This window comes from Sesamum indicum, linkage group LG7 (assembly GCF_026168435.1).
Source record: "Sesamum indicum cultivar Baizhima isolate 11 linkage group LG7, ASM2616843v1, whole genome shotgun sequence".
In the NCBI taxonomy this organism is placed as follows: Eukaryota; Viridiplantae; Streptophyta; class Magnoliopsida; order Lamiales; family Pedaliaceae; genus Sesamum; species Sesamum indicum.
The window spans coordinates 184,193-328,371 of record NC_142663.1 but is presented as its reverse complement, the minus strand read 5'-3'; the positions used below and the strand labels follow the sequence as shown (position 1 = coordinate 328,371).

The following is a 144,179-nucleotide window of genomic DNA, read 5'->3' as shown; positions in this document are numbered from 1 at the left end:
AACTGCTAAATTTTGAACGTTCTTAGATTACGAGGAAACTGGACACAAACGTTGGTCAAGACCCAAAAATTTGTGTGGTAAATTTGCTAAACGTAATAATAAATACAAGTTTTTACAAAAGGGAAACTAAATTACTCTAATAAAACTGCGCAAAACAGCTAAATTTTGAACATTCTCAGAATTCGACGAAACTAGACCAAAACGTTGGTCTAGACCCAAGAATTTATGTGGTAAATCTGCTAAGCTTAATAATAACTACAGATTTTTATAAAAGGGAAACAAACTTGCTCTATTAAAACCCCGAAAAACAGCTAAATATTGAACGTTCTCAGAATTCGACGAAACTCGACCAAAACGTTGGTCTAGACCCAAAAATTTGTGTGGTAAATTTGCTAAGCGTTATAATAACTACAAGTTTGTATAAAAGGGAAACAAACTTGCTCTAATATGACGAAACATGACCAAAACGTTGGTCTAGGCCCAAGAATTAATGTGGAAAATTTGCTAAGTTTAATAATAACTACAAGATTGTATAAAAGGGAAAAGAACTTGCTTTAATAAAACCGTGCGAAACAGCTAAATTTTGAACGTTCTCAGAATTGTACGAAACTTCACCAAAACGTTAGTCTAGACCCGAGAATTAATGTGGTAAATTTTCTAAGCTTAATAATAACTACAAGTTTGTATAAAAGGGAAACGAACTTACTTTAATAAAACTGTGCAAAACAGCTAAATTTTCAACATTCTTAGAATACGACGAACCTTGACCCAAACGTTGGTATAGACCCCAGAAGTTTTATTGTAAATTTGCTAAGCGAAATAATAACTACAAGTTTGTATAAAAGGGAAACAAACTTGGTCTAATAAAACCGCGAAAAACAGCTAAATTTTGAGCATTCTCAGAATTCGACGAAACATAACCAAAACGTTGGTCTAGACCCAAGAATTTATGTGGTAAATTTGCTAAGCTTAATAATAACAACAAGTTTGTATAAAAGGAAAATGAACTTGCTTTAATAAAACTGTGCAAAACAGCAAAATGTGGAACGTTCTTAGAATTCGACGAAACTTGACCCAAACGCTGGTTTACACCCAAGAATTTGTGTGGTATATTTACTAAGCTTTGTAATAACTACAAGTTTGTATAAAAGGGAAACAAAATTGTTCTAATAAAACAGTGCAAAATAGCTAAAATTTGAACGTTCTCAGAATTCGACGAAACATGACCCAAATAGTGGCTAAGACCCAAGAATTTGTGTGGTAAATTTGCTAAACGTAATAATAACTACAAGTTTGTATAAAAGGGAAACAAACATGCTCTAATAAAACCGCGCAAAACACCTAAATTTTGAACGTTCTAAGAATTAGACGAAACTCGACCCAAACGTTGGTCTAGACCCAAGAATTTGTGTGGTAAATTTGCTAAGCCTAATAATAACTACAAGTTTGTATAGAAGGAAAACAAACTTGCTCTAATAAAACCGCGCAAAACAGCTAAATTTTGAACGTTCTCAGAATTCGACAAAAAATAACCAAAACGTTGGTCTAGACCCAAGAATTTATGTAGTAAATTTGCTAAGCTTAATAATAACTACAAGTTTTTATAAAAGGAAAACGAACTTGCTTTAATAAAACCGTGCAAAACAGCAAAATGTGGAACGTTCTTAGAATTCGACGAAACTTGACCCAAACGCTGCTTTACACCCAAGAATTTGTGTGGTATATTTACTAAGCTTAATAATAACTACAAGTTTGTACAAAAGGGAAACAAAATTGTTCTAATAAAACAGTGCAAAATAGCTAAATTTTGAACATTCTCAGAATTCGAGGAAACTTGACCCAAACAGTGGTCAAGATCCAAGAATTTGTGTGGTAAATTTGCTAAACGTAATAATAACTATAAATTTGTATAAAAGGGAAACAAACATGCTCAAATAAAACCGGGAAAAACACCTAAATTTTGAACGTTCTCAGAATTCGACGAAACTCGACCCAAACGTTGGTCTAGACCCAAGAATTTGTGTGGTAAATTTGCTAAGCCTAATAATAACTACAAGTTTGTATAGAAGGGAAACAAACTTGATCTAATAAAACGACGCAAAACAACTAAATTTTGAACGTTCTCAGAATTCGACGAAACTTGACCAAATCGTTGGTCTAGACCCAAGAATTAAGTTGGTAAATTTTCTAAGCTTAATAATAACTAAAAGTTTGTATAAAAGGGAAACAAATTTCCTTTAATAAAACCATGCAGAATAGCTAAATTTTGAACGTTCTTAGAATACGAGGAAACTTGACCCAAAAATTTGTGTGGTAAATTTGCTAAGCGTAATAATAACTACAAGTTTGTATAAAAGGGAAACGATCATGCTTTAATAAAATAGTGCAAAACAGCTAAATGTGGAACGTTCTTAGAATTCGACGAAACTTGACTCAAACGTTGGTTTACACCCAAGAATTTGTGCGGTATATTTGTTAAGCTTAATAATAACTACAAATTTGTATAAAAGGTAAACAAAATTGTTTTAATAAAACCGTGCAAAATAGCTAAGTTTTGAACGTTTTCAGAATTCGAGGAAACTTGACCCAAACGTTGGTCTAGACCCAAAACTTTATGTGGTAAATTTGCTAAGCTTATGAGTTTTCATAGCTCAGTTGGTTAGAGCACTCGTTTAGTAAGCGTGAGGTCTTGAGTTCAACTTTCAATGAAAGCAATTTAAATTTGCTAAGCTCAATAATAACTACAGGTTTGTATAAAAGGGAAACAAACTTGCTCTATTAAAACCGCGCAAAACATCTAAATTTCGAACGTTCTCAGAATTCGTCGAAACTTGACCAAAACGTTGATCTAGACCCAAAAATTAATGTGGTAAATTTGCTAAACTTAATAATAACTACAAATTTGTATAAAAGCAAAACGAACTTGCTTTAATAAAACTGTGCAAAACTGCTAAATTTTGAACGTTCTTAGATTACGAGGAAACTGGACACAAACGTTGGTCAAGACCCAAAAATTTGTGTGGTAAATTTGTTAAACGTAATAATAACTACAAGTTTTTACAAAAGGGAAACTAAATTACTCTAATAAAACTGCGCAAAACAGCTAAATTTTGAACATTCTCAGAATTCGACGAAACTAGACCAAAACGTTGGTCTAGACCCAAGAATTTATGTGGGAAATCTGCTAAGCTTAATAATAACTACAGATTTTTATAAAAGGGAAACAAACTTGCTCTATTAAAACCCCGAAAAACAGCTAAATATTGAACGTTCTCAGAATTCGACGAAACTCGACCAAAACGTTGGTCTAGACCCAAAAATTTGTGTGGTAAATTTGCTAAGCGTTATAATAACTACAAGTTTGTATAAAAGGGAAACAAACTTGCTCTAATATGACGAAACATGACCAAAACGTTGGTCTAGGCCCAAGAATTAATGTGGAAAATTTGCTAAGTTTAATAATAACTACAAGATTGTATAAAAGGGAAAAGAACTTGCTTTAATAAAACCGTGCGAAACAGCTAAATTTTGAACGTTCTCAGAATTGTACGAAACTTCACCAAAACGTTAGTCTAGACCCGAGAATTAATGTGGTAAATTTTCTAAGCTTAATAATAACTACAAGTTTGTATAAAAGGGAAACGAACTTACTTTAATAAAACTGTGCAAAACAGCTAAATTTTCAACATTCTTAGAATACGACGAACCTTGACCCAAACGTTGGTATAGACCCCAGAAGTTTTATTGTAAATTTGCTAAGCGAAATAATAACTACAAGTTTGTATAAAAGGGAAACAAACTTGGTCTAATAAAACCGCGAAAAACAGCTAAATTTTGAACATTCTCAGAATTCGACGAAACATAACCAAAACGTTGGTCTAGACCCAAGAATTTATGTGGTAAATTTGCTAAGCTTAATAATAACAACAAGTTTGTATAAAAGGAAAATGAACTTGCTTTAATAAAACTGTGCAAAACAGCAAAATGTGGAACGTTCTTAGAATTCGACGAAACTTGACCCAAACGCTGGTTTACACCCAAGAATTTGTGTGGTATATTTACTAAGCTTTGTAATAACTACAAGTTTGTATAAAAGGGAAACAAAATTGTTCTAATAAAACAGTGCAAAATAGCTAAAATTTGAACGTTCTCAGAATTCGACGAAACATGACCCAAACAGTGGCTAAGACCCAAGAATTTGTGTGGTAAATTTGCTAAACGTAATAATAACTACAAGTTTGTATAAAAGGGAAACAAACATGCTCTAATAAAACCGCGCAAAACACCTAAATTTTGAACGTTCTAAGAATTAGACGAAACTCGACCCAAACGTTGGTCTAGACCCAAGAATTTGTGTGGTAAATTTGCTAAGCCTAATAATAACTACAAGTTTGTATAGAAGGAAAACAAACTTGCTCTAATAAAACCGCGCAAAACAGCTAAATTTTGAACGTTCTCAGAATGCGACAAAAAATAACCAAAACGTTGGTCTAGACCCAAGAATTTATGTAGTAAATTTGCTAAGCTTAATAATAACTACAAGTTTTTATAAAAGGAAAACGAACTTGCTTTAATAAAACCGTGCAAAACAGCAAAATGTGGAACGTTCTTAGAATTCGACGAAACTTGACCCAAACGCTGGTTTACACCCAAGAATTTGTGTGGTATATTTACTAAGCTTAATAATAACTACAAGTTTGTACAAAAGGGAAACAAAATTGTTCTAATAAAACAGTGCAAAATAGCTAAATTTTGAACATTCTCAGAATTCGAGGAAACTTGACCCAAACAGTGGTCAAGATCCAAGAATTTGTGTGGTAAATTTGCTAAACGTAATAATAACTATAAATTTGTATAAAAGGGAAACAAACATGCTCAAATAAAACCGGGAAAAACACCTAAATTTTGAACGTTCTCAGAATTCGACGAAACTCGACCCAAACGTTGGTCTAGACCCAAGAATTTGTGTGGTAAATTTGCTAAGCCTAATAATAACTACAAGTTTGTATAGAAGGGAAACAAACTTGATCTAATAAAACGACGCAAAACAACTAAATTTTGAACGTTCTCAGAATTCGACGAAACTTGACCAAATCGTTGGTCTAGACCCAAGAATTAAGTTGGTAAATTTTCTAAGCTTAATAATAACTAAAAGTTTGTATAAAAGGGAAACAAATTTCCTTTAATAAAACCATGCAGAATAGCTAAATTTTGAACGTTCTTAGAATACGAGGAAACTTGACCCAAAAATTTGTGTGGTAAATTTGCTAAGCGTAATAATAACTACAAGTTTGTATAAAAGGGAAACGATCGTGCTTTAATAAAATAGTGCAAAACAGCTAAATGTGGAACGTTCTTAGAATTCGACGAAACTTGACTCAAACGTTGGTTTACACCCAAGAATTTGTGCAGTATATTTGTTAAGCTTAATAATAACTACAAATTTGTATAAAAGGTAAACAAAATTGTTTTAATAAAACCGTGCAAAATAGCTAAGTTTTGAACGTTTTCAGAATTCGAGGAAACTTGACCCAAACGTTGGTCTAGACCCAAAACTTTATGTGGTAAATTTGCTAAGCTTATGAGTTTTCATAGCTCAGTTGGTTAGAGCACTCGTTTAGTAAGCGTGAGGTCTTGAGTTCAACTTTCAATGAAAGCAATTTAAATTTGCTAAGCTCAATAATAACTACAGGTTTGTATAAAAGGGAAACAAACTTGCTCTATTAAAACCGCGCAAAACATCTAAATTTCGAACGTTCTCAGAATTCGTCGAAACTTGACCAAAACGTTGATCTAGACCCAAAAATTAATGTGGTAAATTTGCTAAACTTAATAATAACTACAAATTTGTATAAAAGCAAAACGAACTTGCTTTAATAAAACTGTGCAAAACTGCTAAATTTTGAACGTTCTTAGATTACGAGGAAACTGGACACAAACGTTGGTCAAGACCCAAAAATTTGTGTGGTAAATTTGCTAAACGTAATAATAAATACAAGTTTTTACAAAAGGGAAACTAAATTACTCTAATAAAACTGCGCAAAACAGCTAAATTTTGAACATTCTCAGAATTCGACGAAACTAGACCAAAACGTTGGTCTAGACCCAAGAATTTATGTGGTAAATCTGCTAAGCTTAATAATAACTACAGATTTTTATAAAAGGGAAACAAACTTGCTCTATTAAAACCCCGAAAAACAGCTAAATATTGAACGTTCTCAGAATTCGACGAAACTCGACCAAAACGTTGGTCTAGACCCAAAAATTTGTGTGGTAAATTTGCTAAGCGTTATAATAACTACAAGTTTGTATAAAAGGGAAACAAACTTGCTCTAATATGACGAAACATGACCAAAACGTTGGTCTAGGCCCAAGAATTAATGTGGAAAATTTGCTAAGTTTAATAATAACTACAAGATTGTATAAAAGGGAAAAGAACTTGCTTTAATAAAACCGTGCGAAACAGCTAAATTTTGAACGTTCTCAGAATTGTACGAAACTTCACCAAAACGTTAGTCTAGACCCGAGAATTAATGTGGTAAATTTTCTAAGCTTAATAATAACTACAAGTTTGTATAAAAGGGAAACGAACTTACTTTAATAAAACTGTGCAAAACAGCTAAATTTTCAACATTCTTAGAATACGACGAACCTTGACCCAAACGTTGGTATAGACCCCAGAAGTTTTATTGTAAATTTGCTAAGCGAAATAATAACTACAAGTTTGTATAAAAGGGAAACAAACTTGGTCTAATAAAACCGCGAAAAACAGCTAAATTTTGAGCATTCTCAGAATTCGACGAAACATAACCAAAACGTTGGTCTAGACCCAAGAATTTATGTGGTAAATTTGCTAAGCTTAATAATAACAACAAGTTTGTATAAAAGGAAAATGAACTTGCTTTAATAAAACTGTGCAAAACAGCAAAATGTGGAACGTTCTTAGAATTCGACGAAACTTGACCCAAACGCTGGTTTACACCCAAGAATTTGTGTGGTATATTTACTAAGCTTTGTAATAACTACAAGTTTGTATAAAAGGGAAACAAAATTGTTCTAATAAAACAGTGCAAAATAGCTAAAATTTGAACGTTCTCAGAATTCGACGAAAAATGACCCAAATAGTGGCTAAGACCCAAGAATTTGTGTGGTAAATTTGCTAAACGTAATAATAACTACAAGTTTGTATAAAAGGGAAACAAACATGCTCTAATAAAACCGCGCAAAACACCTAAATTTTGAACGTTCTAAGAATTAGACGAAACTCGACCCAAACGTTGGTCTAGACCCAAGAATTTGTGTGGTAAATTTGCTAAGCCTAATAATAACTACAAGTTTGTATAGAAGGAAAACAAACTTGCTCTAATAAAACCGCGCAAAACAGCTAAATTTTGAACGTTCTCAGAATTCGACAAAAAATAACCAAAACGTTGGTCTAGACCCAAGAATTTATGTAGTAAATTTGCTAAGCTTAATAATAACTACAAGTTTTTATAAAAGGAAAACGAACTTGCTTTAATAAAACCGTGCAAAACAGCAAAATGTGGAACGTTCTTAGAATTCGACGAAACTTGACCCAAACGCTGCTTTACACCCAAGAATTTGTGTGGTATATTTACTAAGCTTAATAATAACTACAAGTTTGTACAAAAGGGAAACAAAATTGTTCTAATAAAACAGTGCAAAATAGCTAAATTTTGAACATTCTCAGAATTCGAGGAAACTTGACCCAAACAGTGGTCAAGATCCAAGAATTTGTGTGGTAAATTTGCTAAACGTAATAATAACTATAAATTTGTATAAAAGGGAAACAAACATGCTCAAATAAAACCGGGAAAAACACCTAAATTTTGAACGTTCTCAGAATTCGACGAAACTCGACCCAAACGTTGGTCTAGACCCAAGAATTTGTGTGGTAAATTTGCTAAGCCTAATAATAACTACAAGTTTGTATAGAAGGGAAACAAACTTGATCTAATAAAACGACGCAAAACAACTAAATTTTGAACGTTCTCAGAATTCGACGAAACTTGACCAAATCGTTGGTCTAGACCCAAGAATTAAGTTGGTAAATTTTCTAAGCTTAATAATAACTAAAAGTTTGTATAAAAGGGAAACAAATTTCCTTTAATAAAACCATGCAGAATAGCTAAATTTTGAACGTTCTTAGAATACGAGGAAACTTGACCCAAAAATTTGTGTGGTAAATTTGCTAAGCGTAATAATAACTACAAGTTTGTATAAAAGGGAAACGATCATGCTTTAATAAAATAGTGCAAAACAGCTAAATGTGGAACGTTCTTAGAATTCGACGAAACTTGACTCAAACGTTGGTTTACACCCAAGAATTTGTGCGGTATATTTGTTAAGCTTAATAATAACTACAAATTTGTATAAAAGGTAAACAAAATTGTTTTAATAAAACCGTGCAAAATAGCTAAGTTTTGAACGTTTTCAGAATTCGAGGAAACTTGACCCAAACGTTGGTCTAGACCCAAAACTTTATGTGGTAAATTTGCTAAGCTTATGAGTTTTCATAGCTCAGTTGGTTAGAGCACTCGTTTAGTAAGCGTGAGGTCTTGAGTTCAACTTTCAATGAAAGCAATTTAAATTTGCTAAGCTCAATAATAACTACAGGTTTGTATAAAAGGGAAACAAACTTGCTCTATTAAAACCGCGCAAAACATCTAAATTTCGAACGTTCTCAGAATTCGTCGAAACTTGACCAAAACGTTGATCTAGACCCAAAAATTAATGTGGTAAATTTGCTAAACTTAATAATAACTACAAATTTGTATAAAAGCAAAACGAACTTGCTTTAATAAAACTGTGCAAAACTGCTAAATTTTGAACGTTCTTAGATTACGAGGAAACTGGACACAAACGTTGGTCAAGACCCAAAAATTTGTGTGGTAAATTTGTTAAACGTAATAATAACTACAAGTTTTTACAAAAGGGAAACTAAATTACTCTAATAAAACTGCGCAAAACAGCTAAATTTTGAACATTCTCAGAATTCGACGAAACTAGACCAAAACGTTGGTCTAGACCCAAGAATTTATGTGGGAAATCTGCTAAGCTTAATAATAACTACAGATTTTTATAAAAGGGAAACAAACTTGCTCTATTAAAACCCCGAAAAACAGCTAAATATTGAACGTTCTCAGAATTCGACGAAACTCGACCAAAACGTTGGTCTAGACCCAAAAATTTGTGTGGTAAATTTGCTAAGCGTTATAATAACTACAAGTTTGTATAAAAGGGAAACAAACTTGCTCTAATATGACGAAACATGACCAAAACGTTGGTCTAGGCCCAAGAATTAATGTGGAAAATTTGCTAAGTTTAATAATAACTACAAGATTGTATAAAAGGGAAAAGAACTTGCTTTAATAAAACCGTGCGAAACAGCTAAATTTTGAACGTTCTCAGAATTGTACGAAACTTCACCAAAACGTTAGTCTAGACCCGAGAATTAATGTGGTAAATTTTCTAAGCTTAATAATAACTACAAGTTTGTATAAAAGGGAAACGAACTTACTTTAATAAAACTGTGCAAAACAGCTAAATTTTCAACATTCTTAGAATACGACGAACCTTGACCCAAACGTTGGTATAGACCCCAGAAGTTTTATTGTAAATTTGCTAAGCGAAATAATAACTACAAGTTTGTATAAAAGGGAAACAAACTTGGTCTAATAAAACCGCGAAAAACAGCTAAATTTTGAACATTCTCAGAATTCGACGAAACATAACCAAAACGTTGGTCTAGACCCAAGAATTTATGTGGTAAATTTGCTAAGCTTAATAATAACAACAAGTTTGTATAAAAGGAAAATGAACTTGCTTTAATAAAACTGTGCAAAACAGCAAAATGTGGAACGTTCTTAGAATTCGACGAAACTTGACCCAAACGCTGGTTTACACCCAAGAATTTGTGTGGTATATTTACTAAGCTTTGTAATAACTACAAGTTTGTATAAAAGGGAAACAAAATTGTTCTAATAAAACAGTGCAAAATAGCTAAAATTTGAACGTTCTCAGAATTCGACGAAACATGACCCAAATAGTGGCTAAGACCCAAGAATTTGTGTGGTAAATTTGCTAAACGTAATAATAACTACAAGTTTGTATAAAAGGGAAACAAACATGCTCTAATAAAACCGCGCAAAACACCTAAATTTTGAACGTTCTAAGAATTAGACGAAACTCGACCCAAACGTTGGTCTAGACCCAAGAATTTGTGTGGTAAATTTGCTAAGCCTAATAATAACTACAAGTTTGTATAGAAGGAAAACAAACTTGCTCTAATAAAACCGCGCAAAACAGCTAAATTTTGAACGTTCTCAGAATTCGACAAAAAATAACCAAAACGTTGGTCTAGACCCAAGAATTTATGTAGTAAATTTGCTAAGCTTAATAATAACTACAAGTTTTTATAAAAGGAAAACGAACTTGCTTTAATAAAACCGTGCAAAACAGCAAAATGTGGAACGTTCTTAGAATTCGACGAAACTTGACCCAAACGCTGGTTTACACCCAAGAATTTGTGTGGTATATTTACTAAGCTTAATAATAACTACAAGTTTGTACAAAAGGGAAACAAAATTGTTCTAATAAAACAGTGCAAAATAGCTAAATTTTGAACATTCTCAGAATTCGAGGAAACTTGACCCAAACAGTTGTCAAGATCCAAGAATTTGTGTGGTAAATTTGCTAAACGTAATAATAACTATAAATTTGTATAAAAGGGAAACAAACATGCTCAAATAAAACCGGGAAAAACACCTAAATTTTGAACGTTCTCAGAATTCGACGAAACTCGACCCAAACGTTGGTCTAGACCCAAGAATTTGTGTGGTAAATTTGCTAAGCCTAATAATAACTACAAGTTTGTATAGAAGGGAAACAAACTTGATCTAATAAAACGACGCAAAACAACTAAATTTTGAACGTTCTCAGAATTCGACGAAACTTGACCAAATCGTTGGTCTAGACCCAAGAATTAAGTTGGTAAATTTTCTAAGCTTAATAATAACTAAAAGTTTGTATAAAAGGGAAACAAATTTCCTTTAATAAAACCATGCAGAATAGCTAAATTTTGAACGTTCTTAGAATACGAGGAAACTTGACCCAAAAATTTGTGTGGTAAATTTGCTAAGCGTAATAATAACTACAAGTTTGTATAAAAGGGAAACGATCGTGCTTTAATAAAATAGTGCAAAACAGCTAAATGTGGAACGTTCTTAGAATTCGACGAAACTTGACTCAAACGTTGGTTTACACCCAAGAATTTGTGCGGTATATTTGTTAAGCTTAATAATAACTACAAATTTGTATAAAAGGTAAACAAAATTGTTTTAATAAAACCGTGCAAAATAGCTAAGTTTTGAACGTTTTCAGAATTCGAGGAAACTTGACCCAAACGTTGGTCTAGACCCAAAACTTTATGTGGTAAATTTGCTAAGCTTATGAGTTTTCATAGCTCAGTTGGTTAGAGCACTCGTTTAGTAAGCGTGAGGTCTTGAGTTCAACTTTCAATGAAAGCAATTTAAATTTGCTAAGCTCAATAATAACTACAGGTTTGTATAAAAGGGAAACAAACTTGCTCTATTAAAACCGCGCAAAACATCTAAATTTCGAACGTTCTCAGAATTCGTCGAAACTTGACCAAAACGTTGATCTAGACCCAAAAATTAATGTGGTAAATTTGCTAAACTTAATAATAACTACAAATTTGTATAAAAGCAAAACGAACTTGCTTTAATAAAACTGTGCAAAACTGCTAAATTTTGAACGTTCTTAGATTACGAGGAAACTGGACACAAACGTTGGTCAAGACCCAAAAATTTGTGTGGTAAATTTGTTAAACGTAATAATAACTACAAGTTTTTACAAAAGGGAAACTAAATTACTCTAATAAAACTGCGCAAAACAGCTAAATTTTGAACATTCTCAGAATTCGACGAAACTAGACCAAAACGTTGGTCTAGACCCAAGAATTTATGTGGGAAATCTGCTAAGCTTAATAATAACTACAGATTTTTATAAAAGGGAAACAAACTTGCTCTATTAAAACCCCGAAAAACAGCTAAATATTGAACGTTCTTAGAATTCGACGAAACTCGACCAAAACGTTGGTCTAGACCCAAAAATTTGTGTGGTAAATTTGCTAAGCGTTATAATAACTACAAGTTTGTATAAAAGGGAAACAAACTTGCTCTAATATGACGAAACATGACCAAAACGTTGGTCTAGGCCCAAGAATTAATGTGGAAAATTTGCTAAGTTTAATAATAACTACAAGATTGTATAAAAGGGAAAAGAACTTGCTTTAATAAAACCGTGCGAAACAGCTAAATTTTGAACGTTCTCAGAATTGTACGAAACTTCACCAAAACGTTAGTCTAGACCCGAGAATTAATGTGGTAAATTTTCTAAGCTTAATAATAACTACAAGTTTGTATAAAAGGGAAACGAACTTACTTTAATAAAACTGTGCAAAACAGCTAAATTTTCAACATTCTTAGAATACGACGAACCTTGACCCAAACGTTGGTATAGACCCCAGAAGTTTTATTGTAAATTTGCTAAGCGAAATAATAACTACAAGTTTGTATAAAAGGGAAACAAACTTGGTCTAATAAAACCGCGAAAAACAGCTAAATTTTGAACATTCTCAGAATTCGACGAAACATAACCAAAACGTTGGTCTAGACCCAAGAATTTATGTGGTAAATTTGCTAAGCTTAATAATAACAACAAGTTTGTATAAAAGGAAAATGAACTTGCTTTAATAAAACTGTGCAAAACAGCAAAATGTGGAACGTTCTTAGAATTCGACGAAACTTGACCCAAACGCTGGTTTACACCCAAGAATTTGTGTGGTATATTTACTAAGCTTTGTAATAACTACAAGTTTGTATAAAAGGGAAACAAAATTGTTCTAATAAAACAGTGCAAAATAGCTAAAATTTGAACGTTCTCAGAATTCGACGAAACATGACCCAAACAGTGGTTAAGACCCAAGAATTTGTGTGGTAAATTTGCTAAACGTAATAATAACTACAAGTTTGTATAAAAGGGAAACAAACATGCTCTAATAAAACCGCGCAAAACACCTAAATTTTGAACGTTCTAAGAATTAGACGAAACTCGACCCAAACGTTGGTCTAGACCCAAGAATTTGTGTGGTAAATTTGCTAAGCCTAATAATAACTACAAGTTTGTATAGAAGGAAAACAAACTTGCTCTAATAAAACCGCGCAAAACAGCTAAATTTTGAACGTTCTCAGAATGCGACAAAAAATAACCAAAACGTTGGTCTAGACCCAAGAATTTATGTAGTAAATTTGCTAAGCTTAATAATAACTACAAGTTTTTATAAAAGGAAAACGAACTTGCTTTAATAAAACCGTGCAAAACAGCAAAATGTGGAACGTTCTTAGAATTCGACGAAACTTGACCCAAACGCTAGTTTACACCCAAGAATTTGTGTGGTATATTTACTAAGCTTAATAATAACTACAAGTTTGTACAAAAGGGAAACAAAATTGTTCTAATAAAACAGTGCAAAATAGCTAAATTTTGAACGTTCTCAAAATTCGAGGAAACTTGACCCAAACAGTGGTCAAGATCCAAGAATTTGTGTGGTAAATTTGCTAAACGTAAAAATAACTATAAATTTGTATAAAAGGGAAACAAACATGCTCAAATAAAACCGGGAAAAACACCTAAATTTTGAACGTTCTCAGAATTCGACGAAACTCGACCCAAACGTTGGTCTAGACCCAAGAATTTGTGTGGTAAATTTGCTAAGCCTAATAATAACTACAAGTTTGTATAGAAGGGAAACAAACTTGATCTAATAAAACGACGCAAAACAACTAAATTTTGAACGTTTTCAGAATTCGACGAAACTTGACCAAATCGTTGGTCTAGACCCAAGAATTAAGTTGGTAAATTTTCTAAGCTTAATAATAACTAAAAGTTTGTATAAAAGGGAAACAAATTTCCTTTAATAAAACCGTGCAGAACAGCTAAATTTTGAACGTTCTTAGAATACGAGGAAACTTGACCCAAAAATTTGTGTGGTAAATTTGCTAAGCGTAATAATAACTACAAGTTTGTATAAAAGGGAAACGATCGTGCTTTAATAAAATAGTGCAAAACACCCAAATGTGGAACGTTCTTAGAATTCGACGAAACTTGACTCAAACGTTGGTTTACACCCAAGAATTTGTGCGGTATATTTGTTAAGCTTAATAATAACTACAAATTTGTATAAAAGGTAAACAAAATTGTTTTAATAAAACCGTGCAAAATAGCTAAGTTTTGAACGTTTTCAGAATTCGAGGAAACTTGACCCAAACGTTGGTCTAGACCCAAAACTTTATGTGGTAAATTTGCTAAGCTTATGAGCTTTCATAGCTCAGTTGGTTAGAGCACTCGTTTAGTAAGCGTGAGGTCTTGAGTTCAACTTTCAATGAAAGCAATTTAAATTTGCTAAGCTCAATAATAACTACAGGTTTGTATAAAAGGGAAACAAACTTGCTCTATTAAAACCGCGCAAAACATCTAAATTTCGAACGTTCTCAGAATTCGTCGAAACTTGACCAAAACGTTGATCTAGACCCAAAAATTAATGTGGTAAATTTGCTAAACATAATAATAACTACAAATTTGTATAAAAGCAAAACGAACTTGCTTTAATAAAACTGTGCAAAACTGCTAAATTTTGAACGTTCTTAGATTACGAGGAAACTGGACCCAAACGTTGGTCAAGACCCAAAAATTTGTGTGGTAAATTTGCTAAACGTAATAATAACTACAAGTTTTTACAAAAGGGAAACTAAATTACTCTAATAAAACTGCGCAAAACAGCTAAATTTTGAACATTCTCAGAATTCGACGAAACTAGACCAAAACGTTGGTCTAGACCCAAGAATTTATGTGGTAAATCTGCTAAGCTTAATAATAACTACAGATTTTTATAAAAGGGAAACAAACTTGCTCTATTAAAACCCCGAAAAACAGCTAAATATTGAACGTTCTCAGAATTCGACGAAACTCGACCAAAACGTTGGTCTAGACCCAAAAATTTGTGTGGTAAATTTGCTAAGCGTTATAATAACTACAAGTTTGTATAAAAGGGAAACAAACTTGCTCTAATATGACGAAACATGACCAAAACGTTGGTCTAGGCCCAAGAATTAATGTGGAAAATTTGCTAAGTTTAATAATAACTACAAGATTGTATAAAAGGGAAAAGAACTTGCTTTAATAAAACCGTGCGAAACAGCTAAATTTTGAACGTTCTCAGAATTGTACAAAACTTCACCAAAACGTTAGTCTAGACCCGAGAATTAATGTGGTAAATTTTCTAAGCTTAATAATAACTACAAGTTTGTATAAAAGGGAAACGAACTTACTTTAATAAAACTGTGCAAAACAGCTAAATTTTCAACGTTCTTAGAATACGACGAACCTTGACCCAAACGTTGGTATAGACCCCAGAAGTTTTATTGTAAATTTGCTAAGCGAAATAATAACTACATGTTTGTATAAAAGGGAAACAAACTTGGTCTAATAAAACCGCGAAAAACAGTTAAATTTTGAACATTCTCAGAATTCGACGAAACATAACCAAAACGTTGGTCTAGACCCAAGAATTTATGTGGTAAATTTGCTAAGCTTAATAATAACAACAAGTTTGTATAAAAGGAAAATGAACTTGCTTTAATAAAACTGTGCAAAACAGCAAAATGTGGAACGTTCTTAGAATTCGACGAAACTTGACCCAAACGCTGGTTTACACCCAAGAATTTGTGTGGTATATTTACTAAGCTTTGTAATAACTACAAGTTTGTATAAAAGGGAAACAAAATTGTTCTAATAAAACAGTGCAAAATAGCTAAATTTTGAACGTTCTCAGAATTCGACGAAACATGACCCAAACAGTGGTTAAGACCCAAGAATTTGTGTGGTAAATTTGCTAAACGTAATAATAACTACAAGTTTGTATAAAAGGGAAACAAACATGCTCTAATAAAACCGCGCAAAACACCTAAATTTTGAACGTTCTAAGAATTAGACGAAACTCGACCCAAACGTTGGTCTAGACCCAAGAATTTGTGTGGTAAATTTGCTAAGCCTAATAATAACTACAAGTTTGTATAGAAGGAAAACAAACTTGCTCTAATAAAACCGCGCAAAACAGCTAAATTTTGAACGTTCTCAGAATTCGACAAAAAATAACCAAAACGTTGGTCTAGACCCAAGAATTTATGTAGTAAATTTGCTAAGCTTAATAATAACTACAAGTTTTTATAAAAGGAAAACGAACTTGCTTTAATAAAATCGTGCAAAACAGCAAAATGTGGAACGTTCTTAGAATTCGACGAAACTTGACCCAAACGCTGGTTTACACCCAAGAATTTGTGTGGTATATTTACTAAGCTTAATAATAACTACAAGTTTGTACAAAAGGGAAACAAAATTGTTCTAATAAAACAGTGCAAAATAGCTAAATTTTGAACGTTCTCAGAATTCGAGGAAACTTGACCCAAACAGTGGTCAAGATCCAAGAATTTGTGTGGTAAATTTGCTAAACGTAAAAATAACTATAAATTTGTATAAAAGGGAAACAAACATGCTCAAATAAAACCGGGAAAAACACCTAAATTTTGAACGTTCTCAGAATTCGACGAAACTCGACCCAAACGTTGGTCTAGACCCAAGAATTTGTGTGGTAAATTTGCTAAGCCTAATAATAACTACAAGTTTGTATAGAAGGGAAACAAACTTGATCTAATAAAACGACGCAAAACAGCTAAATTTTGAACGTTCTCAGAATTCGACGAAACTTGATCAAATCGTTGGTCTAGACCCAAGAATTAAGTTGGTAAATTTTCTAAGCTTAATAATAACTAAAAGTTTGTATAAAAGGGAAACAAATTTCCTTTAATAAAACCGTGCAGAATAGCTAAATTTTGAACGTTCTTAGAATACGAGGAAACTTGACCCAAAAATTTGTGTGGTAAATTTGCTAAGCGTAATAATAACTACAAGTTTGTATAAAAGGGAAACGATCGTGCTTTAATAAAATAGTGCAAAACAGCTAAATGTGGAACGTTCTTAGAATTCGACGAAACTTGACTCAAACGTTGGTTTACACCCAAGAATTTGTGCGGTATATTTGTTAAGCTTAATAATAACTACAAATTTGTATAAAAGGTAAACAAAATTGTTTTAATAAAACTGTGCAAAATAGCTAAGTTTTGAACGTTTTCAAAATTCGACGAAACTTGACCCAAACGTTGGTCTAGACCCAAAACTTTATGTGGTAAATTTGCTAAGCTTATGAGCTTTCATAGCTCAGTTGGTTAGAGCACTCGTTTAGTAAGCGTGAGGTCTTGAGTTCAACTTTCAATGAAAGCAATTTAAATTTGCTAAGCACAATAATAACTACAGGTTTGTATAAAAGGGAAACAAACTTGCTCTATTAAAACCGCGCAAAACATCTAAATTTCGAACGTTCTCAGAATTCGTCGAAACTTGACCAAAACGTTGATCTAGACCCAAAAATTAATGTGGTAAATTTGCTAAACTTAATAATAACTACAAATTTGTATAAAAGCAAAACGAATTTGCTTTAATAAAACTGTGCAAAACTGCTAAATTTTGAACGTTCTTAGATTACGAGGAAACTTGACCCAAACGTTGGTCAAGACCCAAAAATTTGTTTGGTAAATTTGCTAAGCGTAATAATAACTACCAGTTTTTACAAAAGGGAAACTAAATTACTCTAATAAAACTGCGCAAAACAGCTAAATTTTGAACATTCTCAGAATTCGACGAAACTAGACTAAAACGTTGGTCTAGACCCAAGAATTTATGTGGTAAATCTGCTAAGCTTAATAATAACTACAGATTTTTATAAAAGGGAAACAAACTTGCTCTATTAAAACCCCGAAAAACAGCTAAATATTGAACGTTCTCAGAATTCGACGAAACTCGACCAAAACGTTGGTCTAGACCCAAAAATTTGTGTGGTAAATTTGCTAAGCATTATAATAACTACAAGTTTGTATAAAAGGGAAACAAACTTGCTCTAATATGACGAAACATGACCAAAACATTGGTCTAGGCCCAAGAATTAATGTGGAAAATTTGCTAAGTTTAATAATAACTACAAGATTGTATAAAAGGGAAAAGAACTTGCTTTAATAAAACCGTGCGTAACAGCTAAATTTTGAACGTTCTCAGAATTCGACGAAACTTCACCAAAACGTTAGTCTAGACCCAAGAATTAATGTGGTAAATTTTCTAAGCTTAATAATAACTACAAGTTTGTATAAAAGAGAAAACGAACTTACTTTAATAAAACCGTGCAAAACAGCTAAATTTTCAACGTTCTTAGAATACGACGAACCATGACCCAAACGTTGGTATAGACCCCAGAAGTTTTACTGTAAATTTGCTAAGCGAAATAATAACTACAAGTTTGTATAAAAGGGAAACAAACTTGGTCTAATAAAACCGCGAAAAACAGCTAAATTTTGAACATTCTCAGAATTCGACGAAACATAACCAAAACGTTGGTCTAGACCCAAGAATTTATGTGGTAAATTTGCTAAGCTTAATAATAACAACAAGTTTGTATAAAAGGAAAACGAACTTGCTTTAATAAAACCGTGCAAAATAGCAAAATGTGGAACGTTCTTAGAATTCGACGAAACTTGACCCAAACGCTGGTTTACACCCAAGAATTTGTGTGGTATATTTACTAAGCTTAATAATAACTACAAGTTTGTACAAAAGGGAAACAAAATTGTTCTAATAAAACAGTGCAAATAGCTAAATTTTGAACGTTATCAGAATTCGAGGAAACTTGACCCAAACAGTGGTTAAGACCCAAGAATTTGTGTGGTAAATTTGCTAAACGTAATAATAACTATAAATTTGTATAAAAGGGAAACAAACATGCTCAAATAAAACCGGGCAAAACACCTAAATTTTGAACGTTCTCAGAATTCGACGAAACTCGACCCAAACGTTGGTCTAGACCCAAGAATTTGTGTGGTAAATTTGCTAAGCCTAATAATAACTACAAGTTTGTATAGAAGGGAAACAAACTTGATCTAATAAAACGACGCAAAACAGCTAAATTTTGAACGTTCTCAGAATTCGACGAAACTTGACCAAATCGTTGGTCTAGACCCAAGAATTAAGTTGGTAAATTTTCTAAGCTTAATAATAACTAAAAGTTTGTATAAAAGGGAAACAAATTTCCTTTAATAAAACCGTGCAGAACAGCTAAATTTTGAACGTTCTTAGAATACGAGGAAACTTGACCCAAAAATTTGTGTGGTAAATTTGCTAAGCGTAATAATAACTACAAGTTTGTATAAAAGGGAAACGATCGTGCTTTAATAAAATAGTGCAAAACAGCTAAATGTGGAACGTTCTTAGAATTCGACGAAACTTGACTCAAACGTTGGTTTACACCCAAGAATTTGTGCGGTATATTTGTTAAGCTTAATAATAACTACAAATTTGTATAAAAGGTAAACAAAATTGTTTTAATAAAACCGTGCAAAATATCTAAGTTTTGAACGTTTTCAGAATTCGACGAAACTTGACCCAAACGTTGGTCTAGACCCAAAACTTTATGTGGTAAATTTGCTAAGCTTATGAGCTTTCATAGCTCAGTTGGTTAGAGCACTCGTTTAGTAAGCGTGAGGTCTTGAGTTCAACTTTCAATGAAAGCAATTTAAATTTGCTAAGCTCAATAATAACTACAGGTTTGTATAAAAGGGAAACAAACTTGCTCTATTAAAACCGCGCAAAACATCTAAATTTCGAACGTTCTCAGAATTCGTCGAAACTTGACCAAAACGTTGATCTAGACCCAAAAATTAATGTGGTAAATTTGCTAAACTTAATAATAACTACAAATTTGTATAAAAGCAAAACGAATTTGCTTTAATAAAACTGTGCAAAACTGCTAAATTTTGAACGTTCTTAGATTACGAGGAAACTGGACCCAAACGTTGGTCAAGACCCAAAAATTTGTGTGGTAAATTTGCTAAACGTAATAATAACTACAAGTTTTTACAAAAGGGAAACTAAATTACTCTAATAAAACTGCGCAAAACAGCTAAATTTTGAACATTCTCAGAATTCGACGAAACTAGACTAAAACGTTGGTCTAGACCCAAGAATTTATGTGGTAAATCTGCTAAGCTTAATAATAACTACAGATTTTTATAAAAGGGAAACAAACTTGCTCTATTAAAACCCCGAAAAACAGCTAAATATTGAACGTTCTCAGAATTCGACGAAACTCGACCAAAACGTTGGTCTAGACCCAAAAATTTGTGTGGTAAATTTGCTAAGCATTATAATAACTACAAGTTTGTATAAAAGGGAAACAAACTTGCTCTAATATGACGAAACATGACCAAAACATTAGTCTAGGCCCAAGAATTAATGTGGAAAATTTGCTAAGTTTAATAATAACTACAAGATTGTATAAAAGGGAAAAGAACTTGCTTTAATAAAACCGTGCGTAACAGCTAAATTTTGAACGTTCTCAGAATTCGACGAAACTTCACCAAAACGTTAGTCTAGACCCAAGAATTAATGTGGTAAATTTTCTAAGCTTAATAATAACTACAAGTTTGTATAAAAGGGAAACGAACTTACTTTAATAAAACCGTGCAAAACAGCTAAATTTTCAACGTTCTTAGAATACGACGAACCATGACCCAAACGTTGGTATAGACCCCAGAAGTTTTATTGTAAATTTGCTAAGCGAAATAATAACTACAAGTTTGTATAAAAGGGAAACAAACTTGGTCTAATAAAACCGTGAAAAACAGCTAAATTTTGAACATTCTCAGAATTCGACGAAACATAACCAAAACGTTGGTCTAGACCCAAGAATTTATGTGGTAAATTTGCTAAGCTTAATAATAACAACAAGTTTGTATAAAAGGAAAACGAACTTGCTTTAATAAAACCGTGCAAAACAGCAAAATGTGGAACGTTCTTAGAATTCGACGAAACTTGACCCAAACGCTGGTTTACACCCAAGAATTTGTGTGGTATATTTACTAAGCTTTGTAATAACTACAAGTTTGTATAAAAGGGAAACAAAATTGTTCTAATAAAATAGTGCAAAATAGCTAAATTTTGAACGTTCTCAGAATTCGACGAAACATGACCCAAACAGTGGTTAAGACCCAAGAATTTGTGTGGTAAATTTGCTAAACGTAATAATAACTACAAGTTTGTATAAAAGGGAAACAAACATGCTCTAATAAAACCGCGCAAAACACCTAAATTTTGAACGTTCTAAGAATTAGACGAAACTCGACCCAAACGTTGGTCTAGACCCAAGAATTTGTGTGGTAAATTTGCTAAGCCTAATAATAACTACAAGTTTGTATAGAAGGAAAACAAGCTTGCTCTAATAAAACAGCGCAAAACAACTAAATTTTGAACGTTCTCAGAATTCGACAAAAAATAACCAAAACGTTGGTCTAGACCCAAGAATTTATGTAGTAAATTTGCTAAGCTTAATAATAACTACAAGTTTTTATAAAAGGAAAACGAACTTGCTTTAATAAAACCGTGCAAAACAGCAAAATGTGGAACGTTCTTAGAATTCGACGAAACTTGACCCAAACGCTGGTTTACACCCAAGAATTTGTGTGGTATATTTACTAAGCTTAATAATAACTACAAGTTTGTACAAAAGGGAAACAAAATTGTTCTAATAAAACAGTGCAAAATAGCCAAATTTTGAACGTTATCAGAATTCGAGGAAACTTGACCCAAACAGGGGTTAAGACCCAAGAATTTGTGTGGTAAATTTGCTAAACGTAATAATAACTATAAATTTGTATAAAAGGGAAACAAACATGCTCAAATAAAACCGGGCAAAACACCTAAATTTTGAACGTTCTCAGAATTCGACGAAACTCGACCCAAACGTTGGTCTAGACCCAAGAATTTGTGTGGTAAATTTGCTAAGCCTAATAATAACTACAAGTTTGTATAGAAGGGAAACAAACTTGATCTAATAAAACGACGCAAAACAGCTAAATTTTGAACGTTCTCAGAATTCGACGAAAAATAACCAAAACGTTGGTCTAGACCCAAGAATTTATGTAGTAAATTTGCTAAGCTTAATAATAACTACAAGTTTTTATAAAAGGAAAACGAACTTGCTTTAATAAAACCGTGCAAAACAGCAAAATGTGGAACGTTCTTAGAATTCGACGAAACTTGACCCAAACGCTGGTTTACACCCAAGAATTTGTGTGGTATATTTACTAAGCTTAATAATAACTACAAGTTTGTACAAAAGGGAAACAAAATTGTTCTAATAAAACAGTGCAAAATAGCTAAATTTTGAACATTCTCAGAATTCGAGGAAACTTGACCCAAACAGTGGTCAAGACCCAAGAATTTGTGAGGTAAATTTGCTAAACGTAATAATAACTATGAATTTGTATAAAAGGGAAACAAACATGCTCAAATAAAACCGGGCAAAATACCTAAATTTTGAACGTTCTCAGAATTCGACGAAACTCGACCCAAAGGTTGGTCTAGACCCAAGAATTTGTGTGGTAAATTTGCTAAGCCTAATAATAACTACAAGTTTGTATAGAAGGGAAACAAACTTGATCTAATAAAACGACGCAAAACAGCTAAATTTTGAACGTTCTCAGAATTCGACGAAACTTGACCAAATCGTTGGTCTAGACCCAAGAATTAAGTTGGTAAATTTTCTAAGCTTAATAATAACTAAAAGTTTGTATAAAAGGGAAACAAATTTCCTTTAATAAAACCGTGCAGAACAGCTAAATTTTGAACGTTCTTAGAATACGAGGAAACTTGACCCAAAAATTTGTGTGGTAAATTTGCTAAGCGTAATAATAACTACAAGTTTGTATAAAAGGGAAACGATCGTGCTTTAATAAAATAGTGCAAAACAGCTAAATGTGGAACGTTTCTTAGAATTCGACGAAACTTGACTCAAACGTTGGTTTACACCCAAGAATTTGTGCGGTATATTTGTTAAGCTTAATAATAACTACAAATTTGTATAAAAGGTAAACAAAATTGTTTTAATAAAACCGTGCAAAATAGCTAAGTTTTGAACGTTTTCAGAATTCGACGAAACTTGACCCAAACGTTGGTCTAGACCCAAAAATTTATGTGGTAAATTTGCTAAGCTTATGAGCTTTCATAGCTATGTTGGTTAGAGCACTCGTTTAGTAAGCGTGAGGTCTTGAGTTCAACTTTCAATGAAAGAATTTAAATTTGCTAAGCTCAATAATAACTACAGGTTTGTGTAAAAGGGAAATAAACTTGCTCTATTAAAACCGCGCAAAACATCTAAATTTCGAACATTCTCAGAATTCGTCGAAACTTGACCAAAACGTTGGTCTAGACCCAAAAATTAATGTGGTAAATTTGCTAAACTTAATAATAACAACAAATTTGTATAAAAGCAAAACGAACTTGCTTTAATAAAACCGTGCAAAACTGCTAAATTTTGAACGTTCTTAGATTACGAGGAAACTTGACCCAAACGTTGGTCAAGACCCAAAAATTTATGTGGTAAATTTGCTAAGCGTAATAATAACTACAAGTTTTTACAAAAGGGAAACTAAATTACTCTAATAAAACTGCGCAAAACAGCTAAATTTTGAACATTATCAGAATTCGACGAAACTAGACCAAAACGTTGGTCTAGACCCAAGAATTTATGTGGTAAATCTGCTAAGCTTAATAATAACTACAGATTTTTATAAAAGGGAAACAAACTTGCTCTATTAAAACCCCGAAAAACAGCTAAATATTGAACGTTCTCAGAATTCGACGAAACTCGACCAAAACGTTGGTCTAGACCCAAAAATTTGTGTGGTAAATTTTCTAAGCGTAATAATAACTACAAGTTTGTATAAAAGGGAAACGAACATACTTTAATAAAACCGTTCAAAACAGCTAAATTTTCAACGTTCTTAGAATACGACGAACCTTGACCCAAACGTTGGTATAGACCCCAGAAGTTTTATTGTAAATTTGCTAAGCGAAATAATAACTACAAGTTCGTATAAAAGGGAAAAACAGCTAAATTTTGAACATTCTCAGAATTCGACGAAACATAACCAAAACGTTGGTCTAGACCCAAGAATTTATGTGGTAAATTTGCTAAGCTTAATAATAACTACAAGTTTGTATAAAAGGGAAACGAACTTACTTTAATAAAACCGTGCAAAACAGCTAAATTTTCAACGTTCTTAGAATACGACGAACCTTGACCCAAACGTTGGTATAGACCCCAGAAGTTTTATTGTAAATTTGCTAAGCGAAATAATAACTACAAGTTTGTATAAAAGGGAAACAAACTTGGTCTAATAAAACCGTGAAAAACAGCTAAATTTTGAACATTCTCAGAATTCGACGAAACATAACAAAACGTTTGTCTAGACCCAAGAATTTATGTGGTAAATTTGCTAAGCTTAATAATAACAACAAGTTTGTAAAAAAGGAAAATGAACTTGCTTTAATAAAACTGTGCAAAACAGCAAAATGTGGAACGTTCTTAGAATTCGACGAAACTTGACCCAAACGCTGGTTTACACCCAAGAATTTGTGTGGTATATTTACTAAGCTTTGTAATAACTACAAGTTTGTATAAAAGGGAAACAAAATTGTTCTAATAAAACAGTGCAAAATAGCTAAATTTTGAACGTTCTCAGAATTCGACGAAACATGACCCAAACAGTGGTTAAGACCCAAGAATTTGTGTGGTAAATTTGCTAAACGTAATAATAATTACAAGTTTGAATAAAAGGGAAACAAACATGCTCTAATAAAACCGCGCAAAACACCTAAATTTTGAACGTTCTAAGAATTAGACGAAACTCGACCCAAACGTTGGTCTAGACCCAAGAATTTGTGTGGTAAATTTGCTAAGCCTAATAATAACTACAAGTTTGTATAGAAGGAAAACAAACTTTCTCTAATAAAACCGCGCAAAACAGCTAAATTTTGAACGTTCTCAGAATTCGACGAAAAATAACCAAAACGTTGGTCTAGACCCAAGAATTTATGTAGTAAATTTGCTAAGCTTAATAATAACTACAAGTTTTTATAAAAGGAAAACGAACTTGCTTTAATAAAACCGTGCAAAACAGCAAAATGTGGAACGTTCTTAGAATTCGACGAAACTTGACCCAAACGCTGGTTTACACCCAAGAATTTGTGTGGTATATTTACTAAGCTTAATAATAACTACAAGTTTGTACAAAAGGGAAACAAAATTGTTCTAATAAAACAGTGCAAAATAGCTAAATTTTGAACATTCTCAGAATTCGAGGAAACTTGACCAAAACAGTGGTCAAGACCCAAGAATTTGTGTGGTAAATTTGCTAAACGTAATAATAACTATGAATTTGTATAAAAGGGAAACAAACATGCTCAAATAAAACCGGGCAAAACACCTAAATTTTGAACGTTCTCAGAATTCGACGAAACTCGACCCAAACGTTGGTCTAGACCCAAGAATTTGTGTGCTAAATTTGCTAAGCCTAATAATAACTACAAGTTTGTATAGAAGGGAAACAAACTTGATCTAATAAAACGACGCAAAACAGCTAAATTTTGAACGTTCTCAGAATTCGACGAAACTTGACCAAATCGTTGGTCTAGACCCAAGAATTAAGTTGGTAAATTTTCTAAGCTTAATAATAACTAAAAGTTTGTATAAAAGGGAAACAAATTTCCTTTAATAAAACCGTGCAGAACAGCTAAATTTTGAACGTTCTTAGAATACGAGGAAACTTGACCCAAAAATTTGTGTGGCAAATTTGCTAAGAGTAATAATAACTACAAGTTTGTATAAAAGGGAAACGATCGTGCTTTAATAAAATAGTGCAAAACAGCTAAATGTGGAACGTTCTTAGAATTCGACGAAACTTGACTCAAACGTTGGTTTACATCCAAGAATTTGTGCGGTATATTTGTTAAGCTTAATAATAACTACAAATTTGTATAAAAGGTAAACAAAATTGTTTTAATAAAACCGTGCAAAATAGCTAAGTTTTGAACGTTTTCAGAATTCGACGAAACTTGACCCAAACGTTGGTCTAGACCCAAAAATTTATGTGGTAAATTTGCTAAGCTTATGAGCTTTCATAGCTCAGTTGGTTAGAGCACTCGTTTAGTAAGCGTGAGGTCTTGAGTTCAACTTTCAATGAAAGCAATTTAAATTTGCTAAGCTCAATAATAACTACAGGTTTGTATAAAAGGGAAACAAACTTGCTCTATTAAAACCGCGCAAAACATCTAAATTTCGAACATTCTCAGAATTCGTCGAAACTTGACCAAAACGTTGGTCTAGACCCAAAAATTAATGTGGTAAATTTGCTAAACTTAATAATAACTACAAATTTGTATAAAAGCAAAACAAAATTGATTTAATAAAACCGTGCAAAACTACTGAATTTTGAACGTTCTTAGATTACGAGGAAACTTGACCCAAACGTTGGTCAAGACCCAAAAATTTGTGTGGTAAATTTGCTAAGCGTAATAATAACTACAAGTTTTTACAAAAGGGAAACTAAATTACTCTAATAAAACTGCGCAAAACAGCTTAAATTTTGAACATTCTCAGAATTCGACGAAACTAGACCAAAACGTTGGTCTAGACCCAAGAATTTATGTGGTAAATCTGCTAAGCTTAATAATAACTACAGATTTTTATAAAAGGGAAACAAACTTGCTCTATTAAAACCCCGGAAAACAGCTAAATATTGAACGTTCTCAGAATTCGACGAAACTCGACCAAAACGTTGGTCTAGACCCAAAAATTTGTGTGGTAAATTTGCTAAGCGTTATAATAACTAAAAGTTTGTATTAAATGGAAACAAAGTTGCTCTAATATGACGAAACACGACCAAAACGTTGGTCTAGACCCAAGAATTAATGTGGAAAATTTGCTAAGTTTAATAATAACTACAAGATTGTATAAAAGGGAAAAGAACTTGTTTTAATAAAACCGTGCGAAACAGCTAAATTTTGAACGTTCTCAGAATTCGACGAAACTTCACCAAAACGTTAGTCTAGACCCAAGAATTAATGTGGTAAATTTTCTAAGCTTAATAATAACTACAAGTTTGTATAAAAGGGAAACGAACTTATTTTAATAAAACCGTGCAAAACAGCTAAATTTTCAACGTTCTTAGAATACGACGAACCTTGACCCAAACGTTGGTATAGACCCCAGAAGTTTTATTGTAAATTTGCTAAGCGAAATAATAACTACAAGTTTGTATAAAAGGGAAACAAACTTGGTCTAATAAAACCGCGAAAAACAACTAAATTTTGAACATTCTCAGAATTCGACGAAACATAACCAAAACGTTGGTCTAGACCCAAGAATTTATGTGGTAAATTTGCTAAGCTTAATAATAACAACAAGTTTGTAAAAAAGGAAAATGAACTTGCTTTAATAAAACTGTGCAAAACAGCAAAATGTGGAACGTTCTTAGAATTCGACGAAACTTGATCCAAACGCTGGTTTACACCCAAGAATTTGTGTGGTATATTTACTAAGCTTTGTAATAACTACAAGTTTATACAAAAGGGAAACAAAATTGTTCTAATAAAACAGTGCAAAATAGCTAAATTTTGAACGTTCTCAGAATTCGAGGAAACTTGACCCAAACAGTGGTCAAGACCCAAGAATTTGTGTGGTAAATTTGCTAAACGTAATAATAACTATAAATTTGTATAAAAGGGAAACAAACATGCTCTAATAAAACCGCGCAAAACACCTAAATTTTGAACGTTCTAAGAATTAGACGAAACTCGACCCAAACGTTGGTCTAGACCCAAGAATTTGTGTGGTAAATTTGCTAAGCCTAATAATAACTACAAGTTTGTATAGAAGGAAAACAAACTTGCTCTAATAAAACCGCGCAAAACAGCTAAATTTTGAACGTTCTCAGAATTCGACGAAAAATAACCAAAACGTTGGTCTAGACCCAAGAATTTATGTAGTAAATTTGCTAAGCTTAATAATAACTACAAGTTTTTATAAAAGGAAAACGAACTTGCTTTAATAAAACCGTGCAAAACAGCAAAATGTGGAACGTTCTTAGAATTCGACGAAACTTGACCCAAACGCTGGTTTACACCCAAGAATTTGTGTGGTATATTTACTAAGCTTAATAATAACTACAAGTTTGTACAAAAGGGAAACAAAATTGTTCTAATAAAACAGGGCAAAATAGCTAAATTTTGAACATTCTCAGAATTCGAGGAAACTTGACCCAAACAGTGGTCAAGACCCAAGAATTTGTGTGGTAAATTTGCTAAATGTAATAATAACTATGAATTTGTATAAAAGGGAAACAAACATGCTCAAATAAAACCGGGCAAAACACCTAAATTTTGAACGTTCTCAGAATTCGACGAAACTTGACCAAATCGTTGGTCTAGACCCAAGAATTAAGTTGGTAAATTTTCTAAGCTTAATAATAACTAAAAGTTTGTATAAAAGGGAAACAAATTTCCTTTAATAAAACCGTGCAGAACAGCTAAATTTTGAACGTTCTTAGAATACGAGGAAACTTGACCCAAAAATTTGTGTGGCAAATTTGCTAAGAGTAATAATAACTACAAGTTTGTATAAAAGGGAAACGATCGTGCTTTAATAAAATAGTGCAAAACAGCTAAATGTGGAACGTTCTTAGAATTCGACGAAACTTGACTCAAACGTTGGTTTACATCCAAGAATTTGTGCGGTATATTTGTTAAGCTTAATAATAACTACAAATTTGTATAAAAGGTAAACAAAATTGTTTTAATAAAACCGTGCAAAATAGCTAAGTTTTGAACGTTTTCAGAATTCGACGAAACTTGACCCAAACGTTGGTCTAGACCCAAAAATTTATGTGGTAAATTTGCTAAGCTTATGAGCTTTCATAGCTCAGTTGGTTAGAGCACTCGTTTAGTAAGCGTGAGGTCTTGAGTTCAACTTTCAATGAAAGCAATTTAAATTTGCTAAGCTCAATAATAACTACAGGTTTGTATAAAAGGGAAACAAACTTGCTCTATTAAAACCGCGCAAAACATCTAAATTTCGAACATTCTCAGAATTCGTCGAAACTTGACCAAAACGTTGGTCTAGACCCAAAAATTAATGTGGTAAATTTGCTAAACTTAATAATAACTACAAATTTGTATAAAAGCAAAACAAAATTGATTTAATAAAACCGTGCAAAACTACTGAATTTTGAACGTTCTTAGATTACGAGGAAACTTGACCCAAACGTTGGTCAAGACCCAAAAATTTGTGTGGTAAATTTGCTAAGCGTAATAATAACTACAAGTTTTTACAAAAGGGAAACTAAATTACTCTAATAAAACTGCGCAAAACAGCTTAAATTTTGAACATTCTCAGAATTCGACGAAACTAGACCAAAACGTTGGTCTAGACCCAAGAATTTATGTGGTAAATCTGCTAAGCTTAATAATAACTACAGATTTTTATAAAAGGGAAACAAACTTGCTCTATTAAAACCCCGGAAAACAGCTAAATATTGAACGTTCTCAGAATTCGACGAAACTCGACCAAAACGTTGGTCTAGACCCAAAAATTTGTGTGGTAAATTTGCTAAGCGTTATAATAACTAAAAGTTTGTATTAAATGGAAACAAAGTTGCTCTAATATGACGAAACACGACCAAAACGTTGGTCTAGACCCAAGAATTAATGTGGAAAATTTGCTAAGTTTAATAATAACTACAAGATTGTATAAAAGGGAAAAGAACTTGTTTTAATAAAACCGTGCGAAACAGCTAAATTTTGAACGTTCTCAGAATTCGACGAAACTTCACCAAAACGTTAGTCTAGACCCAAGAATTAATGTGGTAAATTTTCTAAGCTTAATAATAACTACAAGTTTGTATAAAAGGGAAACGAACTTATTTTAATAAAACCGTGCAAAACAGCTAAATTTTCAACGTTCTTAGAATACGACGAACCTTGACCCAAACGTTGGTATAGACCCCAGAAGTTTTATTGTAAATTTGCTAAGCGAAATAATAACTACAAGTTTGTATAAAAGGGAAACAAACTTGGTCTAATAAAACCGCGAAAAACAACTAAATTTTGAACATTCTCAGAATTCGACGAAACATAACCAAAACGTTGGTCTAGACCCAAGAATTTATGTGGTAAATTTGCTAAGCTTAATAATAACAACAAGTTTGTAAAAAAGGAAAATGAACTTGCTTTAATAAAACTGTGCAAAACAGCAAAATGTGGAACGTTCTTAGAATTCGACGAAACTTGATCCAAACGCTGGTTTACACCCAAGAATTTGTGTGGTATATTTACTAAGCTTTGTAATAACTACAAGTTTATACAAAAGGGAAACAAAATTGTTCTAATAAAACAGTGCAAAATAGCTAAATTTTGAACGTTCTCAGAATTCGAGGAAACTTGACCCAAACAGTGGTCAAGACCCAAGAATTTGTGTGGTAAATTTGCTAAACGTAATAATAACTATAAATTTGTATAAAAGGGAAACAAACATGCTCTAATAAAACCGCGCAAAACACCTAAATTTTGAACGTTCTAAGAATTAGACGAAACTCGACCCAAACGTTGGTCTAGACCCAAGAATTTGTGTGGTAAATTTGCTAAGCCTAATAATAACTACAAGTTTGTATAGAAGGAAAACAAACTTGCTCTAATAAAACCGCGCAAAACAGCTAAATTTTGAACGTTCTCAGAATTCGACGAAACATAACCAAAACGTTGGTCTAGACCCAAGAATTTATGTGGTAAATTTGCTAAGCTTAATAATAACAACAAGTTTGTAAAAAAGGAAAATGAACTTGCTTTAATAAAACTGTGCAAAACAGCAAAATGTGGAACGTTCTTAGAATTCGACGAAACTTGATCCAAACGCTGGTTTACACCCAAGAATTTGTGTGGTATATTTACTAAGCTTTGTAATAACTACAAGTTTATACAAAAGGGAAACAAAATTGTTCTAATAAAACAGTGCAAAATAGCTAAATTTTGAACGTTCTCAGAATTCGAGGAAACTTGACCCAAACAGTGGTCAAGACCCAAGAATTTGTGTGGTAAATTTGCTAAACGTAATAATAACTATAAATTTGTATAAAAGGGAAACAAACATGCTCTAATAAAACCGCGCAAAACACCTAAATTTTGAACGTTCTAAGAATTAGACGAAACTCGACCCAAACGTTGGTCTAGACCCAAGAATTTGTGTGGTAAATTTGCTAAGCCTAATAATAACTACAAGTTTGTATAGAAGGAAAACAAACTTGCTCTAATAAAACCGCGCAAAACAGCTAAATTTTGAACGTTCTCAGAATTCGACGAAAAATAACCAAAACGTTGGTCTAGACCCAAGAATTTATGTAGTAAATTTGCTAAGCTTAATAATAACTACAAGTTTTTATAAAAGGAAAACGAACTTGCTTTAATAAAACCGTGCAAAACAGCAAAATGTGGAACGTTCTTAGAATTCGACGAAACTTGACCCAAACGCTGGTTTACACCCAAGAATTTGTGTGGTATATTTACTAAGCTTAATAATAACTACAAGTTTGTACAAAAGGGAAACAAAATTGTTCTAATAAAACAGTGCAAAATAGCTAAATTTTGAACATTCTCAGAATTCGAGGAAACTTGACCCAAACAGTGGTCAAGACCCAAGAATTTGTGTGGTAAATTTGCTAAATGTAATAATAACTATGAATTTGTATAAAAGGGAATCAAACATGCTCAAATAAAACCGGGCAAAACACCTAAATTTTGAACGTTCTCAGAATTCGACGAAACTCGACCCAAACGTTGGTCTAGACCCAAGAATTTGTGTGGTAAATTTGCTAAGCCTAATAATAACTACAAGTTTGTATAGAAGGGAAACAAACTTGATCTAATAAAACGACGCAAAACAGCTAAATTTTGAACGTTCTCAGAATTCGACGAAACTTGACCAAATCGTTGGTCTAGACCCAAGAATTAAGTTGGTAAATTTTCTAAGCTTAATAATAACTAAAAGTTTGTATAAAAGGGAAACAAATTTCCTTTAATAAAACCGTGCAGAACAGCTAAATTTTGAACGTTCTTAGAATACGAGGAAACTTGACCCAAAAATTTGTGTGGCAAATTTGCTAAGAGTAATAATAACTACAAGTTTGTATAAAAGGGAAACGATCGTGCTTTAATAAAATAGTGCAAAACAGCTAAATGTGGAACGTTCTTAGAATTCGACGAAACTTGACTCAAACGTTGGTTTACATCCAAGAATTTGTGCGGTATATTTGTTAAGCTTAATAATAACTACAAATTTGTATAAAAGGTAAACAAAATTGTTTTAATAAAACCGTGCAAAATAGCTAAGTTTTGAACGTTTTCAGAATTCGACGAAACTTGACCCAAACGTTGGTCTAGACCCAAAAATTTATGTGGTAAATTTGCTAAGCTTATGAGCTTTCATAGCTCAGTTGGTTAGAGCACTCGTTTAGTAAGCGTGAGGTCTTGAGTTCAACTTTCAATGAAAGCAATTTAAATTTGCTAAGCTCAATAATAACTACAGGTTTGTATAAAAGGGAAACAAACTTGCTCTATTAAAACCGCGCAAAACATCTAAATTTCGAACATTCTCAGAATTCGTCGAAACTTGACCAAAACGTTGGTCTAGACCCAAAAATTAATGTGGTAAATTTGCTAAACTTAATAATAACTACAAATTTGTATAAAAGCAAAACAAAATTGATTTAATAAAACCGTGCAAAACTACTGAATTTTGAACGTTCTTAGATTACGAGGAAACTTGACCCAAACGTTGGTCAAGACCCAAAAATTTGTGTGGTAAATTTGCTAAGCGTAATAATAACTACAAGTTTTTACAAAAGGGAAACTAAATTACTCTAATAAAACTGCGCAAAACAGCTTAAATTTTGAACATTCTCAGAATTCGACGAAACTAGACCAAAACGTTGGTCTAGACCCAAGAATTTATGTGGTAAATCTGCTAAGCTTAATAATAACTACAGATTTTTATAAAAGGGAAACAAACTTGCTCTATTAAAACCCCGGAAAACAGCTAAATATTGAACGTTCTCAGAATTCGACGAAACTCGACCAAAACGTTGGTCTAGACCCAAAAATTTGTGTGGTAAATTTGCTAAGCGTTATAATAACTAAAAGTTTGTATTAAATGGAAACAAAGTTGCTCTAATATGACGAAACACGACCAAAACGTTGGTCTAGACCCAAGAATTAATGTGGAAAATTTGCTAAGTTTAATAATAACTACAAGATTGTATAAAAGGGAAAAGAACTTGTTTTAATAAAACCGTGCGAAACAGCTAAATTTTGAACGTTCTCAGAATTCGACGAAACTTCACCAAAACGTTAGTCTAGACCCAAGAATTAATGTGGTAAATTTTCTAAGCTTAATAATAACTACAAGTTTGTATAAAAGGGAAACGAACTTATTTTAATAAAACCGTGCAAAACAGCTAAATTTTCAACGTTCTTAGAATACGACGAACCTTGACCCAAACGTTGGTATAGACCCCAGAAGTTTTATTGTAAATTTGCTAAGCGAAATAATAACTACAAGTTTGTATAAAAGGGAAACAAACTTGGTCTAATAAAACCGCGAAAAACAACTAAATTTTGAACATTCTCAGAATTCGACGAAACATAACCAAAACGTTGGTCTAGACCCAAGAATTTATGTAGTAAATTTGCTAAGCTTAATAATAACAACAAGTTTGTAAAAAAGGAAAATGAACTTGCTTTAATAAAACTGTGCAAAACAGCAAAATGTGGAACGTTCTTAGAATTCGACGAAACTTGATCCAAACGCTGGTTTACACCCAAGAATTTGTGTGGTATATTTACTAAGCTTTGTAATAACTACAAGTTTATACAAAAGGGAAACAAAATTGTTCTAATAAAACAGTGCAAAATAGCTAAATTTTGAACGTTCTCAGAATTCGAGGAAACTTGACCCAAACAGTGGTCAAGACCCAAGAATTTGTGTGGTAAATTTGCTAAACGTAATAATAACTATAAATTTGTATAAAAGGGAAACAAACATGCTCTAATAAAACCGCGCAAAACACCTAAATTTTGAACGTTCTAAGAATTAGACGAAACTCGACCCAAACGTTAGTCTAGACCCAAGAATTTGTGTGGTAAATTTGCTAAGCCTAATAATAACTACAAGTTTGTATAGAAGGGAAACAAACTTGATCTAATAAAACGACGCAAAACAGCTAAATTTTGAACGTTCTCAGAATTCGACGAAACTTGATCAAATCGTTGGTCTAGACCCAAGAATTAAGTTGGTAAATTTTCTAAGCTTAATAATAACTAAAAGTTTGTATAAAAGGGAAACAAATTTCCTTTAATAAAACCGTGCAGAACAGCTAAATTTTGAACGTTCTTAGAATACGAGGAAACTTGACCCAAAAATTTGTGTGGTAAATTTGCTAAGAGTAATAATAACTACAAGTTTGTATAAAAGGGAAACGATCGTGCTTTAATAAAATAGTGCAAAACAGCTAAATGTGGAACGTTCTTAGAATTCGACGAAACTTGACTCAAACGTTGGTTTACACCCAAGAATTTGTGCGGTATATTTGTTAAGCTTAATAATAACTACAAATTTGTATAAAAGGTAAACAAAATTGTTTTAATAAAACCGTGCAAAATAGCTAAGTTTTGAACGTTTTCAGAATTCGACGAAACTTGACCCAAACGTTGGTCTAGACCCAAAAATTTATGTGGTAAATTTGCTAAGTTTATGAGCTTTCATAGCTCAGTTGGTTAGAGCACTCGTTTAGTAAGCGTGAGGTCTTGAGTTCAACTTTCAATGAAAGCAATTTAAATTTGCTAAGCTCAATAATAACTACAGGTTTGTATAAAAGGGAAACAAACTTGCTCTATTAAAACCGCGCAAAACATCTAAATTTCGAACATTCTCAGAATTCGTCGAAACTTGACCAAAACGTTGGTCTAGACCCAAAAATTAATGTGGTAAATTTGCTAAACTTAATAATAACTACAAATTTGTATAAAAGCAAAACAAAATTGATTTAATAAAACCGTGCAAAACTGCTAAATTTTGAACGTTCTTAGATTACGAGGAAACTTGACCCAAACGTTGGTCAAGACCCAAAAATTTGTGTGGTAAATTTGCTAAGCGTAATAATAACTACAAGTTTTTACAAAAGGGAAACTAAATTACTCTAATAAAACTGCGCAAAACAGCTAAATTTTGAACATTCTCAGAATTCGACGAAACTAGACCAAAACGTTGGTCTAGACCCAAGAATTTATGTGGTAAATCTGCTAAGCTTAATAATAACTACAGATTTTTATAAAAGGAAAACAAACTTGCTCTATTAAAACCCCGGAAAACAGCTAAATATTGAACGTTCTCAGAATTCGACGAAACTCGACCAAAACGTTGGTCTAGACCCAAAAATTTGTGTGGTAAATTTGCTAAGCGTTATAATAACTAAAAGTTTGTATTAAATGGAAACAAAGTTGCTCTAATATGACGAAACACGACAAAAACGTTGGTCTAGGCCCAAGAATTAATGTGGAAAATTTGCTAAGTTTAATAATAACTACAAGATTGTATAAAAGGGAAAAGAACTTGCTTTAATAAAACCGTGCGAAACAGCTAAATTTTGAACGTTCTCAGAATTCGACGAAACTTCACCAAAACGTTAGTCTAGACCCAAGAATTAATGTGGTAAATTTTCTAAGCTTAATAATAACTACAAGTTTGTATAAAAGGGAAACGAACTTATTTTAATAAAACCGTGCAAAACAGCTAAATTTTCAACGTTCTTAGAATACGACGAACCTTGACCCAAACGTTGGTATAGACCCCAGAAGTTTTATTGTAAATTTGCTAAGCGAAATAATAACTACAAGTTTGTATAAAAGGGAAACAAACTTGGTCTAATAAAACCGCGAAAAACAGCTAAATTTTGAACTTTCTCAGAATTCGACGAAACATAACCAAAACGTTGGTCTAGACCCAAGAATTTATGTGGTAAATTTGCTAAGCTTAATAATAACAACAAGTTTGTAAAAAAGGAAAATGAACTTGCTTTAATAAAACTGTGGAAAACAGCAAAATGTGGAACGTTATTAGAATTCGACGAAACTTGACCCAAACGCTGGTTTACACCCAAGAATATGTGTGGTATAATTACTAAGCTTTGTAAAAACTACAAGTTTATACAAAAGGGAAACAAAATTGTTCTAATAAAACAGTGCAAAATAGCTAAATTTTGAACGTTCTCAGAATTCGAGGAAACTTGACCCAAACACTGGTCAAGACCCAAGAATTTGTGTGGTAAATTTGCTAAACGTAATAATAACTATAAATTTGTATAAAAGGGAAACAAACATGCTCTAATAAAACCGCGCAAAACACCTAAATTTTGAACGTTCTAAGAATTAGACGAAACTCGACCCAAACGTTGGTCTAGACCCAAGAATTTGTGTGGTAAATTTGCTAAGCCTAATAATAACTACAAGTTTGTATAGAAGGAAAACAAACTTGCTCTAATAAAACCGCGCAAAACAGCTAAATTTTGAACGTTCTCAGAATTCGACGAAAAATAACCAAAACGTTGGTCTAGACCCAAGAATTTATGTAGTAAATTTGCTAAGCTTAATAATAACTACAAGTTTTTATAAAAGGAAAACGAACTTGCTTTAATAAAACCGTGCAAAACAGCAAAATGTGGAACGTTCTTAGAATTCGACGAAACTTGACCCAAACGCTGGTTTACACCCAAGAATTTGTGTGGTATATTTACTAAGCTTAATAATAACTACAAGTTTGTACAAAAGGGAAACAAAATTGTTCTAATAAAACAGTGCAAAATAGCTAAATTTTGAACATTCTCAGAATTCGAGGAAACTTGACCCAAACAGTGGTCAAGACCTAAGAATTTGTGTGGTAAATTTGCTAAACGTAATAATAACTATGAATTTGTATAAAAGGGAAACAAACATGCTCTAATAAAACCGCGCAAAACACCTAAATTTTGAACGTTCTAAGAATTAGACGAAACTCGACCCAAACGTTGGTCTAGACCCAAGAATTTGTGTGGTAAATTTGCTAAGCCTAATAATAACTACAAGTTTGTATAGAAGGAAAACAAACTTGCTCTAATAAAACCGCGCAAAACAGCTAAATTTTGAACGTTCTCAGAATTCGACGAAAAATAACCAAAACGTTGGTCTAGACCCAAGAATTTATGTAGTAAATTTGCTAAGCTTAATAATAACTACAAGTTTTTATAAAAGGAAAACGAACTTGCTTTAATAAAAACGTGCAAAACAGCAAAATGTGGAATGTTCTTAGAATTCGACGAAACTTGACCCAAACGCTGGTTTACACCCAAGAATTTGTGTGGTATATTTACTAAGCTTAATAATAACTACAAGTTTGTACAAAAGGGAAACAAAATTGTTCTAATAAAATAGTGCAAAATAGCTAAATTTTGAACATTCTCAGAATTCGAGGATACTTGACCCAAACAGTGGTCAAGACCCAAGAATTTGTGTGGTAAATTTGCTAAACGTAATAATAACTATGAATTTGTATAAAAGGGAAACAAACATGCTCAAATAAAACCGGGCAAAACACCTAAATTTTGAACGTTCTCAGAATTCGACGAAACTCGACCCAAACGTTGGTCTAGACCCAAGAATTTGTGTGGTAAATTTGCTAAGCCTAATAATAACTACAAGTTTGTATAGAAGGGAAACAAACTTGATCTAATAAAACGACGCAAAACAGCTAAATTTTGAACGTTCTCAGAATTCGACGAAACTTGACCAAATCGTTGGTCTAGACCCAAGAATTAAGTTGGTAAATTTTCTAAGCTTAATAATAACTAAAAGTTTGTATAAAAGGGAAACAAATTTCCTTTAATAAAACCGTGCAGAACAGCTAAATTTTGAACGTTCTTAGAATACGAGGAAACTTGACCCAAAAATTTGTGTGGTAAATTTGCTAAGAGTAATAATAACTACAAGTTTGTATAAAAGGGAAACGATCGTGCTTTAATAAAATAGTGCAAAACAGCTAAATGTGGAACGTTCTTAGAATTCGACGAAACTTGACTCAAACGTTGGTTTACACCCAAGAATTTGTGCGGTATATTTGTTAAGCTTAATAATAACTACAAATTTGTATAAAAGGTAAACAAAATTGTTTTAATAAAACCGTGCAAAATAGCTAAGTTTTGAACGTTTTCAGAATTCGACGAAACTTGACCCAAACGTTGGTCTAGACCCAAAAATTTATGTGGTAAATTTGCTAAGCTTATGAGCTTTCATAGCTCAGTTGGTTAGAGCACTCGTTTAGTAAGCGTGAGGTCTTGAGTTCAACTTTCAATGAAAGCAATTTAAATTTGCTAAGCTCAATAATAACTACAGGTTTGTATAAAAGGGAAACAAACTTGCTCTATTAAAACCACGCAAAACATCTAAATTTCGAACATTCTCAGAATTCGTCGAAACTTGACCAAAACGTTGGTCTAGACCCAAAAATTAATGTGGTAAATTTGCTAAACTTAATAATAACTACAAATTTGTATAAAAGCAAAACAAAATTGATTTAATAAAACCGTGCAAAACTGCTAAATTTTGAACGTTCTTAGATTACGAGGAAACTTGACCCAAACGTTGGTCAAGACCCAAAAATTTGTGTGGTAAATTTGCTAAGCGTAATAATAACTACAAGTTTTTACAAAAGGGAAACTAAATTACTCTAATAAAACTGCGCAAAACAGCTAAATTTTGAACATTCTCAGAATTCGACGAAACTAGACCAAAACGTTGGTCTAGACCCAAGAATTTATGTGGTAAATCTGCTAAGCTTAATAATAACTACAGATTTTTGTAAAAGGGAAACAAACTTGCTCTATTAAAACCCCGGAAAATAGCTAAATATTGAACGTTCTCAGAATTCGACGAAACTCGACCAAAACGTTGGTCTAGACCCAAAAATTTGTGTGGTAAATTTGCTAAGCGTTATAATAACTAAAAGTTTGTATTAAATGGAAACAAAGTTGCTGTAATATGACGAAACACGACCAAAACGTTGGTCTAGGCCCAAGAATTAATGTGGAAAATTTGCTAAGTTTAATAATAACTACAAGATTGTATAAAAGGGAAAAGAACTTGCTTTAATAAAACCGTGCGAAACAGCTAAATTTTGAACGTTCTCAGAATTCGACGAAACTTCACCAAAACGTTAGTCTAGACCCAAGAATTAATGTGGTAAATTTTCTAAGCTTAATAATAACTACAAGTTTGTATAAAAGGGAAACGAAATTACTTTAATAAAACCGTGCAAAACAGCTAAATTTTCAACGTTCTTAGAATACGACGAACCTTGACCCAAACGTTGGTATAGACCCCAGAAGTTTTATTGTAAATTTGCTAAGCGAAATAATAACTACAAGTTTGTATAAAAGGGAAACAAACTTGGTCTAATAAAACCGCGAAAAACAACTAAATTTTGAACATTCTCAGAATTCGACGAAAGATAACCAAAACGTTGGTCTAGACCCAAGAATTTAAGTGGTAAATTTGCTAAGCTTAATAATAACAACAAGTTTGTAAAAAAGGAAAATGAACTTGCTTTAATAAAACTGTGCAAAACAGCAAAATGTGGAACGTTCTTAGAATTCGACGAAACTTGACCCAAACGCTGGTTTACACCCAAGAATTTGTGTGGTATATTTACTAAGCTTTGTAATAACTACAAGTTTGTATAAAAGGGAAACAAAATTGTTCTAATAAAACAGTGCAAAATAGCTAAATTTTGAACGTTCTCAGAATTCGACGAAACATGACCCAAACAGTGGTTAAGACCCAAGAATTTGTGTGGTAAATTTGCTAAACGTAATAATAACTACAAGTTTGTATAAAAGGGAAACAAACATGCTCTAATAAAACCGCGCAAAACACCTAAATTTTGAACGTTCTAAGAATTAGACGAAACTCGACCCAAACGTTGGTCTAGACCCAAGAATTTGTGTGGTAAATTTGCTAATCCTAATAATAACTACAAGTTTGTATAATAGGAAAACAAACTTACTCTAATAAAACCGCGCAAAACAGTTAAATTTTGAACGTTCTCAGAATTCGACGAAAAATAACCAAAACGTAGGTCTAGACCCAAGAATTTATGTAGTAAATTTGCTAAGCTTAATAATAACTACAAGTTTTTATAAAAGGAAAACGAACTTGCTTTAATAAAACCGTGCAAAACAGCAAAATGTGGAATGTTCTTAGAATTCGACGAAACTTGACCCAAACGCTGGTTTACACCCAAGAATTTGTGTGGTATATTTACTAAGCTTAATAATAACTACAAGTTTGTACAAAAGGGAAACAAAATTGTTCTAATAAAACAGTGCAAAATAGCTAAATTTTGAACATTCTCAGAATTCGAGGAAACTTGACCCAAACAGTGGTCAAGACCCAAGAATTTGTGTGGTAAATTTGCTAAACGTAATAATAACTATGAATTTGTATAAAAGGGAAACAAACATGCTCAAATAAAACCGGGCAAAACACCTAAATTTTGAACGTTCTCAGAATTCGACGAAACTCGACCCAAACGTTGGTCTAGACCCAAGAATTTGTGTGGTAAATTTGCTAAGCCTAATAATAACTACAAGTTTGTATAGAAGGGAAACAAACTTGATCTAATAAAACTACGCAAAACAGCTAAATTTTGAACGTTCTCAGAATTCGACGAAACTTGACCAAATCGTTGGTCTAGACCCAAGAATTAAGTTGGTAAATTTTCTAAGCTTAATAATAACTAAAAGTTTGTATAAAAGGGAAACAAATTTCCTTTAATAAAACCGTGCAGAACAGCTAAATTTTGAACGTTTTTAGAATACGAGGAAACTTGACCCAAAAATTTGTGTGGTAAATTTGCTAGGAGTAATAATAACTACAAGTTTGTATAAAAGGGAAACGATCGTGCTTTAATAAAATAGTGCAAAACAGCTAAATGTGGAACGTTCTTAGAATTCGACGAAACTTGACTCAAACGTTGGTTTACACCCAAGAATTTGTGCGGTATATTTGTTAAGCTTAATAATAACTACAAATTTGTATAAAAGGTAAACAAAATTGTTTTAATAAAACCGTGCAAAATAGCTAAGTTTTGAAAGTTTTCAGAATTCGACGAAACTTGACCCAAACGTTGGTCTAGACCCAAAAATTTATGTGGTAAATTTGCTAAGCTTATGAGCTTTCATAGCTCAGTTGGTTAGAGCACTCGTTTAGTAATCGTGAGGTCTTGAGTTCAACTTTCAATGAAAGCAATTTAAATTTGCTAAGCTCAATAATAACTACAGGTTTGTATAAAAGGGAAACAAACTTGCTCTATTAAAACCGCGCAAAACATCTAAATTTCGAACATTCTCAGAATTCGTCGAAACTTGACCAAAACGTTGGTCTAGACCCAAAAATTAATGTGGTAAATTTGCTAAACTTAATAATAACTACAAATTTGTATAAAAGCAAAACAAAATTGATTTAATAAAACCGTGCAAAACTACTGAATTTTGAACGTTCTTAGATTACGAGGAAACTTGACCCAAACGTTGGTCAAGACCCAAAAATTTGTGTGGTAAATTTGCTAAGCGTAATAATAACTATAAGTTTTTACAAAAGGGAAACTAAATTACTCTAATAAAACTGCGCAAAACAGCTAAATTTTGAACATTCTCAGAATTCGACGAAACTAGACCAAAACGTTGGTCTAGACCCAAGAATTTATGTGGTAAATCTGCTAAGCTTAATAATAACTACAGATTTTTGTAAAAGGGAAACAAACTTGCTCTATTAAAACCCCGGAAAACAGCTAAATATTGAACGTTCTCAGAATTCGACGAAACTCGACCAAAACGTTGGTCTAGACCCAAAAATTTGTGTGGTAAATTTGCTAAGCGTTATAATAACTAAAAGTTTGTATTAAATGGAAACAAAGTTGCTCTAATATGACGAAACACGACCAAAACGTTGGTCTAGGCCCAAGAATTAATGTGGAAAATTTGCTAAGTTTAATAATAACTACAAGATTGTATAAAAGGGAAAAGAACTTGCTTTAATAAAACCGTGCGAAACAGCTAAATTTTGAACGTTCTCAGAATTCGACGAAACTTCACCAAAACGTTAGTCTAGACCCAAGAATTAATGTGGTAAATTTTCTAAGCTTAATAATAACTACAAGTTTGTATAAAAGGGAAACGAACTTACTTTAATAAAACCGTGCAAAACAGCTAAATTTTCAACGTTTTTAGAATACGACGAACCTTGACCCAAACGTTGGTATAGACCCCAGAAGTTTTATTTTAAATTTGCTAAACGAAATAATAACTACAAGTTTGTATAAAAGGGAAACAAACTTGGTCTAGTAAAACCGCGAAAAACAGCTAAATTTTGAACATTCTTAGAATTCGACGAAACATAACCAAAACGTTGGTCTAGACCCAAGAATTTATGTGGTAAATTTGCTAAGCTTAATAATAACAACAAGTTTGTAAAAAAGGAAAATGAACTTGCTTTAATAAAACTGTGCAAAACAGCAAAATGTGGAACGTTCTTAGAATTCGACGAAACTTGACCCAAACGCTGGTTTACACCCAAGAATTTGTGTGGTAAATTTACTAAGCTTTGTAATAACTACAAGTTTGTATAAAAGGGAAACAAAATTGTTCTAATAAAACAGTGCAAAATAGCTAAATTTTGAACGTTCTCAGAATTCGACGAAACATGACCCAAACAGTGGTTAAGACCCAAGAATTTGTGTGGTAAATTTGCTAAACGTAATAATAACTACAAGTTTGTATAAAAGGGAAACAAACATGCTCTAATAAAACCGCGCAAAACACCTAAATTTTGAACGTTCTAAGAATTAGACGAAACTCGACCCAAACGTTGGTCTAGACCCAAGAATTTGTGTGGTAAATTTGCTAAGCCTAATAATAACTACAAGTTTGTATAAAAGGAAAACAAACTTACTCTAATAAAACCGCGCAAAACAGCTAAATTTTGAACGTTCTCAGAATTCGACGAAAAATAACCAAAACGTTGGTCTAGACCCAAGAATTTATGTAGTAAATTTGCTAAGCTTAATAATAACTACAAGTTTTTATAAAAGGAAAACGAACTTGCTTTAATAAAACCGTGCAAAACAGCAAAATGTGGAATGTTCTTAGAATTCGACGAAACTTGACCCAAACGCTGGTTTACACCCAAGAATTTGTGTGGTATATTTACTAAGCTTAATAATAACTACAAGTTTGTACAAAAGGGAAACAAAATTGTTCTAATAAAACAGTGCAAAATAGCTAAATTTTGAACATTCTCAGAATTCGAGGAAACTTGACCCAAACAGTGGTCAAGACCCAAGAATTTGTGTGGTAAATTTGCTAAACGTAATAATAACTATGAATTTGTATAAAAGGGAAACAAACATGCTCAAATAAAACCGGGCAAAACACCTAAATTTTGAACGTTCTCAGAATTCGACGAAACTCGACCCAAACGTTGGTCTAGACCCAAGAATTTGTGTGGTAAATTTGCTAAGCCTAATAATAACTACAAGTTTGTATAGAAGGGAAACAAACTTGATCTAATAAAACGACGCAAAACAGCTAAATTTTGAACGTTCTCAGAATTCGACGAAACTTGACCAAATCGTTGGTCTAGACCCAAGAATTAAGTTGGTAAATTTTCTAAGCTTAATAATAACTAAAAGTTTGTATAAAAGGGAAACAAATTTCCTTTAATAAAACCGTGCAGAACAGCTGAATTTTGAACGTTCTTAGAATACGAGGAAACTTGACCCAAAAATTTGTGTGGTAAATTTGCTAAGAGTAATAATAACTACAAGTTTGTATAAAAGGGAAACGATCGTGCTTTAATAAAATAGTGCAAAACAGCTAAATGTGGAACGTTCTTAGAATTCGACGAAACTTGACTCAAACGTTGGTTTACACCCAAGAATTTGTGCGGTATATTTGTTAAGCTTAATAATAACTACAAATTTGTATAAAAGGTAAACAAAATTGTTTTAATAAAACCGTGCAAAATAGCTAAGTTTTGAACGTTTTCAGAATTCGACGAAACTTGACCCAAACGTTGGTCTAGACCCAAAAATTTATGTGGTAAATTTGCTAAGCTTATGAGCTTTCATAGCTCAGTTGGTTAGAGCACTCGTTTAGTAAGCGTGAGGTCTTGAGTTCAACTTTCAATGAAAGCAATTTAAATTTGCTAAGCTCAATAATAACTACAGGTTTGTATAAAAGGGAAACAAACTTGCTCTATTAAAACCGCGCAAAACATCTAAATTTCGAACATTCTCAGAATTCGTCGAAACTTGACCAAAACGTTGGTCTAGACCCAAAAATTAATGTGGTAAATTTGCTAAACTTAATAATAACTACAAATTTGTATAAAAGCAAAACAAAATTGATTTAATAAAACCGTGCAAAACTGCTAAATTTTGAATGTTCTTAGATTATGAGGAAACTTGACCCAAACGTTGGTCAAGACCCAAAAATTTGTGTGGTAAATTTGCTAAGCGTAATAATAACTACAAGTTTTTACAAAAGGGAAACTAAATTACTCTAATAAAACTGCGCAAAACAGCTAAATTTTGAACATTCTCAGAATTCGACGAAACTAGACCAAAACGTTGGTCTAGACCCAAGAATTTATGTGGTAAATCTGCTAAGCTTAATAATAACTACAGATTTTTATAAAAGGGAAACAAACTTGCTCTATTAAAACCCCGGAAAATAGCTAAATATTGAACGTTCTCAGAATTCGACGAAACTCGACCAAAACGTTGGTCTAGACCCAAAAATTTGTGTGGTAAATTTGCTAAGCGTTATAATAACTAAAAGTTTGTATTAAATGGAAACAAAGTTGCTCTAATTTGACGAAACACGACCAAAACGTTGGTCTAGGCCCAAGAATTAATGCGGAAAATTTGCTAAGTTTAATAATAAATACAAGATTGTATAAAAGGGAAAAGAACTTGCTTTAATAAAATCGTGCGAAACAGCTAAATTTTGAACGTTCTCAGAATTCGACGAAACTTCACCAAAACGTTAGTCTAGACCCAAGAATTAATGTGGTAAATTTTCTAAGCTTAATAATAACTACAAGTTTGTATAAAAGGGAAACGAACTTACTTTAATAAAACCGTGCAAAACAGCTAAATTTTCAACGTTCTTAGAATACGACGAACCTTGACCCAAACGTTGGTATAGACCCCAGAAGTTTTATTGTAAATTTGCTAAGCGAAAGAATAACTACAAGTTTGTATAAAAGGGAAACAAACTTGGTCTAATAAAACCGCGAAAAACAGCTAAATTATGAACATTCTCAGAATTCGACGAAACATAACCAAAACGTTGGTCTAGACCCAAGAATTTATGTGGTAAATTTGCTAAGCTTAATAATAACAACAAGTTTGTAAAAAAGGAATATGAACTTGCTTTAATAAAACTGTGCAAAACAGCAAAATGTGGAATGTTCTTAGAATTCGACGAAACTTGACCCAAACGCTGGTTTACACCCAAGAATTTGTGTGGTATATTTACTAAGCTTTGTAATAACTACAAGTTTGTATAAAAGGGAAACAAAATTGTTCTAATAAAACAGTGCAAAATAGCTAAATTTTGAACGTTCTCAGAATTCGACGAAACATGACCCAAACAGTGGTTAAGACCCAAGAATTTGTGTGGTAAATTTGCTAAACGTAATAATAACTACAAGCTTGTATAAAAGGGAAACAAACATGCTCTAATAAAACCGCGCAAAACACCTAAATTTTGAACGTTCTAAGAATTAGACGAAACTCGACCCAAACGTTGGTCTATACCCAAGAATTTGTGTGGTAAATTTGCTAAGTCTAATAATAACTACAAGTTTGTATAGAAGGAAAACAAACTGCTCTAATAAAACCGCGCAAAACAGCTAAATTTTGAACGTTCTCAGAATTCGACGAAAAATAACCAAAACGTTGGTCTAGACCCAAGAATTTATGTAGTAAATTTGCTAAGCTTAATAATAACTACAAGTTTTTATAAAAGGAAAACGAACTTGCTTTAATAAAACCGTGCAAAACAGCAAAATGTGGAACGTTCTTAAAATTCGACGAAACTTGACCCAAACGCTGGTTTACACCCAAGAATTTGTGTGGTATATTTACTAAGCTTAATAATAACTACAAGTTTGTACAAAAGGGAAACAAAATTGTTCTAATAAAACAGTGCAAAATAGCTAAATTTTGAACATTCTCAGAATTCGAGGAAACTTGACCCAAACAGTGGTCAAGACCCAAGAATTTGTGTGGTAAATTTGCTAAACGTAATAATAACTATGAATTTGTATAAAAGGGAAACAAACATGCTCAAATAAAACCGGGCAAAACACCTAAATTTTGAACGTTCTCAGAATTCGACGAAACTCGACCCAAACGTTGGTCTAGACCCAAGAATTTGTGTGGTAAATTTGCTAAGCCTAATAATAACTACAAGTTTGTATAGAAGGGAAACAAACTTGATCTAATAAAACGACGCAAAACAGCTAAATTTTGAACGTTCTCAAAATTCGACGAAACTTGACCAAATCGTTGGTCTAGACCCAAGAATTAAGTTGGTAAATTTTCTAAGCTTAATAATAACTAAAAGTTTGTATAAAAGGGAAACAAATTTCCTTTAATAAAACCGTGCAGAACAGCTAAATTTTGAACGTTCTTAGAATACGAGGAAACTTGACCCAAAAATTTGTGTGGTAAATTTGCTAAGAGTAATAATAACTACAAGTTTGTATAAAAGGAAAACGATCGTGCTTTAATAAAATAGTGCAAAACAGCTAAATGTGGAACGTTCTTAGAATTCGACGAAACTTGACTCAAACGTTGGTTTACACCCAAGAATTTGTGCGGTATATTTGTTAAGCTTAATAATAACTACAAATTTGTATAAAAGGTAAACAAAATTGTTTTAATAAAACCGTGCAAAATAGCTAAGTTTTGAACATTTTCAGAATTCGACGAAACTTGACCCAAACGTTGGTCTAGACCCAAAAATTTATGTGGTAAATTTGCTAAGCTTATGAGCTTTCATAGCTCAGTTGGTTAGAGCACTCGTTTAGTAAGCGTGAGGTCTTGAGTTCAACTTTCAATGAAAGCAATTTAAATTTGCTAAGCTCAATAATAACTACAGGTTTGTATAAAATGGAAACAAACTTGCTCTATTAAAACCGCGCAAAACATATAAATTTCGAACATTCTCAGAATTCGTCGAAACTTGACCAAAACGTTGGTCTAGACCCAAAAATTAATGTGGTAAATTTGCTAAACTTAATAATAACAACAAATTTGTATAAAAGCAAAACGAACTTGCTTTAATAAAACCGTGCAAAACTGCTAAATTTTGAACGTTCTTAGATTACGAGGAAACTTGACCCAAACGTTGGTCAAGACCCAAAAATTTGTGTGGTAAATTTTCTAAGCGTAATAATAACTACAAGTTTTTACAACAGGGAAACTAAATTACTCTAATAAAACTGCGCAAAACAGCTAAATTTTGAACATTCTCAGAATTCGACGAAACTAGACCAAAACGTTGGTCTAGACCCAAGAATTTTTGTGGTAAATCTGCTAAGCTTAATAATAACTACAGATTTTTATAAAAGGGAAACAAACTTGCTCTATTAAAACCCCGAAAAACAGCTAAATATTGAACGTTCTCAGAATTCGACGAAACTCGACCAAAACGTTGGTCTAGACCCAAAAATTTGTGTGGTAAATTTGCTAAGCGTTATAATAACTAAAAGTTTGTATTAAATGGAAACAAAGTTGCTCTAATATGACGAAACACGACCAAAACGTTGGTCTAGGCCCAAGAATTAATGTGGAAAATTTGCTAAATTTAATAATAACTACAAGATTGTATAAAAGGGAAAAGAACTTGCTTTAATAAAACCGTGCGAAACAGCTAAATTTTGAATGTTCTCAGAATTCGACGAAACTTCACCAAAACGTTAGTCTAGACCCAAGAATTAATGTGGTAAATTTTCTAAGCTTAATAATAACTACAAGTTTGTATAAAAGGGAAACGAACTTACTTTAATAAAACCGTGCAAAACAGCTAAATTTTCAACGTTCTTAGAATACGACGAACCTTGACCCAAACGTTGGTATAGACCCCAGAAGTTTTATTGTAAATTTGCTAAGCGAAATAATAACTACAAGTTTGTATAAAAGGGAAACAAACTTGGTCTAATAAAACCGCGAAAAACAGCTAAATTTTGAACATTCTCAGAATTCGATGAAACATAACCAAAACGTTGGTCTAGACCCAAGAATTTATGTGATAAATTTGCTAAGCTTAATAATAACAACAAGTTTGTATAAAAAGAAAACGAACTTGCTTTAATAAAACCGTGCAAAACAGCAAAATGTGGAACGTTCTTAGAATTCGACGAAACTTGACCCAGTCGCCGGTACCTGAGATTCCACGACTTTCCGCCGGAAATGAACTTGCTTTGCTGCCGCCGTCGACTGATATGGCAGCTCCGGTGAAGGGTGGCCGGCGACGGTTGGTATTCCAAAACCAGCTGACGTGGCTTCTGTGGGTGACGTGGAGAGTGAGGTGGAAGGTACGGTGGCAGTTGACAAGGATGGTGATGTCACTGGTGATGCTAGCATGACCTCTGCTGACATCACTGAAGATGACATCACTGCTGACATCATTGCAGGTAACATCGCTGCAGATGACATCACTGCTGAGATCACTCCAAATGACATCACTGCTGACATCATGGATGATGTCATCCTGCACAAAAAGACAAAAATAGATTTCTAGTTTTGATTATCGAGCTCCTACGGGTTTGTTTGTTGGAAACATTACGTTGCATGCATGCTCGGACACGATTATCGATGATAAAATAGCTCATGCATTCCACAATTCAACTCGAAAGACCCTATCCTATGTGGCTCCAACGGTATAAAAAGGAGAGGTGATTGTGCGACCCACACTGGATATTATACGGAATGGGTCTAAAAGATGGATGGCTACCGCGGTGGGGTATTTCCTTGGAAAAAGACCGTACTTTCACCATCTAAAGGAATTTGCAAAGTCGATATGGCCGGACTTAAAGGAGGTCACTAGTACAAATAATGGGTTCTTTTTCTTCCAATTCAAATCAGTAGTTGCTACGGAAGATGTCATTGAAGGAGGTCCGTGGCTATATCAGGGGCAGCCTATTATTCTTCAAAAATGGAAACCAGGGATGGAATTAAGGAAACTACAGCATACAGAGGTTCCTGCGTGGATCAAAATACGACACCTTCCAGTCGAGTTGTGGACAGAGGAAGGTCTTAGTACGGTGGCTAGTGGAGTGGGTAAACCACTTTACCCGGATGCGATTACGAGAACATGCACGAGACTGGACTTCGCTTGTGTATGCGTAATGTTGGATGTGACCTCAAATTTACCGAAACACATCATAATTATGACACCGGATGAAGAAGGAGGAGAATCCCCATGTAAAGTAGATGTTGAGTACGAATGGATACCCCCGAAGTGCAAAAGCTGTATGACATTGGTGCACTCTGCCAAAGAGTGTGTTCTTAACAAACCAAAACAAGTTAAACCACCGATTGCTGTATACATACCCAAACTGGGGACACCGCATGAAACAACAATGTCTGAACGGAGTAGGAACCATCGTTGCTGAGTTCAGGTTACAATCTCTCGGCCTCCTTGAAACTTGTGTTCGATTTAATAATGCAGCTCAAATTCATTCTTTCCTATTACCCCATTGGAAATGGTATATGGATTATGGATCTTCTGGTAATCGGGTGTGGATAGCGTGGGATGATAATTTTATTGATGTTAATGTGGTTGAATGTGGAATGCAATTTATCCATTGTCTTGTTAATATTCGTGCAATTCATGAGTCAATCGCTGTTACAGTCGCTTATGGAGCTACTGAGGTGATTGACAGGAGAGAGTTATGGAATGCCCTGGAAAGTTTAGCTATACAGTGTACTGATATCCCATGGTTGATTGGAGGGGATTTTAATGCAGTTCGCGACCTCAGCGAAGTATGTGGCACATCAGGGGATATTCGAATAGCTATTGAAGATTTTAATGCTGCCATTCAAAATACAGGATTACTACCACTACCCATGCAGGGAGAGTGGTACATATGGCACAACCACAGTGCGACACCACGGAACCTTTGGAAAAGACTGGACCGCATGTTGATAAATGATAGATGGATGGCACGGTTCCCTAACACATTCTACTCGGTCCTTACACCACGCACTTCAGACCACTCACCGATGGTACTAAATGGGGACCAACAGTAGCAATATGGAGGTATGTTCCGATTTGATAACTACCTCGCTCGTTCACCTGAGTTTATTCCTAGTGTGCAGAATATATGGCAACACAACATTATTGGTACGCCTATGTATCCTGTGACACGCAAACTCAAAGCATTGAAACCAATCTTCCGAGAGCAAAGGAGGAATAAGGGTGATCTATCGCACAATGTCCAAATGGCGAAAGGGTTTCTTGAAGCAGCACAACTACTTGTTAGCTCAAGAAGGCGAGATGAGCTATACATACAACTTGAACACTGTTGTCGACTCGTACTGGCCAAAGCAACAAAATTGGAGCAGATTATGTTAAATCAACGAGCGAAGATGCAGTGGATGAAGGGAGGCGATCAGTGCTCCCGAGTGTTCTTTCGGAAGATTGCCCAACGAAGATCATCAAGGAGGATCTTCCAGATCAACGATGAACAGGGATCTACTCACACTGATCCAGAAGAAGTTATTAATGAGTTTATCACATACTACCAAAACCTTCTAGGAGGAGATAGACGAAGAGCACGTATTGACATTCGGTTTCTCAGACCGTGGGCTAGGCACATTCTGAGTAATGAGGAGTCAACCGCTTTACTATTAGCGTTCACACCAGCAGATGTCAAACAGGCGGTTTTTGACATTGCTGAGGACAAGGCCCCAGGCCCGGACGGATACTCATCGGGCTTCTTCAAAGCAGCATGGCCTATAGTTGGACAGGAGGTGAGTTCGGCAGTACTGGACTTCTTTAGTACAGGCCGACTTCTGAAGCAGATAAATACTACACTTTTGGCACTCATACCAAAAGTACATTCACCTATGACGGTTAGTGATTTTCGGCCCATAGCATGCTGTAATGTGCTTTAAAAGATCATTACAAAGCTCATTGTCCAAAGGTTGAGTGTGATAATGGACAAACTGATCAGCCCATGCCAACTGGCATTTGTGCCGGGACGCAGCATTGGAGATAACATTATGCTAGCACAGGAACTTTTTATGGGATACAACCAGACTCGTCTACCTCCTAGATGTGCTCTGAAAGTAGACATCCGGAAGGCATATGACACAGTGGATTGGGATTTCTTGATAGAAGTTTTGGAGATGTTTGGGTTCCCTATCACGTTTGTGAAGTGGATTGAGGAGTATGTGACAACACCTTCATTCTCTGTTGGGCTAAATGGGAAGCCCCATGGATTCTTTCGAGGTGCCAGAGGACTTAGGCAGGGTGACCCTTTATCACCCTACCTATTTGTGCTTGTGATGGAAGTCCTACACTTGGGCTTCCTACAGTTGATTGATCAGGAGGAGTTATTTTCCTATCACTGGAAATGCGAGGCAGCCAGGATCCTTCAATTGGGGTTTGCTGATGATGTGATATTATTTAGCCGTGCTGATATGGAATCTCTAAGAATCTTTAAAGCAGGTCTGGATCGTTTTGCCGAATGGTCGGGTCTTAGACTGAATGTACAGAAAAGCCACTTGATTATATCACGCTCAGCGCAAACATTACGTGAGGAGATGTTGGCACTACTCGGATTTCAGGAAGGGGTTCTTCCAATGAGGTATCTGGGGTTACCACTTATATCGTCTCGACTAACTATTGCAGATTGCCGTCCACTATTACAAAAGATTGACAAACGAATCGCTGGATGGGAAGGTACCACTATATCTTCTGTTGGTAGAGTACAAATTATTAAATCTGTACTTATATCACTGAGTCTTTATTGGGCATCGGCATTTATATTACCGAAGAAAGTTATTAATGAAATTGAGAAAAGGTTGCGAGCTTTCTTGTGGAAGGGAACGATGAATAGTGGCTATGCCAAGGTTGCGTGGAAGGATATATGCCGACCTAAGGAGGAGGGAGGACTTGGATTCAAGGATATCAGTACTTTGAACCGTGCATTGATGACCAAAAAACTATGTGATGTCATTAGATGCGACAGGACATCGATTTGGGTTGAATGGCTGTACAAAGGACGCCTACAACACACCTCTATATGGACGATTACGGACCATGGCGGCTCATGGGGATGGAGGAAAATCCTTCGATTACGGATGTTTCTCCGAACCATGGTAGACTACCGGATTGGAGATGGGAGGAATTTCTTCTTGTGGCAGGATCCGTGGCACCACCTTGGCCCTCTATGTGACACCTTCCCACGAGGACCGAGGCTTCTTGGACTAGATGAGTCATGCAAACTAAGCACGGTGATTCATGAAGGAGTATGGCAGTGGCCCCTTATCACGGATATTGAGTGCTTGGCGATCACACATGAACTACCCACTATTTTTGGAGGGGAAGACCGTATAATTTGGAGATTTGAGAATGGGCGACCAACAACACAGGCTATTTATGAGTTGTGTGACCCACCAGGACCGAAAGTAGGCTGGGCTTCACTACTTTCGGGATCACTTAAAATCCCACGTCACATATTTATTCTTTGGCTTACCATCCAAGACAAGTTGGCTACGACAGACAAACCATGGCTTGCTCACCTTGGCCCATGTGTCCTATGTAATGAAGGACTGACAGAGACACATGCACATTTATTCTTCCAATGCAGATTTAGTCGAAGATGTCTCACGGAAATTCGAAGAACGGTACGATTCTTATGGCCCAATAGAGAGTGGAAAGATGACATTACATGGGCTTCACAGAGATAGAGGGGTAAACACATAATCAACATGTCTTATAGAGCACTACTTGCAGCATGTGTATACCACATTTGGAAGGAAAGAAACCTGAGACGATTCGATAACACCGTGAGGACGCCTACTACCATAGCATTACTGATCATTGAGGACATTCGACAGCGAATCCATAGCATCTCACTCTCTAGATCAGTCAGTACACATGCTTTATTTCGATTATGGCGAATCCCTTGGCCTGTCAAGGGATAAACCATTTTGGGACCATATTGTTGTACTGTAACATTTTTACTCAATGAAACTTACTTTTACCAAAAAAAAAATTTGTGTGGTATATTTGCTAAGCTTAATAATAACTACAAGTTTGTATAAAAGGGAAACAAAATTGTTCTAATAAAACAGTGCAAAATAGCTAAATTTTAAACGCTCTCAGAATTCGACGAAACTTGACCCAAACGGTGTTCAAGACCCAAGAATTTGTGTGGTAAATTTGCTAAACGTAATAATAACTACAAGTTTGTATAAAAGGGAAACAAACATGCTCTAATAAAACCGCACAAAACACCTAAATTTTGAACGTTCTCAGAATTCGACGAAACTTGACCCAAACGTTGGTCTAGACCCAAGAATTTGTCTGGTAAATTTGATAAGCCTAATAATAACTACAAGTTTTTATAGAAGGGAAACAAAATTGCTCTAATAAAACCGCGCTAAACAGCTAAATTTTGAACATTCTCAGAATTCGACGAAACTTGAACAAAACGTTGGTCTAGACCCAAGAATTAAGTTGGTAAATTTTCTAAGCTTAATAATAACTAAAAGTTTATATAAAAGGGAAACAAACTTCCTTTAATTAAACCGTGCAGAGCAGCTAAATTTTGAACGTTCTTAGAATACGAGGAAAGTTGACCCAAACGTTGGTCTAGACCCAAAAATTTGTGTGGTAAATTTGCTAAGCGTAATACTAACTACAAGTTAGTGTAAAAGGGAAACAAAATTATTCTAATAAAACAGTGCAAAATAGCTAAATTTTGAACGTTCTCAGAATTCGACGATACTTGACCCAAAACGTTGGTCTAGACCCAAGAATTAAGTTGGTAAATTTTCTAAGCTTAATAATAACTACAAGTTTGTATAAAAGGGAAACAAACTTCTTTTAATAAAATCGTGCAGAACAGCTAAATTTTCAACGTTCTTGGAATACGAGGAAACTTGACCCAAACGTTGGTCTAGACCCAAAAATTTCTGTGGTAAATTTGCTAAGCGTTATAATAACTACAAGTTTATACAAAAAGGAAACGAGCGTACTTTAATAAAATTGTTCAAAACAGCTAAATGTGGAACGTTATTAGAATTCGACGAAACTTGACTCAAACGTTGGTTTACACCCAAGAATTTGTGCGGTATATTTGTTAAACTTAATAATAACTACAAATTTGTGTAAAAGGTAAACAAAATTATTTTAATAAACCGTGCAAAATAGCTAAATTTTGAACGTTTTCAGAATTCGACGAAACTTGACCCAAACGTTGGTCTAGACCCAAGAATTTGTGTGGTAAATTTGCTAAACGTAATAATAACTACAAGTTTGTATAAAAAGGAAACGAGCGTACTTTAATAAAATTGTGTAAAACAGCTAAATGTGGAACGTTATTAGAATTCGACGAAACTTGACTCAAACGTTGGTTTACACCCAATAATTTTTGCGGTATATTTTTTAAGCTTAATAATAACTACAAATTTGTGTAAAATGTAAACAAAATTATTTTAATAAAACCGTGCAAAATAGCTAAATTTTGAACGTTTTCAGAATTCGACGAAACTTGACCCAAACGTTGGTCTAGACCCAAGAATTTATTTGTAAATTTGCTAAGCTTATGAGCTTTCATAGCTCAGTTGGTTAGAGCATTCGTTTAGTAAGCGGGAGGTCTTGAGTTCAACTTTCAATGAAAGCAATTTAAATTTGCTAAGCTCAATAATAACTACAGGTTTGTATAAAAGGAAAATAAACTTGCTCTATTAAAACGGTGCAAAACATCTAAATTTCGAACGTTCTCAGAATTCGTCGAAAGTTAACCAAAACGTTGGTCTAGTCCCATGAATGAATGTGCTAAATTTGCTAAGCTTAATAATAACTACAAATTTGTATCAAAGGAAAACGAACTTGCGTTTATAAAACCGTGCAAAACAGCTAAATTTTGAACGTTCTTAGATTACGAGGACACTTGACACAAACGTTGGTCAAGACCCAAGAATTTGTGTGGTAAATTTGCTAATCGTAATAATAAGTACAAGTTTGTACAAAAGGGAAACTAAATTACTCTAATAAAATCGCGCAAAACAGCTAAATTTTGAACGTTCTCTGTATTCGACGAAACTAGATAAAAACTTTGGTCTAGACACAAAACTTTATGTGGTAAATCTGTTAAGCTTAATAATAACTACAGATTTTTATAAAAAGCAAACAAACTTGCTCTATTAAAACCCCGCAAAACAGCTAAATATTGAACGTTCTCAGAATTCGACGAAACTCGACCCAAACGTTGGTCTAGACCCAAAAATTTGTGTGGTAAATTTGCTAAGCGTTATAATAACTACAAGTTTGTATAAAAGGGAAACAAAGTTGCTCTAATATGACGAAACATGACCAAAATGTTGGTCTAGACCCAAGAATTAATGTGGTAAATTTGCTAAGTTTAATAATAACTACAAATTTGTATAAAAGAAAAACGAACTTGCTTTAATAAAACCGTGCAAAACAGCTAAAGTTTGAACGTTCTTAGATTACGAGGAAACTTGACCCAAACGTTGGTCAAGGCCCAAGAATTTGTGTGGTAAATTTGCTAAGCGTAATAATAACTACAAGTTTGTACAAAAGGGAAACTAAATTACTCTAATAAAACCGCGCAAAACAGCTAAATTTTGAACGTTCTCTGAATTCGACGAAACTAGACCAAAACGTTGGTCTAGAACCAAGAATTTATGTGGTAAATCTTCTAAGCTTAATAATAACTACAGATTTTTATAAAAGGGAAACAAACTTGCTCTATTAAAACCCCGCAAAACAGCTAAATATTGAACGTTCTCAGAATTCGACGAAACTCGACCCAAACGTTGGTCTAGACCCAAAAATTTGTATGGTAAATTTGCTAAGCGTTATAATAACTACAAGTTTGTATAAAAGGGAAACAAAGTTGCTCTAATATGACGAAACATGACCAAAATGTTGGTCTAGACCCAAGAATTAATGTGGTAAATTTGCTAAGTTTAATAATAACTACAAATTTGTATAAAAGGAAAATGAACTTGCTTTAATAAAACCGTGCGAAACAGCTACATTTTGAACATTCTCAGAATTGGACGAAACTTCACCAAAACGTTATTCTAGACCCAAGAATTAATGTGGTAAATTTTCTAAGCTTAATAATAACTACAAGTTTGTATAAAAGGGAAACGAACTTACTTTAATAAAACCGTACAAAACAACTAAATTTTCAACGTTCTTAAATATGACGAACCTTGACCCAAACTTTGGTATAGACCCCAGAATTTTTATTGTAAATTTGCTAAGCGAAATAATATCTAAAAGTTTGTATAAAAGGAAAAGGAACTTGGTCTAATAAAACCGCGAAAAACAGCTAAATTTTGAATGTTCTCAGAATTCAACGAAACATAACCAAAACGTTGGTCTAGACCCAAGAATTTATGTGGTAAATATGCTAAGCTTAATAATAACTACAAGTTTGTATAAAAGGAAAACGAACTTGCTTTAATAAAACCATGCAAAACAGCAAAATGTGAAACGTTCTTAGAATTCGACGAAACTTGACCCAAACGTTGGTTTACACCCAAGAATTTGTGTGGTATATTTACTAAACTAAATAATAACTACAAGTTTGTATAAAAGGGAAACAAAATTGTTCTAATAAAACAGTGCAAAATAGCTAAATTTTGAACGTTGTCAGAATTCGACGATACTTGACCCAAACAATGGTCAAGACCCAAGAATTTGTGTGGTAAATTTGCTAAACGTAATAATAACTACAAGTTTGTATAAAAGGGAAACAAACATGCTCTAATAAAACCGCGCAAAACACCTAAATTTTGAACGTTCTCAGAATTCGACGAAACTCGACCCAAACGTTGGTCTAAACCCAAAAATTTGTGCGGTAAATTTGCTAAGCCTAATAATAACTACAAGTTTGTATAGAAGGGAAACAAACTTGCTCTAATAAAATCGCGCAAAACAGCTAAATTTTGAACGTTCTCAGAATTCGACGAAACTTGACCAAAACGTTGGTCTAGACCCAAGAATTAAGTTGGTAAATTTTCTAAGATTAATAATAACTACAAGTTCGTATAAAAGGGAAACAAACTTGTTTTAATAAAACAGTGCAGAACAGCTAAATTTTCAACGTTCTTAGAATACGAGGAAACTTGACCCAAACGTTGGTCTAGACCCAAAAATTTGTGTGGTAAATTTGCTAAGCGTAATAATAACTATAAGTTTGTATAAAAAGGAAATGAACGTGCTTTAATAAAATCGTGCAAAACAGCTAAATGTAGATCGTTCTTAGAATTCAACGAAACTTGACTCAAACGTTGGTTTACACCCAAGAATTTGTGCGGTATATTTGTTAAGCTTAATAATAACTACAAATTTGTTTAAAAGGTAAACAAAATTATTTTAATAAAATCGTGCAAAATAGCTAAATTTTGATCATTTTCAGAATTCGACGAAACTTGACCCAAACGTTGGTCTAGACCCATGAATTTATGTGGTAAATTTGCTAAGCTTATGAGCTTTCATAGCTAAGTTGGTTAGAGCATTCGTTTAGTAAGCGGGAGGTCTTGAGTTCAACTTTCAATGAAAGCAATTTAAATTTGCTAAGCTAAATAATAACTACAGGTTTGTATAAAAGGAAAATAAACTTGCTCTATTAAAACCGCGCAAAACATCTAAATTTCGAACGTTCTCAAAATTCGTCGAAACTTGACCAAAACCTTGCTCTAGTCCCAAGAATGAATGTGCTAAATTTGCTAAGCTTAATAATAACTACAAATTTGTATCAAAGGAAAACGAACTTGCTTTTATAAAACCGTGCAAAACAGCTAAATTTTGAACGTTCTTAGATTACGAGGACACTTGACACAAACGTTGGTCAAGGCCCAAGAATTTGTGTGGTAAATTTGCTAAGCGTAATAATAACTACAAGTTTGTATAAAAGGGAAACTAAATTACTCTAATAAAACCGTGCAAAACACCTAAATTGTGAACGTTCTCAGAATTCGACGAAACTCGACCCAAACGTTGGTCTAGACCCAAGAATTTGTGTGGTAAATTTGCTAAGCCTAATAATAACTACAAGTTTGTATAGAAGGGAAACAAACTTGCCCTAATAAAATCGCGCAAAACAGCTAAATTTTGAACGTTCTCAGAATTCGACGAAACTTGACCAAAACGTTGGTCTAGACCCAAGAATTAAGTTGGTAAATTTTCTAAGCTTAATAATAACTACAAGTTTGTATAAAAGGGAAACAAACTTCTTTTAATAAAACCGTGCAGAACAGCTAAATTTTCAACGTTCTTAGAATACGAGGAAACTTGACCCAAACGTTGGTCTAGACCCAAAAATTTGTGTGGTAAATTTGCTAAGCGTAATAATAACTACAAATTTGTATAAAAAGGAAATGAACGTGCTTTAATAAAATCGTGCAAAACAGCTAAATGTGGATCGTTCTTAGAATTCGACGAAACTTGACTCAAACGTTGGTTTACACCCAAGAATTTGTGCGGTATATTTGTTAAGCTTAATAATAACTACAAATTTGTTTAAAAGGTAAACAAAATTGTTTTAATAAAACCGTGCAAAATAGCTAAATTTTGAACGTTTTTAGAATTCGACGACACTTGACCCAAACGTTGGTCTAGACCCAAGAATTTATGTGGTAAATTTGCTAAGCTTATGAGCTTTCATAGCTCAGTTGGTTAGAGCACTCGTTTAGTAAGCGGGAGGTCTTGAGTTCAACTTCCAATGAAAGCAATTTAAATTTGCTAAACTCAATAATAACTACAGGTTTGTATAAAAGGGAAACAAACTTACTCTATTAAAACCACGCAAAACATCTAAATTTCGAACGTTCTCAGAATTCGTCGAAACTTGACCAAAACGTTGGTCTAGTCCCAAGAATTAATGTGGTAAATTTTCTAAGCTTAATAGTAACTAAAAATTTGTATAAAAGAAAAACGAACTTGCTTTTATAAAACCATGCAAAACAGCAAAATTTTGAACGTTCTTAGATTACGAGGACACTTGACACAAACGTTGGTCAAGACCCAAGAATTTGTGTGGTAAATTTGCTAAGCGTAATAATAACTACAAGTTTGTACAAAAGGAAAACTAAATTACTCTAATAAAACCGCGCAAAACAGCTAAATTTTGAACGTTCTCTGAATTCGACGAAACTAGACCATACGTTAGTCTAGACCCAAGAATTTATGTGGTAAATCTGCTAAGGTTAATAATAACTACAAATTTGTATAAAAGGGAAACGAACTTGCTTTAATAAAACCGTGCGAAACAGCTAAATTTTGAACGTTCTCAGAATTGGACGAAACTTCATCAAAACGTTAGTCTAGACCCAAGAATTAATGTGGTAAATTTTCTAAGCTTAATAATAACTACAAGTTTGTATAAAAGGAAAACGAACTTACATTAATAAAACCGTACAAAACAACTAAATTTTCAACGTTCTTAAATATGACGAACCATGACCCAAACTTTGGTATAGACCCCAGAATTTTTATTGTAAATTTGCTAAGCGAAATAATACCTAAAAGTTTGTATAAAAGGAAAAGAAACTTGGTCTAATAAAACCGCGAAAAACAGCTAAATTTTAATTGTTCTCAGAATTCAACGAAACATAACCAAAACGTTGGTCTAGACCCAAGAATTTATGTGGTAAATATGCTAAGCTTAATAATAACTACAAGTTTGTATAAAAGGAAAACGAACTTGCTTTAATAAAACCATGCAAAACAGCAAAATGTGGAACGTTTTTAGAATTCGACGAAACTTGACCCAAACGATAGTTTACACCCAAGAATTTGTGTGGTATATTTACTAAACTAAATAATAACTACAAGTTTGTATAAAAGGGAAACAAAATTGTTCTAATAAAACAGTGCAAAATAGCTAAATTTTGAACGTTCTCAAAATTCGACGATACTTGACCCAAACAATGGTCAAGACCCAAGAATTTATGTGGTAAATTTGCTAAACGTAATAATAACTACAAGTTTGTATAAAAGGGAAATAAACATGCTCTAATAAAACCGCGCAAAACACCTAAATTTTGAACGTTCTCAGAATTCGACGAAACTCGACCAAAACGTTGGTCTAGACCCAAGAATTTGTGTGGTAAATTTGCTAAGCCTAATAATAACTACAAGTTTGTATAGAAGGGAAACAAACTTGCTCTAATAAAATCGCGCAAAAAAGCTAAATTTTGAACGTTCTCAGAATTCGACGAAACTTGACCAAAACATTGGTCTAGACCCAAGAATTAAGTTGATAAATTTTCTAAGCTTAATAATAACTACAATTTTGTATAAAAGGAAAACAAACTTCTTTTAATAAAACCGTGCAGAACAGCTAAATATTCAACGTTCTTAGAATACGAGGAAACTTGACCCAAACGTTGGTCTAGACCCAAAAATTTGTGTGGTAAATTTGCTAAGCGTAATAATAACTACAAGTTTGTATAAAAAGGAAATGAACGTGCTTTAATAAAATCGTGCAAAACAGCAAAATGTGGAACGTTCTTAGAATTCGACGAAACTTGACTCAAACGTTGGTTTACACCCAAGAATTTGTGCGGTATATTTGTTAAGCTTAATAATAACTACAAATTTGTTTAAAAGTTAAACAAAATTGTTTTAATAAAACCGTGCAAAATAGCTAAATTTTGAACGTTTTTAGAATTCGACGAAACTTGACCCAAACGTTGGTCTAGACCCAGAATTTATGTGGTAAATTTGCTAAGCTTATGAGCTTTCATAGCTCAGTTGGTTAGAGCACTCGTTTAGTAAGCGGGAGGTCTTGAGTTCTACTTCCAATGAAAGCAATTTAAATTTGCTAAACTCAATAATAACTACAGGTTTGTATAAAAGGGAAACAAACTTACTCTATTAAAACCACGCAAAACATCAAAATTTCGAACGTTCTCAGAATTCGTCGAAACTTGACCAAAACGTTGGTCTAGTCCCAAGAATTAATGTGGTAAATTTTCTAAGCTTAATAATAACTACAAATTTGTATAAAAGAAAAACGAACTTGCTTTTATAAAACCGTGCAAAACAGCTAAATTTTGAACGTTCTTAGATTACGAGGACACTTGACACAAACGTTGGTCAAGACCCAAGAATTTGTGTGGTAAATTTGCTAAGCTAATAATAACTACAAGTTTGTACAAAAGGGAAACTAAATTACTCTAATAAAACTGCGCAAAACAGCTAAATTTTGAACGTTCACTGAATTCGACGAAACTAGACCAAAACTTTTGTCTAGACCCAAGAATTTATGTGGTAAATCTACTAAGGTTAATAATCACTACAGATTTTTATAAAAGGAAAACGAACTTGCTTTAATAAAACTGTGCGAAACAGCTAAATTTTGAACGTTCTCAGAATTGGACGAAACTTCACCTAAACGTTAGTCTAGACCCAAGAATTAATGTGGTAAATTTTCTAAGCTTAATAATAACTACAAGTTTGTATAAAAGGGAAACGAAATTACTTTAATAAAACCGTACAAAACAACTAAATTTTCAACGTTCTTAAATATGACGAACTTTGACCCAAACGTTGGTATAGACCCCAGAATTTTTATTGTAAATTTGCTATGCGAAATAATACCTACAAGTTTGTATAAAAGGAAAACAAGCTTGGTCTAATAAAACCGCGAAAAACAGCTAAATTTTGAACGTTCTCAGAATTCAACGAAACATAACCAAAACGTTGGTCTAGACACAAGAATTTATATGGTAAATATGCTAAGCTTAATAATAACTACAAGTTTGTATAAAAGGAAAACGAACTTGCTTTAATAAAACCATGCAAAACAGCAAAATGTGGAACGTTCTTAGAATTCGACGAAACTTGACCCAAACGCTGGTTAACACCCAAGAATTTGTGTGGTATATTTACTAAACTAAATAATAACTACAAGTTTGTATAAAAGGGAAACAAAATTGTTCTAATAAAACAGTGCAAAATAGCTAAATTTTGAACGTTCTCAGAATTCGATGATACTTGACCCAAACAATGGTCAAGACCCAAGAATTTGTGTGGTAAATTTTGCTAAACGTAATAATAATTACAAGTTTGTATAAAAGGGAAACAAACATGCTATAATAAAACCGAGCAAAACACCTAAATTTTGAACGTTCTCAGAATTCGACGAAACTCGACCAAAACGTTGGTCTAGACCCAAGAATTTGTGTGGTAAATTTGCTAAGCCTAATAATAACTACAAGTTTGTATAGAAGGGAAACAAACTTGCTCTAATAAAATCGCGCAAAAAAGCTAAATTTTGAACGTTCTCAGAATTCGACGAAACTTGACCAAAACATTGGTCTAGACCCAAGAATTAAGTTGATAAATTTTCTAAGCTTAATAATAACTACAAGTTTGTATAAAAGGAAAACAAACTTCTTTTAATAAAACCGTGCAGAACAGCTAAATATTCAACGTTCTTAGAATACGAGGAAACTTGACCCAAACGTTGGTCTAGACCCAAAAATTTGTGTGGTAAATTTGCTAAGCGTAATAATAACTACAAGTTTGTATAAAAAGGAAATGAACGTGCTTTAATAAAATCGTGCAAAACAGCAAAATGTGGAACGTTCTTAGAATTCGACGAAACATGACTCAAACGTTGGTTTACACCCAAGAATTTGTGCGGTATATTTGTTAAGCTTAATAATAACTACAAATTTGTTTAAAAGGTAAACAAAATTGTTTTAATAAAATCGTGCAAAATAGCTAAATTTTGAACGTTTTTAGAATTCGACGAAACTTGACCCAAACGTTGGTCTAGACCCAGAATTTATGTGGTAAATTTGCTAAGCTTATGAGCTTTCATAGCTCAGTTGGTTAGAGCACTCGTTTAGTAAGCGGGAGGTCTTGAGTTCTACTTCCAATGAAAGCAATTTAAATTTGCTAAACTCAATAATAACTATAGGTTTGTATAAAAGGGAAACAAACTTACTCTATTAAAACCACGCAAAACATCAAAATTTCGAACGTTCTCAGAATTCGTCGAAACTTGACCAAAACGTTGGTCTAGTCCCAAGAATTAATGTGGTAAATTTTCTAAGCTTAATAATAACTACAAATTTGTATAAAAGAAAAACGAACTTGCTTTTATAAAACCGTGCAAAACAGCTAAATTTTGAACGTTCTTAGATTACGAGGACACTTGACACAAACGTTGGTCAAGACCCAAGAATTTGTGTGGTAAATTTGCTAAGCTAATAATAACTACAAGTTTGTACAAAAGGGAAACTAAATTACTCTAATAAAACTGCGCAAAACAGCTAAATTTTGAACGTTCACTGAATTCGACGAAACTAGACCAAAACTTTTGTCTAGACCCAAGAATTTATGTGGTAAATCTACTAAGGTTAATAATCACTACAGATTTTTATAAAAGGAAAACGAACTTGCTTTAATAAAACTGTGCGAAACAGCTAAATTTTTAACGTTCTCAGAATTGGACGAAACTTCACCTAAACGTTAGTCTAGACCCAAGAATTAATGTGGTAAATTTTCTAAGCTTAATAATAACTACAAGTTTGTATAAAAGGGAAACGAAATTACTTTAATAAAACCGTACAAAACAACTAAATTTTCAACGTTCTTAAATATGACGAACTTTGACCCAAACGTTGGTATAGACCCCAGAATTTTTATTGTAAATTTGCTATGCGAAATAATACCTACAAGTTTGTATAAAAGGAAAACAAGCTTGGTCTAATAAAACCGCGAAAAACAGCTAAATTTTGAACGTTCTCAGAATTCAACGAAACATAACCAAAACGTTGGTCTAGACACAAGAATTTATATGGTAAATATGCTAAGCTTAATAATAACTACAAGTTTGTATAAAAGGAAAACGAACTTGCTTTAATAAAACCATGCAAAACAGCAAAATGTGGAACGTTCTTAGAATTCGACGAAACTTGACCCAAACGCTGGTTAACACCCAAGAATTTGTGTGGTATATTTACTAAACTAAATAATAACTACAAGTTTGTATAAAAGGGAAACAAAATTGTTCTAATAAAACAGTGCAAAATAGCTAAATTTTGAACGTTCTCAGAATTCGATGATACTTGACCCAAACAATGGTCAAGACCCAAGAATTTGTGTGGTAAATTTTGCTAAACGTAATAATAATTACAAGTTTGTATAAAAGGGAAACAAACATGCTATAATAAAACCGAGCAAAACACCTAAATTTTGAACGTTCTCAGAATTCGACGAAACTCGACCAAAACGTTGGTCTAGACCCAAGAATTTGTGTGGTAAATTTGCTAAGCCTAATAATAACTACAAGTTTGTATAGAAGGGAAACAAACTTGCTCTAATAAAATCGCGCAAAAAAGCTAAATTTTGAACGTTCTCAGAATTCGACGAAACTTGACCAAAACATTGGTCTAGACCCAAGAATTAAGTTGATAAATTTTCTAAGCTTAATAATAACTACAAGTTTGTATAAAAGGAAAACAAACTTCTTTTAATAAAACCGTGCAGAACAGCTAAATATTCAACGTTCTTAGAATACGAGGAAACTTGACCCAAACGTTGGTCTAGACCCAAAAATTTGTGTGGTAAATTTGCTAAGCGTAATAATAACTACAAGTTTGTATAAAAAGGAAATGAACGTGCTTTAATAAAATCGTGCAAAACAGCAAAATGTGGAACGTTCTTAGAATTCGACGAAACTTGACTCAAACGTTGGTTTACACCCAAGAATTTGTGCGGTATATTTGTTAAGCTTAATAATAACTACAAATTTGTTTAAAAGGTAAACAAAATTGTTTTAATAAAATCGTGCAAAATAGCTAAATTTTGAACGTTTTTAGAATTCGACGAAACTTGACCCAAACGTTGGTCTAGACCCAGAATTTATGTGGTAAATTTGCTAAGCTTATGAGCTTTCATAGCTCAGTTGGTTAGAGCACTCGTTTAGTAAGCGGGAGGTCTTGAGTTCTACTTCCAATGAAAGCAATTTAAATTTGCTAAACTCAATAATAACTACAGGTTTGTATAAAAGGGAAACAAACTTACTCTATTAAAACCACGCAAAACATCAAAATTTCGAACGTTCTCAGAATTCGTCGAAACTTGACCAAAACGTTGGTCTAGTCCCAAGAATTAATGTGGTAAATTTTCTAAGCTTAATAATAACTACAAATTTGTATAAAAGAAAAACGAACTTGCTTTTATAAAACCGTGCAAAACAGCTAAATTTTGAACGTTCTTAGATTACGAGGACACTTGACACAAACGTTGGTCAAGACCCAAGAATTTGTGTGGTAAATTTGCTAAGGTAATAATAACTACAAGTTTGTACAAAAGGGAAACTAAATTACTCTAATAAAACTGCGCAAAACAGCTAAATTTTGAACGTTCACTGAATTCGACGAAACTAGACCAAAACTTTTGTCTAGACCCAAGAATTTATGTGGTAAATCTACTAAGGTTAATAATCACTACAGATTTTTATAAAAGGAAAACGAACTTGCTTTAATAAAACTGTGCGAAACAGCTAAATTTTGAACGTTCTCAGAATTGGACGAAACTTCACCTAAACGTTAGTCTAGACCCAAGAATTAATGTGGTAAATTTTCTAAGCTTAATAATAACTACAAGTTTGTATAAAAGGGAAACGAAATTACTTTAATAAAACCGTACAAAACAACTAAATTTTCAACGTTCTTAAATATGACGAACTTTGACCCAAACGTTGGTATAGACCCCAGAATTTTTATTGTAAATTTGCTATGCGAAATAATACCTACAAGTTTGTATAAAAGGAAAACAAGCTTGGTCTAATAAAACCGCGAAAAACAGCTAAATTTTGAACGTTCTCAGAATTCAACGAAACATAACCAAAACGTTGGTCTAGACACAAGAATTTATATGGTAAATATGCTAAGCTTAATAATAACTACAAGTTTGTATAAAAGGAAAATGAACTTGCTTTAATAAAACCATGCAAAACAGCAAAATGTGGAACGTTCTTAGAATTCGACGAAACTTGACCCAAACGCTGGTTTACACCCAAGAATTTGTGTGGTATATTTACTAAACTAAATAATAACTACAAATTTGTTTAAAAGGTAAACAAAATTATTTTAATAAAACCATGCAAAATAGCTAAATTTTGAACGTTTTCAGAATTCGACGAAACTTGACCCAAACGTTGGTCTAGACCCAAGAATTTATGTGGTAAATTTTCTAAGCTTATGAGCTTTCATAGCTCAGTTGGTTAGAGCATTCGTTTAGTAAGCGGGAGGTCTTGAGTTCAACTTTCAATGAAAGCAATTTAAATTTGCTAAACTCAATAATAACTACAGGTTTGTATAAATGGAAAATAAACTTGCTCTATTAAAACCGCGCAAAACATCTAAATTTCGAACGTTCTCAGAATTCGTCGAAACTTGACCAAAACGTTGGTCTAGACCCAAGAACTAATGTGGTAAATTTGCTAAGCTTAATAATAACTACAAATTTGTATAAAAGAAAAACGAACTTGCTTTAACAAAACCGTGCAAAACAGCTAAAGTTTGAACGTTCTTAGATTACGAGGAAACTTGACCCAAATGTTGGTCAAGACCCAAGAATTTGTGTGGTAAATTTGCTAAGCGTAATAATAACTACAAGTTTGTACAAAAGGGAAACTAAATTACTCTAATAAAACCGCGCAAAACAGCTAAATTTTGAACGTTCTCTGAATTCGACGAAACTAGACCAAAACGTTGGTCTAGACCCAAGAATTTATGTGGTAAATCTGATAAGTTTAATAATAACTACAAATTTGTATAAAAGGAAAACGAACTTGCTTTAATAATACCGTGCGAAACAACTAAATTTTGAACGTTCTCAGAATTGGACGAAACTTCACCAAAACGTTAGTCTAGACCCAAGAATTAATGTGGTAAATTTTTTAAGCTTAATAATAACTACAAGTTTGTATAAAAGGTAAACGAACTTACTTTAAAAAAACCGTGCAAAACAACTAAATTTTCAACTTTCTTAAATATGACGAACCTTGACCCAAACGTTGGTATAGACCCCAGAATTTTTATTGTAAATTTGCTAAGCGAAATAATACCTACAAGTTTGTATAAAAGGAAAACAAACTTGGTCTAATAAAACCGCGAAAAACAGCTAAATTTTAATTGTTCTCAGAATTCAACGAAACATAACCAAAACGTTGGTCTAGACCCAAGAATTTATGTGGTAAATATGCTAAGCTTAATAATAACTACAAGTTTGTATAAAAGGAAAACGAACTTGCTTTAATAAAACCATGCAAAACAGCAAAATGTGGAACGTTTTTAGAATTCGACGAAACTTGACCCAAACGCTGGTTTACACCCAAGAATTTGTGTGGTATATTTACTGAACTAAATAATAACTACAAGTTTGTATAAAAGGGAAACAAAATTGTTATAATAAAACAGTGCAAAATAACTAAATTTTGAACGTTCTCAGAATTCGACGATACTTGACCCAAACAATAGTCAAGACCCAAGAATTTGTGTGGTAAATTTGCTAAACGTAATAATAACTACAAGTTTGTATAAAAGGAAAACAAACATGCTCTAATAAAACCGCGCAAAACACCTAAATTTTGAACGTTCTCAGAATTCGACGAAACTCGACCCAAACGTTGGTCTAGACACAAGAATTTGTGTGGTAAATTTGCTAAGCCTAATAATAACTACAAGTTTGTATAGAAGGGAAACAAACTTGCTCTAATAAAATCGCGCAAAACAGCTAAATTTTGAACGTTCTCAGAATTCGACGAAACTTGACCAAAACGTTGGTCTAGACCCAAGAATTAAGTTGGTAAATTTTCTAAACTTAATAATAACTACAAGTTTGTATAAAAGGGAAACAAACTTCTTTTAATAAAACCGTGCAGAACAGCTAAATTTTCAACGTTCTTAGAATACGAGGAAACTTGACCCAAACGTTGGTCTAGACCCAAAAATTTGTGTGGTAAATTTGCTAAGCGTAATAATAACTACAAGTTTGTATAAAAAGAAAACGAACATGCTTTAATAAAATTGTGCAAAACAGTTAAATGTGGAACGTTATTAGAATTCGACGAAACTTGACTCAAACGTTGGTTTACACCCAAGAATTTGTGCGGTATATTTGTTAAGCTTAATAATAACTACAAATTTGTTTAAAAGGTAAACAAAATTGTTTTAATAAAACCGTGCAAAATAGCTAAATTTTGAACGTTTTCAGAATTCGACGAAACTTGACCCAAACGTTGGTCTAGACCCAAGAATTTATGTGGTAAATTTTCTAAGCTTATGAGCTTTCATAGCTCAGTTGGTTAGAGCATTCGTTTAGTAAGCGGGAGGTCTTGAGTTCAACTTTCAATGAAAGCAATTTAAATTTGCTAAACTCAATAATAACTACAGGTTTGTATAAATGGAAAATAAACTTGCTCTATTAAAACCGCGCAAAACATCTAAATTTCGAACGTTCTCAGAATTCGTCGAAACATGACCAAAACGTTGGTCTAGACCCAAGAACTAATGTGGTAAATTTGCTAAGCTTAATAATAACTACAAATTTGTATAAAAGAAAAACGAACTTGCTTTAACAAAACCGTGCAAAACAGCTAAAGTTTGAACGTTCTTAGATTACGAGGAAACTTGACCCAAATGTTGGTCAAGACCCAAGAATTTGTGTGGTAAATTTGCTAAGCGTAATAATAACTACAAGTTTGTACAAAAGGGAAACTAATTACTCTAATAAAACCGCGCAAAACAGCTAAATTTTGAACGTTCTCTGAATTCGACGAAACTAGACCAAAACATTGGTCTAGACCCAAGAATTTATGTGGTAAATCTGATAAGTTTAATAATAACTACAAATTTGTATAAAAGGAAAACGAACTTGCTTTAATAATACCGTGCGAAACAGCTAAATTTTGAACGTTCTCAGAATTTGACGAAACTTCACCAAAACGTTAGTCTAGACCCAAGAATTAATGTGGTAAATTTTCTAAACTTAATAATAACTACAAGTTTGTATAAAAGGGAAACGAACTTACTTTAAAAAAACCGTGCAAAACAACTAAATTTTCAACGTTCTTAAATATGACGAACCTTGACCCAAACGTTGGTATAGACCCCAGAATTTTTATTGTAAATTTGCTAAGCGAAATAATACCTACAAGTTTGTATAAAAGGAAAACAAACTTGGTCTAATAAAACCGCGAAAAACAGCTAAATTTTGAACGTTCTCAGAATTCAACGAAACATAACCAAAACGTTGGTCTAGACACAAGAATTTATATGGTAAATATGCTAAGCTTAATAATAACTACAAGTTTGTATAAAAGGAAAACGAACTTGCTTTAATAAAACCATGCAAAACAGCAAAATGTGGAACGTTCTTAGAATTCGACGAAACTTGACCCAAACGCTGGTTTACACCCAAGAATTTGTGTGGTATATTTACTAAACTAAATAATAACTACAAATTTGTTTAAAAGGTAAACAAAATTATTTTAATAAAACCGTGCAAAATAGCTAAATTTTGAACGTTTTCAGAATTCGACGAAACTTGACCCAAACGTTGGTCTAGACCCAAGAATTTATGTGGTAAATTTTCTAAGCTTATGAGCTTTCATAGCTCAGTTGGTTAGAGTATTCGTTTAGTAAGCGGGAGGTCTTGAGTTCAACTTTCAATGAAAGCAATTTAAATTTGCTAAGCTCAATAATAACAACAAGTTTGTATAAATGGAAAATAAACTTGCTCTATTAAAACCGCGCAAAACATCTAAATTTCGAACGTTCTCAGAATTCGTCGAAACTTGACCAAAACGTTGGTCTAGACCCAAGAACTAATGTGGTAAATTGGCTAAGCTTAATAATAACTACAAATTTGTATAAAAGAAAAACGAACTTGCTTTAACAAAACCGTGCAAAACAGCTAAAGTTTGAACGTTCTTAGATTACGAGGAAACTTGACCCAAACGTTGGTCAAGACCCAAGAATTTGTGTGGTAAATTTGCTAAGCGTAATAATAACTACAAGTATGTACAAAAGGGAAACTAAATTACTCTAATAAAACCGCGCAAAACTGCTAAATTTTGAACGTTCTCTGAATTCGACGAAACTAGACCAAAACGTTGGTCTAGACCCAAGAATTTATGTGGTAAATCTGCTAAGTTTAATAATAACTAAAAATTTGTATAAAAGGAAAACGAACTTGCTTTAATAATACCGTGCGAAACAGCTAAATTTTGAACGTTCTCAGAATTGGACGAAACTTCACCAAAACGTTAGTCTAGACCCAAGAATTAATGTGGTAAATTTTCTAAGCTTAATAATAACTACAAGTTTGTATAAAAGGTAAACGAACTTACTTTAATAAAACCGTGCAAAACAACTAATTTTCAACGTTCTTAAATATGACGAACCTTGACCCAAACGTTGGTATAGACCCCAGAATTTTTATTGTAAATTTGCTAAGCGAAATAATACCTACAAGTTTGTATAGAAGGAAAACAAACTTGGTCTAAAAAAACCACGAAAAACAGCTAAATTTTGAACGTTCTCAGAATTCGACGAAACATAACCAAAACGTTGGTCTAGACCCAAGAATTTATGTGGTAAATATGCTAAACTTAATAATAACTACAAGTTTGTATAAAAGGAAAACGAACTTGCTTTAATAAAACCATGCAAAACAGCAAAATGTGGAACGTTCTTAGAATTCGAAGAAACTTGACCCAAACGCTGGTTTACACCCAAGAATTTGTGTGGTATATTTACTGAACTAAATAATAACTACAAGTTTGTATAAAAGGGAAACAAAATTGTTATAATGAAACAGTGCAAAATACCTAAATTTTGAACGTTCTCAGAATTCGACGATACTTGACCCAAACAATGGTCAAGACCCAAGAATTTGTGTGGTAAATTTGCTAAACGTAATAATAACTACAAGTTTGTATAAAAGGAAAACAAACATGCTCTAATAAAACCGCGCAAAACACCTAAATTTTGAACGTTCTCAGAATTCGACGAAACTCGACCCAAACGTTGGTCTAGACACAAGAATTTGTGTGGTAAATTTGCTAAGCCTAATAATAACTACAAGTTTGTATAGAAGGGAAACAAAATTGCTCTAATAAAATCGCGCAAAACAGCTAAATTTTGAACGTTCTCAGAATTCGACGAAACTTGACCAAAACGTTGGTCTAGACCCAAGAATTAAGTTGGTAAATTTTCTAAGCTTAATAATAACTACAAGTTTGTATAAAAGGGAAACAAATTTCTTTTAATAAAACCGTGCAGAACAGCTAAATTTTCAACGTTCTTAGAATACGAGGAAACTTGACCCAAACGTTGGTCTAGACCCAAAAATTTGTGTGGTAAATTTGCTAAGCGTAATAATAACTACAAGTTTGTATAATAAGGAAATGAACGTGCTTTAATAAAATCGTGCAAAACAGCTAAATGTGGAACGTTCTTAGAATTCGACGAAACTTGACTCAAACGTTGGTTTACACCCAAGAATTTGTGCGGTATATTTGTTAAGCTTAATAATAACTACAAATTTGTTTAAAAGGTAAACAAAATTGTTTTAATATAACCGTGCAAAATAGCTAAATTTTGAACGTTTTCAGAATTCGACGAAACTTGACCCAAACGTTGGTCTAGACCCAAGAATTTATGTGGTAAATTTGCTAAGCTTATGAGCTTTCATAGCTCAGTTGGTTAGAGCACTCGTTTAGTAAGCGGGAGGTCTTGAGTTCAACTTCCAATGAAAGCAATTTAAATTTGCTAAACTCAATAATAACTACAGGTTTTTATAAAAGGGAAACAAACTTACTCTATTAAAACCACGCAAAACATCTAAATTTCGAACGTTCTCAGAATTCGTCGGAATTTGACCAAAACGTTGGTCTAGTCCCAAGAATTAATGTGGTAAATTTTCTAAGATTACTAATAACTACAAATTTGTATAAAAGAAAAACGAACTTGCTTTTATAAAACCGTGCAAAACAGCTAAATTTTGAACGTTCTTAGATTACGAGGACACTTGACACACGTTGGTCAAGACCCAAGAATTTGTGTGGTAAATTTGCTAAGCTAATAATAACTACAAGTTTGTACAAAAGGAAAACTAAATTACTCTAATAAAACCGCGCAAAACAGCTAAATTTTGAACGTTCTCTGAATTCGACGAAACTAGACCATACGTTGGTCTAGACCCAAGAATTTATGTGGTAAATCTGCTAAGGTTAATAATAACTACAAATTTGTATAAAAGGGAAACGAACATGCTTTAATAAAACCGTGCAAAACAGCTAAATTTTGAACGTTCTCAGAATTGGACGAAATTTCACCAAAACGTTAGATTAGACCCAAGAATTATTGTGGTAAATTTTCTAAGCTTAATAATAACTACAAGTTTGTATAAAAGGAAAACGAACTTACTTTAATAAAACCGTACAAAACAACTAAATTTTCAACGTTCTTAAATACGACGAACCTTGACCCAAACTTTGGTATAGACCCCAGAATTTTTATTGTAAATTTGCTAAGCGAAATAATATCTAAAAGTTTGTATAAAAGGAAAAGAAACTTGGTCTAATAAAACCGCGAAAAACCGCTAAATTTTGAATGTTCTCAGAATTCAGCGAAAAATAACCAAAACGTTGGTCTAGACCCAAGAATTTATGTGGTAAATATGCTAAGCTTAATAATAACTACAAGTTTGTATAAAAGGAAAACGAACTTGCTTTAATAAAACCATGCAAAACAGCAAAATGTGGAACGTTCTTAGAATTCGACGAAACTTGACCCAAACGCTGGTTTACACCCAAGAATTTGTGTGGTATATTACTAAACTAAATAATAACTACAAGTTTGTATAAAAGGGAAACAAAATTGTTCTAATAAAACAGTGCAAAATAGCTAAATTTTGAACGTTCTCAAAATTCGACGATACTTGACCCAAACAATGGTCAAGACCTAAGAATTTATGTGGTAATTTGCTAAACGTAATAATAACTACAAGTTTGTATAAAAGGGAAACAAACATGCTCTAATTAAACCGCGCAAAACACCTAAATTTTGAACGTTCTCAGAATTCGACGAAACTAGACCCGAACGTTGGTCTAGACCCAAGAATTTGTGTGGTAAATTTGCTAAGCCTAAGGGAAACAAACTTGCTCTAATAAAATCGCGCAAAACAACTAAATTTTGAACGTTCTCAGAATTCGACGAAACATGACCAAAACGTTGGTCTAGACCCAAGAATTAAGTTAGTAAATTTTCTAAGCTTAATAATAAATACATGTTTGTATAAAAGGGAAACAAACTTCTTTTAATAAAACCGTGCAGAACAGCTAAATTTTCAACGTTCTTATAATACGAGGAAACTTGACCCAAACGTTGGTCTAAACCAAAAAATTTGTGTGGTAAATTTGCTAAGCGTAATAATAACTACAAGTTTGTATAAAAAGGAAATGAACGTGCTTTAATAAAATTGTGCAAAACTGCTAAATGTGGAACGTTATTAGAATTCGACGAAACTTGACTCAAACGTTGGTTTACACCCAAGAATTTGTGCGGTATATTTGTTAAGCTTAATAATAACTACAAATTTGTTTAAAAGGTAAACAAAATTGTTTTAATAAAACCGTGCAAAATAGCTAAATTTTGAACGTTTTCAGAATTCGACGAAACTTGACCCAAACGTTGGTCTAGACCCAAGAATTTATGTGGTAAATTTTCTAAGCTTATGAGCTTTCATAGCTCAGTTGGTTAGAGCATTCGTTTAGTAAGCGGGAGGTCTTGAGTTCAACTTTCAATGAAAGCAATTTAAATTTGCTAAACTCAATAATAACTACAAGTTTGTATAAATGGAAAATAAACTTGCTCTATTAAAACCGCGCAAAACATCTAAATTTCGAACGTTCTCAGAATTCGTCGAAACTTGACCAAAACGTTGGTCTAGACCCAAGAACTAATGTGGTAAATTTGCTAAGCTTAATAATAACTACAAATTTGTATAAAAGAAAAACGAACTTGCTTTAACAAAACCGTGCAAAACAGCTAAAGTTTGAACGTTCTTAGATTACGAGGAAACTTGACCCAAATGTTGGTCAAGACCCAAGAATTTGTGTGGTAAATTTGCTAAGCGTAATAATAACTACAAGTTTGTACAAAAGGGAAACTAATTACTCTAATAAAACCGCGCAAAACAGCTAAATTTTGAACGTTCTCTGAATTCGACGAAACTAGACCAAAACATTGGTCTAGACCCAAGAATTTATGTGGTAAATCTGATAAGTTTAATAATAACTACAAATTTGTATAAAAGGAAAACGAACTTGCTTTAATAATACCGTGCGAAACAGCTAAATTTTGAACGTTCTCAGAATTTGACGAAACTTCACCAAAACGTTAGTCTAGACCCAAGAATTAATGTGGTAAATTTTCTAAGCTTAATAATAACTACAAGTTTGTATAAAAGGTAAACGAACTTACTTTAATAAAACCGTGCAAAACAACTAATTTTCAACGTTCTTAAATATGACGAACCTTGACCCAAACGTTGGTATAGACCCCAGAATTTTTATTGTAAATTTGCTAAGCGAAATAATACCTACAAGTTTGTATAGAAGGAAAACAAACTTGGTCTAAAAAAACCACGAAAAACAGCTAAATTTTGAACGTTCTCAGAATTCGACGAAACATAACCAAAACGTTGGTCTAGACCCAAGAATTTATGTGGTAAATATGCTAAACTTAATAATAACTACAAGTTTGTATAAAAGGAAAACGAACTTGCTTTAATAAAACCATGCAAAACAGCAAAATGTGGAACGTTCTTAGAATTCGAAGAAACTTGACCCAAACGCTGGTTTACACCCAAGAATTTGTGTGGTATATTTACTGAACTAAATAATAACTACAAGTTTGTATAAAAGGGAAACAAAATTGTTATAATGAAACAGTGCAAAATACCTAAATTTTGAACGTTCTCAGAATTCGACGATACTTGACCCAAACAATGGTCAAGACCCAAGAATTTGTGTGGTAAATTTGCTAAACGTAATAATAACTACAAGTTTGTATAAAAGGAAAACAAACATGCTCTAATAAAACCGCGCAAAACACCTAAATTTTGAACGTTCTCAGAATTCGACGAAACTCGACCCAAACGTTGGTCTAGACACAAGAATTTGTGTGGTAAATTTGCTAAGCCTAATAATAACTACAAGTTTGTATAGAAGGGAAACAAAATTGCTCTAATAAAATCGCGCAAAACAGCTAAATTTTGAACGTTCTCAGAATTCGACGAAACTTGACCAAAACGTTGGTCTAGACCCAAGAATTAAGTTGGTAAATTTTCTAAGCTTAATAATAACTACAAGTTTGTATAAAAGGGAAACAAATTTCTTTTAATAAAACCGTGCAGAACAGCTAAATTTTCAACGTTCTTAGAATACGAGGAAACTTGACCCAAACGTTGGTCTAGACCCAAAAATTTGTGTGGTAAATTTGCTAAGCGTAATAATAACTACAAGTTTGTATAATAAGGAAATGAACGTGCTTTAATAAAATCGTGCAAAACAGCTAAATGTGGAACGTTCTTAGAATTCGACGAAACTTGACTCAAACGTTGGTTTACACCCAAGAATTTGTGCGGTATATTTGTTAAGCTTAATAATAACTACAAATTTGTTTAAAAGGTAAACAAAATTGTTTTAATATAACCGTGCAAAATAGCTAAATTTTGAACGTTTTCAGAATTCGACGAAACTTGACCCAAACGTTGGTCTAGACCCAAGAATTTATGTGGTAAATTTGCTAAGCTTATGAGCTTTCATAGCTCAGTTGGTTAGAGCACTCGTTTAGTAAGCGGGAGGTCTTGAGTTCAACTTCCAATGAAAGCAATTTAAATTTGCTAAACTCAATAATAACTACAGGTTTTTATAAAAGGGAAACAAACTTACTCTATTAAAACCACGCAAAACATCTAAATTTCGAACGTTCTCAGAATTCGTCGGAATTTGACCAAAACGTTGGTCTAGTCCCAAGAATTAATGTGGTAAATTTTCTAAGATTACTAATAACTACAAATTTGTATAAAAGAAAAACGAACTTGCTTTTATAAAACCGTGCAAAACAGCTAAATTTTGAACGTTCTTAGATTACGAGGACACTTGACACACGTTGGTCAAGACCCAAGAATTTGTGTGGTAAATTTGCTAAGCTAATAATAACTACAAGTTTGTACAAAAGGAAAACTAAATTACTCTAATAAAACCGCGCAAAACAGCTAAATTTTGAACGTTCTCTGAATTCGACGAAACTAGACCATACGTTGGTCTAGACCCAAGAATTTATGTGGTAAATCTGCTAAGGTTAATAATAACTACAAATTTGTATAAAAGGGAAACGAACATGCTTTAATAAAACCGTGCAAAACAGCTAAATTTTGAACGTTCTCAGAATTGGACGAAATTTCACCAAAACGTTAGATTAGACCCAAGAATTATTGTGGTAAATTTTCTAAGCTTAATAATAACTACAAGTTTGTATAAAAGGAAAACGAACTTACTTTAATAAAACCGTACAAAACAACTAAATTTTCAACGTTCTTAAATACGACGAACCTTGACCCAAACTTTGGTATAGACCCCAGAATTTTTATTGTAAATTTGCTAAGCGAAATAATATCTAAAAGTTTGTATAAAAGGAAAAGAAACTTGGTCTAATAAAACCGCGAAAAACCGCTAAATTTTGAATGTTCTCAGAATTCAGCGAAAAATAACCAAAACGTTGGTCTAGACCCAAGAATTTATGTGGTAAATATGCTAAGCTTAATAATAACTACAAGTTTGTATAAAAGGAAAACGAACTTGCTTTAATAAAACCATGCAAAACAGCAAAATGTGGAACGTTCTTAGAATTCGACGAAACTTGACCCAAACGCTGGTTTACACCCAAGAATTTGTGTGGTATATTACTAAACTAAATAATAACTACAAGTTTGTATAAAAGGGAAACAAAATTGTTCTAATAAAACAGTGCAAAATAGCTAAATTTTGAACGTTCTCAAAATTCGACGATACTTGACCCAAACAATGGTCAAGACCTAAGAATTTATGTGGTAATTTGCTAAACGTAATAATAACTACAAGTTTGTATAAAAGGGAAACAAACATGCTCTAATTAAACCGCGCAAAACACCTAAATTTTGAACGTTCTCAGAATTCGACGAAACTAGACCCGAACGTTGGTCTAGACCCAAGAATTTGTGTGGTAAATTTGCTAAGCCTAAGGGAAACAAACTTGCTCTAATAAAATCGCGCAAAACAACTAAATTTTGAACGTTCTCAGAATTCGACGAAACATGACCAAAACGTTGGTCTAGACCCAAGAATTAAGTTAGTAAATTTTCTAAGCTTAATAATAAATACATGTTTGTATAAAAGGGAAACAAACTTCTTTTAATAAAACCGTGCAGAACAGCTAAATTTTCAACGTTCTTATAATACGAGGAAACTTGACCCAAACGTTGGTCTAAACCAAAAAATTTGTGTGGTAAATTTGCTAAGCGTAATAATAACTACAAGTTTGTATAAAAAGGAAATGAACGTGCTTTAATAAAATTGTGCAAAACTGCTAAATGTGGAACGTTATTAGAATTCGACGAAACTTGACTCAAACGTTGGTTTACACCCAAGAATTTGTGCGGTATATTTGTTAAGCTTAATAATAACTACAAATTTGTTTAAAAGGTAAACAAAATTGTTTTAATAAAACCGTGCAAAATAGCTAAATTTTGAACGTTTTCAGAATTCGACGAAACTTGACCCAAACGTTGGTCTAGACCCAAGAATTTATGTGGTAAATTTTCTAAGCTTATGAGCTTTCATAGCTCAGTTGGTTAGAGCATTCGTTTAGTAAGCGGGAGGTCTTGAGTTCAACTTTCAATGAAAGCAATTTAAATTTGCTAAACTCAATAATAACTACAAGTTTGTATAAATGGAAAATAAACTTGCTCTATTAAAACCGCGCAAAACATCTAAATTTCGAACGTTCTCAGAATTCGTCGAAACTTGACCAAAACGTTGGTCTAGACCCAAGAACTAATGTGGTAAATTTGCTAAGCTTAATAATAACTACAAATTTGTATAAAAGAAAAACGAACTTGCTTTAACAAAACCGTGCAAAACAGCTAAAGTTTGAACGTTCTTAGATTACGAGGAAACTTGACCCAAATGTTGGTCAAGACCCAAGAATTTGTGTGGTAAATTTGCTAAGCGTAATAATAACTACAAGTTTGTACAAAAGGGAAACTAATTACTCTAATAAAACCGCGCAAAACAGCTAAATTTTGAACGTTCTCTGAATTCGACGAAACTAGACCAAAACATTGGTCTAGACCCAAGAATTTATGTGGTAAATCTGATAAGTTTAATAATAACTACAAATTTGTATAAAAGGAAAACGAACTTGCTTTAATAATACCGTGCGAAACAGCTAAATTTTGAACGTTCTCAGAATTTGACGAAACTTCACCAAAACGTTAGTCTAGACCCAAGAATTAATGTGGTAAATTTTCTAAGCTTAATAATAACTACAAGTTTGTATAAAAGGGAAACGAACTTACTTTAAAAAAACCGTGCAAAACAACTAAATTTTCAACGTTCTTAAATATGACGAACCTTGACCCAAACGTTGGTATAGACCCCAGAATTTTTATTGTAAATTTGCTAAGCGAAATAATACCTACAAGTTTGTATAAAAGGAAAACAAACTTGGTCTAATAAAACCGCGAAAAACAGCTAAATTTTGAACGTTCTCAGAATTCAACGAAACATAACCAAAACGTTGATCTAGACACAAGAATTTATATGGTAAATATGCTAAGCTTAATAATAACTACAAGTTTGTATAAAAGGAAAACGAACTTGCTTTAATAAAACCATGCAAAACAGCAAAATGTGGAACGTTCTTAGAATTCGACGAAACTTGACCCAAACGCTGGTTTACACCCAAGAATTTGTGTGGTATATTTACTAAACTAAATAATAACTACAAATTTGTTTAAAAGGTAAACAAAATTATTTTAATAAAACCGTGCAAAATAGCTAAATTTTGAACGTTTTCAGAATTCGACGAAACTTGACCCAAACGTTGGTCTAGACCCAAGAATTTATGTGGTAAATTTTCTAAGCTTATGAGCTTTCATAGCTCAGTTGGTTAGAGTATTCGTTTAGTAAGCGGGAGGTCTTGAGTTCAACTTTCAATGAAAGCAATTTAAATTTGCTAAACTCAATAATAACTACAGGTTTGTATAAATGGAAAATAAACTTGCTCTATTAAAACCGCGCAAAACATCTAAATTTCGAACGTTCTCAGAATTCGTCGAAACTTGACCAAAACGTTGGTCTAGACCCAAGAACTAATGTGGTAAATTTGCTAAGCTTAATAATAACTACAAATTTGTATAAAAGAAAAACGAACTTGCTTTAACAAAACCGTGCAAAACAGCTAAAGTTTGAACGTTCTTAGATTACGAGGAAACTTGACCCAAATGTTGGTCAAGACCCAAGAATTTGTGTGGTAAATTTGCTAAGCGTAATAATAACTACAAGTTTGTACAAAAGGGAAACTAATTACTCTAATAAAACCGCGCAAAACAGCTAAATTTTGAACGTTCTCTGAATTCGACGAAACTAGACCAAAACATTGGTCTAGACCCAAGAATTTATGTGGTAAATCTGATAAGTTTAATAATAACTACAAATTTGTATAAAAGGAAAACGAACTTGCTTTAATAATACCGTGCGAAACAGCTAAATTTTGAACGTTCTCAGAATTTGACGAAACTTCACCAAAACGTTAGTCTAGACCCAAGAATTAATGTGGTAAATTTTCTAAGCTTAATAATAACTACAAGTTTGTATAAAAGGGAAACGAACTTACTTTAAAAAAACCGTGCAAAACAACTAAATTTTCAACGTTCTTAAATATGACGAACCTTGACCCAAACGTTGGTATAGACCCCAGAATTTTTATTGTAAATTTGCTAAGCGAAATAATACCTACAAGTTTGTATAAAAGGAAAACAAACTTGGTCTAATAAAACCGCGAAAAACAGCTAAATTTTGAACGTTCTCAGAATTCAACGAAACATAACCAAAACGTTGATCTAGACACAAGAATTTATATGGTAAATATGCTAAGCTTAATAATAACTACAAGTTTGTATAAAAGGAAAACGAACTTGCTTTAATAAAACCATGCAAAACAGCAAAATGTGGAACGTTCTTAGAATTCGACGAAACTTGACCCAAACGCTGGTTTACACCCAAGAATTTGTGTGGTATATTTACTAAACTAAATAATAACTACAAATTTGTTTAAAAGGTAAACAAAATTATTTTAATAAAACCGTGCAAAATAGCTAAATTTTGAACGTTTTCAGAATTCGACGAAACTTGACCCAAACGTTGGTCTAGACCCAAGAATTTATGTGGTAAATTTTCTAAGCTTATGAGCTTTCATAGCTCAGTTGGTTAGAGTATTCGTTTAGTAAGCGGGAGGTCTTGAGTTCAACTTTCAATGAAAGCAATTTAAATTTGCTAAGCTCAATAATAACAACAAGTTTGTATAAATGGAAAATAAACTTGCTCTATTAAAACCGCGCAAAACATCTAAATTTCGAACGTTCTCAGAATTCGTCGAAACTTGACCAAAACGTTGGTCTAGACCCAAGAACTAATGTGGTAAATTGGCTAAGCTTAATAATAACTACAAATTTGTATAAAAGAAAAACGAACTTGCTTTAACAAAACCGTGCAAAACAGCTAAAGTTTGAACGTTCTTAGATTACGAGGAAACTTGACCCAAACGTTGGTCAAGACCCAAGAATTTGTGTGGTAAATTTGCTAAGCGTAATAATAACTACAAGTTTGTACAAAAGGGAAACTAAATTACTCTAATAAAACCGCGCAAAACTGCTAAATTTTGAACGTTCTCTGAATTCGACGAAACTAGACCAAAACGTTGGTCTAGACCCAAGAATTTATGTGGTAAATCTGCTAAGTTTAATAATAACTAAAAATTTGTATAAAAGGAAAACGAACTTGCTTTAATAATACCGTGCGAAACAGCTAAATTTTGAACGTTCTCAGAATTGGACGAAACTTCACCAAAACGTTAGTCTAGACCCAAGAATTAATGTGGTAAATTTTCTAAGCTTAATAATAACTACAAGTTTGTATAAAAGGTAAACGAACTTACTTTAATAAAACCGTGCAAAACAACTAATTTTCAACGTTCTTAAATATGACGAACCTTGACCCAAACGTTGGTATAGACCCCAGAATTTTTATTGTAAATTTGCTAAGCGAAATAATACCTACAAGTTTGTATAGAAGGAAAACAAACTTGGTCTAAAAAAACCACGAAAAACAGCTAAATTTTGAACGTTCTCAGAATTCGACGAAACATAACCAAAACGTTGGTCTAGACCCAAGAATTTATGTGGTAAATATGCTAAACTTAATAATAACTACAAGTTTGTATAAAAGGAAAACGAACTTGCTTTAATAAAACCATGCAAAACAGCAAAATGTGGAACGTTCTTAGAATTCGAAGAAACTTGACCCAAACGCTGGTTTACACCCAAGAATTTGTGTGGTATATTTACTGAACTAAATAATAACTACAAGTTTGTATAAAAGGGAAACAAAATTGTTATAATGAAACAGTGCAAAATACCTAAATTTTGAACGTTCTCAGAATTCGACGATACTTGACCCAAACAATGGTCAAGACCCAAGAATTTGTGTGGTAAATTTGCTAAACGTAATAATAACTACAAGTTTGTATAAAAGGAAAACAAACATGCTCTAATAAAACCGCGCAAAACACCTAAATTTTGAACGTTCTCAGAATTCGACGAAACTCGACCCAAACGTTGGTCTAGACACAAGAATTTGTGTGGTAAATTTGCTAAGCCTAATAATAACTACAAGTTTGTATAGAAGGGAAACAAAATTGCTCTAATAAAATCGCGCAAAACAGCTAAATTTTGAACGTTCTCAGAATTCGACGAAACTTGACCAAAACGTTGGTCTAGACCCAAGAATTAAGTTGGTAAATTTTCTAAGCTTAATAATAACTACAAGTTTGTATAAAAGGGAAACAAACTTCTTTTAATAAAACCGTGCAGAACAGCTAAATTTTCAACGTTCTTAGAATACGAGGAAACTTGACCCAAACGTTGGTCTAGACCCAAAAATTTGTGTGGTAAATTTGCTAAGCGTAATAATAACTACAAGTTTGTATAATAAGGAAATGAACGTGCTTTAATAAAATCGTGCAAAACAGCTAAATGTGGAACGTTCTTAGAATTCGACGAAACTTGACTCAAACGTTGGTTTACACCCAAGAATTTGTGCGGTATATTTGTTAAGCTTAATAATAACTACAAATTTGTTTAAAAGGTAAACAAAATTGTTTTAATATAACCGTGCAAAATAGCTAAATTTTGAACGTTTTCAGAATTCGACGAAACTTGACCCAAACGTTGGTCTAGACCCAAGAATTTATGTGGTAAATTTGCTAAGCTTATGAGCTTTCATAGCTCAGTTGGTTAGAGCACTCGTTTAGTAAGCGGGAGGTCTTGAGTTCAACTTCCAATGAAAGCAATTTAAATTTGCTAAACTCAATAATAACTACAGGTTTTTATAAAAGGGAAACAAACTTACTCTATTAAAACCACGCAAAACATCTAAATTTCGAACGTTCTCAGAATTCGTCGGAATTTGACCAAAACGTTGGTCTAGTCCCAAGAATTAATGTGGTAAATTTTCTAAGATTACTAATAACTACAAATTTGTATAAAAGAAAAACGAACTTGCTTTTATAAAACCGTGCAAAACAGCTAAATTTTGAACGTTCTTAGATTACGAGGACACTTGACACACGTTGGTCAAGACCCAAGAATTTGTGTGGTAAATTTGCTAAGCTAATAATAACTACAAGTTTGTACAAAAGGAAAACTAAATTACTCTAATAAAACCGCGCAAAACAGCTAAATTTTGAACGTTCTCTGAATTCGACGAAACTAGACCATACGTTGGTCTAGACCCAAGAATTTATGTGGTAAATCTGCTAAGGTTAATAATAACTACAAATTTGTATAAAAGGGAAACGAACATGCTTTAATAAAACCGTGCAAAACAGCTAAATTTTGAACGTTCTCAGAATTGGACGAAATTTCACCAAAACGTTAGATTAGACCCAAGAATTATTGTGGTAAATTTTCTAAGCTTAATAATAACTACAAGTTTGTATAAAAGGAAAACGAACTTACTTTAATAAAACCGTACAAAACAACTAAATTTTCAACGTTCTTAAATACGACGAACCTTGACCCAAACTTTGGTATAGACCCCAGAATTTTTATTGTAAATTTGCTAAGCGAAATAATATCTAAAAGTTTGTATAAAAGGAAAAGAAACTTGGTCTAATAAAACCGCGAAAAACCGCTAAATTTTGAATGTTCTCAGAATTCAGCGAAAAATAACCAAAACGTTGGTCTAGACCCAAGAATTTATGTGGTAAATATGCTAAGCTTAATAATAACTACAAGTTTGTATAAAAGGAAAACGAACTTGCTTTAATAAAACCATGCAAAACAGCAAAATGTGGAACGTTCTTAGAATTCGACGAAACTTGACCCAAACGCTGGTTTACACCCAAGAATTTGTGTGGTATATTACTAAACTAAATAATAACTACAAGTTTGTATAAAAGGGAAACAAAATTGTTCTAATAAAACAGTGCAAAATAGCTAAATTTTGAACGTTCTCAAAATTCGACGATACTTGACCCAAACAATGGTCAAGACCTAAGAATTTATGTGGTAATTTGCTAAACGTAATAATAACTACAAGTTTGTATAAAAGGGAAACAAACATGCTCTAATTAAACCGCGCAAAACACCTAAATTTTGAACGTTCTCAGAATTCGACGAAACTAGACCCGAACGTTGGTCTAGACCCAAGAATTTGTGTGGTAAATTTGCTAAGCCTAAGGGAAACAAACTTGCTCTAATAAAATCGCGCAAAACAACTAAATTTTGAACGTTCTCAGAATTCGACGAAACATGACCAAAACGTTGGTCTAGACCCAAGAATTAAGTTAGTAAATTTTCTAAGCTTAATAATAAATACATGTTTGTATAAAAGGGAAACAAACTTCTTTTAATAAAACCGTGCAGAACAGCTAAATTTTCAACGTTCTTATAATACGAGGAAACTTGACCCAAACGTTGGTCTAAACCAAAAAATTTGTGTGGTAAATTTGCTAAGCGTAATAATAACTACAAGTTTGTATAAAAAGGAAATGAACGTGCTTTAATAAAATTGTGCAAAACTGCTAAATGTGGAACGTTATTAGAATTCGACGAAACTTGACTCAAACGTTGGTTTACACCCAAGAATTTGTGCGGTATATTTGTTAAGCTTAATAATAACTACAAATTTGTTTAAAAGGTAAACAAAATTATTTTAATAAAACCGTGTAAAATAGCTAAATTTTGAACGTTTTCAGAATTCGACGAAACTTGACCCAAACGTTGGTCTAGACCCAAGAATTTATGTGGTAAATTTGCTAAGCTTATGAGCTTTCATAGCTCAGTTGGTTAGAGCATTCGTTTAGTAAGCGGGAGGTCTTGAGTTCAACTTTCAATGAAAGCAATTTAAATTTGCTAAGCTCAATAATAACTACAGGTTTGTATAAAAGGAAAATAAACTTGCTCTATTAAAACCGCGCAAAACATCTAAATTTCGAACGTTCTCAGAATTCGTCGAAACTTGACCAAAACGTTGGTCTAGTCCCAAGAATGAATGTGCTAAATTTGCTAAGCTTAATAATAACTACAAATTTGTATCATAGGAAAACGAACTTGCTTTTATAAAACCGTGCAAAACAGCTAAATTTTGAACGTTCTTAGATTACGAGGACACTTGACACAAACGTTGGTCAAGACCCAAGAATTTGTGTGGTAAATTTGCTAAGCGTAATAATAACTACAAGTTTGTACAAAAGGGAAACTAAATTACTCTAATAAAACCGCGCAAAACAGATAAATTTTGAACGTTCTCTGAATTCGACGAAACTAGACCAAAACGTTGGTCTAGACCCAAGAATTTATGTGGTAAATCTGCTAAGTATAATAATAACTACAAATTTGTATAAAAGGAAAACGAACTTGCTTTAATAAAACCGTGCGAAACAGCTAAATTTTGAACGTTCTCAGAATTGGATGAAACTTCACCAAAACGTTAGTCTAGAATTATTGTGGTAAATTTTCTAAGCTTAATAATAACTACAAGTTTGTATAAAAGGGAAACGAACTTACTTTAATAAAACCGTGCAAAACAACTATATTTTCAACGTTCTTAAATATGACGAACCTTGACCCAAACGTTGGTATAGAGCCCAGAATTTTTATTGTAAATTTGCTAAGCGAAATAATAACTACAAGTTTGTATAAAAGGAAAACAAACTTGGTCTAATAAAACCGCGAAAAACAGCTAAATTTTGAACGTTCTCACAATTCGACGAAACATAACCAAAACGTTGGTCTAGACCCAAGAATTTATGTGGTAAATATGCTAAGCTTAACAATAACTACAAGTTTGTATAAAAGGAAAACGAACTTGCTTTAATAAAACCATGCAAAACAGCAAAATGTGGAACGTTTTTAGAATTCGACGAAACTTGACCCAAACGCTGGTTTACACCCAAGAATTTGTGTGGTATATTTACTAAACTAAATAATAACTACAAGTTTGTATAAAAGGGAAACAAAATTGTTCTAATAAAACAATGCAAAATAGCTAAATTTTGAACGTTCTCAGAATTCGACGATACTTGACCCAAACAATGGTCAAGACCCAAGAATTTGTGTGGTAAATTTGCTAAACGTAATAATAACTACAAGTTTGTATAAAAGGGAAACAAACATGCTCTAATAAAACCGCGCAAAACACCTAAATTTTGAACGTTCTCAGAATTCGACGAAACTCGACCCAAACGTTGGTCTAGACCCAAGAATTTGTGTGGTAAATTTGCTAAGCCTAATAATAACTACAAGTTTGTATAGAAGGGAAACAAACTTGCTCTAATAAAATCGCGCAAAACAGCTAAATTTTGAACGTTCTCAGAATTCGACGAAACTTGACCTAAACGTTGGTCTAGACCCAAGAATTAAGTTGGTAAATTTTCTAAGCTTAATAATAACTACAAGTTTGTATAAAAGGGAAACAAACTTCTTTTAATAAAACCGTGCAGAACAGCTAAATTTTCAACGTTCTTAGAATACGAGGAAACTTGACCCAAACGTTGGTCTAGACCCAAAAATTTGTGTGGTAAATTTGCTAAGCGTAATAATAACTACAAGTTTGTATAATAAGGAAATGAACGTGCTTTAATAAAATCGTGCAAAACAGCTAAATGTGGAACGTTCTTAGAATTCGACGAAACTTGACTCAAACGTTGGTTTACACCCAAGAATTTGTGCGGTATATTTGTTAAGCTTAATAATAACTACAAATTTGTTTAAAAGGAAAACAAACTTCTTTTAATAAAACGGTGCAGAACAGCTAAATTTTCAACGTTCTTAGAATACGAGGAAACTTGACCCAAACGTTGTTCTAGACCCAAGAATTTATGTGGTAAATTTGCTAAGCTTATGAGCTTTCATAGCTCAGTTGGTTAGAGCACTCGTTTAGTAAGCGGGAGGTCTTGAGTTCAACTTCCAATGAAAGCAATTTAAATTTGCTAAACTCAATAATAACTACAGGTTTTTATAAAAGGGAAACAAACTTACTCTATTAAAACCACGCAAAACATCTAAATTTCGAACGTTCTCAGAATTCGTCGAAACTTGACCAAAACGTTGGTCTAGTCCCAAGAATTAATGTGGTAAATTTTCTAAGATTAATAATAGCTACAAATTTGTATAAAAGAAAAACGAACTTGCTTTTATAAAACCGTGCAAAACAGCTAAATTTTGAACGTTCTTAGATTACGAGAACACTTGACACAAACGTTGGTCAAGACCCAAGAATTTGTGTGGTAAATTTGCTAAGCTAATAATAACTACAAGTTTGTACAAAAGGAAAACTAAATTACTCTAATAAAACCGCGCAAAACAGCTAAATTTTGAACGTTCTCTGAATTCGACGAAACTAGACCATACGTTGGTCTAGACCCAAGAATTTATGTGGTAAATCTGCTAAGGTTAATAATAACTACAAATTTGTATAAAAGGGAAACGAACTTGCTTTAATAAAACCGTGCGAAACAGCTAAATTTTGAACGTTCTCAGAATTGGACGAAACTTCACCAAAACGTTAGTCTAGACACAAGAATTAATGTGGTAAATTTTCTAAGCTTAATAATAACTACAAGTTTGTATAAAAGGGAAACGAACTTACTTTAATAAAACCGTACAAAACAACTAAATTTTCAACGTTCTTAAATATGACGAACATTGACCCAAACTTTGGTATAGACCCCAGAATTTTTATTGTAAATTTGCTAAGCGAAATAATACCTAAAAGTTTGTATAAAAGGAAAAGAAACATGGTCTATTAAAATCGCGAAAAACAGCTAAATTTTGAATGTTCTCAGAATTCAACGAAACATAACCAAAACGTTGGTCTAGACCCAAGAATTTATGTGGTAAATATGCTAAGCTTAATAATGACTACAAGTTTGTATAAAAGGAAAACGAACTTGCTTTAATAAAACCATGCAAAACAGCAAAATGTGAAACGTTCTTAGAATTCGACGAAACTTGACCCAAACGCTGGTTTACACCCAAGAATTTGTGTGGTATATTTACTAAACTAAATAATAACTACAAGTTTGTATAAAAGGGAAACAAAATTGTTCTAATAAAACAGTGCAAAATAGCTAAATTTTGATCGTTCTCAGAATTCGACGATACTTGACCCAAACAATGGTCAAGACCCAAGAATTTGTGTGGTAAATTTGCTAAACGTAATAATAACTACAAGTTTGTATAAAAGGGAAACAAACATGCTCTAATAAAACCGCGCAAAACACCTAAATTTTGAACGTTCTCAGAATTCGACGAAACTCGACCCAAACGTTGGTCTAGACCCAAGAATTTGTGTGGTAAATTTGCTAAGCCTAATAATAACTACAAGTTTGTATAGAAGGGAAACAAACTTGCTCTAATAAAATCGCGCAAAACAGCTAAATTTTGAACGTTCTCAGAATTCGACGAAACTTGACCTAAACGTTGGTCTAGACCCAAGAATTAAGTTGGTAAATTTTCTAAGCTTAATAATAACTACAAGTTTGTTTAAAAGGGAAACAAACTTCTTTTAATAAAACCGTGCAGAACAGCTAAATTTTCAACGTTCTTAGAATACGAGGAAACTTGACCCAAACGTTGGTCTAGACCCAAAAATTTGTGTGGTAAATTTGCTAAGCGTAATAATAACTACAAGTTTGTATAAAAAGGAAATGAACATGCTTTAATAAAATCGTGCAAAACAGCTAAATGTGGAACGTTCTTACATTCGACGAAACTTGACTCAAACGTTGGTTTACACCCAAGAATTTGTGCGGTATATTTGTTAAGCTTAATAATAACTACAAATTTGTTTAAAAGGTAAACAAAATTGTTTTAATATAACCGTGCAAAATAGCTAAATTTTGAACGTTTTCAGAATTCGACGAAACTTGACCCAAACGTTGGTCTAGACCCAAGAATTTATGTGGTAAATTTGCTAAGCTTATGAGCTTTCATAGCTCAGTTGGTTAGAGCACTCGTTTAGTAAGCGGGAGGTCTTGAGTTCAACTTCCAATGAAAGCAATTTAAATTTGCTAAACTCAATAATAACTACAGGTTTTTATAAAAGGGAAACAAACTTACTCTATTAAAACCACGCAAAACATCTAAATTTCGAACGTTCTCAGAATTCGTCGAAACTTGACCAAAACGTTGGTCTAGTCCCAAGAATTAATGTGGTAAATTTTCTAAGATTAATAATAGCTACAAATTTGTATAAAAGAAAAACGAACTTGCTTTTATAAAACCGTGCAAAACAGCTAAATTTTGAACGTTCTTAGATTACGAGAACACTTGACACAAACGTTGGTCAAGACCCAAGAATTTGTGTGGTAAATTTGCTAAGCTAATAATAACTACAAGTTTGTACAAAAGGAAAACTAAATTACTCTAATAAAACCGCGCAAAACAGCTAAATTTTGAACGTTCTCAGAATTGGACGAAACTTCACCAAAACGTTAGTCTAGACCAAAGAATTAATGTGGTAAATTTTCTAAGCTTAATAATAACTACAAGTTTGTATAAAAGGGAAACGAACTTACTTTAATAAAACCGTACAAAACAACTAAATTTTCAACGTTCTTAAATATGACGAACCTTGACCCAAACTTTGGTATAGACCCCAGAATTTTTATTGTAAATTTGCTAAGCGAAATAATACCTAAAAGTTTGTATAAAAGGAAAAGAAACTTGGTCTAATAAAACCGCGAAAAACAGCTAAATTTTGAATATTCTCAGAATTCAACGAAACATAACCAAAACGTTGGTCTAGACCCAAGAATTTATGTGGTAAATATGCTAAGCTTAATAATAACTACAAGTTTGTATAAAAGGAAAACGAACTTGCTTTAATAAAACCATGCAAAACAGCAAAATGTGGAACGTTCTTAGAATTCGACGAAACTTGACCCAAACGCTGGTTTACACCCAAGAATTTGTGTGGTATATTTACTAAACTAAATAATAACTACAAGTTTGTATAAAAGGGAAACAAAATTGTTCTAATAAAACAGTGCAAAATAGCTAAATTTTGATCGTTCTCAGAATTCGACGATACTTGACCCAAACAATGGTCAAGACCCAAGAATTTGTGTGGTAAATTTGCTAAACGTAATAATAACTACAAGTTTGTATAAAAGGGAAACAAACATGCTCTAATAAAACCGCGCAAAACACCTAAATTTTGAACGTTCTCAGAATTCGACGAAACTCGACCCAAACGTTGGTCTAGACCCAAGAATTTGTGTGGTAAATTTGCTAAGCCTAATAATAACTACAAGTTTGTATAGAAGGGAAACAAACTTGCTCTAATAAAATCGCGCAAAACAGCTAAATTTTGAACGTTCTCAGAATTCGACGAAACTTGACCTAAACGTTGGTCTAGACCCAAGAATTAAGTTGGTAAATTTTCTAAGCTTAATAATAACTACAAGTTTGTATAAAAGGGAAACAAACTTCTTTTAATAAAACCGTGCAGAACAGCTAAATTTTCAACGTTCTTAGAATACGAGGAAACTTGACCCAAACGTTGGTCTAGACCAAAAAATTTGTGTGGTAAATTTGCTAAGCGTAATAATAACTACAAGTTTGTATAAAAAGGAAATGAACATGCTTTAATAAAATCGTGCAAAACAGCTAAATGTGGAACGTTCTTACATTCGACGAAACTTGACTCAAACGTTGGTTTACACCCAAGAATTTGTGCGGTATATTTGTTAAGCTTAATAATAACTACAAATTTGTTTAAAAGGTAAACAAAATTGTTTTAATATAACCGTGCAAAATAGCTAAATTTTGAACGTTTTCAGAATTCGACGAAACTTGACCCAAACGTTGGTCTAGACCCAAGAATTTATGTGGTAAATTTGCTAAGCTTATGAGCTTTCATAGCTCAGTTGGTTAGAGCACTCGTTTAGTAAGCGGGAGGTCTTGAGTTCAACTTCCAATGAAAGCAATTTAAATTTGCTAAACTCAATAATAACTACAGGTTTTTATAAAAGGGAAACAAACTTACTCTATTAAAACCACGCAAAACATCTAAATTTCGAACGTTCTCAGAATTCGTCGAAACTTGACCAAAACGTTGGTCTAGTCCCAAGAATTAATGTGGTAAATTTTCTAAGATTAATAATAGCTACAAATTTGTATAAAAGAAAAACGAACTTGCTTTTATAAAACCGTGCAAAACAGCTAAATTTTGAACGTTCTTAGATTACGAGAACACTTGACACAAACGTTGGTCAAGACCCAAGAATTTGTGTGGTAAATTTGCTAAGCTAATAATAACTACAAGTTTGTACAAAAGGAAAACTAAATTACTCTAATAAAACCGCGCAAAACAGCTAAATTTTGAACGTTCTCAGAATTGGACGAAACTTCACCAAAACGTTAGTCTAGACCAAAGAATTAATGTGGTAAATTTTCTAAGCTTAATAATAACTACAAGTTTGTATAAAAGGGAAACGAACTTACTTTAATAAAACCGTACAAAACAACTAAATTTTCAACGTTCTTAAATATGACGAACCTTGACCCAAACTTTGGTATAGACCCCAGAATTTTTATTGTAAATTTGCTAAGCGAAATAATACCTAAAAGTTTGTATAAAAGGAAAAGAAACTTGGTCTAATAAAACCGCGAAAAACAGCTAAATTTTGAATATTCTCAGAATTCAACGAAACATAACCAAAACGTTGGTCTAGACCCAAGAATTTATGTGGTAAATATGCTAAGCTTAATAATAACTACAAGTTTGTATAAAAGGAAAACGAACTTGCTTTAATAAAACCATGCAAAACAGCAAAATGTGGAACGTTCTTAGAATTCGACGAAACTTGACCCAAACGCTGGTTTACACCCAAGAATTTGTGTGGTATATTTACTAAACTAAATAATAACTACAAGTTTGTATAAAAGGGAAACAAAATTGTTCTAATAAAACAATGCAAAATAGCTAAATTTTGAACGTTCTCAGAATTCGACGATACTTGACCCAAACAATGGTCAAGACCCAAGAATTTGTGTGGTAAATTTGCTAAACGTAATAATAACTACAAGTTTGTATAAAAGGGAAACAAACATGCTCTAATAAAACCGCGCAAAACACCTAAATTTTGAACGTTCTCAGAATTCGACGAAACTCGACCCAAACGTTGGTCTAGACCCAAGAATTTGTGTGGTAAATTTGCTAAGCCTAATAATAACTACAAGTTTGTATAGAAGGGAAACAAACTTGCTCTAATAAAATCGCGCAAAACAACTAAATTTTGAACGTTATCAGAATTCGACGAAACTTGACCAAAACGTTGGTCTAGACCCAAGAATTAAGTTGGTAAATTTTCTAAGCTTAATAATAACAACAAGTTTGTATAAAAGGGAAACAAACTTCTTTTAATAAAACCGTGCAGAATAGCTAAATTTTCAACGTTCTTAGAATACGAGGAAACTTGACCGAAACGTTGGTCTAGACCCAAAAATTTGTGTGGTAAATTTGCTAAGCGTAATAATAACTACAAGTTTGTATAAAAAGGAAACGAACGTGCTTTAATAAAATTGTGCAAAACAGCTAAATGTGGAACGTTATTAGAATTCGACGAAACTTGACTCAAACGTTGGTTTACACCCAAGAATTTGTGCGGTATATTTTTTAAGCTTAATAATAACTACAAAGTTGTTTAAAAGGTAAATAAAATTATTTTAATAAAGCCGTGCAAAATAGCTAAATTTTGAACATTTACAGAATTCGACGAAACTTGACCCAAACGTTGGTCTAGACCCAAGAATTTATGTGGTAAATTTGCTAAGCTTATGAGCTTTCATAGCTCAGTTGGTTAGAGCATTCGTTTAGTAAGCGGGAGGTCTTGAGTTCAACTTTCAATGAAAGTAATTTAAATTTGCTAAGCTCAATAATAACTACAGGTTTGTATAAATGGAAAATAAACTTGCTCTATTAAAACCGCGCAAAACATCTAAATTTCGAACGTTCTCTGAATTCGTCGATACTTGACCAAAACGTTGGTCTAGTCCCAAGAATTAATGTGCTAAATTTGCTAAGCTTAATAATAACTATAAATTTGTATCAAAGGAAAACGAACTTGCTTTTATAAAATCGTGTAAAACAGCTAAATTTTGAACGTTCTTAGATTACGAGGACACTTGACACAAACGTTGGTCAAGACCCAAGAATTTGTGTGGTTAATTTGATAAGCGTAATAATAACTACAAGTTTGTACAAAAGGGAAACTAACTTAGTCTAATAAAACCGCGCAAAACAGCTAAATCTTGAACGTTCTCTGAATTCGACGAAACTAGACCAAAACGTTGGTCTAGACCCAAGAATTTATGTAGTAAATCTGCTAAGTTTAATAATAACTACAAATTTGTATAAAAGGAAAACGAACTTGCTTTAATAAAACCGTGCGAAACGGCTAAATTTTGAACGTTCTCAGAATTGGACGAAACTTCACCAAAACGTTAGTCTAGACCCAAGAATTAACGTGGTAAATTTTCTAAGCTTAATAATAACTACAAGTTTGTATAAAAGGGAAACGAACTTACTTTAGTAAAACCGTAGAAAACAACTAAATTTTCAACGTTATTAAATATGACGAACCTTGACCCAAACGTTGGTATAGAACCCAGAATTTTTATTGTAAATTTGCTAAGCGAAATAATACCTAAAAGTTTGTATAAAAGGAAAACAAACTTGGTCTAATAAAACCGCGAAAAACAGCTAAATTTTGAATGTTCTCAGAATTCAACGAAACATAACCAAAACATTGGTCTAGACCCAAGAATTTATGTGGTAACTATGCTAAGCTTAATAATAACTACAAGTTTGTATAAAAGGAAAACGAACTTGCTTTAATAAAATCATGCAAAACAGCAAAATGTGGAACGTTCTTAGAATTCGACGAAACTTGACCCAAACGCTGGTTTACACCCAAGAATTTGTGTGGTATATTTACTAAACTAAATAATAACTACAAGTTTGTATAAAAGGGAAACAAAATTGTTCTAATAAAACAGTGCAAAATAGCTAAATTTTGAACGTTCTCAAAATTCGACGATACTTGACCCAAACAATGGTCAAGACACAAGAATTTATGTGGTAAATTTGCTAAATGTAATAATAACTACAAGTTTGTATAAAAGGGAAACAAACATGCTCTAATAAAACCGCGCAAAACACCTAAATTTTGAACGTTCTCAGAATTCGACGAAACTCGACCCAAACGTTGGTCTAGACCCAAGAATTTGTGTGGTAAATTTGCTAAGCCTAAGGGAAACAAACTTGCTCTAATAAAATCGCGCAAAACAACTAAATTTTGAACGTTCTCAGAATTCGACGAAACTTGACCAAAACATTGGTTTAGACCCAAGAATTAAGTTGGTAAATTTTCTAAGCTTAATAATAACTACAAGTTTGTATAAAAGGGAAACAAACTTATTTTAATAAAACCGTGCAGAATAGCTAAATTTTCAACGTTCTTAGAATACGAGGAAACTTGACCCAAACGTTGGTCTAGACCCAAAAATTTGTGTGGTAAATTTGCTAAGCGTAATAATAACTACAAGTTTGTATAAAAAGGAAACGAACGTGCTTTTATAAAATTGTGCAAAACAGCTAAATGTGGAACGTTATTAGAATTCGACGAAACTTGACTCAAACGTTGGTTTACACCCAAGAATTTGTGCGGTATATTTGTTAAGCTTAATAATAACTACAAATTTGTTTAAAAGGTAAACAAAATTATTTTAATAAAACCGTGCAAAATAGCTCAATTTTGAACGTTTTCAGAATTCGACGAAACTTGACCCAAACGTTGGTCTAGACCCAAGAATTTATGTGGTAAATTTGCTAAGCTTATGAGCTTTCATAGCTCAGTTGGTTAGAGCATTCGTTTAGTAAGCGGGAGGTCTTGAGTTCAACTTTCAATGAAAGCAATTTAAATTTGCTAAGCTCAATAATAACTACAGGTTTGTATAAATGGAAAATAAACTTGCTCTATTAAAACCGCGCAAAACATCTAAATTTCGAACGTTCTCAGAATTCGTCGATACTTGACCAAAACGTTGGTCTAGTCCCAAGAATTAATGTGCTAAATTTGCTAAGCTTAATAATAACTACAAATTTGTATCAAAGCAAAACGAACTTGCTTTTATAAACACGTGCAAAACAGCTAAATTTTGAACGTTCTTAGATTACGAGGACACTTGACACAAACATTGGTCAAGACCTGAGAATTTGTGTGGTAAATTTGATAAGCGTATTAATAACTACAAGTTTGTACAAAAGGGAAACTAAATTAGTCTAATAAAACCGCGCAAAACAGCTAAATCTTGAACGTTCTCTGAATTCGACGAAACTAGACCAAAACGTTGGTCTAGACCCAAGAATTTATGTGGTAAATCTGCTAAGTTTAATGATAACTACAAATTTGTATAAAAGGAAAACGAACTTGCTTTAATAAAACCGTGCGAAACGGCTAAATTTTGAACGTTCTCAGAATTGGACGAAACTTCACCAAAACGTTAGTCTAGACCCAAGAATTAATGTGGTAAATTTTCTAAGCATAATAATAACTACAAGTTTGTATAAAAGGGAAACAAACTTACTTAAATAAAACCGTACAAAACAACTAAATTTTCAACGTTCTTAAATATGACGAACCTTGACCCAAACGTTGGTATAGATCCCAGAATTTTTATTGTAAATTTGCTAAGCGAAATAATACCTAAAAGTTTGTATAAAAGGAAAACAAACTTGGTCTAATAAAACCGCGAAAAACAGCTAAATTTTGAATGTTCTCAGAATTCAACGAAACATAACCAAAACGTTGGTCTAGACCCAAGAATTTATGTGGTAAATATGCTAAACTTAATAATAACTACAAGTTTGTATAAAAGGAAAACGAACTTGCTTTAATAAAACCATGGAAAACAGCAAAATGTGGAACGTTCTTAGAATTCGACGAAATTTGACCCAAACGCTGGTTTACACCCAAGAATTTGTGTGGTACATTTACTAAACTAAATAATAACTACAAGTTTGTATAAAAGGGAAACAAAATTGTTCTAATAAAACAGTGCAAAATAACTAAATTTTGAACGTTCTCAAAATTCGACGATACTTGACCCAAACAATGGTCAAGACACAAGAATTTATGTGGTAAATTTGCTAAACGTAATAATAACTACAAGTTTGTATAAAAGGGAAACAAACATGCTCTAATAAAACCGCGCAAAACACCTAAATTTTGAACGTTCTCAGAATTCGACGAAACTCGACCCAAACGTTGGTCTAGACCCAAGAATTTGTGTGGTAAATTTGCTAAGCCTAAGGGAAACAAACTTGCTCTAATAAAATCGCGCAAAATAGCTAAATTTTGAACGTTCTCAGAATTCGACGAAACTTGACCAAAACGTTGGTCTAGACCCAAGAATTAAGTTGGTAAATTTTCTAAGCTTAATAATAACTACATGTTTGTATAAAAGGGAAGCAAACTTCTTTTAATAAAACCGTGCAGAACAGCTAAATTTTCAACGTTCTTAGAATACGAGGAAACTTGACCCAAACGTTGGTCTAGACCCAAAAATTTGTGTGGTAAATTTGCTAAGCGTAATAATAACTTAAAGTTTGTATAAAAAGGAAACGAACGTGCTTTAATAAAATTGTGCAAAACAGCTAAATGTGGAACGTTATTAAAATTCGACGAAACTTGACTCAAACGTTGGTTTACACCCAACAATTTGTGCGGCATATTTGTTAAGCTTAATAATAACTACAAATTTGTATAAAAGGTAAACAAAATTGTTTTAATAAAACCGTGCAAAATAGCTAAATTTTGAACGTTTTCAGAATTCGACGAAACTTGACCCAAACGTTGGTCTAGACCCAAGAATTTATGTGGTAAATTTGCTAAGCTTATGAGCTTTCATAGCTCAGTTGGTTAGAGCATTCGTTTAGTAAGCGGGAGGTCTTGAGTTCAACTTTCAATGAAAGCAATTTAAATTTGCTAAGCTCAATAATAACTACAGGTTTGTATAAAAGGAAAATAAACTTGCTCTATTAAAACCGTGCAAAACATCTAAATTTCGAACGTTCTCAGAATTCGTCGAAACTTGACCAAAACGTTGGTCTAGTCCCAAGAATTAATGTGCTAAATTTGCTAAGCTTAATAATAACTACAAATTTGTATCAAAGGAAAACGAACTTGCTTTTATAAAACCGTGCAAAACAGCTAAATTTTGAACGTTCTTAGATTACGAGGAGACTTGACACAAACGTTGGTCAACACCCAAGAATTTGTGTGGTAAATTTGCTAAGCGTAATAATAACTACAAGTTTGTACAAAAGGGAAACTAAATTACTCGAATAAAACCGCGCAAAACAGCTAAATTTTGAACGTTCTCTGAATTCGACGAAACTAGACCAAAACGTTGGTCTAGACCCAAGAATTTATGTGGTAAATCTGCTAAGTTTAATAATAACTACAAATTTGTATAAAAGGAAAATGAACTTGCTTTAATAAAACCGTGCGAAACAGCTAAATTTTGAACGTTCTCAGAATTGGACGAAACTTCACCAAAACGTTAGTCTAGACCCAAGAATTAATGTGGTAAATTTTCTAAGCTTAATAATAACTACAAGTTTGTATAAAAGGGAAACGAACTTACTTTAATAAAACCGTGCAAAACAACTATATTTTCAACGTTCTTAAATATGACGAACCTTGACCCAAACGTTGGTATAGACCCAAGGATTTTTATTGTAAATTCTCTAAGCGAAATAATAACTACAAGTTTGTATAAAAGGAAAACAAACTTGGTCTAATAAAACCGCGAAAAACAGCTAAATTTTGAACGTTCTCAGAATTCGACGAAACATAACCAAAACATTGGTCTAGACCCAAAAATTTATGTGGTAAATATGCTAAGCTTAATAATAACTACTAGTTTGTATAAAAGGAAAACGAACTTGCTTTAATAAACCATGCAAAACAGCAAAATGTGGAACGTTCTTAGAATTCGACGAAACTTGACCCAAACGCTGGTTTACACCCAAGAATTTGTGTGGTATATTTACTAAACTAAATAATAACTACAAGTTTGTATAGAAGGGAAACAAAATTGTTCTAATAAAACAGTGCAAAATAGCTAAATTTTGAACGTTCTCAGAATTCGACGATACTTGACCCAAACAATGGTCAAGACCCAAGAATTTGTGTGGTAAATTTGCTAAACGTAATAATAACTACAAGTTTGTATAAAAGGGAAACAAACATGTTCTAATAAAACCGCGCAAAACATCTAAATTTTGAACGTTCTCAGAATTCGACAAAACTCGACCCAAACGTTGGTCTAGACCCAAGAATTTGTGTGGTAAATTTGCTAAGCCTAATAATAACTACAATTTTGTATAGAAGGGAAACAAACTTGCTCTAATAAAATCGCGCAAAACAGCTAAATTTTGAACGTTCTCACAATTCGACGAAACTTGACCAAAACGTTGGTCTAGACCCAAGAATTAAGTTGGTAAATTTTCTAAACTTAATAATAACTACAAGTTTGTATAAAAGGGAAACAAACTTCTTTTAATAAAACCGTGCAGAACAACTATATTTTCAACGTTCTTAGAATACGAGGAAACTTGACCCAAACGTTGGTCTAGACCCAAAAATTTGTGTGGTAAATTTGCTAAGCGTAATAATAACTACAAGTTTGTATAAAAAAGAAACGAACGTGCTTTAATAAAATTGTGCAAAAAAGCTAAATGTGGAACGTTATTAGAATTCGACGAAACATGACTCAAACGTTGGTTTATACCCAAGAATTTGTGCGGTATATTTGTTAAGCTTAATAATAACTACAAATTTGTTTAATAGGTAAACAAAATTATTTTAATAAAACCGTGCAAAACAGCTAAATTTTGAATGTTTTCAGAATTCGACGAAACTTGACCCAAACGTTGGTCTAAACCCAAGAATTTATGTGGTAAATTTGCTAAGCTTATGAGCTTTAATAGCTCAGTTGGTTAGAGCATTCGTTTAGTAAGCGGGAGGTCTGGAGTTCAACTTTCAATGAAAGCAATTTAAATTTGCTAAGCTCAATAATAACTACAGATTTGTATAAATGGAAAATAAACTTGCTCTATTAAAACCGCGCAAAACATCTAAATTTCGAACGTTCTCAGAATTCGTCGAAACTTGACCAAAACGTTGGTCTAGTCCCAAGAATTAATGTGCTAAATTTGCTAAGCTTAATAATAACTACAAATTTGTATCAAAGCAAAACGAACTTGCTTTTATAAAACCGTGCAAAACAGCTAAATTTTGAACGTTCTTAGATTACGAGGACACTTGACACAAACGTTGGTCAAGACCCAAGAATTTGTGTGGTAAATTTGCTAAGCGTACTAATAACTACAAGTTTGTACAAAAGGGAAACTAAATTACTCTAATAAAACCGCGCAAAACAGCTAAAGTTTGAACCTTCTCTGAATTCGACGAAACTAGACCAAAACGTTGGTCTAGACCCAAGAATTTATGTGGTAAATCTGCTAAGTTTAATAATAACTACAAAACGAACTTGCTTTAATAAAACCGTGCGAAACAGCTAAATTTTTTGAACGTTCTCAGAATTCGACGATACTTGACCCGAACAATGGTCAAGACCCAAGAATTTGTGTGGTAAATTTGCTAAACGTAATAATAACTACAAGTTTGTATAAAAGGGAAACAAACATGCTCTAATAAAACCGCGCAAAACACCTAAATTTTGAACGTTCTCAGAATTCGACGAAACTCGACCCAAACGTTGGTCTAGACCCAAGAATTTGTGTGGTAAATTTGCTAAGCCTAATAATTACTACAAGTTTGTATAAAAGGAAAACAAACTTGCTCTAATAAAATCGCGCAAAATGGCTAAATTTTGAACGTTCTCAGAATTCGACGAAACTTGACCAAAACGTTGGTCTAGACCCTAGAATTAAGTTGGTAAATTTTCTAAGCTTAATAATAACTACAAGTTTGTATAAAAGGGAAACAAACTTCTTTTACTAAAACCGTGCAGAACAACTAAATTTTCAACGTTCTTAGAATACGAGGAAACTTGACCCAAACGTTGGTCTAGACCCAAAAATTTGTGTGATAAATTTTCTAAGCGTAATAATAACTACAAGTTTGTATAAAAAGGAAACGAACGTGCTTTAATAAAATCGTGCAAAACAGCTAAATGTGGAACGTTCTTAGAATTCGATGAAACTTGACTCAAACGTTGGTTTACACCCAACAATTTGTGCGGCATATTTGTTAAGCTTAATAATAACTACAAATTTGTATAAAAGGTAAACAAAATTATTTTAATAAAACCGTGCAAAATAGCTAAATTTTGAACGTTTTCAGAATTCGACGAAACTTGACCCAAACGTTGGTCTAGACCCAAGAATTTATGTGGTAAATTTGCTAAGCTTATGAGCTTTCATAGCTCAGTTGGTTAGAGCATTCGTTTAGTAAGCGGGAGGTCTTGAGTTCAACTTTCAATGAAAGCAATTTAAATTTGCTAAGCTCAATAATAACTACAGGTTTGTATAAAAGGGAAACTAACATATTCTAATAAAACCGCGCAAAACACCTAAATTTTGAACGTTCTCAGAATTCGACGAAACTCGACCCAAACGTTGGTCTAGGCCCAAGAATTTGTGTGGTAAATTTGCTAAGCCTAATAATAACTACAAGTTTGTATAGAAGGGAAACAAACTTGCTCTAATAAAATTGCGCAAAATAGCTAAATTTTGAACGTTCTCAGAATTCGACGAAACTTGACCAAAACGTTGGTCTAGACCCAAGAATTAAGTTGGTAAATTTTCTAAGCTTAATAATAACTACATGTTTGTATAAAAGGGAAGCAAACTTCTTTTAATAAAACCGTGCAGAACAGCTAAATTTTCAACGTTGTTAGAATACGAGGAAACTTGACCCAAACGTTGGTCTAGACCCAAAAATTTGTGTGGTAAATTTGCTAAGCGTAATAATAACTTAAAGTTTGTATAAAAAGGAAACGAACGTGCTTTAATAAAATTGTGCAAAACAGCTAAATGTGGAACGTTATTAGAATTCGACGAAACTTGACTCAAACGTTGGTTTACACCCAACAATTTGTGCGGCATATTTGTTAAGCTTAATAATAACTACAAATTTGTATAAAAGGTAAACAAAATTGTTTTAATAAAACCGTGCAAAATAGCTAAATTTTGAACGTTTTCAGAATTCGACGAAACTTGACCCAAACGTTGGTCTAGACCCAAGAATTTATGTGGTAAATTTGCTAAGCTTATGAGCTTTCATAGCTCAGTTGGTTAGAGCATTCGTTTAGTAAGCGGGAGGTCTTGAGTTCAACTTTCAATGAAAGCAATTTAAATTTGCTAAGCTCAATAATAACTACAGGTTTGTATAAAAGGAAAATAAACTTGCTCTATTAAAACCGTGCAAAACATCTAAATTTCGAACGTTCTCAGAATTCGTCGAAACTTGACCAAAACGTTGGTCTAGTCCCAAGAATTAATGTGCTAAATTTGCTAAGCTTAATAATAACTACAAATTTGTATCAAAGGAAAACGAACTTGCTTTTATAAAACCGTGCAAAACAGCTAAATTTTGAACGTTCTTAGATTACGAGGAGACTTGACACAAACGTTGGTCAACACCCAAGAATTTGTGTGGTAAATTTGCTAAGCGTAATAATAACTACAAGTTTGTACAAAAGGGAAACTAACTTAGTCTAATAAAACCGCGCAAAACAGCTAAATCTTGAACGTTCTCTGAATTCGACGAAACTAGACCAAAACGTTGGTCTAGACCCAAGAATTTATGTAGTAAATCTGCTAAGTTTAATAATAACTACAAATTTGTATAAAAGGAAAACGAACTTGCTTTAATAAAACCGTGCGAAACGGCTAAATTTTGAACGTTCTCAGAATTGGACGAAACTTCACCAAAACGTTAGTCTAGACCCAAGAATTAACGTGGTAAATTTTCTAAGCTTAATAATAACTACAAGTTTGTATAAAAGGGAAACGAACTTACTTTAGTAAAACCGTAGAAAACAACTAAATTTTCAACGTTATTAAATATGACGAACCTTGACCCAAACGTTGGTATAGAACCCAGAATTTTTATTGTAAATTTGCTAAGCGAAATAATACCTAAAAGTTTGTATAAAAGGAAAACAAACTTGGTCTAATAAAACCGCGAAAAACAGCTAAATTTTGAATGTTCTCAGAATTCAACGAAACATAACCAAAACATTGGTCTAGACCCAAGAATTTATGTGGTAACTATGCTAAGCTTAATAATAACTACAAGTTTGTATAAAAGGAAAACGAACTTGCTTTAATAAAATCATGCAAAACAGCAAAATGTGGAACGTTCTTAGAATTCGACGAAACTTGACCCAAACGCTGGTTTACACCCAAGAATTTGTGTGGTATATTTACTAAACTAAATAATAACTACAAGTTTGTATAGAAGGGAAACAAAATTGTTCTAATAAAACAGTGCAAAATAGCTAAATTTTGAACGTTCTCAGAATTCGACGATACTTGACCCAAACAATGGTCAAGACCCAAGAATTTGTGTGGTAAATTTGCTAAACGTAATAATAACTACAAGTTTGTATAAAAGGGAAACAAACATGTTCTAATAAAACCGCGCAAAACATCTAAATTTTGAACGTTCTCAGAATTCGACGAAACTCGACCCAAACGTTGGTCTAGACCCAAGAATTTGTGTGGTAAATTTGCTAAGCCTAATAATAACTACAATTTTGTATAGAAGGGAAACAAACTTGCTCTAATAAAATCGCGCAAAACAGCTAAATTTTGAACGTTCTCACAATTCGACGAAACTTGACCAAAACGTTGGTCTAGACCCAAGAATTAAGTTGGTAAATTTTCTAATCTTAATAATAACTACAAGTTTGTATAAAAGGGAAACAAACTTCTTTTAATAAAACCGTGCAGAACAACTATATTTTCAACGTTCTTAGAATACGAGGAAACTTGACCCAAACGTTGGTCTAGACCCAAAAATTTGTGTGGTAAATTTGCTAAGCGTAATAATTACTACAAGTTTGTATAAAAAAGAAACGAACGTGCTTTAATAAAATTGTGCAAAAAAGCTAAATGTGGAATGTTATTAGAATTCGACGAAACTTGACTCAAACGTTGGTTTATACCCAAGAATTTGTGCGGTATATTTGTTAAGCTTAATAATAACTACAAATTTGTTTAATAGGTAAACAAAATTATTTTAATAAAACCGTGCAAAACAGCTAAATTTTGAACGTTTTCAGAATTCGACGAAACTTGACCCAAACGTTGGTCTAAACCCAAGAATTTATGTGGTAAATTTGCTAAGCTTATGAGCTTTAATAGCTCAGTTGGTTAGAGCATTCGTTTAGTAAGCGGGAGGTCTGGAGTTCAACTTTCAATGAAAGCAATTTAAATTTGCTAAGCTCAATAATAACTACAGATTTGTATAAATGGAAAATAAACTTGCTCTATTAAAACCGCGCAAAACATCTAAATTTCGAACGTTCTCAGAATTCGTCGAAACTTGACCAAAACGTTGGTCTAGTCCCAAGAATTAATGTGCTAAATTTGCTAAGCTTAATAATAACTACAAATTTGTATCAAAGCAAAACGAACTTGCTTTTATAAAACCGTGCAAAACAGCTAAATTTTGAACGTTCTTAGATTACGAGGACACTTGACACAAACGTTGGTCAAGACCCAAGAATTTGTGTGGTAAATTTGCTAAGCGTACTAATAACTACAAGTTTGTACAAAAGGGAAACTAAATTACTCTAATAAAACCGCGCAAAACAGCTAAATTTTGAACCTTCTCTGAATTCGACGAAACTAGACCAAAACGTTGGTCTAGACCCAAGAATTTATGTGGTAAATCTGCTAAGTTTAATAATAACTACAAAACGAACTTGCTTTAATAAAACCGTGCGAAACAGCTAAATTTTTTGAACGTTCTCAGAATTCGACGATACTTGACCCGAACAATGGTCAAGACGCAAGAATTTGTGTGGTAAATTTGCTAAACGTAATAATAACTACAAGTTTGTATAAAAGGGAAACAAACATGCTCTAATAAAACCGCGCAAAACACCTAAATTTTGAACGTTCTCAGAATTCGACGAAACTCGACCCAAACGTTGGTCTAGACCCAAGAATTTGTGTGGTAAATTTGCTAAGCCTAATAATTACTACAAGTTTGTATAAAAGGAAAACAAACTTGCTCTAATAAAATCGCGCAAAATGGCTAAATTTTGAACGTTCTCAGAATTCGACGAAACTTGACCAAAACGTTGGTCTAGACCCTAGAATTAAGTTGGTAAATTTTCTAAGCTTAATAATAACTACAAGTTTGTATAAAAGGGAAACAAACTTCTTTTACTAAAACCGTGCAGAACAGCTAAATTTTCAACGTTCTTAGAATACGAGGAAACTTGACCCAAACGTTGGTCTAGACCCAAAAATTTGTGTGATAAATTTTCTAAGCGTAATAATAACTACAAGTTTGTATAAAAAGGAAACGAACGTGCTTTAATAAAATCGTGCAAAACAGCTAAATGTGGAACGTTCTTAGAATTCGATGAAACTTGACTCAAACGTTGGTTTACACCCAACAATTTGTGCGGCATATTTGTTAAGCTTAATAATAACTACAAATTTGTATAAAAGGTAAACAAAATTATTTTAATAAAACCGTGCAAAATAGCTAAATTTTGAACGTTTTCAGAATTCGACGAAACTTGACCCAAACGTTGGTCTAGACCCAAGAATTTATGTGGTAAATTTGCTAAGCTTATGAGCTTTCATAGCTCAGTTGGTTAGAGCATTCGTTTAGTAAGCGGGAGGTCTTGAGTTCAACTTTCAATGAAAGCAATTTAAATTTGCTAAGCTCAATAATAACTACAGGTTTGTATAAAAGGGAAACTAACATATTCTAATAAAACCGCGCAAAACACCTAAATTTTGAACGTTCTCAGAATTCGACGAAACTCGACCCAAACGTTGGTCTAGGCCCAAGAATTTGTGTGGTAAATTTGCTAAGCCTAATAATAACTACAAGTTTGTATAGAAGGGAAACAAACTTGCTCTAATAAAATCGCGCAAAATAGCTAAATTTTGAACGTTCTCAGAATTCGACGAAACTTGACCAAAACGTTGGTCTAGACCCAAGAATTAAGTTGGTAAATTTTCTAAGCTTAATAATAACTACATGTTTGTATAAAAGGGAAGCAAACTTCTTTTAATAAAACCGTGCAGAACAGCTAAATTTACAACGTTCTTAGAATACGAGGAAACTTGACCCAAACGTTGGTCTAGACCCAAAAATTTGTGTGGTAAATTTGCTAAGCGTAATAATAACTTAAATTTTGTATAAAAAGGAAACGAACGTGCTTTAATAAAATTGTGCAAAACAGCTAAATGTGGAACGTTATTAGAATTCGACGAAACTTGACTCAAACGTTGGTTTACACCCAACAATTTGTGCGGCATATTTGTTAAGCTTAATAATAACTACAAATTTGTATAAAAGGTAAACAAAATTGTTTTAATAAAACCGTGCAAAATAGCTAAATTTTGAACGTTTTCAGAATTCGACGAAACTTGACCCAAACGTTGGTCTAGACCCAAGAATTTATGTGGTAAATTTGCTAAGCTTATGAGCTTTCATAGCTCAGTTGGTTAGAGCATTCGTTTAGTAAGCGGGAGGTCTTGAGTTCAACTTTCAATGAAAGCAATTTAAATTTGCTAAGCTCAATAATAACTACAGGTTTGTATAAAAGGAAAATAAACTTGCTCTATTAAAACCGTGCAAAACATCTAAATTTCGAACGTTCTCAGAATTCGTCGAAACTTGACCAAAACGTTGGTCTAGTCCCAAGAATTAATGTGCTAAATTTGCTAAGCTTAATAATAACTACAAATTTGTATCAAAGGAAAACGAACTTGCTTTTATAAAACCGTGCAAAACAGCTAAATTTTGAACGTTCTTAGATTACGAGGAGACTTGACACAAACGTTGGTCAACACCCAAGAATTTGTGTGGTAAATTTGCTAAGCGTAATAATAACTACAAGTTTGTACAAAAGGGAAACTAAATTACTCGAATAAAACCGCGCAAAACAGCTAAATTTTGAACGTTCTCTGAATTCGACGAAACTAGACCAAAACGTTGGTCTAGACCCAAGAATTTATGTGGTAAATCTGCTAAGTTTAATAATAACTACAAATTTGTATAAAAGGAAAATGAACTTGCTTTAATAAAACCGTGCGAAACAGCTAAATTTTGAACGTTCTCAGAATTGGACGAAACTTCACCAAAACGTTAGTCTAGACCCAAGAATTAATGTGGTAAATTTTCTAAGCTTAATAATAACTACAAGTTTGTATAAAAGGGAAACGAACTTACTTTAATAAAACCGTGCAAAACAACTATATTTTCAACGTTCTTAAATATGACGAACCTTGACCCAAACGTTGGTATAGACCCAAGAATTTTTATTGTAAATTTTCTAAGCGAAATAATAACTACAAGTTTGTATAAAAGGAAAACAAACTTGGTCTAATAAAACCGCGAAAAACAGCTAAATTTTGAACGTTCTCAGAACTCGACGAAACATAACCAAAACATTGGTCTAGACCCAAAAATTTATGTGGTAAATATGCTAAGCTTAATAATAACTACTAGTTTGTATAAAAGGAAAACGAACTTGCTTTAATAAACCATGCAAAACAGCAAAATGTGGAACGTTCTTAGAATTCGACGAAACTTGACCCAAACGCTGGTTTACACCCAAGAATTTGTGTGGTATATTTACTAAACTAAATAATAACTACAAGTTTGTATAGAAGGGAAACAAAATTGTTCTAATAAAACAGTGCAAAATAGCTAAATTTTGAACGTTCTCAGAATTCGACGATACTTGACCCAAACAATGGTCAAGACCCAAGAATTTGTGTGGTAAATTTGCTAAACGTAATAATAACTACAAGTTTGTATAAAAGGGAAACAAACATGTTCTAATAAAACCGCGCAAAACATCTAAATTTTGAACGTTCTCAGAATTCGACGAAACTCGACCCAAACGTTGGTCTAGACCCAAGAATTTGTGTGGTAAATTTGCTAAGCCTAATAATAACTACAATTTTGTATAGAAGGGAAACAAACTTGCTCTAATAAAATCGCGCAAAACAGCTAAATTTTGAACGTTCTCACAATTCGACGAAACTTGACCAAAACGTTGGTCTAGACCCAAGAATTAAGTTGGTAAATTTTCTAATCTTAATAATAACTACAAGTTTGTATAAAAGGGAAACAAACTTCTTTTAATAAAACCGTGCAGAACAACTATATTTTCAACGTTCTTAGAATACGAGGAAACTTGACCCAAACGTTGGTCTAGACCCAAAAATTTGTGTGGTAAATTTGCTAAGCGTAATAATAACTACAAGTTTGTATAAAAAAGAAACGAACGTGCTTTAATAAAATTGTGCAAAAAAGCTAAATGTGGAACGTTATTAGAATTCGACGAAACTTGACTCAAACGTTGGTTTATACCCAAGAATTTGTGCGGTATATTTGTTAAGCTTAATAATAACTACAAATTTGTTTAATAGGTAAACAAAATTATTTTAATAAAACCGTGCAAAACAGCTAAATTTTGAACGTTTTCAGAATTCGACGAAACTTGACCCAAACGTTGGTCTAAACCCAAGAATTTATGTGGTAAATTTGCTAAGCTTATGAGCTTTAATAGCTCAGTTGGTTAGAGCATTCGTTTAGTAAGCGGGAGGTCTGGAGTTCAACTTTCAATGAAAGCAATTTAAATTTGCTAAGCTCAATAATAACTACAGATTTGTATAAATGGAAAATAAACTTGCTCTATTAAAACCGCGCAAAACATCTAAATTTCGAACGTTCTCAGAATTCGTCGAAACTTGACCAAAACGTTGGTCTAGTCCCAAGAATTAATGTGCTAAATTTGCTAAGCTTAATAATAACTACAAATTTGTATCAAAGCAAAACGAACTTGCTTTTATAAAACCGTGCAAAACAGCTAAATTTTGAACGTTCTTAGATTACGAGGACACTTGACACAAACGTTGGTCAAGACCCAAGAATTTGTGTGGTAAATTTGCTAAGCGTGCTAATAACTACAAGTTTGTACAAAAGAGAAACTAAATTACTCTAATAAAACCGCGCAAAACAGCTAAATTTTGAACCTTCTCTGAATTCGACGAAACTAGACCAAAACGTTGGTCTAGACCCAAGAATTTATGTGGTAAATCTGCTAAGTTTAATAATAACTACAAAACGAACTTGCTTTAATAAAACCGTGCGAAACAGCTAAATTTTTTGAACGTTCTCAGAATTCGACGATACTTGACCCGAACAATGGTCAAGACCCAAGAATTTGTGTGGTAAATTTGCTAAACGTAATAATAACTACAAGTTTGTATAAAAGGGAAACAAACATGCTCTAATAAAACCGCGCAAAACACCTAAATTTTGAACGTTCTCAGAATTCGACGAAACTCGACCCAAACGTTGGTCTAGACCCAAGAATTTGTGTGGTAAATTTGCTAAGCCTAATAATTACTACAAGTTTGTATAAAAGGAAAACAAACTTGCTCTAATAAAATCGCGCAAAATGGCTAAATTTTGAACGTTCTCAGAATTCGACGAAACTTGACCAAAACGTTGGTCTAGACCCTAGAATTAAGTTGGTAAATTTTCTAAGCTTAATAATAACTACAAGTTTGTATAAAAGGGAAACAAACTTCTTTTACTAAAACCGTGCAGAACAGCTAAATTTTCAACGTTCTTAGAATACGAGGAAACTTGACCCAAACGTTGGTCTAGACCCAAAAATTTGTGTGATAAATTTTCTAAGCGTAATAATAACTACAAGTTTGTATAAAAAGGAAACGAACGTGCTTTAATAAAATCGTGCAAAACAGCTAAATGTGGAACGTTCTTAGAATTCGATGAAACTTGACTCAAACGTTGGTTTACACCCAACAATTTGTGCGGCATATTTGTTAAGCTTAATAATAACTACAAATTTGTATAAAAGGTAAACAAAATTATTTTAATAAAACCGTGCAAAATAGCTAAATTTTGAACGTTTTCAGAATTCGACGAAACTTGACCCAAACGTTGGTCTAGACCCAAGAATTTATGTGGTAAATTTGCTAAGCTTATGAGCTTTCATAGCTCAGTTGGTTAGAGCATTCGTTTAGTAAGCGGGAGGTCTTGAGTTCAACTTTCAATGAAAGCAATTTAAATTTGCTAAGCTCAATAATAACTACAGGTTTGTATAAAAGGGAAACTAACATATTCTAATAAAACCGCGCAAAACACCTAAATTTTGAACGTTCTCAGAATTCGACGAAACTCGACCCAAACGTTGGTCTAGGCCCAAGAATTTGTGTGGTAAATTTGCTAAGCCTAATAATAACTACAAGTTTGTATAGAAGGGAAACAAACTTGCTCTAATAAAATCGCGCAAAATAGCTAAATTTTGAACGTTCTCAGAATTCGACGAAACTTGACCAAAACGTTGGTCTAGACCCAAGAATTAAGTTGGTAAATTTTCTAAGCTTAATAATAACTACATGTTTGTATAAAAGGGAAGCAAACTTCTTTTAATAAAACCGTGCAGAACAGCTAAATTTACAACGTTCTTAGAATACGAGGAAACTTGACCCAAACGTTGGTCTAGACCCAAAAATTTGTGTGGTAAATTTGCTAAGCGTAATAATAACTTAAAGTTTGTATAAAAAGGAAACGAACGTGCTTTAATAAAATTGTGCAAAACAGCTAAATGTGGAACGTTATTAGAATTCGACGAAACTTGACTCAAACGTTGGTTTACACCCAACAATTTGTGCGGCATATTTGTTAAGCTTAATAATAACTACAAATTTGTATAAAAGGTAAACAAAATTGTTTTAATAAAACCGTGCAAAATAGCTAAATTTTGAACGTTTTCAGAATTCGACGAAACTTGACCCAAACGTTGGTCTAGACCCAAGAATTTATGTGGTAAATTTGCTAAGCTTATGAGCTTTCATAGCTCAGTTGGTTAGAGCATTCGTTTAGTAAGCGGGAGGTCTTCAGTTCAACTTTCAATGAAAGCAATTTAAATTTGCTAAGCTCAATAATAACTACAGGTTTGTATAAAAGGAAAATAAACTTGCTCTATTAAAACCGTGCAAAACATCTAAATTTCGAACGTTCTCAGAATTCGTCGAAACTTGACCAAAACGTTGGTCTAGTCCCAAGAATTAATGTGCTAAATTTGCTAAGCTTAATAATAACTACAAATTTGTATCAAAGGAAAACGAACTTGCTTTTATAAAACCGTGCAAAACAGCTAAATTTTGAACGTTCTTAGATTACGAGGAGACTTGACACAAACGTTGGTCAACACCCAAGAATTTGTGTGGTAAATTTGCTAAGCGTAATAATAACTACAAGTTTGTACAAAAGGGAAACTAAATTACTCGAATAAAACCGCGCAAAACAGCTAAATTTTGAACGTTCTCTGAATTCGACGAAACTAGACCAAAACGTTGGTCTAGACCCAAGAATTTATGTGGTAAATCTGCTAAGTTTAATAATAACTACAAATTTGTATAAAAGGAAAATGAACTTGCTTTAATAAAACCGTGCGAAACAGCTAAATTTTGAACGTTCTCAGAATTGGACGAAACTTCACCAAAACGTTAGTCTAAACCCAAGAATTAATGTGGTAAATTTTCTAAGCTTAATAATAACTACAAGTTTGTATAAAAGGGAAACGAACTTACTTTAATAAAACCGTGCAAAACAACTATATTTTCAACGTTCTTAAATATGACGAACCTTGACCCAAACGTTGGTATAGACCCAAGAATTTTTATTGTAAATTTTCTAAGCGAAATAATAACTACAAGTTTGTATAAAAGGAAAACAAACTTGGTCTAATAAAACCGCGAAAAACAGCTAAATTTTGAACGTTCTCAGAACTCGACGAAACATAACCAAAACATTGGTCTAGACCCAAAAATTTATGTGGTAAATATGCTAAGCTTAATAATAACTACTAGTTTGTATAAAAGGAAAACGAACTTGCTTTAATAAACCATGCAAAACAGCAAAATGTGGAACGTTCTTAGAATTCGACGAAACTTGACCCAAACGCTGGTTTACACCCAAGAATTTGTGTGGTATATTTACTAAACTAAATAATAACTACAAGTTTGTATAGAAGGGAAACAAAATTGTTCTAATAAAACAGTGCAAAATAGCTAAATTTTGAACGTTCTCAGAATTCGACGATACTTGACCCAAACAATGGTCAAGACCCAAGAATTTGTGTGGTAAATTTGCTAAACGTAATAATAACTACAAGTTTGTATAAAAGGGAAACAAACATGTTCTAATAAAACCGCGCAAAACATCTAAATTTTGAACGTTCTCAGAATTCGACGAAACTCGACCCAAACGTTGGTCTAGACCCAAGAATTTGTGTGGTAAATTTGCTAAGCCTAATAATAACTACAATTTTGTATAGAAGGGAAACAAACTTGCTCTAATAAAATCGCGCAAAACAGCTAAATTTTGAACGTTCTCACAATTCGACGAAACTTGACCAAAACGTTGGTCTAGACCCAAGAATTAAGTTGGTAAATTTTCTAATCTTAATAATAACTACAAGTTTGTATAAAAGGGAAACAAACTTCTTTTAATAAAACCGTGCAGAACAACTATATTTTCAACGTTCTTAGAATACGAGGAAACTTGACCCAAACGTTGGTCTAGACCCAAAAATTTGTGTGGTAAATTTGCTAAGCGTAATAATAACTACAAGTTTGTATAAAAAAGAAACGAACGTGCTTTAATAAAATTGTGCAAAAAAGCTAAATGTGGAACGTTATTAGAATTCGACGAAACTTGACTCAAACGTTGGTTTATACCCAAGAATTTGTGCGGTATATTTGTTAAGCTTAATAATAACTACAAATTTGTTTAATAGGTAAACAAAATTATTTTAATAAAACCGTGCAAAACAGCTAAATTTTGAACGTTTTCAGAATTCGACGAAACTTGACCCAAACGTTGGTCTAAACCCAAGAATTTATGTGGTAAATTTGCTAAGCTTATGAGCTTTAATAGCTCAGTTGGTTAGAGCATTCGTTTAGTAAGCGGGAGGTCTGGAGTTCAACTTTCAATGAAAGCAATTTAAATTTGCTAAGCTCAATAATAACTACAGATTTGTATAAATGGAAAATAAACTTGCTCTATTAAAACCGCGCAAAACATCTAAATTTCGAACGTTCTCAGAATTCGTCGAAACTTGACCAAAACGTTGGTCTAGTCCCAAGAATTAATGTGCTAAATTTGCTAAGCTTAATAATAACTACAAATTTGTATCAAAGCAAAACGAACTTGCTTTTATAAAACCGTGCAAAACAGCTAAATTTTGAACGTTCTTAGATTACGAGGACACTTGACACAAACGTTGGTCAAGACCCAAGAATTTGTGTGGTAAATTTGCTAAGCGTGCTAATAACTACAAGTTTGTACAAAAGGGAAACTAAATTACTCTAATAAAACCGCGCAAAACAGCTAAATTTTGAACCTTCTCTGAATTCGACGAAACTAGACCAAAACGTTGGTCTAGACCCAAGAATTTATGTGGTAAATCTGCTAAGTTTAATAATAACTACAAAACGAACTTGCTTTAATAAAACCGTGCGAAACAGCTAAATTTTTTGAACGTTCTCAGAATTCGACGATACTTGACCCGAACAATGGTCAAGACCCAAGAATTTGTGTGGTAAATTTGCTAAACGTAATAATAACTACAAGTTTGTATAAAAGGGAAACAAACATGCTCTAATAAAACCGCGCAAAACACCTAAATTTTGAACGTTCTCAGAATTCGACGAAACTCGACCCAAACGTTGGTCTAGACCCAAGAATTTGTGTGGTAAATTTGCTAAGCCTAATAATTACTACAAGTTTGTATAAAAGGAAAACAAACTTGCTCTAATAAAATCGCGCAAAATGGCTAAATTTTGAACGTTCTCAGAATTCGACGAAACTTGACCAAAACGTTGGTCTAGACCCTAGAATTAAGTTGGTAAATTTTCTAAGCTTAATAATAACTACAAGTTTGTATAAAAGGGAAACAAACTTCTTTTACTAAAACCGTGCAGAACAGCTAAATTTTCAACGTTCTTAGAATACGAGGAAACTTGACCCAAACGTTGGTCTAGACCCAAAAATTTGTGTGATAAATTTTCTAAGCGTAATAATAACTACAAGTTTGTATAAAAAGGAAACGAACGTGCTTTAATAAAATCGTGCAAAACAGCTAAATGTGGAACGTTCTTAGAATTCGATGAAACTTGACTCAAACGTTGGTTTACACCCAACAATTTGTGCGGCATATTTGTTAAGCTTAATAATAACTACAAATTTGTATAAAAGGTAAACAAAATTATTTTAATAAAACCGTGCAAAATAGCTAAATTTTGAACGTTTTCAGAATTCGACGAAACTTGACCCAAACGTTGGTCTAGACCCAAGAATTTATGTGGTAAATTTGCTAAGCTTATGAGCTTTCATAGCTCAGTTGGTTAGAGCATTCGTTTAGTAAGCGGGAGGTCTTGAGTTCAACTTTCAATGAAAGCAATTTAAATTTGCTAAGCTCAATAATAACTACAGGTTTGTATAAAAGGGAAACTAACATATTCTAATAAAACCGCGCAAAACACCTAAATTTTGAACGTTCTCAGAATTCGACGAAACTCGACCCAAACGTTGGTCTAGGCCCAAGAATTTGTGTGGTAAATTTGCTAAGCCTAATAATAACTACAAGTTTGTATAGAAGGGAAACAAACTTGCTCTAATAAAATCGCGCAAAATAGCTAAATTTTGAACGTTCTCAGAATTCGACGAAACTTGACCAAAACGTTGGTCTAGACCCAAGAATTAAGTTGGTAAATTTTCTAAGTTTAATAATAACTACAAGTTTGTATAAAAGGGAAACAAACTTCTTTTAATAAAACCGTGCAGAACAGCTAAATTTTCAACGTTCATAGAATACGAGAAAACTTGACCCAAACGTTGGTCTAGACCCAAAAATTTGTGTGGTAAATTTGCTAAGCGTAATAATAACTACAAGTTTGTATAAAAAGGAAACGAATGTGCTTTAATAAAATTGTGCAAAATAGCTAAATGTGGAACGTTATTAGAATTCGACGAAACTTGACTCAAACGTTGGTTTACACCCAAGAATTTGTGCGGTATATTTGTTAAACTTAATAATAACTACAAATTTGTATAAAAGGTAAACAAAATTATTTTAATAAAACCGTGCAAAATAGCTAAATTTTGAACGTTTTTAGAATTCGACGAAACTTGACCCAAACGTTGGTCTAGACCCAAGAATTTATGTGGTAAATTTGCTAAGCTTATGAGCTTTCATAGCTCAGTTGGTTAGAGCATTCGTTTAGTAAGCGGGAGGTCTTGAGTTCAACTTTCAATGAAAGCAATTTAAATTTGCTAAGCTCAATAATAACTACAGGTTTGTATAAAAGGAAAATAAACTTGCTCTATTAAAACCGTGCAAAACATCTAAATTTCGAACGTTCTCAGAATTCGTCGAAACTTGACCAAAACGTTGGTCTAATCCCAAGAATTAATGTGCTAAATTTGCTAAGCTTAATAATAACTACAAATTTGTATCAAAGAAAAACGAAACTGCTTTTATAAAACCGTGCAAAACAGCTAAATTTTGAACGTTCTTAGATTACGAGGACACCTGACACAAACGTTGGTCAAGACCCAAGAATTTGTGTGGTAAATTTGCTAAGCGTAATAATAACTACAAGTTTATACAAAAGGGAAACTAAATTACTCTAATAAAACCGCGCAAAACAGCTAAATTTTGAACCTTCTCTGAATTCGACGAAACTAGACCAAAACGTTGGTCTAGACCCAAGAATTTATGTGGTAAATCTGCTAAGTTTAATAATAACTACAAATTTGTATAAAAGAAAACGAACTTGCTTTAATAAAACCGTGCGAAACAGCTAAATTTTGAACGTTCTCAGAATTGGACGAAACTTCACCAAAACGTTAGTCTAGACCCAAGAATTAATGTGGTAAATTTTCTAAGCTTAATAATAACTACAAGTTTGTATAAAAGGGAAACGAACTTACTTTAATAAAATCGTGCAAAACAACTATATTTTCAAGGTTCTTAAATATGACGAACCTTGACCCAAACGTTGGTATAGACCCCAGAATTTTTATTGTAAATTTGCTAAGCAAAATAATAACTACAAGTTTGTATAAAAGGAAAACAAACTTGGTCTAATAAAACCGCGAAAAACAGCTAAATTTTGAACGTTCTCAGAATTCGACGAAACATAACCAAAACATTGGTCTAGACCCAAAAATTTATGTGGTAAATATGCTAAGCTTAATAATAACTACTAGTTTGTATAAAAGGAAAACGAACTTGCTTTAATAAACCATGCAAAACAGCAAAATGTGGAACGTTCTTAGAATTAGACGAAACTTGACCCAAACGCTGGTTTACACCCAAGAATTTGTGTGGTATATTTACTAAACTAAATAATAACTACAAGTTTGTATAGAAGGGAAACAAAATTGTTCTAATAAAACAGTGCAAAATAGCTAAATTTTGAACGTTCTCAGAATTCGACGATACTTGACCCAAACAATGGTCAAGACCCAAGAATTTGTGTGGTAAATTTGCTAAACGTAATAATAACTACAAGTTTGTATAAAAGGGAAACAAACATGTTCTAATAAAACCGCGCAAAACATCTAAATTTTGAACGTTCTCAGAATTCGACGAAACTCGACCCAAACGTTGATCTAGACCCAAGAATTTGTGTGGTAAATTTGCTAAGCCTAATAATAACTACAATTTTGTATAGAAGGGAAACAAACTTGCTCTAATAAAATCGCGCAAAACAGCTAAATTTTGAACGTTCTCACAATTCGACGAAACTTGACCAAAACGTTGGTCTAGACCCAAGAATTAAGTTGGTAAATTTTCTAAACTTAATAATAACTACAAGTTTGTATAAAAGGGAAACAAACTTCTTTTAATAAAACCGTGCAGAACAACTAAATTTTCAACGTTCTTAGAATACGAGGAAACTTGACCCAAACGTTGGTCTAGACCCAAAAATTTGTGTGGTAAATTTGCTAAGCGTAATAATAACTACAAGTTTGTATAAAAAAGAAACGAACGTGCTTTAATAAAATTGTGCAAAAAAGCTAAATGTGGAACGTTATTAGAATTCGACGAAACTTGACTCAAACGTTGGTTTATACCCAAGAATTTGTGCGGTATATTTGTTAAGCTTAATAATAACTACAAATTTGTTTAATAGGTAAACAAAATTATTTCAATAAAACCGTGCAAAACAGCTAAATTTTGAACTTTTTCAGAATTCGACGAAACTTGACCCAAACGTTGGTCTAAACCCAAGAATTTATGTGGTAAATTTGCTAAGCTTATGAGCTTTCATAGCTCAGTTGGTTAGAGCATTCGTTTAGTAAGCGGGAGGTCTTGAGTTCAACTTTCAATGAAAGCAATTTAAATTTGCTAAGCTCAATGATAACTACAGATTTGTATAAATGGAAAATAAACTTGATCTATTAGAACCGCGCAAAACATCTAAATTTCGAACGTTCTCAGAATTCGTCGAAACTTGACCAAAACGTTGGTCTAGTCCCAAGAATTAATGTGCTAAATTTGCTAAGCTTAATAATAACTACAAATTTGTATCAAAGGAAAACGAACTTGCTTTTATAAAACCGTGCAAAACAGCTAAATTTTGAACGTTCTTAGATTACGAGGACACTTGACACAAACGTTGGTCAACACCCAAGAATTTGTGTGGTAAATTTGCTAAGCGTACTAATAACTACAAGTTTGTACAAAAGGGAAACTAAATTACTCTAATAAAACCGCGCAAAACAGCTAAATTTTGAACCTTCTCTGAATTCGACGAAACTGGACCAAAACGTTGGTCTAGACCCAAGAATTTATGTGGTAAATCTGCTAAGTTTAATAATAACTACAAAACGAACTTGCTTTAATAAAACCGTGCGAAACAGCTAAATTTTTTGAACGTTCTCAGAATTGGACGAAACTTCACCAAAACGTTAGTCTAGACCCAAGAATTAATGTGGTAAATTTTCTAAGCTTAATAATAACTACAAGTTTGTATAAAAGGGAAACGAACTTACTTTAATAAAATCGTGCAAAACAACTATATTTTCAAGGTTCTTAAATATGACGAACCTTGACCCAAACGTTGGTATAGACCCCAGAATTTTTATTGTAAATTTGCTAAGCGAAATAATAACTACAATTTTCTATAAAAGGAAAACAAACTTGGGCTAATAAAACCGCGAAAAACAGCTAAATTTTGAACGTTCTCAGAATCCGACGAAACATAACCAAAACGTTGGTCTAGACCCAAGAATTTATATGGTAAATATGCTAAGCTTAATAATAACTACAAGTTTGTATAAAAGGAAAACGAACTTGCTTTAATAAAACCATGCAAAACAGCAAAATGTGGAACGTTCTTAGAATTCGACGAAACTTGACCCAAACGCTGGTTTACACCCAAGAATTTGTGTGGTATATTTACTAAACTAAATAATAACTACAAGTTTGTATAGAAGGGAAACAAAATTGTTCTAATAAAACAGTGCAAAATAGCTAAATTTTGAACGTTCTCAGAATTCGACGATACTTGACCCAAACAATGGTCAAGACCCAAGAATTTGTGTGGTAAATTTGCTAAACGTAATAATAACTACAAGTTTGTATAAAAGGGAAACAAACATGTTCTAATAAAACCGCGCAAAACATCTAAATTTTGAACGTTCTCAGAATTCGACGAAACTCGACCCAAACGTTGGTCTAGACCCAAGAATTTGTGTGGTAAATTTGCTAAGCCTAATAATAACTACAATTTTGTATAGAAGGGAAACAAACTTGCTCTAATAAAATCGCGCAAAACAGCTAAATTTTGAACGTTCTCAAAATTCGACGAAACTTGACCAAAACGTTGGTCTAGACCCAAGAATTAAGTTGGTAAATTTTCTAAGCTTAATAATAACTACAAGTTTGTATAAAAGGGAAACAAACTTCTTTTAATAAAACCGTGCAGAACAGCTAAATTTTCAACGTTCTTAGAATACGAGAAAACTTGACCCAAACATTGGTTTAGACCCAAAAATTTGTGTGGTAAATTTGCTAAGCGCAATAATAAATACAAGTTTGTATAAAAAGGAAACGAACGTGCTTTAATAAAATTGTGCAAAACAGCTAAATGTGGAACGTTATTAGAATTCGACGAAACTTGACTCAAACGTTGGTTTATACCCAAGAATTTGTGCGGTATATTTGTTAAGCTTAATAATAACTACAAATTTGTTTAATAGGTAAACAAAATTATTTTAATAAAACCGTGCAAAATAGCTAAATTTTGAACTTTTTCAGAATTCGACGAAACTTGACCCAAACGTTGGTCTAAACCCAAGAATTTATGTGGTAAATTTGCTAAGCTTATGAGCTTTCATAGCTCAGTTGGTTAGAGCATTCGTTTAGTAAGCGGGAGGTCTTGAGTTCAACTTTCAATGAAAGCAATTTAAATTTGCTAAGCTCAATGATAACTACAGATTTGTATAAATGGAAAATAAACTTGCTCTATTAGAACCGCGCAAAACATCTAAATTTCGAACGTTCTCAGAATTCGTCGAAACTTGACCAAAACGTTGGTCTAGTCCCAAGAATTAATGTGCTAAATTTGCTAAGCTTAATAATAACTACAAATTTGTATCAAAGGAAAACGAACTTGCTTTTATAAAACCGTGCAAAACAGCTAAATTTTGAACGTTCTTAGATTACGAGGACACTTGACACAAACGTTGGTCAACACCCAAGAATTTGTGTGGTAAATTTGCTAAGCGTAATAATCACTACAAGTTTGTACAAAAGGGAAACTAAATTACTCTAATAAAACCACGCAAAACAGCTAAATTTTGAACCTTCTCTGAATTCGACGAAACTAGACCAAAACGTTGGTCTAGACCCAAGAATTTATGTGGTAAATCTGCAAAGTTTAATAATAACTACAAATTTGTATAAGAGGAAAACGAACTTGCTTTATTAAAACCGTGCGAAACAGCTAAATTTTGAACGTTCTCAGAATTGGACGAAACTTCACCAAAACGTTAGTCTAGACCCAAGAATTAATGTGGTAAATTTTCTAAGCTTAATAATAACTACAAGTTTGTATAAAAGGGAAACGAACTTAGTTTAATAAAACCGTGCAAAACAACTAAATTTTCAACGTTCTTAAATATGACGAACCTTGACCCAAACGTTGGTATAGACCCCAGAATTTTTATTGTAAATTTGCTAAGCGAAATAATAACTATAAGTTTGTATAAAAGGAAAACAAACTTGGTCTAATAAAACCGCGAAAAACAGCTAAATTTTGAACGTTCTCAGAATTCGACGAAACATAACCAAAACGTTGGTCTAGACCCAAGAATTTATGTGGTAAATATGCTAAGCTTAATAATAACTACAAGTTTGTATTAAAGGAAAACGAACTTGCTTAAATAAAACCATGCAAAACAGCAAAATGTGGAACGTTCTTAGAATTCGACGAAACTTGATCCAAACGCTGGTCTACACCCAAGAATTTGTGTGGTATATTTACTAAACTAAATAATAACTACAAGTTTGTATAAAAGGGAAACAAAATTGTTCTAATAAAACAGTGCAAAATAGCTAAATTTTGAACTTTCTCAGAATTCGACGATACTTGACCCAAACAATGGTCAAGACCCAAGAATTTGTGTGGTAAATTTGCTAAACGTAATAATAACTAAAAGTTTGTATAAAAGGGAAACAAACATGTTCTAATAAAACCGCGCAAAACACCTAAATTTTGAACGTTCTCAGAATTCGACGAAACTCGACCCAAACGTTGGTCTAGACCCAAGAATTTGTGTGGTAAATTTGCTAAGCCTAATAATAACTACAAGTTTGTATAGAAGGGAAACAAACTTGCTCTAATAAAATCGCGCAAAACAACTAAATTTTGAACGTTCTCAGAATTCGACGAAACATGACCAAAACGTTGGTCTACACCCAAACATTAAGTTGGTAAATTTTCTAAGCTTAATAATAACTACAAGTTTGTATAAAAGGGAAACAAACTTCTTTTAATAAAACCGTGCAGAACAGCTAAATTTTCAACGTTCTTAGAATACGAGGAAACTTGACCCAAACGTTGGTCTAGACCCAAGAATTTGTGTGGTAAATTTGCTAACCGTAATAATAACTACAAGTTTGTATAAAAAGGAAATGAACGTGTTTTAATAAAATTGTGCAAAACAGCTAAATGTGGAACGTTATTAGAATTCGACGAAACTTGACTCAAACGTTGGTTTACACCCAAGAATTTGTGCGGTATATTAGTTAAGCTTATTAATAACTACAAATTTGTTTAAAAGGTAAACAAAATTATTTTAATAAAACCGTGCAAAATAGCTAAATTTTGAACGTTTTCAGAATTCGACGAAACTTGACCCAAACGTTGGTCTAGACCCAAGAATTTATGAGCTTTCATAGCTCAGTTGGTTAGAGCATTTGTTTAGTAAGCGGGAGGTCTTGAGTTCAACTTTCAATGAAAGCAATTTAAATTTGTTAAGCTCAATAATAACTACAGGTTTGTATAAATGGAAAATAAATTTGCTCTATTAAAACCGCGCAAAACATCTAAATTTCGAACGTTCTCAGAATTCGTCGAAACTTGACCAAAACGTTGGTCTAGTCCCAAGAATTAATGTGCTAAATTTGCTAAGCTTAATAATAACTACAAATTTGTATCAAAGGAAAACGAACTTGCTTTTATAAAACCGTGCAAAACAGCTAAATTTTGAACGTTCTTAGATTACGAGGACACTTGACACAAACGTTGGTCAAGACCCAAGAATTTGTGTGGTAAATTTGCTAAGGGTAATAATAACTACAAGTTTGTACAAAAGAGAAACTAAATTACTCTAATAAAACCGCGCAAAACAGCTAAATTTTGAACGTTCTCTGAATTCGACGAAACTAGACCAAAACGTTGGTCTAGACCCAAGAATTTATGTGGTAAATCTGCTAAGTTTAATAATAACTACAAAACGAACTTGCTTTAATAAAACCGTGCGAAACAGCTAAATTTTGAACGTTCTCAGAATTGGACGAAACTTCACCAAAACGTTAGTCTAGACCCAAGAATTAATGTGGTAAATTTTCTAAGCTTAATAATAACTACAAGTTTGTATAAAAGGGAAACGAACTTACTTTAATAAAACCGTGCAAAACAACTAAATTTTCAACGTTCTTAAATATGACGAACCTTGACCCAAACGTTGGTGTAGACCCCAGAATTTTTATTGTAAATTTGCTAAGCGAAATAATAACTATAAGTTTGTATAAAAGGAAAACAAACTTGGTCTAATAAAACCGCGAAAAACAGCTAAATTTTGAACGTTCTCAGAATTCGACGAAACATAACCAAAACGTTGGTCTAGACCCAAGAATTTATGTGGTAAATATGCTAAGCTTAATAATAACTACAAGTTTGTATAAAAGGAAAATGAACTTGCTTTAATAAAATCATGCAAAACAGCAAAATGTGGAACGTTTTTAGAATTCGACGAAACTTGATCCAAACGCTGGTCTACACCCAAGAATTTGTGTGGTATATTTACTAAACTAAATAATAACTACAAGTTTGTATAAAAGGGAAACAAAATTATTCTTATAAAACAGTGCAAAATAGCTAAATTTTGAACTTTCTCAGAATTCGCACGATACTTGACCCAAACAATGGTCAAGACCCAAGAATTTGTGTGGTAAATTTGCTAAACGTAATAATAACTACAAGTTTGTATAAAAGGGAAACAAACATGTTCTAATAAAACCGCGCAAAACACCTAAATTTTGAACGTTCTCAGAATTCGACGAAACTCGACCCAAACGTTGGTCTAGACCCAAGAATTTGTGTGGTAAATTTGCTAAGCCTAATAATAACTACAAGTTTGTATAGAAGGGAAACAAACTTGCTCTAATAAAATCGCGCAAAACAGCTAAATTTTGAACGTTCTCAGAATTCGACGAAACTTGACCAAAACGTTGGTCTAGACCCAAGAATTAAGTTGGTAAATTTTCTAAGCTTAATAATAACTACAAGTTTGTATAAAAGGGAAACAAACTTCTTTTAATAAAACCGTGCAGAACAGCTAAATTTTCAACGTTCTTAGAATACGAGGAAACTTGACCCAAACGTTGGTCTAGGCCCAAAAATTTGTGTGGTAAATTTGCTAAGCATAATAATAACTACAAGTTTGTATAAAAAGGAAACGAACGTGCTTTAATAAAATCGTGCAAAACAGCTAAATGTGGAACGTTCTTAGAATTCGATGAAACTTGACTCAAACGTTGGTTTACACCCAACAATTTGTGCGGCATATTTGTTAAGCTTAATAATAACTACAAATTTGTATAAAAGGTAAACAAAATTGTTTTAATAAAACCGTGCAAAATAGCTAAATTTTGAACGTTTTCAGAATTCGACGAAACATGACCCAAACGTTGGTCTAGACCCAAGAATTTATGTGGTAAATTTGCTAAGCTTATGAGCTTTCATAGCTCAGTTGGTTAGAGCATTCGTTTAGTAAGCGGGAGGTCTTGAGTTCAACTTTCAATGAAAGCAATTTAAATTTGCTAAGCTCAATAATAACTACTGGTTTGTATAAAAGGAAAATAAACTTGCTCTATTAAAACCGTGCAAAACATCTAAATTTCGAACGTTCTCAGAATTCGTCGATACTTTACCAAAACGTTGGTCTAGTCCCAAGAATTAATGTGCTAAATTTGCTAAGCTTAATAATAACTACAAATTTGTATCAAAGGAAAACGAACTTGCTTTTATAAAACCGTGCAAAACAGCTAAATTGTGAACGTTCTTAGATTACGAGGACATTTGACACAAACGTTGGTCAAGACCCAAGAATTTGTGTGGTAAATTTGCTAAGCGTAATAATAACTACAAGTTTGTACAAAAGGGAAACTAAATTACTCTAATAAAACCGCGCAAAACAGCTAAATTTTGAACCTTCTCTGAATTCGACGAAACTAGACCAAAACGTTGGTCTAGACCCAAGAATTTATGTGGTAAATCTGCAAAATTTAATAATAACTACAAATTTGTATAAGAGGAAACCGAACTTGCTTTAATAAAACCGTGCGAAACAGCTAAATTTTGAACGTTCTCAGAATTGGAAGAAACTTCACCAAAACGTTAGTCTAGACCCAAGAATTAATGTGGTAAATTTTCTAAGCTTAATAATAACTACAAGTTTGTATAAAAGGAAAACGAACTTACTTTAATAAAACCGTGCAAAACAACTAAATTTTCAACGTTCTTAAATATGACGAACCTTGACCCAAACGTTGGTATAGACCCCAGAATTTTTATTGTAAATTTGCTAAGCGAAATAATAACTATAAGTTTGTATAAAAGGAAAACAAACTTGGTCTAATAAAACCGCGAAAAACAGCTAAATTTTGAACGTTCTCAGAATTCGACGAAACATAACCAAAACGTTGGTCTAGACCCAAGAATTTATGTGGTAAATATGCTAAGCTTAATAATAACTACAAGTTTGTATTAAAGGAAAACGAACTTGCTTAAATAAAATCATGCAAAACAGCAAAATGTGGAACGTTCTTAGAATTCGACGAAACTTGATCCAAACGCTGGTCTACACCCAAGAATTTGTGTGGTATATTTACTAAACTAAATAATAACTACAAGTTTGTATAAAAGGGAAACAAAATTGTTCTAATAAAACAGTGCAAAATAGCTAAATTTTGAACGTTCTCAGAATTCGACGATACTTGACCCAAACAATGGTCAAGACCCAAGAATTTGTGTGGTAAATTTGCTAAACGTAATAATAACTACAAGTTTGTATAAAAGGGAAACAAACATGTTCTAATAAAACCGCGCAAAACACCTAAATTTTGAACGTTCTCAGAATTCGACGAAACTCGACCCAAACGTTGGTCTAGACCCAAGAATTTGTGTGGTAAATTTGCTAAGCCTAATAATAACTACAAGTTTGTATAGAAGGGAAACAAACTTGCTCTAATAAAATCGCGCAAAACAGCTAAATTTTGAACGTTCTCAGAATTCGACGAAACTTGACCAAAACGTTGGTCTAGACCCAAGAATTAAGTTGGTAAATTTTCTAAGCTTAATAATAACTACAAGTTTGTATAAAAGGGAAACAAACTTCTTTTAATAAAACCGTGCAGAACAGCTAAATTTTCAACGTTCTTAGAATACGAGGAAACTTGACCCAAACGTTGGTCTAGGCCCAAAAATTTGTGTGGTAAATTTGCTAAGCATAATAATAACTACAAGTTTGTATAAAAAGGAAACGAACGTGCTTTAATAAAATCGTGCAAAACAGCTAAATGTGGAACGTTCTTAGAATTCGATGAAACTTGACTCAAACGTTGGTTTACACCCAACAATTTGTGCGGCATATTTGTTAAGCTTAATAATAACTACAAATTTGTATAAAAGGTAAACAAAATTGTTTTAATAAAACCGTGCAAAATAGCTAAATTTTGAACGTTTTCAGAATTCGACGAAACATGACCCAAACGTTGGTCTAGACCCAAGAATTTATGTGGTAAATTTGCTAAGCTTATGAGCTTTCATAGCTCAGTTGGTTAGAGCATTCGTTTAGTAAGCGGGAGGTCTTGAGTTCAACTTTCAATGAAAGCAATTTAAATTTGCTAAGCTCAATAATAACTACTGGTTTGTATAAAAGGAAAATAAACTTGCTCTATTAAAACCGTGCAAAACATCTAAATTTCGAACGTTCTCAGAATTCGTCGATACTTTACCAAAACGTTGGTCTAGTCCCAAGAATTAATGTGCTAAATTTGCTAAGCTTAATAATAACTACAAATTTGTATCAAAGGAAAACGAACTTGCTTTTATAAAACCGTGCAAAACAGCTAAATTGTGAACGTTCTTAGATTACGAGGACATTTGACACAAACGTTGGTCAAGACCCAAGAATTTGTGTGGTAAATTTGCTAAGCGTAATAATAACTACAAGTTTGTACAAAAGGGAAACTAAATTACTCTAATAAAACCGCGCAAAACAGCTAAATTTTGAACCTTCTCTGAATTCGACGAAACTAGACCAAAACGTTGGTCTAGACCCAAGAATTTATGTGGTAAATCTGCAAAATTTAATAATAACTACAAATTTGTATAAGAGGAAACCGAACTTGCTTTAATAAAACCGTGCGAAACAGCTAAATTTTGAACGTTCTCAGAATTGGAAGAAACTTCACCAAAACGTTAGTCTAGACCCAAGAATTAATGTGGTAAATTTTCTAAGCTTAATAATAACTACAAGTTTGTATAAAAGGAAAACGAACTTACTTTAATAAAACCGTGCAAAACAACTAAATTTTCAACGTTCTTAAATATGACGAACCTTGACCCAAACGTTGGTATAGACCCCAGAATTTTTATTGTAAATTTGCTAAGCGAAATAATAACTATAAGTTTGTATAAAAGGAAAACAAACTTGGTCTAATAAAACCGCGAAAAACAGCTAAATTTTGAACGTTCTCAGAATTCGACGAAACATAACCAAAACGTTGGTCTAGACCCAAGAATTTATGTGGTAAATATGCTAAGCTTAATAATAACTACAAGTTTGTATTAAAGGAAAACGAACTTGCTTAAATAAAATCATGCAAAACAGCAAAATGTGGAACGTTCTTAGAATTCGACGAAACTTGATCCAAACGCTGGTCTACACCCAAGAATTTGTGTGGTATATTTACTAAACTAAATAATAACTACAAGTTTGTATAAAAGGGAAACAAAATTGTTCTAATAAAACAGTGCAAAATAGCTAAATTTTGAACGTTCTCAGAATTCGACGATACTTGACCCAAACAATGGTCAAGACCCAAGAATTTGTGTGGTAAATTTGCTAAACGTAATAATAACTAAAAGTTTGTATAAAAGGGAAACAAACATGTTCTAATAAAACCGCGCAAAACACCTAAATTTTGAACGTTCTCAGAATTCGACGAAACTCGACCCAAACGTTGGTCTAGACCCAAGAATTTGTGTGGTAAATTTGCTAAGCCTAATAATAACTACAAGTTTGTATAGAAGGGAAACAAACTTGCTCTAATAAAATCGCGCAAAACAACTAAATTTTGAACGTTCTCAGAATTCGACGAAACATGACCAAAACGTTGGTCTACACCCAAACATTAAGTTGGTAAATTTTCTAAGCTTAATAATAACTACAAGTTTGTATAAAAGGGAAACAAACTTCTTTTAATAAAACCGTGCAGAACAGCTAAATTTTCAACGTTCTTAGAATACGAGGAAACTTGACCCAAACGTTGGTCTAGACCCAAGAATTTGTGTGGTAAATTTGCTAACCGTAATAATAACTACAAGTTTGTATAAAAAGGAAATTAACGTGTTTTAATAAAATTGTACAAAACAGCTAAATGTGAAACGTTATTAGAATTCGACGAAACTTGACTCAAACGTTGGTTTACACCCAAGAATTTGTGCGGTATATTTGTTAAGCTTATTAATAACTACAAATTTGTTTAAAAGGTAAACAAAATTATTTTAATAAAACCGTGCAAAATAGCTAAATTTTGAACGTTTTCAGAATTCGACGAAACTTGACCCAAACGTTGGTCTAGACCCAAGAATTTATGAGCTTTCATAGCTCAGTTGGTTAGAGCATTTGTTTAGTAAGCGGGAGGTCTTGAGTTCAACTTTCAATGAAAGCAATTTAAATTTGTTAAGCTCAATAATAACTACAGGTTTGTATAAATGGAAAATAAACTTGCTCTATTAAAACCGCGCAAAACATCTAAATTTCGAACGTTCTCAGAATTCGTCGAAACTTGACCAAAACGTTGGTCTAGTCCCAAGAATTAATGTGCTAAATTTGCTAAGCTTAATAATAACTACAAATTTGTATCAAAGGAAAACGAACTTGCTTTTATAAAACCGTGCAAAACAGCTAAATTTTGAACGTTCTTAGATTACGAGGACACTTGACACAAACGTTGGTCAAAACCCAAGAATTTGTGTGGTAAATTTGCTAAGGGTAATAATAACTACAAGTTTGTACAAAAGGGAAACTAAATTACTCTAATAAAACCGCGCAAAACAGCTAAATTTTGAACGTTCTCTGAATTCGACGAAACTAGACCAAAACGTTGGTCTAGACCCAAGAATTTATGTGGTAAATCTGCTAAGTTTAATAATAACTACAAAACGAACTTGCTTTAATAAAACCGTGCGAAACAGCTAAATTTTGAACGTTCTCAGAATTGGACGAAACTTCACCAAAACGTTAGTCTAGACCCAAGAATTAATGTGGTAAATTTTCTAAGCTTAATAATAACTACAAGTTTGTATAAAAGGGAAACGAACTTACTTTAATAAAACCGTGCAAAACAACTAAATTTTCAACGTTCTTAAATATGACGAACCTTGACCCAAACGTTGGTGTAGACCCCAGAATTTTTATTGTAAATTTGCTAAGCGAAATAATAACTATAAGTTTGTATAAAAGGAAAACAAACTTGGTCTAATAAAACCGCGAAAAACAGCTAAATTTTGAACGTTCTCAGAATTCGACGAAACATAACCAAAACGTTGGTCTAGACCCAAGAATTTATGTGGTAAATATGCTAAGCTTAATAATAACTACAAGTTTGTATAAAAGGAAAATGAACTTGCTTTAATAAAATCATGCAAAACAGCAAAATGTGGAACGTTTTTAGAATTCGACGAAACTTGATCCAAACGCTGGTCTACACCCAAGAATTTGTGTGGTATATTTACTAAACTAAATAATAACTACAAGTTTGTATAAAAGGGAAACAAAATTGTTCTTATAAAACAGTGCAAAATAGCTAAATTTTGAACTTTCTCAGAATTCGCACGATACTTGACCCAAACAATGGTCAAGACCCAAGAATTTGTGTGGTAAATTTGCTAAACGTAATAATAACTACAAGTTTGTATAAAAGGGAAACAAACATGTTCTAATAAAACCGCGCAAAACACCTAAATTTTGAACGTTCTCAGAATTCGACGAAACTCGACCCAAACGTTGGTCTAGACCCAAGAATTTGTGTGGTAAATTTGCTAAGCCTAATAATAACTACAAGTTTGTATAGAAGGGAAACAAACTTGCTCTAATAAAATCGCGCAAAACAGCTAAATTTTGAACGTTCTCAGAATTCGACGAAACTTGACCAAAACGTTGGTCTAGACCCAAGAATTAAGTTGGTAAATTTTCTAAGCTTAATAATAACTACAAGTTTGTATAAAAGGGAAACAAACTTCTTTTAATAAAACCGTGCAGAACAGCTAAATTTTCAACGTTCTTAGAATACGAGGAAACTTGACCCAAACGTTGGTCTAGGCCCAAAAATTTGTGTGGTAAATTTGCTAAGCATAGTAATAACTACAAGTTTGTATAAAAAGGAAACGATCGTGCTTTAATAAAATCGTGCAAAACAGCTAAATGTGGAACGTTCTTAGAATTCGATGAAACTTGACTCAAACGTTGGTTTACACCCAACAATTTGTGCGGCATATTTGTTAAGCTTAATAATAACTACAAATTTGTATAAAAGGTAAACAAAATTGTTTTAATAAAACCGTGCAAAATAGCTAAATTTTGAACGTTTTCAGAATTCGACGAAACATGACCCAAACGTTGGTCTAGACCCAAGAATTTATGTGGTAAATTTGCTAAGCTTATGAGCTTTCATAGCTCAGTTGGTTAGAGCATTCGTTTAGTAAGCGGGAGGTCTTGAGTTCAACTTTCAATGAAAGCAATTTAAATTTGCTAAGCTCAATAATAACTACTGGTTTGTATAAAAGGAAAATAAACTTGCTCTATTAAAACCGTGCAAAACATCTAAATTTCGAACGTTCTCAGAATTCGTCGATACTTTACCAAAACGTTGGTCTAGTCCCAAGAATTAATGTGCTAAATTTGCTAAGCTTAATAATAACTACAAATTTGTATCAAAGGAAAACGAACTTGCTTTTATAAAACCGTGCAAAACAGCTAAATTGTGAACGTTCTTAGATTACGAGGACATTTGACACAAACGTTGGTCAAGACCCAAGAATTTGTGTGGTAAATTTGCTAAGCGTAATAATAACTACAAGTTTGTACAAAAGGGAAACTAAATTACTCTAATAAAACCGCGCAAAACAGCTAAATTTTGAACCTTCTCTGAATTCGACGAAACTAGACCAAAACGTTGGTCTAGACCCAAGAATTTATGTGGTAAATCTGCAAAATTTAATAATAACTACAAATTTGTATAAGAGGAAACCGAACTTGCTTTAATAAAACCGTGCGAAACAGCTAAATTTTGAACGTTCTCAGAATTGGACGAAACTTCACCAAAACGTTAGTCTAGACCCAAGAATTAATGTGGTAAATTTTCTAAGCTTAATAATAACTACAAGTTTGTATAAAAGGAAAACGAACTTACTTTAATAAAACCGTGCAAAACAACTAAATTTTCAACGTTCTTAAATATGACGAACCTTGACCCAAACGTTGGTATAGACCCCAGAATTTTTATTGTAAATTTGCTAAGCGAAATAATAACTATAAGTTTGTATAAAAGGAAAACAAACTTGGTCTAATAAAACCGCGAAAAACAGCTAAATTTTGAACGTTCTCAGAATTCGACGAAACATAACCAAAACGTTGGTCTAGACCCAAGAATTTATGTGGTAAATATGCTAAGCTTAATAATAACTACAAGTTTGTATTAAAGGAAAACGAACTTGATTAAATACAATCATGCAAAACAGCAAAATGTGGAACGTTCTTAGAATTCGACGAAACTTGATCCAAACGCTGGTCTACACCCAAGAATTTGTGTGGTATATTTACTAAACTAAATAATAACTACAAGTTTGTATAAAAGGGAAACAAAATTGTTCTAATAAAACAGTGCAAAATAGCTAAATTTTGAACGTTCTCAGAATTCGACGATACTTGACCCAAACAATGGTCAAGACCCAAGAATTTGTGTGGTAAATTTGCTAAACGTAATAATAACTAAAAGTTTGTATAAAAGGGAAACAAACATGTTCTAATAAAACCGCGCAAAACACCTAAATTTTGAACGTTCTCAGAATTCGACGAAACTCGACCCAAACGTTGGTCTAGACCCAAGAATTTGTGTGGTAAATTTGCTAAGCCTAATAATAACTACAAGTTTGTATAGAAGGGAAACAAACTTGCTCTAATAAAATCGCGCAAAACAACTAAATTTTGAACGTTCTCAGAATTCGACGAAACATGACCAAAACGTTGGTCTACACCCAAACATTAAGTTGGTAAATTTTCTAAGCTTAATAATAACTACAAGTTTGTATAAAAGGGAAACAAACTTCTTTTAATAAAACCGTGCAGAACAGCTAAATTTTCAACGTTCTTAGAATACGAGGAAACTTGACCCAAACGTTGGTCTAGACCCAAGAATTTGTGTGGTAAATTTGCTAACCGTAATAATAACTACAAGTTTGTATAAAAAGGAAATTAACGTGTTTTAATAAAATTGTGCAAAACAGCTAAATGTGGAACGTTATTAGAATTCGACGAAACTTGACTCAAACGTTGGTTTACACCCAATAATTTGTGCAGTATATTTGTTAAGCTTATTAATAACTACAAATTTGTTTAAAAGGTAAACAAAATTATTTTAATAAAACCGTGCAAAATAGCTAAATTTTGAACGTTTTCAGAATTCGACGAAACTTGACCCAAACGTTGGTCTAGACCCAAGAATTTATGAGCTTTCATAGCTCAGTTGGTTAGAGCATTTGTTTAGTAAGCGGGAGGTCTTGAGTTCAACTTTCAATGAAAGCAATTTAAATTTGTTAAGCTCAATAATAACTACAGGTTTGTATAAATGGAAAATAAACTTGCTCTATTAAAACCGCGCAAAACATCTAAATTTCGAACGTTCTCAGAATTCGTCGAAACTTGACCAAAACGTTGGTCTAGTCCCAAGAATTAATGTGCTAAATTTGCTAAGCTTAATAATAACTACAAATTTGTATCAAAGGAAAACGAACTTGCTTTTATAAAACCGTGCAAAACAGCTAAATTGTGAACGTTCTTAGATTACGAGGACATTTGACACAAACGTTGGTCAAGACCCAAGAATTTGTGTGGTAAATTTGCTAAGCGTAATAATAACTACAAGTTTGTACAAAAGGGAAACTAAATTACTCTAATAAAACCGCGCAAAACAGCTAAATTTTGAACCTTCTCTGAATTCGACGAAACTAGACCAAAACGTTGGTCTAGACCCAAGAATTTATGTGGTAAATCTGCAAAATTTAATAATAACTACAAATTTGTATAAGAGGAAACCGAACTTGCTTTAATAAAACCGTGCGAAACAGCTAAATTTTGAACGTTCTCAGAATTGGACGAAACTTCACCAAAACGTTAGTCTAGACCCAAGAATTAATGTGGTAAATTTTCTAAGCTTAATAATAACTACAAGTTTGTATAAAAGGAAAACGAACTTACTTTAATAAAACCGTGCAAAACAACTAAATTTTCAACGTTCTTAAATATGACGAACCTTGACCCAAACGTTGGTATAGACCCCATAATTTTTATTGTAAATTTGCAAAGCGAAATAATAACTATAAGTTTGTATAAAAGGAAAACAAACTTGGTCTAATAAAACCGCGAAAAACAGCTAAATTTTGAACGTTCTCAAAATTCGACGAAACATAACCAAAACATTGGTCTAGATCCAAGAATTTATGTGGTAAATATACTAAGCTTAATAATAACTACAAGTTTGTATAAAAGGAAAACGAACTTGCTTTAATAAAACCATGCAAAACAGCAAAATGTGGAACGTTCGTAGAATTCGACGAAACTTGACCCAAACGCTGGTTTACCCCCAAGAATTTGTGTGGTATATTTACTAAACTAAATAATAACTACAAGTTTGTATAAAAGGGAAACAAAATTGTTCTAATAAAACAGTGCAAAATAGCTAAATTTTGAACATTCTCAGAATTCGCACGATACTTGACCCAAACAATGGTCAAGACCCAAGAATTTGTGTGGTAAATTTGCTAAACGTAATAATAACTACAAGTTTGTATAAAAGGGAAACAAACATGCTCTAATAAAACCGCGCAAAACACCTAAATTTTGAATGTTCTCAGAATTCGACGAAACTCGACCCAAACGTTAGTCTAGACCCAAGAGTTTGTGTGGTAAATTTGCTAACCCTAATAATAACTACAAGTTTGTATAAAAGGAAAACAAACATGCTCTAATAAAATCGCGCAAAACGGCTAAATTTTGAACGTTCTCAGAATTCGACGAAACTTGACCAAAACGTTGGTCTAGACCCTAGAATTAAGTTGGTAAATTTTCTAAGCTTAATAATAACTACAAGTTTGTATAAAAGGGAAACAAACTTCCTTTAATAAAACCGTGCAGAACAGCTAAATTTTCAACGTTCTTAGAATACGGGGAAACTTGACCCAAACGTTGGTCTAAACCCAAAAATTTGTGTGATAAATTTTCTAAGCGTAATAATAACTACAAGTTTGTATAAAAAGAAAACGAACGTGCTTTAATAAAATCGTGCAAAACAGCTAAATGTGAAACGTTCTTAGAATTCGATGAAACTTGACTCAAACGTTGGTTTACACCCAACAATTTGTGCGGCATATTTGTTAAGCTTAATAATAACTACAAATTTGTATAAAAGGTAAACAAAATTGTTTTAATAAAACCGTGCAAAATAGCTAAATTTTGAACGTTTTCAGAATTCGACGAAACATGACCCAAACGTTGGTCTAGACCCAAGAATTTATGTGGTAAATTTGCTAAGCTTATGAGCTTTCATAGCTCAGTTGGTTAGAGCATTCGTTTAGTAAGCGCGAGGTCTTGAGTTCAACTTTCAATGAAAGCAATTTAAATTTGCTAAGCTCAATAATAACTACAGGTTTGTATAAAAGGAAAATAAACTTGCTCTATTAAAACCGTGCAAAACATCTAAATTTCGAACGTTCTCAGAATTCGTCGATACTTGACCAAAACGTTGGTCTAGTCCCAAGAATTAATGTGCTAAATTTGCTAAGCTTAATAATAACTACAAATTTGTATCAAAGGAAAACGAACTTGCTTCTATAAAACCGTGCAAAACAGCTAAATTTTGAACGTTCTTAGATTACGAGGACACTTGACACAAACGTTGGTCAAGACCTAAGAATTTGTGTGGTAAATTTGCTAAGCGTAATAATCACTACAAGTTTGTACAAAAGGGAAACTAAATTAGTCTAATAAAACCGCGCAAAACAGCTAAATTTTGAACCTTCTCTGAATTCGACGAAACTAGACCAAAACGTTGGTCTAGACCCAAGAATTTATGTGGTAAATCTGCAAAGTTTAATAATAACTACAAATTTGTAAAAGAGGAAAACGAACTTGCTTTAATAAAACCGTGTGAAACAGCTAAATTTTGAACGTTCTCAGAATTGGACGAAACTTCACCAAAACGTTAGTCTAGACCCAAGAATTAATGTGGTAAATTTTCTAAGCTTAATAATAACTACAAGTTTGTATAAAAGGGAAACGAACTTACTTTAATAAAACCGTGAAAAACAACTAAATTTTCAACGTTCTTAAATATGACGAACCTTGACCCAAACGTTGGTATAGACCCCAGAATTTTTATTGTAAATTTGCTAAGCGAAATAATAACTATAAGTTTGTATAAAAGGAAAACAAACTTGGTCTAATAAAACCGCGAAAAACAGCTAAATTTTGAACGTTCTCAGAATTCGACGAAACATAACCAAAACGTTGGTCTAGACCCAAGAATTTATGTGGTAAATATGCTAAGCTTAATAATAACTACAATTTTGTATTAAAGGAAAACGAACTTGCTTAAATAAAACCATGCAAAACAGCAAAATGTGGAACGTTCTTAGAATTCGACGAAACTTGACACAAACGCTGGTTACACCCAAGAATTTGTGTGGTATATTTACTAAACTAAATAATAACTACAAGTTTGTATAAAAGGGAAACAAAATTGTTCTAATAAAACAGTGCAAAATAGCTAAATTTTGAACGTTCTCAGAATTCGACGATACTTGACCCAAACAATGGTCAAGACCCAAGAATTTGTGTGGTAAATTTGCTAAACGTAATAATAACTAAAAGTTTGTATAAAAGGGAAACAAACATGTTCTAATAAAACCGCGCAAAACACCTAAATTTTGAACGTTCTCAGAATTCGACGAAACTCGACCCAAACGTTGGTCTAGACCCAAGAATTTGTGTGGTAAATTTGCTAAGCCTAATAATAACTACAAGTTTGTATAGAAGGGAAACAAACTTGATCTAATAAAATCGCGCAAAACAGCTAAATTTTGAACGTTCTCAGAATTCGACGAAACATGACCAAAACGTTGGTCTACACCCAAACATTAAGTTGGTAAATTTTCTAAGCTTAATAATAACTACATGTTTGTATAAAAGGGAAACAAACTTCTTTTAATAAAACCGTGCAGAACAGCTAAATTTTCAACGTTCTTAGAATACGAGGAAACTTGACCCAAACGTTGGTCTAGACCCAAGAATTTGTGTGGTAAATTTGCTAACCGTAATAATAACTACAAGTTTGTATAAAAAGGAAATGAACGTGCTTTAATAAAATTGTGCAAAACAGCTAAATGTGGAACGTTATTAGAATTCGCCGAAACTTGACTCAAACGTTGGTTTACACCCAAGAATTTGTGCGGTATATTTGTTAAGCTTATTAATAACTACAAATTTTTTTAAAAGGTAAAAAAAATTATTTTAATAAAACCGTGCAAAATAGCTAAATTTTGAACGTTTTCAGAATTCGTCGAAACTTGACCCAAACGTTGGTCTAGACCCAAGAATTTATGAGCTTTCATAGCTCAGTTGGTTAGAGCATTCGTTTAGTAAGCAGGAGGTCTTGAGTTCAACTTTCAATGAAAGCAATTTAAATTTGTTAAGCTCAATAATAACTACAGGTTTGTATAAATGGAAAATAAACTTGCTCTATTAAAACCGCGCAAAACATCTAAATTTCGAACGTTCTCAGAATTCGTCGAAACTTGACCAAAACGTTGGTCTAGTCCCAAGAATTAATGTGCTAAATTTGCTAAGCTTAATAATAACTACAAATTTGTATCAAAGAAAAACGAACTTGCTTTTATAAAACCGTGCAAAACAGCTAAATTTTGAACGTTCTTAGATTACGAGGACACTTGACACAAACGTTGGTCAAGACCCAAGAATTTGTGTGGTAAATTTGCTAAGGGTAATAATAACTACAAGTTTGTACAAAAGGGAAACTAAATTACTCTAATAAAACCGCGCAAAACAGCTAAATTTTGAACCTTCTCTGAATTCGACGAAACTAGACCAAAACGTTGGTCTAGACCCAAGAATTTATGTGGTAAATCTGCTAAGTTTAATAATAACTACAAAACGAACTTGCTTTAATAAAACCGTGCGAAACAGCTAAATTTTGAACGTTCTCAGAATTGGACGAAACTTCACCAAAACGTTAGTCTAGACCCAAGAATTAATGTGGTAAATTTTCGAAGCTTAATAATAACTACAAGTTTGTATAAAAGGGAAACGAACTTACTTTAATAAAACCGTGCAAAACAACTAAATTTTCAACGTTCTTAAATATGACGAACCTTGACCCAAACGTTGGTGTAGACCCCAGAATTTTTATTGTAAATTTGCTAAGCAAAATAATAACTATAAGTTTGTATAAAAGGAAAACAAACTTGGTCTAATAAAACCGCGAAAAACAGCTAAATTTTGAACGTTCTCAGAATTCGACGAAACATAACCAAAACATTGGTCTAGACCCAAGAATTTATGTGGTAAATATGCTAAGCTTAATAATAACTACAAGTTTGTATAAAAGGAAAACGAACTTGCTTTAATAAAACCATGCAACACAGCAAAATGTGGAACGTTCTTAGAATTCGACGAAACTTGACCCAAACGCTGGTTACACCCAAGAATTTGTGTGGTATATTTACTAAACTAAATAATAACTACAAGTTTGTATAAAAGGGAAACAAAATTGTTCTAATAAAACAGTGCAAAATAGCTAAATTTTGAACTTTCTCAGAATTCGCACGATACTTGACCCAAACAATGGTCAAGACCCAAGAATTTGTGTGGTAAATTTGGTAAACGTAATAATAACTACAAGTTTGTATAAAAGGGAAACAAACATGCTCTAATAAAACCGCGCAAAACACCTAAATTTTGAACGTTCTCAGAATTCGACGAAACTCGACCCAAACGTTGGTCTAGACCAAAGAATTTGTGTGGTAAATTTGCTAAGCCTAATAATAACTACAAGTTTGTATAAAAGGGAAACAAACTTGCTCTAATAAAATCGCGCAAAACAGCTAAATTTTGAACGTTCTCAGAATTCGACGAAATTTGACCAAAACGTTGGTCTAGACCCTAGAATTAAGTTGGTAAATTTTCTAAGCTTAATAATAACTACAAGTTTGTATAAAAGGGAAACAAACTTCTTTTAATAAAACCGTGCAGAACAGCTAAATTTTCAACGTTCTTAGAATACGAGGAAACTTGACCCAAACGTTGGTCTAGACCCAAGAATTTGTGTGGTAAATTTGCTAACCGTAATAATAACTACAAGTTTGTATAAAAAGGAAATTAACGTGTTTTAATAAAATTGTGCAAAACAGCTAAATGTGGAACGTTATTAGAATTCGACGAAACTTGACTCAAACGTTGGTTTACACCCAAGAATTTGTGCGGTATATTTGTTAAGCTTATTAATAACTACAAATTTGTTTAAAAGGTAAACAAAATTATTTTAATAAAACCGTGCAAAATAGCTAAATTTTGAACGTTTTCAGAATTCGACGAAACTTGACCCAAACGTTGGTTTAGACCCAAGAATTTATGAGCTTTCATAGCTCAGTTGGTTAGAGCATTTGTTTAGTAAGCGGGAGGTCTTGAGTTCAACTTTCAATGAAAGCAATTTAAATTTGTTAAGCTCAATAATAACTACAGGTTTGTATAAATGGAAAATAAACTTGCTCTATTAAAACCGCGCAAAACATCTAAATTTCGAACGTTCTCAGAATTCGTCGAAACTTGACCAAAACGTTGGTCTAGTCCCAAGAATTAATGTGCTAAATTTGCTAAGCTTAATAATAACTACAAATTTGTATCAAAGAAAAACGAACTTGCTTTTATAAAACCGTGCAAAACAGCTAAATTTTGAACGTTCTTAGATTACGAGGACACTTGACACAAACGTTGGTCAAGACCCAAGAATTTGTGTGGTAAATTTGCTAAGGGTAATAATAACTACAAGTTTGTACAAAAGTGAAACTAAATTACTCTAATAAAACCGCGCAAAACAGCTAAATTTTGAACGTTCTCTGAATTCGACGAAACTAGACCAAAACGTTGGTCTAGACCCAAGAATTTATGTGGTAAATCTGCTAAGTTTAATAATAACTACAAAACGAACTTGTTTTAATAAAACCGTGCGAAATAGCTAAATTTTGAACGTTCTCAGAATTGGACGAAACTTCACCAAAACGTTAGTCTAGACCCAAGAATTAATGTGGTAAATTTTCTAAGCTTAATAATAACTACAAGTTTGTATAAAAGGGAAACGAACTTACTTTAATAAAACCGTGCAAAACAACTAAATTTTCAACGTTCTTAAATATGACGAACCTTGACCCAAACGTTGGTGTAGACCCCAGAATTTTTATTGTAAATTTGCTAAGCAAAATAATAACTATAAGTTTGTATAAAAGGAAAACAAACTTGGTCTAATAAAACCGCGAAAAACAGCTAAATTTTGAACGTTCTCAGAATTCGACGAAACATAACCAAAACATTGGTCTAGACCCAAGAATTTATGTGGTAAATATGCTAAGCTTAATAATAACTACAAGTTTGTATAAAAGGAAAACGAACTTGCTTTAATAAAACCATGCAACACAGCAAAATGTGGAACGTTCTTAGAATTCGACGAAACTTGACCCAAACGCTGGTTACACCCAAGAATTTGTGTGGTATATTTACTAAACTAAATAATAACTACAAGTTTGTATAAAAGGGAAACAAAATTGTTCTAATAAAACAGTGCAAAATAGCTAAATTTTGAACTTTCTCAGAATTCGCACGATACTTGACCCAAACAATGGTCAAGACCCAAGAATTTGTGTGGTAAATTTGGTAAACGTAATAATAACTACAAGTTTGTATAAAAGGGAAACAAACATGCTCTAATAAAACCGCGCAAAACACCTAAATTTTGAACGTTCTCAGAATTCGACGAAACTCGACCCAAACGTTGGTCTAGACCAAAGAATTTGTGTGGTAAATTTGCTAAGCCTAATAATAACTACAAGTTTGTATAAAAGGGAAACAAACTTGCTCTAATAAAATCGCGCAAAACAGCTAAATTTTGAACGTTCTCAGAATTCGACGAAATTTGACCAAAACGTTGGTCTAGACCCTAGAATTAAGTTGGTAAATTTTCTAAGCTTAATAATAACTACAAGTTTGTATAAAAGGGAAACAAACTTCTTTTAATAAAACCGTGCAGAACAGCTAAATTTTCAACGTTCTTAGAATACGAGGAAACTTGACCCAAACGTTGGTCTAGACCCAAGAATTTGTGTGGTAAATTTGCTAACCGTAATAATAACTACAAGTTTGTATAAAAAGGAAATTAACGTGTTTTAATAAAATTGTGCAAAACAGCTAAATGTGGAACGTTATTAGAATTCGACGAAACTTGACTCAAACGTTGGTTTACACCCAAGAATTTGTGCGGTATATTTGTTAAGCTTATTAATAACTACAAATTTGTTTAAAAGGTAAACAAAATTATTTTAATAAAACCGTGCAAAATAGCTAAATTTTGAACGTTTTCAGAATTCGACGAAACTAGACCCAAACGTTGGTCTAGACCCAAGAATTTATGAGCTTTCATAGCTCAGTTGGTTAGAGCATTTGTTTAGTAAGCGGGAGGTCTTGAGTTCAACTTTCAATGAAAGCAATTTAAATTTGTTAAGCTCAATAATAACTACAGGTTTGTATAAATGGAAAATAAACTTGCTCTATTAAAACCGCGCAAAACATCTAAATTTCGAACGTTCTCAGAATTCGTCGAAACTTGACCAAAACGTTGGTCTAGTCCCAAGAATTAATGTGCTAAATTTGCTAAGCTTAATAATAACTACAAATTTGTATCAAAGGAAAACGAACTTGCTTTTATAAAACCGTGCAAAACAGCTAAATTTTGAACGTTCTTAGATTACGAGGACACTTGACACAAACGTTGGTCAAGACCCAAGAATTTGTGTGGTAAATTTGCTAAGGGTAATAATAACTACAAGTTTGTACAAAAGGGAAACTAAATTACTCTAATAAAACCGCGCAAAACAGCTAAATTTTGAACCTTCTCTGAATTCGACGAAACTAGACCAAAACGTTGGTCTAGACCCAAGAATTTATGTGGTAAATCTGCTAAGTTTAATAATAACTACAAAACGAACTTGCTTTAATAAAACCGTGCGAAACAGCTAAATTTTGAACGTTCTCAGAATTGGACGAAACTTCACCAAAACGTTAGTCTAGACCCAAGAATTAATGTGGTAAATTTTCTAAGCTTAATAATAACTACAAGTTTGTATAAAAGGAAAACGAACTTACTTTAATAAAATCGTGCAAAACAACTAAATTTTCAACGTTCTTAAATATGACGAACCTTGACCCAAACGTTGGTATAGACCCCAGAATTTTTATTGTAAATTTGCTAAGCGAAATAATAACTATAAGTTTGTATAAAAGGAAAACAAACTTGGTCTAATAAAACCGCGAAAAACAGCTAAATTTTGAACGTTCTCAGAATTCGACGAAACATAACCAAAACATTGGTCTAGACCCAAGAATTTATGTGGTAAATATGCTAAGCTTAATAATAACTACAAGTTTGTATAAAAGGAAAACGAACTTGCTTTAATAAAACCATGCAACACAGCAAAATGTGGAACGTTCTTAGAATTCGACGAAACTTGACCCAAACGCTGGTTACACCCAAGAATTTGTGTGGTATATTTACTAAACTAAATAATAAATACAAGTTTGTATAAAAGGGAAACAAAATTGTTCTAATAAAACAGTGCAAAATAGCTAAATTTTGAACTTTCTCAGAATTCGCACGATACTTGACCCAAACAATGGTCAAGACCCAAGAATTTGTGTGGTAAATTTGGTAAACGTAATAATAACTACAAGTTTGTATAAAAGGGAAACAAACATGCTCTAATAAAACCGCGCAAAACACCTAAATTTTGAACGTTCTCAGAATTCGACGAAACTCGACCCAAACGTTGGTCTAGACCAAAGAATTTGTGTGGTAAATTTGCTAAGCCTAATAATAACTACAAGTTTGTATAAAAGGGAAACAAACTTGCTCTAATAAAATCGCGCAAAACAGCTAAATTTTGAACGTTCTTAGAATTCGACGAAATTTGACCAAAACGTTGGTCTAGACCCTAGAATTAAGTTGGTAAATTTTCTAAGCTTAATAATAACTACAAGTTTGTATAAAAGGGAAACAAACTTCTTTTAATAAAACCGTGCAGAACAGCTAAATTTTCAACGTTCTTAGAATACGAGGAAACTTGACCCAAATGTTGGTCTAGACCCAAGAATTTGTGTGGTAAATTTGCTCAGCGTAATAATAACTACAAGTTTGTATAAAAAGGAAATTAACGTGTTTTAATAAAATTGTGCAAAACAGCTAAATGTGGAACGTTCTTAGAATTCGACGAAACTTGACTCAAACGTTGGTTTACACCCAAGAATTTGTGCGGTATATTTGTTAAGCTTAATAATAACTACAAATTTGTTTAAAAGGTAAACAAAATAGTATTAATAAAACCGTGCAAAATAGCTAAATTTTGAACGTTTTCAGAATTCGACGAAACTTGACCCAAACGTTGGTCTAGACCCAAGAATTTATGTGGTAAATTTGCTAAGCTTATGAGCTTTCATTGCTCAGTTGGTTAGAGCATTCGTTTAGTAAGCGGGAGGTCTTGAGTTCAACTTTCAATGAAAGCAATTTAAATTTGCTAAGCTCAATAATAACTACAGGTTTGTATAAAAGGGAAACAAACTTGCTCTATTAAAACCGCGCAAAACATCTAAATTTCGAACATTCTCAGAATTCGTCGAAACATGACCAAAACGTTGGTCTAGACCCAAAAATTAATGTGGTAAATTTGCTAAACTTAATAATAACTACAAATTTGTATAAAAGCAAAACAAAATTGATTTAATAAAACCGTGCAAAACTGCTAAATTTTGAACGTTCTTAGATTACGAGGAAACTTGACCCAAACGTTGGTCAAGACCCAAGAATTTGTGTGGTAAATTTGCTAAGCGTAATAATAACTACAAGTTTGTACAAAAGGGAAACTAAATTACTCTAATAAATCCGCGCAAAACAGCTAAATTTTGAACGTTCTCTGAATTCGACGAAACTAGACCAAAACGTTAGTTTAGACCCAAGAATTTATGTGGTAAATCTGCTAAGCTTAATAATAACTACAGATTTTTATAAAAGGAAAACAAACTTGCTCTATTAAAATCCCGCAAAACAGCTAAATATTGAACGTTCTCAGAATTCGACGAAACTCGACCCAAACGTTGGTCTAGACCCAAAAATTTGTGTGGTAAATTTGCTAAGCGTTATAATAACTACAAGTTTGTATAAAAGGGAAACAAACTTGCTCTAATATGACGAAATATGACCAAAATGTTGGTCTAGACCCAAGAATTAATGTGGTAAATTTGCTAAGTTTAATAATAACTACAAATTTGTATAAAAGGAAGACGAACTTGCTTTAATAAACCGTGCGAAACAGCTAAATTTTGAACCTTCTCAGAATTCGACGAAACTTCACCAAAACGTTAGTTTAGACCCAAGAATTCATGTGGTAAATTTTCTAAGCTTAATAATAACTACAAGTTTGTATAAAAGGGAAACAAACTTACTTTAATAAAACCATGCAAAACAGCTAAATTTTCAACGTTCTTAGAATACGACGAACCTTGACCCAAACGTTGGTATGGACCCCAAAATTTTTATTGTAAATTTGCTAAGCAAAATAATAACTACAAGTTTGTATAAAAGGAAAAGAAACTTGGTCTAATAAAACCGCGAAAAACAGCTAAACTTTGAACGTTCTTAGAATTCGACGAAACATAACCATAACGTTAGTCTAGACCCAAGAATTTATGTCGTAAATATGCTAAGCTTAATAATAACTACCAGTTTGTATAAAAGGAAAAGAAACTTGGTCTAATAAAACCGTGCAAAACAGCAAAATATGGAACGTTCGTAGAATTCGACGAAACTTGACCCAAACGCTGATTTACACCCAAGAATTTGTGTGGTATATTTACTAGGCTTAATAATACCTACAAGTTTGTATAAAAGGAAAACAAAATTGTTCTAATAAAACAGCACAAAACAGTTAAATTTTGAACGTTCTCAGAATTTGACGAAACTTGACCCAAACAGTGGTCAAGACCCAAGAATTTGTGTGGTAAATTTGCTAAACGTAATAATAACTACAAGTTTGTATAAAAGGAAAACAAACATGCTCTAATAAAACCGCGCAAAACACCTAAATTTTGAACGTTCTCATAATTCGACGAAACTTGACCAAAACGTTGGTCTAGACCCAAGAATTAAGTTGGTAAATTTTCTAAGCTTAATAATAACTACAAGTTTGTATAAAAGAGAAACAAACTTCCTTTAATAAAACCGTGCAGAACAGCTAAATTTTCAACGTTCTTAGAATACGAGGAAACTTGACCCAAATGTTGATCTAGACCCAAAAATTTGTGTGGTAAATTTGCTAAGCGTAATAATAACTACAAGTTTGTATAAAAAGAAAACGAACGTGCTCTAATAAAATCGTGCAAAACAGCTAAATGTGGAACGTTCTTAGAATTCGACGAAACTTGACTCAAACGTTGGTTTACACCCAAGAATTTGTGCGGTATATTTGTTAAGCTTAATAATAACTACAAATTTGTATAAAAGGTAAACAAAATTATTTTAATAAAACCGTGAAAAATAGCTAAATTTTGAACGTTTTCAGAATTCGACGAAACTTGACCCAAACGTTGGCTAGACCCAAGAATTTATGTGGTAAATTTGCTAAGCTTATGAGCTTTCATAGCTCAGTTGGTTAGAGCACTCGTTTAGTAAGTGGGAGGTCTTGAGTTCAAATTTCAATGAAAGCAATTTAAATTTGCTAACCTCAATAATAACTACAGGTTTATATAAAAGGGAAACAAACTTGCT

General features: G+C 32.8%; 23 non-coding genes across 23 annotated transcripts; all 23 read left to right on the top strand.

The window, feature by feature from the left end:
* Positions 1–41,400: 41,400 nt before the first annotated feature.
* On the top strand, positions 41,401–41,474 carry TRNAT-AGU (transfer RNA threonine (anticodon AGU)). Its single transcript has one exon. It is a non-coding gene; the product is annotated as a tRNA-Thr (tRNA).
* A 13,610-nt stretch (positions 41,475–55,084) lies between these two features.
* TRNAT-AGU (transfer RNA threonine (anticodon AGU)) lies at positions 55,085–55,158 on the top strand. Its single transcript has one exon. It is a non-coding gene; the product is annotated as a tRNA-Thr (tRNA).
* An 11,585-nt stretch (positions 55,159–66,743) lies between these two features.
* Positions 66,744–66,817, top strand: TRNAT-AGU (transfer RNA threonine (anticodon AGU)). The gene has a single exon. It is a non-coding gene; the product is annotated as a tRNA-Thr (tRNA).
* Positions 66,818–68,828: 2,011 nt separating this feature from the next.
* TRNAT-AGU (transfer RNA threonine (anticodon AGU)) lies at positions 68,829–68,902 on the top strand. The gene has a single exon. It is a non-coding gene; the product is annotated as a tRNA-Thr (tRNA).
* A 5,384-nt stretch (positions 68,903–74,286) lies between these two features.
* Positions 74,287–74,360, top strand: TRNAT-AGU (transfer RNA threonine (anticodon AGU)). Its single transcript has one exon. It is a non-coding gene; the product is annotated as a tRNA-Thr (tRNA).
* Positions 74,361–78,424: 4,064 nt separating this feature from the next.
* On the top strand, positions 78,425–78,498 carry TRNAT-AGU (transfer RNA threonine (anticodon AGU)). The gene has a single exon. It is a non-coding gene; the product is annotated as a tRNA-Thr (tRNA).
* Positions 78,499–85,201: 6,703 nt separating this feature from the next.
* Positions 85,202–85,275, top strand: TRNAT-AGU (transfer RNA threonine (anticodon AGU)). The gene has a single exon. It is a non-coding gene; the product is annotated as a tRNA-Thr (tRNA).
* Positions 85,276–95,283: 10,008 nt separating this feature from the next.
* Positions 95,284–95,357, top strand: TRNAT-AGU (transfer RNA threonine (anticodon AGU)). Its single transcript has one exon. It is a non-coding gene; the product is annotated as a tRNA-Thr (tRNA).
* Positions 95,358–97,344: 1,987 nt separating this feature from the next.
* Positions 97,345–97,418, top strand: TRNAT-AGU (transfer RNA threonine (anticodon AGU)). Its single transcript has one exon. It is a non-coding gene; the product is annotated as a tRNA-Thr (tRNA).
* A 3,470-nt stretch (positions 97,419–100,888) lies between these two features.
* TRNAT-AGU (transfer RNA threonine (anticodon AGU)) lies at positions 100,889–100,962 on the top strand. The gene has a single exon. It is a non-coding gene; the product is annotated as a tRNA-Thr (tRNA).
* A 788-nt stretch (positions 100,963–101,750) lies between these two features.
* On the top strand, positions 101,751–101,824 carry TRNAT-AGU (transfer RNA threonine (anticodon AGU)). The gene has a single exon. It is a non-coding gene; the product is annotated as a tRNA-Thr (tRNA).
* Positions 101,825–105,295: 3,471 nt separating this feature from the next.
* Positions 105,296–105,369, top strand: TRNAT-AGU (transfer RNA threonine (anticodon AGU)). Its single transcript has one exon. It is a non-coding gene; the product is annotated as a tRNA-Thr (tRNA).
* A 788-nt stretch (positions 105,370–106,157) lies between these two features.
* On the top strand, positions 106,158–106,231 carry TRNAT-AGU (transfer RNA threonine (anticodon AGU)). Its single transcript has one exon. It is a non-coding gene; the product is annotated as a tRNA-Thr (tRNA).
* Positions 106,232–109,701: 3,470 nt separating this feature from the next.
* On the top strand, positions 109,702–109,775 carry TRNAT-AGU (transfer RNA threonine (anticodon AGU)). Its single transcript has one exon. It is a non-coding gene; the product is annotated as a tRNA-Thr (tRNA).
* A 4,332-nt stretch (positions 109,776–114,107) lies between these two features.
* TRNAT-AGU (transfer RNA threonine (anticodon AGU)) lies at positions 114,108–114,181 on the top strand. Its single transcript has one exon. It is a non-coding gene; the product is annotated as a tRNA-Thr (tRNA).
* A 788-nt stretch (positions 114,182–114,969) lies between these two features.
* On the top strand, positions 114,970–115,043 carry TRNAT-AGU (transfer RNA threonine (anticodon AGU)). Its single transcript has one exon. It is a non-coding gene; the product is annotated as a tRNA-Thr (tRNA).
* A 2,009-nt stretch (positions 115,044–117,052) lies between these two features.
* TRNAT-AGU (transfer RNA threonine (anticodon AGU)) lies at positions 117,053–117,126 on the top strand. The gene has a single exon. It is a non-coding gene; the product is annotated as a tRNA-Thr (tRNA).
* Positions 117,127–119,123: 1,997 nt separating this feature from the next.
* Positions 119,124–119,197, top strand: TRNAT-AGU (transfer RNA threonine (anticodon AGU)). The gene has a single exon. It is a non-coding gene; the product is annotated as a tRNA-Thr (tRNA).
* Positions 119,198–123,256: 4,059 nt separating this feature from the next.
* On the top strand, positions 123,257–123,330 carry TRNAT-AGU (transfer RNA threonine (anticodon AGU)). The gene has a single exon. It is a non-coding gene; the product is annotated as a tRNA-Thr (tRNA).
* Positions 123,331–125,341: 2,011 nt separating this feature from the next.
* Positions 125,342–125,415, top strand: TRNAT-AGU (transfer RNA threonine (anticodon AGU)). Its single transcript has one exon. It is a non-coding gene; the product is annotated as a tRNA-Thr (tRNA).
* A 4,059-nt stretch (positions 125,416–129,474) lies between these two features.
* On the top strand, positions 129,475–129,548 carry TRNAT-AGU (transfer RNA threonine (anticodon AGU)). The gene has a single exon. It is a non-coding gene; the product is annotated as a tRNA-Thr (tRNA).
* A 4,075-nt stretch (positions 129,549–133,623) lies between these two features.
* TRNAT-AGU (transfer RNA threonine (anticodon AGU)) lies at positions 133,624–133,697 on the top strand. The gene has a single exon. It is a non-coding gene; the product is annotated as a tRNA-Thr (tRNA).
* Positions 133,698–144,044: 10,347 nt separating this feature from the next.
* TRNAT-AGU (transfer RNA threonine (anticodon AGU)) lies at positions 144,045–144,118 on the top strand. The gene has a single exon. It is a non-coding gene; the product is annotated as a tRNA-Thr (tRNA).
* Positions 144,119–144,179: the final 61 nt, after the last annotated feature.